This window comes from Leptidea sinapis, chromosome 21 (genome assembly GCF_905404315.1).
Source record: "Leptidea sinapis chromosome 21, ilLepSina1.1, whole genome shotgun sequence".
NCBI lineage: Eukaryota > Metazoa > Arthropoda > Insecta > Lepidoptera > Pieridae > Leptidea > Leptidea sinapis.
In genome coordinates, this window is record NC_066285.1 from 1,024,348 (window position 1) to 1,168,526 (window position 144,179).

Sequence of the window (144,179 nt, forward strand, 5' to 3'; positions counted from 1 at the left end):
TCTGCCTATTACGACATCGACGTTTCAGGGATTGAGAAACGCAAGAAATGAATGTGTAGAGAAATTGCTCGTTAAATATACAAGATTTTAAAGATGGCAAAATATAGTTAAGCGATCATGACTAACCAAACAGCACTATCGAGTTGAGCGGGTGATGAAGGCGGCAGATCAGAACTACCTAACGAAACAATGCATCCAAGCCGTGTTTGTAATGATTGGGTGGCAAATCTGGTATCTTGCACGAATGCCAATTCTACGGTCATCTGAAAGGCAAGTACTAATTGGCTTCCAATAAACTGGGGGATAATACTTCAAGCTGGCCCAAATTCTAGCGCTATATAAAGCGCAGGTCTTACCACATATTTTGGAGCATTGCAGTCATTACTGGTCTGCGATTTGTATGTCACTTTGTGTTAGTGTGCGTGCATTGCTTAAAATAGAGTTTAACTGTGAACTTCGATTTTTTCGACATTTTCAAGGCTGTCGATCTAGATGTAAAAATTATCTAAACTCATTTCTTAGTCTCATTTAAAAGTCATAATATGTTTTTATGCCAAAAAATATTACCAAAACTCGGGACGAAACCGCGGTGCATATCTAGTATTATCATAATATCTGTCACCTTCTACAGTTCTAATTTCATATTTTATAAAAGCGTTTGCAAATGGCGTCACCCGTGTTCAATAATTGGCGTTAGATATCCCGTGATCCTCGTAATTTTCTTTTATTCAAACATTTGCAGATGTTACACCAGTACCTCATAAATATTAATGAGAAGCAAATGGTGAACATTTTCATCACGGAGGGAGTTTCATTCCGAAATTCCCTCGGCATAATGTTGGCAAAGATCGATCATTCTTCATATAATGTCAATAACGATATGGAAGAATTGAATATCATCTCTCATAATAGAATTTTTGATGACATTGAAGCTGAATAATAAAATGCTTCGTTTAGAACTTTTGTGTATTTTCTTTTCCATTTTTTGACATCTTTTAGTTAAGTTTACTTAAAAGAGATCAATGCCCTTTTTGTTTTTATTGTACGGAACAATAATGGACGATTTTCACTTTTAAAAGGCTGACCTTGGGTTTACTATGAAAGACTCAAACAAAAGTAAATATATAAGCTGGTCTTTGTTAACATATTATCGGTAAAACTATGCTGTTTGTTTTCGACACGGATCTTGTGAAATGAGTGAATATAATGTGGTAGCTGTGTTCAAAGATATGTGCACTATTGCGAAAAAAATTAGTAGAGCATCGTCCTTACAAGCGTTGGTTCTTGCTGGAGCGTTGTCGTTTAGACATTGAGGCTCTTTCACGCCTAAACCACTGATCGTATCGACATGAAACTACGACCACTCCATGCGAAATTTATCCTATATGGTTTATTGCTACTTTATTATTTGCTTGGCTATTATTTTTTGAATTCCAAACATCGGACGCGTGTAGTGGGAACGGCTAGTAGTAATTATAATTATTTAGTTGTTTTAGTAGAAAAATTTAACTGAAAAACTGTTGGTCTATTGACCAACAGTCTTTCAGTTAAATTTTAATTCGTGCTACGAGATACTAAGTATTCTTAGTATCTCGTAGCACGAATTATGAGTTAAAAAATATTGATAGAGATTACCACGATTAGAATGCATCGTTCCAGAGAAAAAAGCATTATAACTTAACCTCAAATTATGACATTTTAAAGGGTTGGAACATTTTTATGGATGGGAAATAAAGGGAAACAATTCGTTTCTGGCTCTCGCGGGCCGCTGCTGCGGCACGCTACGCTCGGCTCGTGCGTTGTTTTAACTGTTATAACAAAACCTAACCTAACCAATTTATGTTTTTTAATGAATTTAGGATCAACAACAACATATTTTGGATTCAGGTCAGATAATTTAATTACACTAATGCTACTTAGAATTGTCTATTTGGGTATTAATATTACTATTTCAGGGAAACAAGATTTGGTGTGCAGTTTTCCATTTTGATAGACAAAAAGTATAAATACAACACGTCCAATTATTCTGATATAACGTATAATTATTTTTGAATTTAAAACGTTATTCTTTAGGCACCTCGGTATAGAGTGGGTTTATTTTATTTGAAGTTAACATATTTTACTTTGTACTTAGTACCCTAAATTATCTAAGCATAGATGCTTCCGATAAGTGTCATTTCATTCATCTCTAGATCGACATGACACTTATCGATATTAATTTTCTTATTTCATTTTACCATTTACTAACACTTGGGGAAAGATTGAGCTTTAATGATAAAAAATGGCATGAAACTCATTGCCACTCTTTTAAATCAAAATTTATATCATTTTTCGTTTTACAAATTATTCCAGAAACATCCATTCCATTAATTTCAGAAGCGAGGGGGTTCACTTAAAAGTAACAAATTGTTTCACGCTGTTTGATATTTTGTACCAAATCCCTTGGTTCTCTTTTAATATCTCCATCGCACCTTTTTAGGCTAAAAGTAATTCCTTACAACTGCAATTTTAATTTTTAACCGAATCAACTGACGGTAATTACCGCGGCCCTCACACTTTTGAAACACCAAAGAAAATACAGGAGCGTTGTCGGGATTTTAAATGGTTGTACGCGCTTTTTTGAAGGCATCTATATCAAACTATAATAAAATCTTCTAAAGATTGAAATAAAAATGGCACCGACTTCAAACCTATCAATATGTAGCACATACAAGTAATAATATTTTATTTATATGAAAGGTAAAGGTATAAGATGTGTGATAAATTAAATTTTTATTAAGTTATTTTATACATTTTTAGTTTATGAAGTCGGTTTTTCTAAACGTAGTTTTTTTTTACTTTTTTGTGTCAGTTAATAATAATAGTATAATATAATCAACCTGAATGAGAACTCCTTAAAAACCGTACACAAACTACAATTTATCATCCGCGTAAACAAAAATTTTCATAAAATGAAAAGTACTGGGTCAAACTATGTAAAATTTTGGGACCAAATGACATCTATTCTGCATCGAACTAAAGAAGAAGCAGGTAAATCGGATCTTTAATTTCAGCGTGATCTGTGTACATACATAAAAAAAATACCGATCGAATTGAGAACCTCCTCCTATTTGAAGTCGGTTAAAAATAATAATAATTAGTTGAAAATTGGTATTGAATATAAAAAGACATATTATCACCCCAATTATAATATGTATCTGTAAGAAAACCAAGCACCGTGATGTCATAAATCCCAAGTAATATAATACACAGGTAAACACAACCTTAGTTGAGACACGTACGAGAAAGAACAACAAGGGAGTTTTCCGATGAAAGCATTTCTTGGTATAAGTTACATGACACAATTGAATTCAAACGTGACGCGGACTGTGTGCTGAATTGAAAGAAAATCTAACGTTGAGGTTATGATGAATAGAGAGGATGTAGTCATAGAATAAGAAGTAAAAAGGTGGCAAACTATTGCCCAATTTAATTATGTCGAAAGTAAGTAGTAAGTAAGTAATGATATAAAGTTCCACCCTAAAGTATAAGAAAAGCAATTGTGTGATTTTATGAAACCAAGATGCGAGTGAAACTTTTTTTCACAAAATAACATATTATTACTCAGCATAGAAAAAAAAACAAGATTATATATTATAATAATTTACATATTCAAAAAATAAAAATATGATGTAATAAAAAACCTTTTTACGGTGTGGGGATCGAACGTGCACTCCCTCTCGGGGAACAGAGCTTAATAATAATTCATTTATTAAATCAGGCAACAAGTATCCATTTGCACGCCTCGAACGCGAAGCGGCGAGGTTGTGCTTTATAACCGACCGTTGTCAAGGTCATACGATTTCCACACTCTAAACTGCATATTTTTTGTCTACTACTCTTACACATTATAAAAAGCACATCAATATATAAAGCTGAGAAACTAATGAATAATCCTGATACTTTTTATAATGTGTAACTTAACTCACGCACACTAAACTAATGTGACCTGACCAGTTTTTATCGGTTGTCTAACAGCAAGAGACTCTATCAAGACCAGTGGTTCTCAACCTTTTCTTCGCCATGAATCGCTTCAATTTTTGATTCCTTGCTTTGATATCGTGTTCATGAAGTTTGTACCTTTTAAAGGTGTTTCCAGTTCTCGTGATACCAATAATTCTTCACAATTTGTATTTGTCTTTACAATAAATAATTCCTCTATTCCATAAAAAAAACAATGTGCACGTATTGAAATTGGTTCGTGGTCCGCGGATCATATTCTGACTCCTGCGGACGACTGGTAGTCCCTAGACCACTGGTTAGGAACCACTGATCAAGACGTATAAATTATCTAAGGAGATTTAAATTCATGTTTCAAGTAAATATCATTATATCAACCTACAGATGTCCAAAAGTAACCTTCAAATGTCGTTTTCATAAATGTTTTAATAGATTAAGATTTAATATTTTTATATTTTCAACGTGCGGAGCTATTAAACGAAAATACATGTAATAAGAAATTCATGATCGAAGTTAAATTAATTTTCTGTTTGTGTTGACATCACGCTATTGTTTCGGCTTAGATGCTCTCTACAAAATTAATATTTGTAAGCACTTAACAAAGTTTTCACCTCAAATCTGAAATTAATCTCTAGGTTTTGTGTCAGTTAGCAAAAGTAATTTTCGCCAGACAGACAGTTAACGTTATTAAGTATTTTGTTCTATCCTATCGATTTAAAGAGAACCATCATCAGTATCACAAGGAATCGATCCACAGAATAGTAAGAAATCGTTTCCATAAAAGCTGTTCTAGATAAAGAGAACTGGAGAGTCAATGACGTTCTATACATACCATTCGCAGTATTTTTTTATGGAAAAGGAGGACAAACGAACGTACAGGTCACCTGGTGTTAAGTGATCACCGCCACCCACATTATCTTGCAACACCAGAGGAATCACATGGGTACTGTCGGCCTTTAAGGAAGGTGCACGCACTTTTTTGAAGGTCGTATCGTCCCGGAAACACCGCACTAGGAAGATCTTTACACAGCTTTTTAGAGGAAAGCTCTTTGAAAACCGCACCGTGGAGGACCGTCACACATCCAGATGGTGGAGATGATATCAAAATTTGTGGCGTGTGTGCGAAGGTGGAATTCGGTGGTAGGAATCAGGTGAAACAGCTGTTCGGAACAGTCCCCGTGATAAATGCGGTAGAAGACACACAATGATAACGGAATGATAGCGGAACGGCAAAAGCGTGCTTATAGACAATGTAAGCACACTTTTCTCCTTAGTCTTGTGTCAACTGTAACTGTCCCAATCAGCTTCTGAATTCAACCTACGTAACCTAAACCGAATAAATGTTTTACATTGCTGCTTATTGCCCGAAAATATTTTAAGCAACTGAAGTACGCCTTTTAAACAAAGTAAAATATTTATTTAAATCGGATTATAGGTAAGAGTATTTATAAATTTTATTATCTTCGAGCATTGACGTAATATGAACAACTAGTCTTTTAGCCCATTAAAAGGTCTTCAAATAATGTCCGATCTGCGTTGTTTACATAATGCATGAACTTATACAGATTTCATTAAAATATTCATTCAAACTAACACCTTGTATTGTGGCAATAATGTTCAAACTCTATTGTGACAAATGTGTAAAATGATTACTAACGTCAAGTAAGCTACACAATTTTGTTAATTCAAAGGGACACTTACCTGAAATATGACACGCCATCCTTTTTAAGTGATGTTCTTATGTGGATATTTTTTTTTTCTGAACGCTTTGTAATTGCGTGGCATTGTATTCAAAGCGCGGTCGAAGCAAATCTGAACGAAAACTCTGCCTAATAGACGCGAAGGCAAAGTTTTGCTTCAGACAATTTTCGAGGGTGATTGTGAGCGTATTTGTTTCACTATGAGTATTATATAAGCCGGAAGACATCCACTTCTGGACAAAGGACGCCTTAGAATCATCCCAAATGATCGTAATGGTTTATTTATATGATATTATATACCTAATTCTGTTAGTAAATCTTTGGTTAACACCTTAATGAACCTGTTATTCTTCTGGTGTTGCTTGGACGTGGACGTGAAGATCAGTCTCCTACCCACATCCTTATTTGCCCTCCAATTTCATATAAATGGCGCTAAACAAAGCTATTGGAATATGGAATTATTGTACCAGCGCATTTATAAGAGGGTCTTCCCACTGTCAATCATTTAAATTGACTATCTATATTTTTTATGACATGAAGGGACGAGACGACCAGGACGTTCAGCTAATGGTAATTGATACGCTCTGCCCATTGCAATGTATTGCCGCTCAGGATTCTTGAGAAACCCAAAAGTTCTGAGCGACACTTGAGACATAAGAGGTTAAGTCTCATTTGCCCAGTAATTTCACTAGCTACGGCGCCCTTCAGTCCAAAACACAGTAATGCTTACACATTACTGCTTCACGACAGAAATAGGCGCCGCTGTAGTATCCATAATCTAGCCGGCATTCTGTGCAAACGATACTGGTAATTTTAGGCATTTAAAATCAGTGACTTACTTGAAATCTTTGAAGGCATTTTTATTATTAAAATTTAATCATCCTTTAACAATAACATTACCAACGATAAACGTCGAGAACATTTTCTACTAAAGGAGTATTTCCTGAACAAAGGAACAAGGAGGTATAAAGGTCAAACATAAAACTCCTTTTGAACCACACTTATTGTTTGTACACCTTTGTGCCTTGCCTAGCTCAACAAACCGTAGTCTGTGGGATGCTTAATTTTTTAGGTTTAAAATTTATATATACATTTTTCATAACATCAAGAATTATTTCGTAACATATATGCTCCTTGTTGTTATAATGAAATTGTTTCACAGCGGAACTGTCAAACCGTGCGTCACTAAATTCTCTCATCTCTACTAATATTATAAATGTGAATGTTAGTTTGTTTTTACGCTTTTACGCCGGAGCTACTGAACCGATTTTGAGAAATTTGGTACAGCGATAGGCTACATTTAATCCCGGAAAAATACATGATTCCCGCAGGATTTGTGAAAAACTGAAATTCACGTCGATGAGCTATAAATATACCAATAGCAGGTTAAGTTTGCAATAGCAATCTTCCTCGAAATAAGATTTATATAAAATGTTGGGAACAGGAATGAAATTCCAGAAGAAACCATTTATCTATGCGGACGAAGTCGGGCATAAGCTAGTAGAAAACATTTCCATACAAAACAAACATTGAAAATAAAAATAATTATGGGTCTCAAATCGAAATAAAAACTATCCTATCTCTCAAGTTGGACTAAACTGCACTCCATGAAGTAATCCCCATTAAAATCCGTTTATTGGTTTAGGAGTCCATCGCGGACAAACAACGTATCACGTAATTTATATACATATAAGATTATATTAGTGTACCATTGACTATCGTGTAACTACTTTTCATATTTTTAAATATTTTAGCATTTTTTTATATTATGGATACAGCTGGGCGTCCCACAGCCACATGGAGGGCAAGTATCTTTAATATTGTAGATATAACATTTTACTAAAGGATGACTTAATTTTAATTTAAAAAATAAAGTAAACTGCATTCATACATTTAAAATTATTGCCTGGTTGAACTGGGAATCGAGAAAGTTAGATCTCGTAAAGGTCTACTTAAATGTAGTCAACATTATCAAATAGTGGCCAAAATTGAGTAGTTAAAACCAATGTAATAATGTTTCATTTCGTGAACATAAGAATAAATTATTAGGGGCGAACCTATCTTCATTGTAACCATAAAACCTTACCGAAAGTCATATAAAGAACAAATGAAGACCCTAATAGCTCGTTAAATATGAAGGTTTCGTCGTTAGATTGCAATCTCAGGTTTACGATTGATGCGACACGGCTCTTGAGAATTTAAAGAAGTGTCCTCTTAACTGGGAGCCTTAATTGAAAAGCGCGTAAAGTGACAAGAGAAAATTGAACGGCCAACGTTTCCGTGGTTTGATTTTGATGAGGTTTTCTTAAAATCAATTTGTGTGTTATATTTTTTTTTGTATGAAAATAAGGGACGAGACGAGCAGGACGTTCAGCTGATGGTAATTGATACGACCTGCCTATGACAATGGAGTGCCGCTCAGGATTCTTGAAAAACCCAAAAACTGAACGGCACTACAACTGCGCTCGTCACCTTGAGACAATATCAATTCTCTTTTGCCCAGTAATTTCACTAGCTACGGTGCCCTTCAGACCGAAGCAGTAATGCTTACACATTACTGCTTGACGGCAGAAATAGGCGCCGTTGGAGCCTCCCACTGGTAAAGATTTTTAAACCAATTTACGTGATTCTTTTTTGGTTTCATGCGATATAGTTGTCATTTGGTCACACAATCTTAAGACATACATGCATAGTAGTACATCCAAATAATAGTTTTTATTAAAAGAAGGTATTAACGTTTGAATAAGAGGTGTAATAATAATGATTGAATAATAATAATATAATATTAAGTCTTTATGAAGCTATTCTATACTTTTTAGTTTTTAACCGACTTCAAAAAAGGAGGAGGTTCTCAATTCGTCGGTATGTTTTTTTTTATGTTTGTTACCTCAAAACTTTCGACTGGGTGAACCGATTTTGATAATTCTTATTTTTAATTGAAAGCTGGTGCTTCCCGTGTGGTCCCATTGTAATTTGGTCCAGATCTGACACTGGCATCCGTGAGAAAACCATAAAAGACTTAAATTTGCTATACATACGTATAGCAAAGTGGATGATAAATTTACGAATAACTCAATATCTAATAATAATCTGTCATTTTTGGAATCGGTGTCATCCAAGATAGGTTTGTAACTACATACATAGTTATAGGTGAAATGTGCTTGAGTCGTGAGGAGCGAGAGGCGGGAGCGGGTCGCGGCGGAAGGACACCGATTCCAAAAATAACAATAATTGTAACTAGAATTAGATTAATTAATTAGATTGTATAAAAATACGCGATTATTTTTATACTTTTTAGTGAATATTATATCTATTGTTTTGGAATAGTGTTTTTGAAGTCGGTTGTTTTTTTGTTAATTTTTTTTTGATTCAGTGTTTTTAAACGTAGTTTTTTATGTTATTTGTGTGATTAAAAAATAGGTACGTTAGCATTGATCCTTCAAATTGTGATAGAAATCAGGTTTTCTTCAAGACATTTTTTTTATATCTATGTACTGGTACAAAGACTATCTATATACAATTTAGGATATGGAATTTTTTTGTTCAATAGGCAGATTTTTGGCAGTTCAACTAATTATGAATAATGATAGAAAAAAACAACACACAATAATTTGTTAATATTTTATATTCAAATAACCACTAATAGTAACTTCTCTGGGTTTGGATTTAGAAATTTAAATAATTTTATACAATCTCTATTTCACCATAACAATAATAACTCAATTAAAAATATCTAATGCATCACAGTCGGTACTATTGTACATCGTAATATAACATAATGTTTCACAGTTAACTTAAAAGACAATATAAGCTTATATCTAATGACTACGGTTTTTCTAATTAAGTACTAAATCACAATCACGTACAAAAAATAAAGAGGGTGTAAATATATCTCTGAAAATGTAACAAGATAAAATAATGTAACTAGAAGAGGTCAGTCGGGTTGGGGTGGGTCCTAAACATTATGCGTGCTGTAGTCACAATAAACCCTAACGAAACGATTTAAATATTACAATGGTTTCTGTTGAAACTATAGACAATATACTAGGTCAAAGGTAACAATCAATCAATCAAAAATATTTTTATTTCTTAGGTAAATCATTTTACACTTGAAATATGTAATTTTTTTCATACAGCTCTTTCGCGAAACAGATTTCCTTAGAGAAGAATGAGCAAGAAACTCTAAGGTTGCTCTTTTCAAAACAGATTAGGTGTTACAATTAGAAATCATTTCAATTACAATATATGCAAAGTGACGCAACAAAATATTCAAACGTCAAAAACTAAAAAGCTTACACGAGTAAGTAAAAAAAAAGTAAATTAATAATTATAAACACAATAATTATTAATTACAGTATTATAGATGCATCAATCCACACATACCGTAAATGAATTAAGGCATTATGCGAGCATTTTATTAAATAAAATTTATAATAACTTTAATTTTAAGATAATTAAATAGAGGAAATAAAAAAAAATCATAAAGCAGACCTCCCGGTAAGAAAATAATCCAGCCACCACAATTAGCGCCATTGCCTCCCTCGACCATATTTTAGGGAAGGGAATGACCCGCCCCACGTCGCCGCCATAAGTAGTGGCATTTAAGCGAGCATGACGATCCCTGTCACGAGAAATCTGCCGAATAACAATAGAATTTTCATCTGCATATTAAAATATTAAGCAATGCGATCGAGAGAGAAAAGCATCTTATGAGCTCAGCGTATCCTCAAAAACACCAGAGAGATTTTGTTACCCGATGTATTATTAATTGCTCTTGATTCTAAGAGCCATAAAACAAAGTGCAACGCTTTTGAAGACAAATTATATTAGTATTTATATGGCTTCAGCTAGCGGCGGCAATTTTTGTTTAGCATACAACGGGAACATCATCATTGAAAGAAATCATAAGATCATATTATAATGTGATCGCTATAGTAAAAATAATACGAATAATTCAATTGCAATAATTTTATCCTGACGCGTTTAGCAAAATAGTCTCAATTTTACGTACAACTCTGAAAGAGGGGTGATATCACAGCACGGATCTACCATAAAACACGTTTTTTGTTTACATTAACCAAGCTTGTTTCTCTAGCAACCCGTAACATAGGCCACATAATGATGCCTCGACTATTGTAAACACAAGTGGCTATAGCCAAGTCTCAAGTGGCCGCGCCAAAACAGCTGAGCTTGTGCAGGGTGGCTTCTGCGGGCACGCGGGACGTGTTGGCATATCAAAAGGCATAAAGGCATAAAAGGCATTATTTTCTCAAAATTTATTCCTCTAAAATTCTTGTTGATGTCATTTCTAGTATACTAGACACGACTTTCGCTACACCACGTAGCGCTAGTACTTCGGCATTTTAGTTTCAATTACTAGCAAATTTTAACAGTACATGTGGCACGTCAACGTCACACATTGTTCGAGACTGGCTTGAGTACGCCCACTTTTACGTAGTATTAGTTTTCGCATCGCACTTTGCAACTACGCCTGCTGTATTTAGTTGGAGCGCAGCGGAGACCAATCCTTAATCTAAACCTAAGCATTTAAAGAAGTCACTTTTCCATTCTATTGATGAATAACTACTGTTCTTTTTAATACTGGCTATTTTAATGTTAGCAGTAAGCTAACTCTTTCAGAATCTTTTAATGGAGGATTCATATTATGGGTGTAGATAAAGTCTTGAATGTAACTGTTGATAATTAGGTATTAAAACACTCATATGATAAACCCACATTCGTGTGTACTTTATTTTTTTTAATACCCCTTATTACACAACAGTTGCATAAATAACTATTTTAATACAGTTGCTCAAAAAGTTGCGTATTGCAGGGACGTATAGCGTTCGGGATGTGGGCTATTATACACTCGAGCTTTTTCTTTACCTTTTCCCAACTCGTGCGTTCTCTGTCCCAACTGTCAAAATAATGTCTATTAAAAAAAAAATCAACCACGAAGTTTTTAAAAAAAAAAATCACAGAAGTTCTTATGATTCATGCAAATATTTCTAAAAATAAGTTTCAATATCAGATTTAATTATTTGATTCAATGAGTTAGATTACGTTTCATTTCATTTCATTTCATTTCATCTCATTAAATTTCATTTTCATTTCAATAAAAAAAATCTACTGAACACTTGGCTGTATGGGCATTCCCTTTGCCTACCTAGAATAGGTGAAGAAAACAAAAAAATCTCAGCTTATATTCTCTTACGGTTGACGCCATTTTCCATGAATAGTTAGTTGAGTTTATTGTGTTTTTATTATTCTATTAAATTGCTACATTTCTTCGCAACTGTATTAAAAATAGTTGTTCAGTACACGTGCGGAACCGTCATTGCAATTTGTTCCAACTGTCAACCCTCACCTTCGGCTGTGCCTCGGCTCGGGTAGACATTTGTCGGAACTCTTTGCATTGACAGGCTTTCCGCACTCGTAATGAAATATACTATATATAATACAAGTAGGTAACTTGCAATGTCTTATCTGGTATTGAGGTGTAAGGTATTATACGCGGCTGTAGTACTCCCATGTCGTCTCAATCTATTTTTAATGTATGCCCTTGATAATTATATTAAATACACATAAAAATGAGTCCTTTGCACTCTCGGAAAAATTACGTAAGCTATTGAATGGGTAAGCGTTACCCTTTCTAACAATTCACAAATATTTTAACAAGGAAACTTGTCCAAAAGCACAACTTTTCGAGAGCAAGCGCTGAATATATATAGTCACAATTCCTACTACCAATAACAGTTACTTATCGCTTGGGGTTACAGAAATATAAGCAATAAATAGCGAACTGAATTTAAATACTGGATTGTTACAATGTCAAATTATTAAGAACTAGATGACCCGACAAACGATTATCTGTTAACAGAAATAAAAAAATATGTATTTTGAATTTGGATTTATTGTCTGAACCCAAAAAAAACAGTAATCTTGCGAATATGTGTTTGGAAATGAGAACAGGCCAACAAAAGTGAGGCAGGCGAGAAACGTTGGTAAAAAAATGATCGCATTTTTTTCTCAGCTACTGGTCCCATCTGCACATTACCACTTAAAGATCAAAAGAGTGTGAATGCAGAGTGGTACTCTACCATTTGTTTACCCAGGGTATTAAAATAGTTCGCGAAAGATGACCAAAAAGCCACGTTTTCCTACTTCATGACAACGCTTCTTCACACACGGCTAACAAAACTAAGTCACTTTTAGCTTTCGAAAAAGTACAACTCGTCACCCATCCTGCACACAGCCCCAACCTAGCACCCTGATATTTCTGTATTTTCCCCAAAATGAAAGATTTGATAAGGGGTTTCACTTTTACCAATTCCGGAGAGGCAGTTAAGACAGTGTTTAGGTCATTTTTAAACAGACTGCGAAAAAGAAAACCTAAATGGCTTAAACCTACCCTGGTTTACCTTCGCAGATCTTAGATATACAATAAAAACCTTAGATATAAAATTGCCAGTAGGTAATTTAATATTCAAATAAATATCCTCAAATATTTGAAATAGGGATTTTTTTTACACTTTAGCACTAAAATTTATACTTTTATTAAGGCCTTGCATTGTAATATCATAATTATAATGTTCATTATTATGAGTATTTGTCACTCTAATTTACATATTTTTGTTTTGATGACAAAGCAAGACTGAAAAGTCATCCATCAACATCCGTGCTCCCCACAGCCAGTTCCAAGCGACTACATTTTTCCGCAATTTAGTCAATTACCTGCATCGGAAAACATTTCATAAGTCAATATTTATCCCAAAGGATTAAATAATCTTTCTATGACTTGGCATAAATATACAGACCGTAATGTTTGAGTTTTAGCGTAAAGGATAAATTCGAAACTCGATATATTATATTTGACCACATTATTGCGTTCGGAAATTAAAATTTGAAACTTGACAAGTTAAAAGGCAAATGGATGCCTTATTCTACACAATATTAATGTAATATGCTTTATGGTGCCTGAATGTTATCAACCCTGTTATTAAATTTTGTTATCTTCATGTTGTAAAATTAAAGATATTTAATATATTTATAGTTATATATCTATACGTTATTAAAATATTCGCATAATACCTTCATTTATTAGCAGTGTGTGTAAATGTTGTGTATTTTTTTAATTTTTTTACTTACTCGTGTAATACATTGAGTATATTTTAACGTTTGAGAATGTTTACTGCATCAGTTTACATATAATATAATACAAATAATTTATAAAACAATTAAGCCTTAAATATTGATTTAAAAAAATGTACCAATGCGTTTCTTGCTACTTCTTCTCATTAAAGATCAAACCTTTCGAAAGTGAAGGTAAATGGCAAAAAGAAAACCTTTTGACATTCATAAGTGTCATCTCCTTGACCGGATTGAATCAGATTTTGATTTGATTTGATTTAACAATGAACATAATTTTATTGATAAAAATGAGTGTATTATTGTGACTCCAGCACCATCAACTACATAATTCTCTACGGTGGGGCACGGCGTCTTCTTCCTCTTCTGCCGCACAGCAGCCTTTGGAACGCGTGCCTAAATTCTGGACTAAACACCGTGTATATTACAGGATTTAAAGTAGAATTGAAGTACCCAAGCCACAAGGACAGTGACGTCAACACCGGACTCACCTCACAGTCACACGTCGGTACTAAGATCGCTAACACGAAAAATGGAAGCCAGCACGCCACGAACGCGCCGGTTATTATTGCTAATGTCTTCGCCGCTTTTCTTTCTCTTTTAGAGTCCGCGGCTTCTTTTGGCTTACGCCTCACTAAAGTTGGATAGTATGCGGCAGCAACAGCGCCGTAGCCAGTTGTTGGTGGATCAGCTTCGAGACCGTTGGCACAAGATTGTTTCTCTGGACTGGTATTGTTCGATGAAACAGTTGTCATACCAGTTGTGGTGGTTTCTGATATCGTTGGTAACGGCCGACCAATCACAGCTACGACAGCAGCCGCGATCCCTCCGCTACCACCGGCTGCGACAAGCGCACCTCCAGCGGGCACAGGGGGTGGACCCATACCTCTACTAGTCGTCCCAGGTCGTCTCCGAATTCTCTTCCTTGCCGTTTGGTATATACGCCAGTACAAAATTAATATTACCAATACTGGGACATAGAAAGAAGACATTGTGGCAAATATTTGATATCCAACATCTTGACTCACAACGCAGCGTAAATCTTCTGAAACCCGTCTGGTCCAATCAGGATCTTTCCAGCCGAGTAACGGTGCGATGCATACGAGAAAGCTAGCAATCCATACACACGCAATCATGTAGCTGATTCGTTTAGCCGTTCGTGCGTGGATGTAGTCGATGTTTGTTACAGCCCAATACCTAAAAAACAAAGGCTTATATCGTAACGTCAAACAATTCAAACTAAGACCAGAATTTGATTTACCAACGGTTATGAGTAACGCGCGGGAAGTAAATTATAGAAGAACTGATATTAATAGATAATAATTGTAGATGAGGTCGGCGTATCGTATATCGTATTATCATTAGGAACTTGTCATGATTGAAATTAATTTGTTAAATTATTTTCAAGTCTATTTAACTCTATTCTATTTATACCTATTTTTATTATTCATTCGTACGAATGTAAAATGATCAGTAGAATAAATAATGTTTGAAACATGGCTGACAAACTCTAAGCAGCAAAACCATGACCGGAATTTACGCTTTTATTGAGCATTTAAACCAGTTTCGGCATTTATCTCGTTTGAATATACAATTTACTTTGTTCGTTCACAAATAATTTAAAATTGTAATACAGATCTGTTTATTGATTGGAGAATGTTACAATCAAAAAAACAGTTACAATCATTATAAAAATATGAAGAACAAAGAGCTAGATATTAAAAATTTGCTATCATAACCTTAAACACTTCCCAATAAAAGCTTAATGTTAAACTAATTACTAAAATTATGAAAAATGTGACGTGTGCACAAATGATAATAATTAAACTACTTTATTTAATTTCAAAATCTACGAGAAAACAATATATATTAAGTGTATAAACCTAAATTTATTACTAAAATAATCGTGTTAATAGTATTATTATTTTATATTGAGGATTACATTATAAAATTTAAAATAAAATCAGTCTAAAAGCGTTCTGATAAGTAATTATCTTTGTCAGGTTAAATCGAGAGCAATTTGATTTCATCGCTTTAACATTAATTCACCGTTATATCTCCCACGGGTAAAGCGGTTTCGTGAATCGTAATTTATACATTGACAATTTTAATGGTTACAGCTTTAAAGTTATGACCTACCTATCCAGGGCAATGGCAACCAAGTGAAGAATGGATGCTGTGCAGCATAATACATCGCCTGAAGTCCACATATCGCAGAGCTCCGGCCCAAGAGTCCAACGTTGGGCAACCTCATACACAGCTCCTAGAGGCATCACCAGACATGCCACTAGAAGATCAGCAACAGCCAGTGATAAGATCAAATGATTTGCAGCGCTACGTAAATGTCTTTCTAGTAATATTGCTGCTATAACAAAGACGTTGCCTGAAACAAAAAATATTTTTCATGAAGTAATATACATAAAAGTTTGAAAACAACATTTATAAACGATGCGGGACTCGAACCCGCGACCTGTCTCGTTTCGTGTATCGTTTATAAAATCTTGTATGTATTTGTTCAACTCTCAGATTGTGGCTTCATCTACAGGATCTACTTTATAGTTGATATCCTACTCAACCCCAATATTTAAATATTAGGAAGTTGACTTGATATGTCGCTATTTCTATGTGTTTCGATAAAATTGTTTAGATTTGAAAGAGCGACATCTCTTGTTTATTTAATACTAGCTTTTACTCGGGTCTTCGTCCGCGTCGAATAGTAACTTTGGGCAGCATTGTTATATTAAGGATACTTTGCAAATAATACACATATAATCTGCTCTTTCCGCTGCTGGTGGCGCTCATTATGATACAGTGGATATCTCCTGTCATTGTGGATAGTCTCTTTAATAGTATTTCCCTACGAACTTTAATATCCTCTTTCATCCCCATGTAGGTCAAAATTTTTAAAATGTCTGAACAAATGTTTATAAATTACTACTTATCAAGTGCCTAAGTACCAACTTGGTTTTGGTACAGTGGTTTTATCTGCAAAAATGACGAATTCCCATACAAACTTCCATCCCCTATTTCAAGTCCTCCATTTATTAGTAGCCTTTGTCCTTTTCCAAGCTCTAGTCTATCACTGTATTAAATTTCATCAAAATCGTTTCAGTGGTTTAGGTGTGAAAGCGTAACAAACAAACTTACATTCACATTTATCATATTAGTAGGGATTAAGCGCTTTAGAGATTATTATTAATCTACTACCGAAAAAATCATAAATAACATAATTTAAATTATTGACCAAAAAATACATATTTTGTAGGCTTTTCATTTGATTGCCTCGCTGAAGGTGTGTCAAGTACAGTTTTCACCTCTGGTGTGAAACTCAGCTTAGTCTTGAGCCATAATATGCATAAAAGGCATTTATATTATCAAAACTGATTCCTTAAGGATTCTTTTTGATCCCATTTCTAATACTACTTCTACTTGGGTGGCTTCAATCACTCGTTTCACTCATGAGCTCATTCTAGGGTCTTTCGCTAACCTCAAGATCTAATATCACGACGTCATACAGTGCTTTACACTCGTTTATAATCAAATATTAACGAAGTCTTATTAGAAGAATATAATATTTACAATCACATAACTAGAAACTCAAGTAGATGAAGTTAAAATATCTCAAGGCGGACAGACCTATCGCGTATTTATGAACTACGCGGCCACACGCACCTTATATATTTATTGCAAGGTAAGCGGTGAATAGCAATACTGTAACAGTATAACGATAACATTACCGTGGTATAGCCGATCTGACAGCCCGATAATGCATGATGACGATATTCAGAACAGCACTGATCTAATAATGAAATATACTTAGATATACCTTCGACATCACTTCCACATTCGGTCTTATTTTTAAAACAATCTACTTATCAGTAGTAATCACTTTACATTCCTGTACCCCATCCGAATCACCTCAAATAGGCATATAAAATATTATGCTTTTTTGAGGTGAAAGGGTGGTAAGTAGATCCTGAAGATTAAGCCACAATCCTTAGTTGAATAAAGCATACAAGATTTTATTAACGATACGTCACTCGCACGGAACGCGAGAGGTCGTAGGTTCGAGTTCCGCATCGTTCATAAAATTTTGTTTTCAAGTTTTACTTGTGTATTAATCCCAGAAGTGATGGTTATCACATTTAAAATATAACAAATTGTTTAGATTAGTAAGAGCGACATCTCAAGTCAATTGCCTAATATGCAAATATTATTGTTGAGAATCAACTGTAAAGTAGATCCTGTTGAGTGTAGATGAAGCCCCGCATCGTTTATAAAATTTTATTTGTGCATATAAAATATATCATATTCAAAATAAGTTTTCTATTTACCAACTACAGTCGCCAAAATAAGTAATCCCAGTAAGATCGCCTTGATGGCAGCGCGCAGTAACGCCGCTGATGATTCAAAGGCCTCGGTGGTATCCCACCAGGTCGAGTTGGGCTCCGTGACATTCCAGGTGAACCAGGCTGAAGTATTCGTGTTGTTGATTGATGCCAGCCGTGGATAGAGCCCCTCCCACTCCAAGAAATCGTCTTTGACATTGCTTTCCATACTCTATCGCCGACAAACCACGTCGCCGGCTAAAATTAAATTCAAATTTGAAATGAATTAATTCATACAAGTTATGTATACTTGTAACATATACATATCTTCATGAAAGGGAGGAGTTTTATTAAATCATACCATTTACGGCCGTTCCCAATATTCAGTCTATCTCTCACTTGAAATAAAAATCGTAACTATCGTTGACTTTTCGGTCCCAATAAACTTATGGACAATAACTCACCTAATCCGTACACGCTGTCTGTCAATGGGACGACGTAAAGCTTACCAGCGATTGAAGTTTGCAAGGAAATTTAAATTCACGCGTCCCAATATAAGGCGATAATGGGTGTAATATTAATTTCAGAATGTCAATAATTCATTGAGTAAAGTTGAGATCCAAGAAAATTAAGGTAAATCTTTTAGCAATAGATGTTATTTTATTGTTCAAGTTTGTCTTTAAATAGCCTTTTAAATTTGTAATTGAATTTTGAAATCGAAAATTTTATATCTTCTGTGTCTGTAATTTACATAATACATTAAAGTGTATTTCAAATTAGTTCAATAATCGTTGATAGTGGAAAGTGGTATCTAACGGCCGTTCCCTATATACTATCTATAGATAGAGACAAATGACTACCTTCTACCACAGTAGACATACATATGTCTACTATGCTTCTACTGTCAGTAATTAGCTGTCAATAATCTGAAGAAGATAAAAATGTGATGTCATTCTTATCGCTTTATGTTGGGACGCGAGAATTGAAATTTGCATACTAACTTCTATCGGTGGTAAGCTATACGTCGTCCCATTGACAGACAACGTGTACGGATAAGGTAAGTTACCGTCGATAAGTGTATTGGGACAGAAAAGTCAACGATAATTACGATTTTTATCTCAAGTAAGAGATAGACTGAATATTGGGAACGGCCGTTAACGAACTAGGGGAACTTTATATTATTGTTTAACTTAGAATTTTTGAAATCACTACAGATTCGGGAGATTACAATGTACTGTAATTGTATACAGGCGTGCCAATAATTATGTTTTGAAATATCAACAAGCCGAGGCTATGCCATGCAACTATACAAAGAAGACGTTTCCACTGCTAGAATTCCTATTACCTATGGATAAATCTTTTAAATTAAAAAAGGATTGGCGTTTGCAATCTTAAATAAAGTGGAATAGATCAACAGACAGATTGTTTTGCGGATGAATAATGCTCTAATATCGGCAAACCAGACTATCTATATATGTCAAGGATGATAACCAAGGAGGGTTTAAATACTACGCAATAAGAGAGGTAAAAATTGAAATTTAGTCTTGTATAAAATAGTGATTTGAAATAATTTGAGATAATAATTACAATATTATGGCGACGAAGTATAATCCGGCTAAGTTTAAAAGCGAACTGTTGCTTAAAACGTAGTGGATTTCGGATATCTCCGTTTTTTACAAGATTATAGCCATCACCTGTCAATCTATTAATGACTACATGTTTCATACAATCGAGTGAATCGCTTGGCTGGATCATACAGCTATATAAATTGCATATCTTCAAGTATATCACAAATTAACAACATTAAAAAATTATTCTCTCCTTCACCCCTTAATACCATCAATATGTGGAGTCAAGTATATGGATAAATACTACTTACTGACATATTTTTGTGAGAAAGCCGGCGCCGTTACCAACATACTTTGATTATTAGTTCAGTATAGTTTTGAATCTGAAACAAAAAGAACTAACATATAATAATTGTCTATATAAATAATTTTCTTAAATCAGAAAAGAATCGTATCTTCCAGCGAAACTATTGTGAAAATGTTAAGTTCCACAATTTGTGTAGTTGCATATCAAAATAATGTGCCTTAGCTACAATGACAACGCGATTCACAGAGACAGAGCTATTCAAGAGTTTACGTAAAATAAGCGGAATGCTGTGATATTATTTCTGGGCCTTAATGTAATGAGATATTATGAAATACATTTGCCGTTATTAATAAAGTGTTGCAATGACAAAAAGTGACGAGACAAGCAAGATATTAATCTAATGGTTTGTGATAGCTCATGGTCGCTCAGAGTGCAATGGAGAAAGCTATGCTCGGAGTTTCCCTGCGAGATCGAATCAGAAATGAGGAGATCAGTAGGATAACCAAAGTCACTGACACAGCGCAGATGGTTGCAAAACTGAAGTGGCAGTGGGCAGCGCACATATCTCGACGGACAGATGGCCGGTGAGGCAGAAAAGTCCTCGAATGCCGGCTATGTACAGGTCATGATGGTTTATGGCAATTCCTGCCCATTACAATGGCTCTCAGAAAACACAAACCACTGATCAGTGTCGCAATTGCACTCGTCAAAAGACAAAAGCATACTACATCTCGTAACATTCAATGACATCCTGTTTATATTACATCAATTTGCTAACTCCTTACATTTTGTACAAATGTACAATCTTCTAATTTAACAACATTATAATAAATTTTTAACGATCAGCCTTAAATAATCATGGACAGTTGATCTGTGACTTAATTATTCATAAAAATTGCAAAAAATAAAGGTCTCAGATTTCATCCCTGGGACACTGACTACAGTGCCTGTAATTTCCTTCGATAGAAAGCATTAAACCGGAACTAGTTTTCATTAAGTAACTACAATTTTCAAGATATGGAGAGATAATGATCAATTCTATGCGCTTCTAGCTTGCTTTACGAAAGTCTATGTCTATCAACTTTGTCGAAGGCCTTAAAAATCCATGTATATCGGATCAACTTGTTCTCTATATGAAAAGGTGCCTTATATTAATATTTTCTGGTACGTGGGCAAAATTATTACAATATTAGCCAAAATTTTCAATTAAAGTCCCTCAGTATATTCTGAAGGCGTTAATTATAAGCACAACCAAAATGAAACGCTATTAAATTGCATGTACCCTCACTATTTGATTGCCAAAAGTGATACGTTGTGAAATATTAATTCAGCTCTTCTTGTTCTTAATTTTTTTAAAAGTTAATGTCTAATAATATCATCATCTAATGGTACGGGAAATCATACAAACATTGAGCGAAGACGTATTACGAAAAATGTCAAAATGAAAGATGTCAGCCGGCTTACCTATAATTACAAAACTTGAATTGAGAGAACGTGCCCAAATTTAATATAATATATTCGGAGCAGAATTGTTAACACCATGATAAAATAAAGCTTATTACTATGTCAACCAAATTATAAACTCAAGACCGTGAGAGAGTAGAATAATATTTGTTTTAATATGAATTATAAAAGACAAGCAAGAGCATTCTAATAAGCAAACCTCATTTCTAATTAAAATAATGAATTTACTTTCGTGAATTTATCTCGCGTTCACCATAGCATTATAATTATTATTTTGAACATTCCCGACAATTATCAGGCGATGAAATTTGAAAATCGCAATGTTATGAGCGTCATTATTATAACACTAGAAATAAGGGATTGCTTGTAACTAATTCTAGTAGGCTTCATAAGATACATAATAGCTTTAAGGGTAAATGTATACACTTCTATAATAAAGTACCAGCCACTGTTTAGGCATTATCTATAAATAAATTTAAATGTTATGTAAAAAATGGCTCTGTCGTAAATCCTGTTACTCCACTGCTGATTATTTTATAGCCATAGAAATGACTGTACAATATTGTATATTATTATTGAAAAGAGCACAAAAAAAGAATGCCGGGAGAGTTTCTTGCACCACTTCTTCTCTCTCTGAGCGCCATTTGTTTCCGCAGCGGTAGTAGTATCTAGTAGTTATTAGAAATGACATCAAAAAGAATTATAAAGGAATCAATTTTGACAAAATTAATGCCTTTTATGCCTTTTTATGTCAGTAGCACAATAGGTAGAACCGTCAACTCCACACCCCGGTTCGATACTCACCCTCCAAATACCATTGTGTTTTCAGTTTTTGAAATCATATTAACCAATGTTTATTCGATGCTTTATAAGGTTGGAAACGCTCATACTATGAGATGACCCCTATCTATGATTATATGTCTTCCTCTTTCTAAAAACGAATAAGCGAATAGTTTGTTCTTGGTAAAATAATATCGAATTCATTCTTTTCAAGATTAATGTACTTCTATTCTAATAGTTTATTTTTATGAAAATAAGGGACAAGACGAGCAGGATTTCCAACTAATTGTAATTGATACCATAAAAATGCAATGTCGTTTAGGGTTATTGAAAAACACAAAAAATCTGAGAGGCACTACAACCACACTACAACTGCGCTTGTCACCTTGAGACATAATTATTCTCAATAAGTCTCATTTGCCCAGTTATTTCACGAGCTACGGCGCCTTTCAGACTGAAATACAGTAATGCTTATACATAACTGCTTCATGGCAGAAATAGGCGCCGTTGTGGTACCCATAATCTAACCGTCGTCCTGTGCAAAGGAGCCTCCCACTGGTATTGTATTCAAATGGCTTATATAAAACATGGCTTGTAACCAAAGAATAGCAATTGCTACGGGCCCCGAACTCATGTCTGCCTAAGCGTAATTTTATGAGTGAAAATTATTTAAAGTGGTATATTGAATTCATGTCAATTAATTTTATTCATTCATATTGAATATATATCATAAAAACGTGAAACCCAGATTACTCATTATTTCGAAAATAGATCAAGGGCTCTTTGAAAGAATTTGTTACAGGCCCCACGCTTTCTTAATCCGGCTCTGCTTGTAGTGAAACAAGTGGAGACACACGTTTTAATACGAAGGAACTATTTCCTTCCTGTTTATTTATTAATTTCTTAGAATCGCCAATACTCACTAATTACAGTAGATATTATTCTAAATAAGTCTAAATCTAAGTGTTATTGTACTTACAGCCAACTGCCACAGGCACACATAATTTTTTAAATTTTTAATTGTGCAATATAAGAACTAATACTAAGATACAATATAAAATACAATACAATTATATAAAAAGTTTCTATAAAGTGAATATTAATTGAAATGAACAATAGTTATTTGTTCAACAAGTGAGCAAAGTTTTTTTGCTGCGAGTGTTGACTTTAAATCACGAATTGGCGAAGTAGTCTAGAAAAATAAAAAACTCGCTACGCTCGTGATTCTTATATAGACTGCTGAGGTCTCATCACTCACTAGTGATTTAAAGGCACGAGACAAAAAAAAAAATTGCTCTTGTGTGGAACATATAATTTTTCACCTCGACTAGCGAGAAAAGTGTTGTAGGTAGTAAGAGAAACAGTTAAGATAATATTTAACAATGTTTATTATAGATATCATTACTAGTATTTATTAGTCTTTAAAAAGGCAATAGTAAAATTTATAAATCTAAATTTCGATAAGTAACACATAAATTTTTGAGACAATGAGATAATACGCTAGGCTAAAATGAGTTTCGGAACGCACCGGATCGCATTGTTTATTTTTATAACGCGGAGTAATTTCCGGATGTATAGTCACGTGGAGTTCGAAATTTAAATCACTTTGCCTCACGCTCGCAGCAAAAAGCGTTTTTGCTACGAGTTTTCACGTAGCAAGAGCGCCCTTTTCGTGCTGGAGAGGTGAAAAACTTATTTTACTCATGTACGGAAGAATATTAAATATTACATGAAATGAATAATTTTCATTGAATAAAAAATTATATTCCTGTCTAGCAACATAGCAATTTCCGAAGTATATACCGAAGAGAACTTATCATTAAAAATGTCTATACTTCGATCAACTTTAGGAAGGCTAATGTAAGTGCGTACAATTCTATTAAAAGTATGAAAGTGACCTAGGTTAGACTTCATTAAAAATGTTTACGTGTTCTGTTATTTTAAATCAGTAATCAAAGTTAAAATCTACCACCCATACGAAAATATTATATGCCTCAGACCTGAGAACGGTTGCAAAATACTCAGCAGGCTTTACTGAACAATATCCCTCAAATGTCAAAGTCGTAAAGCAATACGAAGAGGCATTAAATTTAACAATGCAGTAAAAATGAGAAAACTCTAATTATTAGCAGATGTAAATTAGATCGCTGAAATATAAATCAGCTAAGGAAATTGTAAATTAGTTTGCGTTAAAAATTTTATTGCCGAATTAATTTCGACGTTAGCGCAGGTGTGACTTGAATTATTTGATCAACCATTTATATTTATTTTATGTTTATTTCAGCGACCTTGAGCAATTGGGGAGGTCCTTGCTTCTCTTCCCACGACCGCATAACAAACCCCACAAAGCACCATTATTTTCATTCCGATATGCTAATTAATTCTCAGAGATTTTAAATATTACGATGGTTAAAATATGTTGACTATTTCATTAATCATTTTTTTGCCACTGTGAGGCATTCTTAGTGATTTGAGTTTACACAAATAAAATTTGAAAAACAAAATTTTATGAACGATGCGGGATTCGAACCCACGACCTCCGGCGTTCCGTACCGGTGCTCTAACCAACTGAGCTAACCGTTCGAGTACCGCCTCGTTATAAAATTCTGTTTGCTTTGTTCAACTCTCAGGTTGTGGCTTCAGTGGTTTGAGTTTATCAATCATTTTGGAGTGCAACTTTTTTTTATGATAATAAGGGACGAGACGAGCAGGACGTTCAGTTGATGGTAATTGATACGCTCTGCCCATTACAATGCAGAGCGGCTCAGGGTTCATGAAAAACCCGAAAATTCTGAGCGCTGAGAAAATTGCGCTCGTCACCTTGAGACACAAGATGTTGTCTCATTTGCCCAGTAATTTCACTAGCTACGTCGACGTTCAGACCGAAGCACAGTAATGTTCACACATTACTGCTTCACGGCAGAAATAGGCGCCGTTGTGGTACCCATCTAGTCGGCATCCTGTGCAAAGGAGCCTCCCACTGGTAAACTTATCAACGAATGGGATTGTGTACTCATGACAGTGGTCAACACTCATTAATTCACTGCCGCCCGTCGCTCGCAAGAGCCCGCAATTCATAGCACGCCAAGATTATAGGAATTATAATCTGCCTTGATTTATCAAACATAATACGAAAAAATGCCGTATATTAAAAGATTGTTTATTAAATTATCGTTTGAAATGTGAAAGTTAAATAAAAATCTAGCGAACGGTTTTCAATGATCATCGCTTTATTCGGTCAATAAACATAGCTTTATATCTAAATTGCACTATGTTTTACAAAACAAATTACGTATTCAAACATCAAAAATTATTAAGGAAATAATGCATACTAAGTATTTCATTTTTTAAAATCATATATCTGCCCTTTAAGGGGATAATTTCCAGTTTCACACCTTAAAAACCAGTTAAATAACCACCTAAATCTTATAGGACGTTAGGAAGTTATAAGTACCCTGGAATTATACGCGTGTTCGTAAGTCTTTCCATCCTGGCTTGTTAAAGATTTTTTTTTATCTTGTGAAGTTATATAAAATGAATGATATTAGGAATTTTTTGCATCACTTTACATATTACACTGTAATCGAAATGATATGCAAAACGATGAAGCTGTAAATGTTGTATTAAAAGAGTGGCAATAACTGTCTTGCCACTTCTTCTCATTAAAGCTCATCCTTTTCCGAAGTGGTAATAAATTTGAAAAGAAAAGAAAAATTGTGACATTCACAAGTATCATTTCTTTGACTTATATGAAAGTGATTTGATTTGAAATTTTGAAATCTGAAGCTAACATTATTTTTGGATAAAATCAGTGGTTTACTAGAAGACTATTCAGATGATAACATAGATAATCTATTATTTATTGGATTTCTTACGATTGTATCTATAACATTATCTTTTAATATATAAAATTCTCGTGTCGCGGTATTTGTTACCAAACTCCTCCAAAACGACTAAACCGATTTGCATGAAATTTTTTATGATAGGTTTGAGAAACGGCCAACATCTGTTTTTCATACCCCTAAACGATAAGGCTGACCACCCCTAAATATTTTATTTTATTATGATTCACCATCAAAAAATACATATAACTTCAAATTATCACCCGTCTACGATCAACAGCCGTTTTTGTATCGCCATTTTTATATTATTCTATTCCATCCACAGATCCGCAATAGGGTTCCAAGATGGCATACGAATATAATTTTTGTATTTATATATGGTGGGTCTGAGAATCGGTCGTCATCTATTTTTTATACCACAAAAATTTTATTTATTGAATTGTTTTTATCACCTTAAAAGGCAATACGTTTGCTGGGTCAGCTAGTAATAAATATAGTTGGCTGACTATAATGTCAACTCGTTCAATGAATTTTAAGCGCTACGTGCCCGCTTACAGAGCCGTGACCACACCCGAGAAACCATCTCAAATGACAAATAGGACACAAATATGTTTAGTACAACGATAAACATAAATCATAACTAGAGTAAATATTTTATTCACACAGACAGCGGGAATATTGACATCTTTCATAATTTATAACACATTCTACACCAAAATGTGACGTTATCAAATAGCTTCAATATTTTCCAGTGAGAAATCGCTTAATGAATCGAATTTTACTGAACAACTTTAGCGAAAACAGAAGGCAATTTGTAAAATTTTCGCAACAACGATTTTCCGATTTCTCTTTCTGTTTTTAATGGATTCCTGTTAGTTATTTAGTGACAGCGATTGTCCGTGGAAATATCTGTTTGATAATAGTATATTATTTGAGTGGCTTGAAGTGATTTATTTATTTATGATGATTAAAACGGTTACAACACCAATTATATTAATCAAGAACATTATACTATTGCTAGACGCTTTTATGCGAGGACTTACAAAGTTGGAACAGCAACTGCACCAACATCTCAAGTCTATTAATAAATAGAGCACAATCAGGGCGGGATTCTACGAGGTGATTAAACAATTTCAAGACTTGCGGCACGGACGCCACAGTGGGTACTACCGTGCGACACTCGGGTACGGCCAGCAGGCCATGCCTGGTCGAGAGCCCGTCTGGTTTCCAGAGTGTTGTAACCGGGGCAACCAACGAGATATTCCGTCGGATACAAATACGGGTAGTAACCCAGTTTCCGCTTATACAGGAAATGCAAAAATGCTTTTTTCTCCAGCATAAGGGAATAGGTTACTTCGTAGAGATTCCATACGCACGAGCTCGCTTCAAGCTTACTACTCACAAGGGTACTGTAAAGCAGTTGTATTATATTGACGGTGTGGACATCGCGCGCATTACTTAATACGAACCCTAGTCTCATAAAGGACTCTTGAGTGACTGTTATTATATTATGGTCGTGGAAGGTAAACTTCTGGTCAAATGTCACACCCAGATCTTTCATTGAATTTTGTCTACTTATGAGCTTACCATTAATGTTGTACTGAAAAGTGATTGGTTGTCGCATTCGACAAAAACTGACAATATAGCATTTATTGAGATTAAATTCCATTTTATTATGCACACCCCAATTATAAATAGCATGTATGTCAGCCTGAATAGCTTCACATTGTGCCTCATTTTGGATGCTCGCATATAATTTTAGATCATCTGCGTAAAGGAGACACTGCATATTTGGGTATCTCGAGTAAGTCATTTACCATTAATAAAAATAATAAAGGTCCTAGGATTGAGCCTTGATTCATTCCATTTATGATAAAAGTGAACTTATTCTCATTAAACACGAGGCTGTGGGTTGTAACCTAAGCCGCAGGCGAGGGCGTAAATCAACCGAGAGTCTAGTGAGCAACTTGCTCAGGAGTTCCATACGCAATAAAAAAAAAGAAAATTATGGGAAATGGCGCGCAAGTTATATTGTGCACGGGCCAAATGTAAGGTGATTGATTACATATAACCATAGAGCCTACTTCAAAAGTATATCTGTAGTGATAAAATGCGTATATTTTTAACAAATTATTGTGAATGATTAATAATTTAGTAATAATAAAAGTTTTTTCGTCTTAATAAAGGGACACATTTATTTATTCCAAAGATGTGAATGGATTTTGAGCGGCATAAAACCTCTTTGTTGTTTTAAAAAAAACTGTGAACTAACTGTGAAACTATGCACGGGTGTTATAGTTCGGTTTATGGCCCTAAGAACGATGTAATAAGGCTCACTTTACCAGCAAGTGTGTAGAACATAAACTTATGACAAAAAAATATATTAGTTTATTATATTTGCGAGTGAGACTAACGCAGCCGTAGCCGTGAATTAGTAATGTGCAAGCATATTGTGTTTTGTTTTGAAGGTTAGTGAAGTTAAGGAGCTAATGTGACTTGCGGCCGTTCCCAATATTCAGTCTATCTCTTACTTGAGATAAAAATCGTAACTATCGTTGACTTTTCTGCCTCAATAAACTTACCGACGGTAACTCACCTTATCCGCGCACGCTGCCTGTTAATGGGACGACGTATAGCTTACCAGCGATAGAAGTATGTATGGAAATTGCAATTCACGCGTCCCAATATAAGGCGATAAGAATGACTTATCGGGTATATTGAGACAGTTTCAGACTATTGACAGTTAATTACTGACAGTAGAAGGTAGTAATTTATCTCTATCTGTAGATTAGTATATTGGGAATGACCGTTAACATGTCTCAGGCTGAGATCTTTGGAGCGTACTAAGACGTTACTCAGATTTAAAAACTTAGCTTTTTTTATGCCATAGGAAGACAAATGAGCGTACGGGTCACCTGGTGTTAAGTGATCACCGCCGCCTACATTCTCTTGCAACACCAGAGGAATCATAGGAGCGTTGCCGGCCTTGAAGGAAAGTGTACGCGCTTTTTTTTAAGGTATCATCTCGGAAACACCGCACAAGGAAGCTCATTTCACAGCTTTGTAGTACGTGGAAGAATGCTCCTTGAAAACCGCACTGTAGAGGACCGTGCGAAGGTGGACTTTGGCGGTAGGAATCAGGTGAAACAGCTCTTCGGAACTCTCCCCGTGATAAATGCAGTAGAAGCTGAGTCTAAGCTTAGTGTTACGTTTGATTACGATTTTATAGACATTGTAATAATGTCGCTTGATTAAAATGTCGTAATAAAAAAATAAGCGACACAATAAATATATCAAAAAAGTAAAAGTCTTCTCTCTGATTTCATTAGAAGAACCAATTTATAAATTTTAAATAAGCGTTGTCACGGCGGGGAATCATCTGGATCATGTTAGCTTTCAATAAAAATCGCGTTATAATCAGTCCATTTGTTCAGGAGCTACGACGCCACAGACAGACACACAGCCCCGTCAAACTTATTAGTCATCAATTTACGCCGGGGTTAAAAATAATTAATATTCTTTACATATTACAAAGCATATCAAATAAAATTCAATCTTTATTTATACGTCAAGGAATTGACACTTATGAATGCCAAAAGTTTTCTTTTCTTTTAACATATACCACCACTTCGGAAAAGGTTGAGCTTTAAGAGAGAAGAAAAAGAGAAGAAGTGGCATGAAACTCTTTTAGACAACACTTAGAGCTTCACCGTATTACAAATCATTTGAATTACACTATATATAAAGTAATGCAACAAAAATACTTCAACGTCAAATACTCAATGTCTTTCTTACAAGAGTAATTCAAAAAAAGTAAATGTAAATAACTTGTTTGTGATTTCAAAGAAAAATTATGACGACTTATTGATATTCCATTGTACCTATAAATCAAATCAAATCACTTTAAACATGTAGTGTCACGGAAATGACACTTATGAATGACACAAAAAAAAATCTTATTGAATCTACCGCTACTTCGTAAAGGGTTGCTAATGAGAAGAAGTAGCAAGAATCTCATTGCCACTCTTTTATATCAAGATTTACATTTCCATCGATTTACAAATCATTTCAATTACAATATACTTACAATACTTCATCTGTAAACTATAAATTCAATGAATAGTAAGTACGGTCTGTCTGTGTTATATATTATAACGCCGGCTTGTGCTGTATTGAATTTAAATTACAGAGTTCAGACATTTCCGGTGCTCAGACATCTATACGGAAAGCACCTTGTTTCCGTTACTGTGTTTACTTATATTGTGCTCCACCGTAACAATATAGAATATTTATATTTAACAAGCTGTGCCCGCGACTTCGTTCGCTTGGTTTTGGGTGTGAATATGGATGTGGATATTATGGATGTAGTTGTGGATATCGATAGCAACAATGCTTCTTTGTACACGATATTAGATGTATTTCCGTCGGGGATCGAATACAGGTTTCTGGGATCGTTTTCGCGCGATATGAATAAAATAAAGCTGACCGTGCGAAAAATAGCTTAATTCACACCCGCAACTTTTATCATTTTTGTACTTGGTTTTTGGTAATAGTCATTGCATAGCAAAGGATTACTTGGATTCGATTCAATTACTAATTATAACAGTAATCACGACCATCATATTCACTAAGTATCCTTACACAAACAATCAATTCAAGCTCTAAAGGTTGATGCATCCAATATATGATAATTTATATTTATACAGTTAATTCTTTATAACTTTTTATGAAATAGTTTATATCATTTAAAGAAGACTCATATATTCGATGCAGCACCTTATAAACTAATTTGTTATGTATATTACAGCCATTGTAAATTGATTGAAGAGTGGCGGTTAAGATTGTTCTAGTAATATGTTCTTCTCACGAGATCAACTTTTTACGAACATATGGTAAACTCAGTAATTTAAAAGAAATATTTGTAGTGTACATTCAAAAGAGCTTAGTTTAAGCCTAATTGAATAAAGTTTATTTGACTTTGGAATTGGACTCGTTTGAATGTTGGAAAATTATTGGGAATCAAAGGAATTCGAGGTGACACACTCTCACTTGCTCTACGCCCCGTTAGAACTTCTGCATATATGAAATATTGGTGCAAACTAACTTAAAATTGCTACTCTTTACTACTGCAAAGTTTTGAGGGACTTAGATTTCTAAGCAGTATTATAGGTAACCTGACATTTAAATATACCTTGTGCGCCAGCAATCCAGGGACATAGAGAGATTATAAATATTTTACTGAATAGTTTGTAGATTCTGCGTCTCCCATTACCACCCTGTTAATTGTGGCGAACGCAATTGATTAAAGGCATAAAAAGGCATAAAAGGCATTTATTTTCTCACAATTGATTCCTTTACAATTATTTTTGATGTCATTTCTAATAACTACTAGATACTACTACCGCATCTCTGATGATGAAGATGATGATGCTCTCTCGGAAAGATGCTGGTGCCCATTCAAATATAGATGTGCAATAACGCTAGAAAGTTCAAATATGTAAAAAGATGCTTATTTGTTAATTAAACTCGTTAAAACCAGTGGGAGGCTCCTTTGCATAGAATGCCGGCTAGATTATGGAGACCACAACGACGCCTATTTCTATCATGAAGTAGTAATGTGTAAACATTACGGTGTTTCGCTCTGAAGGGAGCCGTAGCTAGTGAAATTACTGGGCAAATGAGACTTAACATCTTACGTCTAAATATGACGAGCGCAATTTTTTTTTCAAGGTTTTTCAAGAATCCTAAGTGGCACTGCATTGTAATGGGTAAGGCGAATCAATTACCAACAGCTGAAAGTCCCGCTCGTCTCGTCCGTTATTTCATTAAAAAAAAACACTTCTATGACAACTTCTTGCAATTACTTACAGTATACGTAATGCTATTTATTGCATTAATATAAATTCAGATGCACAAACAGACAATTCATATTCATTTACATGAATGATGTAAAATGACAGATGTATATATGACAGAGATTGTAATTCAAATGAATTAGAGACTCGAGACAGACATCCGGTGTCGAGACGACGGTGCGGAAAGAGACTTAGTTTCCAGTGCTAAGTTTATATCTAGTGCAACTGATACGATACGAGTATATTATTAACAGAAATATGAGTATATTTACTTGTTAGGTTAGTTTAGGGCTATTTAATTTAAAATACAAGGAATATCTCATTAAGCTCCAAATTGTTCCTGAAAATATAAATTAATTGCTTTAGTTTTAATTTGAGATCCTAGTTTCACTATTTTTTGTGCTCTGTGCTCATTGAGAATTAATAGTTTGAAAACCTTCGTGTGATAGGACTGCGCGTTACTCGTAGTAGCGCTCTCTTGGTTTACTCGGAAGACCAGCGTTGTGGATTCTTTCGAAACCACAACTATGCTGAGTTGGGGCCATTGGCGTCATTAGATCATAATTAGAATAGTATAACTTTAAGAACTATAATCAGAATGTATAATGACGTCAATAAACAAATTTTCTTTCTTTCTTTCCTTGAAATAAATAAAATTGAGCATGATCTGTATTGTATAGAGCATGCTACCTTCCTCCGTTTTTAAAGTGAAAACTTCTTTAGCGGCGTTGAGCCCTTTTTATTGGGAAGGTTATAAAATGTTGAACTCGCGTCATGACACGTGATCCTGATCGAAAATGCATAAGACAGTCGGTGAAATTGTGGAAAATGAACATTCGGTGAAAGGGTATAGGATTCAAATTTGATTGTCAAACTTTAACTGCAGTTGATAGGTATATGTCAACATTGCCTATAAACATGCAGAGAAGGAGCTCTGTACCATTACTCCGGTTTTCGTAGCTTCTTTTTTATAAGGTTATAATGCAATCCATATTCAATTGATATTTTTAAAGTGTAAATTTCTTTAGCAGCGTTGAGCACTTTTAGGATGGATATAAAATGTTAAACTCGTGTCAGGACACGTGGCCTGATCGAAAATTCAGACAGTCGTTGAAATTATGGATGACAGTTGATTTTTCTGAGAGATAAACGTTTGAATTTTAAATAATTGTAAATGTCATTTTTGTGTACGGTGGTGCAATGAATGAATATTGTAACCACATGCTAGTACTTTTATACTGATAAATAAAGCAATTCATGCGAATGCAGTTTTCACTTCTACCGGGACTCCCGGAGTGCAACCTATTATTATATTAAATTCAACAAATGACGATCGTTTAGAAATATGTAATGGTTTAAAATGTGTATCATCGGTATAGACGTGGTCAAATACATGACATTTCTAAATACAATAGGTTATAAGTCTACTAAACTAAAATTTAAACTAACTATTTCAGCGGCACACAATTACAGGTACGAAGTGCTAAAGGTGCATATACATAAAAGCATTGGTTACTTATTATTCTGAATTCTGATTTTTGCTTTATATTTTACAAAATTAAATTAAATATGACTATACTGCTTTCGTAAATGGTACCTACTGTAGCGCCTGAGTCCTCCCTCACATGCGGGATCGTTGTAATTAAAACCATGTAGTACTTTCTAATTCATTGTATTCATTTCAAAGCTTAATACATCATATTATTATATATTATATTGGGCCGAACGCCGACCGTGCTTGCTTTACTTCATTTCCTAATCTCATTCTCTGTTCTTATACGATTGTCTTTTTATTTGCGTCAATATTCAAATCTAATTCTTTACCTCGACGGCCAACCATATAACAATGAGTTCTTATATGCGGATTAAAACTCCTTGTTACAGTACTTTCCGTCAGGTGCTTTAAAGTCAACATTTAATGCATAGATGAGATACATACAAAGATTATCAAACTGTATATAAATTACTGCACTGACTTAATAAATTTATTGAGGTATTAATCTTAATACTAGCAGTAAATTCCATATTTTTTTTAAGTTATACTTTTTTAGGCGCGTTATGAAAAAATTATGAGAGTGAAATTTTAAGATGCGCGTGCATCACTGTAATACAAAAGTAACAGGGTGAAGTTGGTTCCTAAAATTTTCTGTTGTTTACATTCCTTATTTTTTTATTGGTTTCTTCGTCCAATATTAGGATAGGCAAAGGACTCAAGGTCGTATTTGGTATATAATAATTAATTGTCAAAGCCATCGTTGCAAGATTTTTGCAAAATTGTTCTTTCTACAAACGTAGCACGAGAAATAAATAATTTTAAGGATTTTTGCCTTTCTCGGGCAAAGAAGTTTCGTATTTTTACCAATGGTTTAATATAGTCTTTTTTACCTTTAGTGCAATATAGTACGTGCAAATTGGCCACATAGACAACTTAGCAACTTCGCATACAATAAACTTTGTTACTCATAAAACTCAGAATAAAATATTCAAAATTTTTGTAGCAAAAATCTAGTACCTGTAAACAGAATAACAACATTTTTTAATGAAGGCCCTTCAGAACCAACTAGACCGATTTTCTGTAGGTATATAATTCTAACCCTTCTACAGAAAGATTAATGAGATAATCAGTGAAGCGTGAGGAGACCGCGTGCCTTAGTCACTTTTGTAAGGACACTTCACCGGCGCGACGCGTAGGACACGCGTCGCTGACTCCACGGCCAAGTGTGTTCGACTAGAAACTCTGATTGCGAACTTTATCCCCCTGGATGACATTTCAACCTGAACTCGCTATTTGTAACCCAACTTATTCAATGAATATTAAGTTAAATTATTAAAATAAGACATTAAAAGCTATTTATTTAAATGGGCTTTATTTACGATTCATCGGTTTTCGTCCCAACAAGTTTCGGATCATTTGAAGGTCTTTTATCTGGGTGAATTTAGTTCGCGGTAATGGCCCGTCTCGCACTACGAATTTGCACTCGTAGTGCGCGACTTGTCAAGACGGGGGGCGCGATTGCCTTGCACAACATGGGTATGGAGTCGTCGCCATTTTCAAGACTCTTCAAAATCTAGGTATCAGTCTTATGGTTATCGCAAACAAAAAGCTATGGTGGTGGTGGTATACAATCTTAATAGGTAAAGCCAGTGACATTATTTCCATGAAAGCACCTAATGACTGAATTAAAATGCAATAAATCCACATAATCGTTGCCAGATATATTAAAGGCTTGCTTTAAATCAAAGGTGTTCAATACTAATAAAATTATTTTTTATCTATGGCTAAGAATTTAATAAATAAATACATTTTAGTCTTATTAATATCATATTACGTCATAAAAAATAAATTAATGTTTAAATGTTACAAAACTTATAGACTTTCTATAAAGAGACTGTTTCTTCATACATCCTGAAATGAAAGCAATAAAACGATAGCTTAAGCCAGAAAAAAATGTGTTTTATTTTAAGAATACCTTGAATAAACATGAAAACATTTTTGTTAGATAGATTCGATCGGATAGTCATAAATTTCTTCAATACATGTGCCAATTCTACACAAATCGTTACTGAAAACAAACCCATTAAAAGCGTTGTATGGTATGAGATTTATATATTCGTATTCCCTGTGATTTTATGAATGTTTTAGTATATTTTTTTCCTAGTAGTATAACCGGGTGAACGTGCAAAATAATAAATTTTATGTTTTGATCAAAAATATTTTAGTTGACTTTGACTTTGAAGTGTGATTAATAAGAACAAATTTTGAGTAATTTACACACGTCAATGTGTAAAACATGTTTTTGGGTTTTTTCCAGATCTGTATGGGATTGGTGTGAGCAGATAATTTGATGATCATAACGATTTTAAGAAGTGTAAGTCTTGATTTAGTGTACTACAGAGTAAAAATATAATTTTTAATTATAGTTTTTCAAAGAGAACGCAATCGCTTCGTAGCGTTTCACGAAAATAGACGTCAGAGTTATCTTTCAGGACGGATACAACTATTGTAATGTGCTATAATGTGTAATGTTTTATATTATGCATTTGCCCAACGAAACAAATTTCAGTCTTAAAGTGCACTACACAGACCAAATTACAAAATCGGTTCGCTTTAACATATTTTCTACCAGTATTTGAATTGAAACACAATTTATATATTTATTTTATGTAAATACATGTACTTATTGCTCAATATACAGTTTTTGTTCAACTTTATGAACAAATTTATTTATTTATTAAAGAAAACAGCTAATGATAAATTATATGTATTACAGAATATAAAACAAACAGCCAATTAACGGTTTCCACATTTAGAAACAGAGAGAAAAAGAAAAATACAGTAAATCGCAGCACACACAGTAAGATAAAAACTATGTATTGTTTACTTCATAGTGTTCATGTGTTTGCATTAAAAAAAAAAAGAGAAGAAGTAGTATATAAACTAAGTGAAATAATTTTATTTTAACATGAAGAGCTCCTGGCTAAGCAATTAGCCATACGCACAGACATATTAAAAGCATCAAACGATGAGTTCTAGAGTTGAAGTTGTTATTATTTTACACATTTTTTTTAAAAACATTATAATTCCTCGCGTGCCATTATCGAGCAGTTCGTGTAGGGTCTGCAAAATCGAATACGCACTCATAACCATATAAATCCATGATCTAATCTTAACTTTTCTTATGTGGTTTAAGCATTAACTGTTTTTTACTAGACCAAACTAGATTGTACGGGGTAGTTTTAATTAAAGTCAAAATTTCACTGCCTGTTTAAGGCTGGAGACCGAGCTCCAGGAATCGAGTAGAGCTAGATAACCTCTCTCGCACAAGATCGCCATAGTTTTAATTCAGATTTAGAAGCATTTTAAATTTATTACAAACATAATACAATTCCCTTTAGAAATCTAACAAATCTATGTCATGTTATATAGTATTAGAGTACAATTAATAAATTTTCATACAATTTTTATCTAGATTGAAATGATTAGCATGGCTCCAACTGTTTAAAAGTTAGGGGTTTTTTTCGCACTGTCTATAAAAAATTGAAATGTAAAGAAAATTTAATTTTCTTCTCATGTTGAAATGAAATGAAATGAAATGATTTATTTGTATGAATCGTGGTAACATAGTTGTTAACAATTAATTGGTGTACAGCACAATTCGCCAATATATCGGCATACAAATATTTGATTGTCAATATTGGAATATCATATTTAATTTATACTTATACGTTCTTAATACACATTACATAGCTTTAATTCAATGAGATAATATAAAATAAACATTAGTTTGTAGGTACCTCTCAAAAATTACATTTGAATACTATTATTTTTGGCTAAAGAATTCTTTTTAACTATAAAAGCATTTATCTATTAGCCATAATTTTAATTTTTTATGCATTAATGTTTTAGGCATCTCTCTAATATTCTTTGGAAGGTGGTTAAATACCCTAATACACATAACATTTGCGTTATTTTGATGAAGCGCTGTTCTACAGTATGGCATCAGAAGGCGAGTTGGATCTCTTAATCCTAATATGGAATAGTCCTTTGCTGGTTTAAAAAGTTCACCATGTTTTTTAATGAACATACAAATTTCTAATATATATAGACCAGTAAGCGTTAACAGACGGTGCTTTTTGAATAATGGTCTACACGATTCTAGAGGACTGGCATTGCATAAAGCTCTTATACATTTTTTTTGTGCCAGAAAAACATTTGAAATATTAGTGGAGTTTCCCCATAGTATTAACCCGTACCGTAAAACTGACGCAATATAACCGTGGTATGCAGTAAGTGCAGCATTAAAGGATACAGTTTGTCTAAGCCTTCTTAAAGCGAAAACGAACTTATTTATTTTGCCTGCCACTGTATCACATTGAGCTTTCCAGTTACAATTGCAATCTAATATAATGCCTAAAAATTTTATTGTGTTTGTTTCTTTAATCGTTAGGTCACTGTGTGTTATATTTAGAGATTTATGTATTGTTTTATAATTAGAAAATTGTATATATTTAGTTTTTGTCATATTAGCGAATAAATTATTCTCATTAAACCATGTCAATATAGTTTCTAAATTTTTATTAATAGTCATATTATAATTATTTATCGCTTTATGCTCGTCAGGAATAATTATGGATATGTCATCTGCAAATAATACACAGTTATAGTCAACCACATCGGGTAAATCATTCAAATAAATTAAAAACAGTAAGGGTCCCATAAGACTTCCTTGAGGAACTCCAAATTTACTAATTAAATAGGGTGACTTGTATGTAGTCATCTCCAGTTTCTCATTTATGTTATTTATTTCTACAATTTGTTGTCTATCGGCTAAATAACTTTCAATCCATTTTAGAGCAGGGCCTCTTATACCATGTTCTGTAGAGATATAATTATTTAAAAAAAATAAGCTTTATTTATAAACCGTCAATAAATGGTTACAATTAATTGCCAAAATATGGCGATTTCTTGGGATAGCGGCCAGGTAATCCTGTAAATTGCGAGTCGGACTTGTACGCGAAAGGTTCCGTACAACATTATTAAAAACTTAATTTTTTTAAAGAATCTTAATATTTATTTTACTACTGATGGAGACCTATAATTGGCTCACAGTTATGTAAATTAACATATAACGGTAGCTAATAGCTGTTGGTCTTCCTAAAAAATAAATATTTTCTATAGCAGCAAGAAAACTTTTATTGATTCTTTGTATGTTTTAAACGCTATGTTTATATTTTGAAATTCGCCATCTTCATTATTTGATCATCTTATCTCTCAGAGCGCATTTATTTTGGAAACTTAACTGAAAAATTTGAGATAAAATTGAGAAAGTAATTAAATAAAGTTTATACAATTTGCAAATAAAATTTGAAAACAAATTTAATGAATGATGCGGGGCTCGAACCCACGACCTCTGGCGTTCCGTGCCAGTGCTCTCCCAACCGAGCTAACCGTTCGAGTGACGTATCGTCATAAAATTTTGTATGCTTTATTCAACTCTCAGGTTGTGGCTTCATCTACAGGATCTACTTTACAGATGATAACCTGCTCAACCCCAATATTTGCATATTAGGAAATTGACTTGAGATAGCGCTCTTGTAAGACTAAACAATTTGTTATGTTTTTAAAGTGATAACCCTCACTTCTAGGATTAATACACAAATATATAAAAATTTGTCGATGTGGGGCTCGAACCCTGGTTCATAAAATAATGTTTTCAAATTTTATTTGTGTATTAATCCTAGAAGTGAGGATTATCACTTTTAAAACATAACTAATTCTTTATTTATAAAAATCTAACAAAACACATAAACACCATCGCAAATGAAATTCTGTACAACAATTTGTACCTATAGCTAGTACCTAGCTGATAAAGGATTGTTATTAGAATAAAATACTAATCGCTACACCTTCCTGAATGAAACACAATAAGTACATCTACAGTCGGGCTCTCGACGCATTTATCAAAGGTTTCATTATGTTTGATGAAATACGAAATACTGCTAATACATTGCGTACGAGTTGAACCAACTTCCGAAACACCTGTCGCTCTAATAAACTCTAACAATAATTCACTCTTGTAGTTTAATATTAATTAATTCGAGGCACGTACCTTAGTTAGACTTACGGTGAAATATCAAACGATTAATGCATTGCAATATTTATTCGGGCTCGGCTTGGAGGTTAACTAGTAATAATAGGCATGGTGACAGATATTTGATTCTTCTTTCATAATGATGCAACTGATGTTGCGAGGCAAATGATGTTGCGAGTGCAACAAAAAGCTGTCACACTATGGTATGTGATTTCAAATTCAAATTCAAATATTTTTATTCAAAATAGGATTTAAAATCACTTATTGAACGTCAAAAACTACCACCCATTCAAAAGAGACTGCCTCAGACCTGAGAAGAATGGGCGCAAGAAACTCAGCAGGCTTTTTTTTTAAATATAAAATATGGATAACAATGTGATATCGTACAATAAACATTTATAATTAAAGAGCCTGAGGGTGTTCGCTTTATTCCCTGTCCGTGGTGTCATTAAGAAAATCGTTTATGCTATAATAACCTTTCCCACACAAACGTTTTTTAACAATTCTTTTAAATTTCGTAACACATTTGTTTTGTACATTTTCTGGGATCATATTGTAGAAGCATATACATCGCCCAACAAAAGACTTACTAATTCGACCCAACCGAGTAGTAGGCATAACAAGTTTATGTTTGTTCCTCGTGTTAACATTATGAATGTCACAGTTTCTAGAAAATTCCTCAATGTGCTTATGAACATACAGAACATTATCAAAAATGTATTTAGAAGCAACAGTCAAAATGTTTATTTCTTTAAATTTTTCTCTTAATGATTCTTTAGGACCTAGGTTATAAATCGTGCGAATAGCCCTCTTCTGCAGCACAAAGATAGTATTAATATCGGCTGCACTGCGCCATAACAATATACCATAGGACATAATACTATGAAAATAACTAAAGTATACTAATCTCGCCGTATCTATGTCAGTTAACTGTCTAATTTTCTTAACCGCATATGCTGCAGAACTAAGCCTATTAGCCAATCCTTAAATATGGGGGCCCCACTGCAATTTGGAATCAAGAGTAATGCCAAGAAATACAGCAGATTCCACTGGTTTTACCACCTCTCCATTTAATAAAATATTCGCATCTACATTTTTGACATTTGGTGCGGTGAATTTAATATATTTGGTTTTATGACTATTTAACAATAAGTTTTTGACGCTAAACCAGTACACGATGTCAGATAGAGCATTGTTTACTTCGTCATATAAAACTTGGCTTCGTTTCACTTTGAATATAAGTGAAGTGTCATCCGCAAACAATACCACCTTGTATTTTTTTTCTACTAGGTTAGGTAGATCATTTATATAAATTAGGAAGAGGAAGGGTCCAAGAATAGACCCTTGTAGTACCCCCGCCATTTAGCCCCGGCAATCGTTGTTTTGCCTTGTCTTGGATTGAATTATTTGTGTTGCGAATATATAGGTATTTATATATTATATAATATATTTCCGGATAAGTAATGACCAATATATTTACTTAAAACCTCCGAAACGCGCTGCAGCTTATGGTATAAATATTATTCCAATAACTTCAGTACAGTAGAAGCTTCTTATTCGCGCTTCCTTCATTCGCGATTTCGCTATTCGAGGATTAAAAAAATGCGACCCAATTCCTATATTCGCGGCTAAAGATTTCTTTATTCGCGGATCTAATCTGTACATGTGGATTCCAATAGGTATTGTTTGGTATAAAAGTAAATTAGATCTTATTACAACCTATTGAGGGAGCTTTAAAAACTGCCAGGAAAGAAATAATTCTTTTAACATTACCTTACGTCATACAATATAACATTACCTTAGATTGCAGATAATATTTTATCAACATGGTTAAAAACTTTAATAAAATTGATTTTTTATATATTTATTGTTTATATTGTCACCTAGGATTGTATCTCCTATAATCCCATATAAATTCCCCATTACATATTCACGTGTTCTACATTCGCGGCATATTTACAGAACATAATATACCCCGCGAATAAAAAGCTTGTACTGTAGTTTTCGCAGTATAACTGAAGAAAAAAACCGGCTCTCCATTTACTAGTGTAGATAAATAATATTCTTTTACACAAAAAATATTTTATGAACGATGCGGGACTCGAATCCGCGACCTCTCGCAAATATTCTTTTACGATTTTTATAGATATAGTATCACCTGATGACGGTATTTGATAACCGTCCTGAAACATTTAACAAATCACTGTTATTGCCATACCTCCTAAGCTTCCGAAATCGGCAGTGCCCCAGGGCACTAGATTTTTCAGACACACCAAAACCGAGAGTGCCGTACGGCACATTATTCCCTCACCAAGTTCTGACCCTTATTTTGTTTATAGCATGGTTTATTTTGCGTTGTCTTATAGCTTGTTTCAATAACTTTCAGATACATTCACTCAAATCATCCTAATTATAAGCAATCTATTGGTACACCTAAAATAATACGCATTGACAGAATCCTGCGCGAGCGCTAAAATCACGCCGATCTGTGCAGGCATACGCTGCGATCAGACTTTCCCGGAATGAAACGGCTAGTACCCAATAATTTTAAAATAAATCTAGTCTCTATGACGTTTCAAAAACCTGTTCTAGAGGCACTACACTATAAACAAAACATCCTCGACTTGATAAACATCTTTTTTGAAGGCGTCTAATTTAAACGAATCATATGTTTGGTGTCAACCTTTAATATGGATGTTGGTACTTTTTAAGGTAACAAAGTTATATTGTTTCGTGACAGGCTATGAAAGCTTTGAAACAGTGTACAGATAATATTTATTTTCTGCGTCCCAATAAAAGTTGTTGTTTATTGTTGTTTCGTAACTAGTTCAGATATTACATTTCACGACCTTCACAGAATATGTCAACGGTAAGACATATTGTGTATAAAGTTTTCATATGAGTCCATTTTCGAACAATGATCAGGAATAGACCGCAAAAAATAGACATATAATTGGTCAAGGTTAGTAAAAATTAAACTTTTATAATAAATTATCAGACTAAGACGGTACTTTAGGACTTAGCGCTGATCACACCAATGACATTATAAACTAAGTTTAGTAAAACTCAGTTTTACTTAAATTATGAAAAATTCCAGTCTTGATAATTTAATCGAGATTAAAGACAAAGCGATCAATACACTTAAAGGGCAGTCACAAAAACCGGGTTAAAATGTCATAAACAATAGAATGTATCAAATAGATAGTTGTCAAAATTTTCAAAACTAAGTGTTTTTTTATGAAAACAAGGGATGACACGAGCCGGACGTACAGCTGATGGTAATTGATACGCCCTGCCCATTATAATGCAGTGCCGCTCATGATTCTTGAAAGACCCAAAAATTGTGAGTGGCACTACAACTGCGCTCGTCACCTTGAGACATAAAATGTTCAGTCTCATTTGCCCAGTAATTTCACAGTAATGCTTACACATTACTGTTTCACGGCAAAATAGGCGCCGTTGTGGTGCCCATAATCTATCCGGCATACTGTGCAAAGGAGCCTCCCACTGGCCAGACCATGGTTAAATTATTCGTTACCGATTCATGAGAGATCCGATCAACAGAGCAATATTGATTCCTCTGGTGTTGCAGAAAGTGGTCGGCGGTGATCAATGAATATGCGGTATGAACGAAATCAAAATGAGATTCTTATATCTATTTTTTCTATTGCGACAACGATAGGAATAATATAATAATAATTGAATTCTTTATTTGGATACTATCGCCCACTCAAATGTCATAATACAGTCAGATATAATTATGAGTACATAAATTATTAATACAATTGAAATTTACATTATAATTAATAACAAAAGCCTCCATATTCCTGAGTCCCTGTGTGCAACGTGCAGTTCACAACAGCGGTTGACCAGTGGACCCAGCGCACCAGTGACGTGCCTCTGTTTGGCATTATTGCATAGAAACTGTCAACACGGGCTTCGGCAAACATCGCTGAGGCGCTGCAATAGCGAGGGAGCCTTAACAGCATCATGAAAGAATTGTTGTACTAGACCCGAATGGTGCTCTACAATCTTTGCGTATAGTCAGTCCACAGGCTGCAGGTGTAGAATGAGGTGCAGTAGGCACTAAAAAGAGCAATCTTAACATCTGAAGAGCACCTTGCAAACCTTCGGATCACCATTCCCGCTCAATATCTGCCACATCCCTCAGGGCCTTCTCTGAACACCTTTGTTACTAATATTATCTTAATATATATATTTCTTTTGTGCGTCTGTTGTAACTTAACTCCTCCTAAACGGCTGGACCGATTTTTATGAAATTTTCTGTGTGTCTTCAGGTGGATTCGAGAATTTTTTTTATGTAATAGGAAGACAAACGAGCGTACAGGTCACCTGGTGTTAAGTGATCACCGCCGCCCACATTCTCTTGCAACACCAGAGGAATCACAAGAGCGTTGCCGGCCTTTAAGGAAGATGTACGCGCTTTTTTTGAAGGTACCCATGTCGTATCGTCCCGGAAACACCGCACAAGGAAGCTCATTCGACAGCTTAGTAGTACGTGGAAGAAAGCTCCTTGAAAACCGCACTGTGGAGGACCGCCACACATCCAGATGGTGGGGATGATATCCTAATTTGTGGCGTGTCGTGCGAAGGTGGAATTCGGCGGCAGGAATCAGGTTAAACAGCTCTTCGGAACACTCCCCGTGATAAATGCGGTAGAAGACACACAATGGTTTAGATTCACAATCGAACTACCTCCTAAACGGCTGGACCAATTTTGAATATTTTTTGTGTATTCCAGTGAAATTGAGATTGGTTTAGATTCTCAATTCCATAAATATCTTAATATATATATTTCTTTTGTGCGTCTGTTGTAATTGAACTCCTCCTAAACGGCTGGGCCGATTTTGATGATTTTTTTTGTGTGTTCCAGTGAATTTGTATGCTCATGTGTATGTTAGTGAACTCCTCCTAACGGCTGGACCGATTTTTTAAATTTAAGACGTGTGTACAGGACAACGTCCTTCAGGTCCACTAGTATTATACATATAAGATATATGAACAGATTCAACAGAAAACAGAGACAGTGACAGCTCTTCAACGCGATCAAATATGTGAAACCTCAAATTCTGCGGTTAGCACTTAAACGCAGGCTACAATTGCGTTTAGTTGGTTTTAGCGAAATGCGAATTGGAGCTGTAAATTCGTTTACAACGAGTTTACAGCTTCAATTACCGTGAATTACGTAACGAGAAGTTTACGCCTGTTAATTTAGTTCAAATTGTTTTGATCTCGTTCTATGGTGAAATCAGCCCTAAGATAATAACTATTATAGATTGATATAACTAACAACAATTTGACAAATAACAATAGATTAATTAACTACAATAATGTTCAATTTTCTTTGATTAACGAGAGTGTTACACATTTAAATAAAACACTTTTAAAGGATTAAAACGCGTGCGATTGTAACTGTGTTTTTACATTAGAAGATTTTTGCGTAAACGTTACAATTTTATTTTAGTTAACCCAATGTTTCAAGAGCTTTCCAGATCTCGGAGTCGGTGTCAACCAAGGTAGGTTTGTAACTACATACATAGTTATAGGTGAGATGTGCTTGAGTCGCAAGCGCGACGTGAGAAGCCGAGAGCGGGGCCGCGGCGGGAGGACACAATCAAAAAAATAACAATAATCGTTACTAGAATTATATTAAGTAATTACATTGTATGAAAATACGCAATTATTTTCATACTTTTTAGTGCATATTATATCTATTGTTGTATATTGTTTTGGAATAGTGTTTTTGAAGTCGATTGTTTTTGTTATTTTTTTTTTATCTCTCAAAAAGCAATTTGTTTCCGGTGCGATGTCAGTGTAAGTATTATGAATTAATATTAAAAAAGTTTTCCAATGTAATCAATTTTGAATAATTCCTTTATGACATTTAAATTAAGTACATACTGTGATAGTTTATTTTTGTTAATACTTGTCTTATTTAAAAATATAACTAAAAATATATTTTTTATAGAAGAATAGGATAACCGAGCTAATACGGGTCATCTCATGGTACGTGATCGCACACCACCAGAAGAATCACAACCAATGCGCTTGCCGACGTCATAAAGAGTCCAATAATGCAAAAAAAAATAATGCTGGGAGAGTTTCTTTCGCCACTTCTTCTCTCTCAGAGCGTCATTTGTTTCCGAAGCGGTAGTAGTGTCTAGTATATTAGAAATGACATCAAAAAGAGTTCTAAAGGAATCAATTTTGAGAAAATAAATGCCTTTTAACGCTCATATGAATTTGAAAACCTAAAACACATTGGTGCCTACGTGGGGGGCCAAAATCGAACCGAAGGGCTCCGTGGTGAAAGTTGAAGAATCGACCTATCGGGTGACTGGCGTTCTAAAATATTCACATTATAATATTCGAATATACTTATTTAAATTAAAATTTACTTGGCGCCTCTTTATGCCCTGTAGCCGTAATGTGTAAGCATTATTGTGTTTCGGTCTGAAGGATGCCGTACTTAGTGAAATACTGGTCAAACGAGACTTAACATCTTATGTCTCAAGGAGACGAGCGCTATTATAGTGCCAATCAGATTTTATGGGATTTTCAAGTATCCTGAGCGGCACTACATTGTAATGGGCAGGGCGTATAAATTACCATCAGCTGAATGTCCTGCACGACTCGCTCCTTATTGTAATTAAAAAAATATATTGTACTTAATTATATATTAATATTATATTACTTAGTTATTACTAGTAACTCTTCTATATTATATAATGAAAATGGTCTTTGTTTGAGGCTCTTTCAAGCCTAAATCGCTGATCGTGTCGACATGAAATTACCACCATTCAATGCGGAATTAATCCTAGATGGCTTATGGCTACTTATTTTTCGAATTACAATGTTCCTTCCTTTTAAAATTCGCACAGCGAAGCGGACGGGAACGGCTAGTTACTGTATTAATATTATCAACGAAACTAAATGTTATTTATAATTTGCCTCACATCTGGGATTAATATACTAGTTAAGGCGTAATCTCCAGAGAAGCGGATTCTGATTACACATCGTCCCAATTGAAATTTGAATATTTTATCCCAAAAGTGAGTGTAATCACTTAAAATAACAAATTGCTTAGCGATGACTTTTTTATATAAGAGGGGGCAAACGGGCAATGAGACGGGATGGGGAGTGGTGAGGCAACCGCTCATGGATATCTGCCACACCAAGGGTCATGAGATGTGTTTCTGGGCTTAAGATAGTAGTATGCTCTATGCTTGAAGGTCCCTGAATTGTATCGGTTCGAGAAAACAGCAGCCGGTCATTGATTCCACAAAGTGGCAGAGCGAGCCAAGACTTTGAGAATGCCAGACGTCATCGTGATGAGGGTGGAATATAGCATTCTGACGTAATGTCCGGTGGTGGAATTTGGGTGTTGATATCAACCAAACAGCTAATCTGAGCACACCTGGTGATAAATGCGGTTGAAGATGCAGAGAGAAATCACATCTCTACGCAACACCAAATAATCAAGCCCATTATTATTTGTTTTTAAAACAATTCGACACGTGTGTCGCCTCTACATACTACACGAGGCATCCTCAGGACGTGTTGTCTCAAAATCCCAAAGTCCCAAAATCTGCCTGCAGTCACGTGCCAGATTTTGGCGTTGCCATTTTGGCGTCTCCGCCTCGTGTAGAGGCGAAACACGTGTCGAATTGTTTTAAAAACAAATATTGGCAGAATTAACACTAAAGAAAACTTAAATCATTTGTATGATTATGGATTTCCGCAAAGTAACGCCTAATTCAATAAATTTTCTAAAAAATTAGAGATTACTTGACTTATTTCAATTTTCTATTTATTATTCAATTTGCATGTGCGGTTAAAAAGCTTAGACTATTATTGACAAACTTATATACGGCGGGACTAGTTTATATTAATTATTTTCATAGTACTTATTAAATTCTATGGTAATTGATATGGGGCAGTGTAGCCGATTTTAATACGATCTTGGTGTTGCAGAAGAGGGCTTTTATAGCGTAGATCCTAAATAATCGTGAAGAAAAAAAAATATAACTGTTGCATCTCAATATATTCTTGATAATGTTATTTATATAGAAAAAGATATTGGCAAATTTACTAGAAACTATGATAATTGCAACCTATTATGGTATGCCTACCATTTGGTTAAGTCGAGTGAATCTTTTGTTGGACGATGTAACATGTTATATGTTATATGCTTTTACAAAATGATCCCAGAAAATGTAAAAAACCGATCTGTTTTGATATTCAATAAATTGTTAAAAAACGTTTGTGTGGTGTGGTTACTCTAAGGTAAATTATATGATGAAGTTTTTGATAATAAGTGACTTAAATCTTATTTTGAATAAAAATATTGGAATTTCAATTTGAATTCGAACAAAAAATATTCTAAATTTTACTTGAAAAATTCCGTCAACCCTCAGTTTTACTCGAAAATAACACGCTATTTTCTATATCATCATCACAAAACTCTATATAAAAAAAATTAGGTCAAAAAACGAATTCGCACTGTGACTTAATAATTCAAAACTGTGAATCAATGTTCGTTACAATTGTGTAGTATTTATACAGTGCCACTTGCCAGTATCAATCGTCATATATTTATTTTTGTTGGCAGCTCTACTTATATACATCAGAACGATAAACATTGCATTGTGTATTGAAAGCATAAAATGTATAAACTCACTTGCAAATGTTAATTTCAACCTTTAAGCACATCAACATGAAAGCAATGTAAGAGCACAAATAGAATTATTCATAAAACAATCTGCAATACTCTCTTACAAGCCGCAACTCGCTCAAAGTAGTGTTGCGGTGATGTAATTACAATAAATGTGATAATAATATATTTCCGATATCGGAAACCAGCAACTTGAGCTTGTGCTTTGAACGCTTTGCCAATCTCGCTCGTGGATTCCAGTGACAAGGTTAAAATCTCTTTTATTAGATCTGAGATGGTTTCAACGGTTCCCGCGTCTTATTTTTTGATTTTCGTGTGGGCATTCTGACATCAGATATCTGGTTAAAGTTTATTTGAATATGTATTGTACGCCACACATGTGTGTGGCGGATGATTTGGAAATGTAGATTTAATTTCGATCCTGCCCAGATACAAATGAGACAAAAATTGAGGTTATTGCGAAAAGTAATCTGCTAAAGCAGTGTTTTTCAATACTTTTTTGGAATGGATGGTAGTTTTTGACTTTCAATAAATATTACTTTTTAATACAGAGACTATTTTAAATAAAAATAATAATAAATTAATTTGAATCTGCGAGTCCCGACCCCTAGTAAGGAAACCTTACTTGGGGGGTTGCCGGCAGAAGGAAAAAAGCAAGGTAGGCTATAGTAAAAATTTTAATGAGACTTATGGCCTAGTTTAAGTTACAAAAAATTATCAAATTGTGGTGCTATTTTTTAAATTTTAAGTATCAAATCAGTTTCCAATTGAAGTCTATTTATCCTTTTAGTTTTAATGTCCACCATTAGAGAGAATTTCAGTTTACACAGATACGAAGTGGCGAATGGTATTTCCCTTGAAACCTCTGGATATTCTTGTTTTCTTTTCATCCAAAACAAGTCGACACTGTGAATAAAATCAGTATCTTAAAATTAAATTACGAATTATTTATGTAACGTACAAGGGGGTGGCTAGAATTTTTCGAGCTGTCATGAAATTAATAAGATTGTAAAACACTGTTCTAAAGTAAACATTCTTAAATGCAAACCAAAACTGAAACTTGTGTGTAGTGTGATTTAGCAACACATAATTTATATTTCGTAGCAAAATATGAAAAAAATAATTTATTACTTTGAGCCATATTATTCTAGTAATTTGAAGGTTAATAATATAGTATTCAAATTCAAATATTTTTAATCAAAATAAGATATAAAATCATTCCAAAAGGTATGCCTCGGATCTGAGAAGAACGGGCGCAACAAACTCAGCGGGCTTCTTTTTTTATATAATATGATTAAAATCATGGAATAAAATTTATTATTTAAGCATTTATTTATTATTTTAGCCTGTGGGCGGTCGCTCAATTCCCAATCAGTGGTATCATTAAGCAAGTCATTTATGTTATAGTAACCTTTACCACACAAAACGTTTTTTAACAACTCTTTTTAATATCGTAATACATTTGTTTGAACATTATCTGGGATCTTATTGTAAAATCATATACAACGCCCCACAAAAGACACACTTACTCGACTCAGCCGAGTAGTAGGCATTATTATTTTATGCATGTTCTTTGTGTTAGCATTATGGTTATAACAGCTTGTAGCAAATTCAATTATGTACATACATAACATTATCAAGAATATATTGAGAGGTAACAGTCAAGAGCCAACAGACAATAGCGTAATAAATAAAAAATTACATTATAAGTTCAATAATAATAAGTAAATTATTTTGTTATGAAATTTATTTATTTTCCTTTCTAGTAATTCCGAAAAACATTATATTTATCTAAATGTTAGTGCGTATATATAGTATTGTATCTGACTTACTTTTTATCTATTCGCACTAGATAATTGCAAACTTTCTCTTGCAATTAATTTTGTATCTAATCGATTGATACAAAGTAAGTAAGATACAAAGTAATGATTAATACAAATTAATCGATAATTCTTATAGTAAATAACTTTCATTCATTAACGATTCGAGTATCCCTTAACATTGTTAATTAAAAATTTTACTTATACTAACACTGACACATTTTTACACAAATTATCATGCCCCAAACTAGGCATTACCTGTACTATGGTTACAAGACAATGATATATTTGATACAATATACTTACTTAAACATACATAAGTACATATAAACATCCATGACTCGGAAACAAACAATAATATTAATCATATAAATGTTTGCACATACCGGGATTCGAACCCGGGTCCTCTAGCTCAATAGGCAGGGTCACTAACCACTGGGCTATATGGGTCGTCAAACTTGTTTAATTTGTTACTTATAATTGTACATTTTGTGTAATATGTACTTATTATTGGATTTATGTTTTTTATATAAGAAAGGATATGATTTGAGTTGATTAATCGTTAACCGACCAAAGCAACTTGAACTTGTTGCAATAAATATGATTACTTCTTAATATTCTGGGCTCCAAACCCCTTACCAATGACTGTATAGTTTTTAGCAAATTTTTATTTAGAATAACCTTACTATGGACGAAATGATCTGAAATAAAGAATTCCAAGAGATTTCATCCTCGGATAGCTTCAATGTTATAATTATTAATTGAATATTTATTCAGTCTTTTCATTTGTAAACATCGACAAAGACATCTCTTATTATTTAGCATTCAATACTTCGTGATAGATTGATGAATTTCTAAAAGTTTAATATTCTCACCAAAATAGGAGGCTTAAAATGGCTCACCCAAATTAGTTTTGAAGTTTCTTAAGTGAAATTTCGTTCACCGACCTAATTTACATTTAATTCATTTAAATTAATATCAAATAGTCTTACTTTTCAAAAATACACAAATATTTATAATATCAATATGAAATTACCGTTTAATACTGCCAAATTCAAACACTTTTTTAAATTATTATACTTAAATAAACTCTGAACCACAACTCTGAAGCCACAACCTAAGAGTTGAACAAAGCAAACAGAATTTTATGACGAGGTCTCGAACGGTCAGCTCAGTTGGTTAGATCACCGACACGGAACGCCGGAGGTCTTGGGTTCGAGTCCCGCATCGTTCATAAAATATTGTTTTTCAAATTTTATTTGTGTATTAATCCTAGAAGTGAGGGTTATCACTTTCCAAACATAACATATTATTATTATACTTCTTTACCAGTGAATGCGGCTATATTATGGATACCACAACGGCACCTATTTTTGCCATGAAGGAGTAATGTGTAAGTAAACATTATTGTTTCGGTCTGAAGGGCGCAGTAGCTTGTGAAATTACTGGGCAAATGAGACTTAACATTTTACGTCTCAAAGTAACGAGCGCAATTGTAGTTCCATTCAGAATTTTTGGGGTTTTTCAAGAATCCTGGGCGGCACTGCATTGTAATGGGTAGGTTGGTAATTACCATTATCTGAACGTCCTGCTCGTCTCGTCCCTTATTTGTCGTAAAAAACACTTCTTTTACCACGTAAGGGTAAAATTATCAGAGTGAATATGAGCTAGCACAACGACACGCAAATTCGACACCATGACGTAAGTTGTGAATCATATAGCAATTATGGTGAAGATGAATTGACGAGTCAGGACTATCACACTGTTAGTAATTCCACCACTGTTTGGAACTCAATACAATAGATGTCTGCTGTTAGCAGTTAACAACCCTTGGTACGTCATAGTTCATCCCAAATTCAATTTATGTGCCTGTTCAACATTGTATGCTTAGCTTCAACGCGTGCTGTTCTCTGTAGAATAATTAAATTATGACGCACCTGGTTGTTGTGCGAATGCAAATGGCCATATTGTGGATATGATAACATGAAAACAATAATAACATTTGAAAAAAAAATTGTATGAACGATGCGGGACTCGAACCCACGACCTTTTCCGTTCCTGAGAGTTGAACAAAGTTGGTAAGGGTTTGAGTGCCGCAACGTTCATAAAATTTTGTTTTTCAAATTTTATTTGTGTATTCATCCTAGAAGTGAGGGTTATCACTTTAAAAACATAACAAATAATTTTAATATATAGCTGAGTTAGTTTTATGCAGATTCAGATAGTTCAGAAATAATAAAGAAACAATAAATTAAATTCATCTAAAATAATCACAACGGCTTCAGCTGTTCAAACATTAAAATAATTGTACATTTCAACGTTGTAACGTCATAAAATCCTCGCTAAGCGAAACAAACAAAGACGATAAATCATGGTCGTGTTGGCTGGCAACATTATTAGAATTACTTTCTTAGTTTAATTAATTATCATTGTCGTGAGAAAGTAATTTCATAGAATCAGAGTCTATTAGAACTTCCTAGCTGCCGGAGTTTTACTGACTAGTAAATTAACTAAGTTGTAAATCTAGACTGTTGTGATATAAGGCGAAGTTTATGTTGGGCTTATAAAAAGGCATAAAAGGCATTTATTTTCTCAAAATTGATTCCTTTAGAATTCTTTTTGATGTCATTTCTAATATACTAGATACTACTACCGCTTCGGAAATAAAATGGCGCTCTGAGAGAGTAGAAGCGGCGCAGGAAACTCTCCCAGAATTCTTTTTTTGCTCTCTTTTTAATAAAAATATACAATATTGTACTTCATCATTGCTATTGCTATAAAATAATCATTATAGTAGACCTGGCTGTCGGATCACATAGATGTTCAGCGATGGAGTACTCGTAGTAGGATTTACGACAGAGGCATTTTTTAGTAAAACATTTAAATTTATTTATAGAGAATGCCCAAACAGTGTCTGGGACTCTATAAGAAAAGTGTATACATTTACCCTTAAAGCTATTTGATATGTATTTTATGAAGCCTACTAGAATTATTCAAATTCAAATTCAAATATTTTTATTCAAAATATGATTCATAATCACTTATTGAACTTCAAAAACTACCACCCATTCAAAAGAGACTGCCTCAGACCTGAGAAGAATGGGCGCAAGAAACTCAGCTGGCTTTTTTTAAATATAAAAATATGGATTACAATATGATATCGTACAATAAACATTAATAATAAAAGAGCCTGAGGGTGTTCGCTTTCTTCCCATTCCGTGGTGTCATTAAGAAAATCGTTTATGCTATAGTAACCTTTCCCACACAAACGTTTTTTAACAATTCTTTTAAATTTCGTAACACATTTGTTTTGTACAAATTCTGGGATTATATTGTAGAAGCATATACATCGCCCAACAAAACACTTACTAACTCGACCCAACCGAGTAATAGGCATAACAAGTTTATGTTTGTTCCTCGTGTTAACATTATGAATGTCACAGTTTCTAGAAAATTCCTCAATGTGCTTATGAACATACAGAACTTTATTAAAAATGTATTGAGAAGCAACAGTCAAAATGTTTATTTCTTTAAATATTTCTCTTAATGATTCTTTAGGACCTAGGTTATAAATCGCGCGAATAGCTCCTGATCGGCCACATTGCCCCATAAAAATATACCATAGGACATAATACTATGAAAGTAACTAAAGTATACTAGTCGCGCCGTATCTATGTCAGTTAACCGTCTTATTTTCTTTACCGCATATGCTGCAGAACTAAGCCTATTCGCCAATCCTTCAATATGGGGGCCCCATTACAATTTGGAATCAAGTAATGCCAAGAAATACAGCAGATTCCACAGGTTTTACCACATCTCCCAAGCAATCTCTTATTTCTAGTGTTATAACCAGTACATACCAATGGCTGTACAGAACTTCAGTTAAATACCTACGTAAAACAGCAACGCCTTTTTCATCAAAAAAATATAATCATTGCAAGTTCACATAAAAAACTTTATAACCTCAAAATTGTCACAATGACGTGTGTCTACGTATATTAGTCACATGTTAGTCAGTTTTAATTACAGTCATAGATCTTTTGTCAATTCTTATTTCATAGCACTGACAAATAACTAAAAAAATACTTTAACCTCAAAAAAATACTATAAATGTCAAAAATAGTAACATTATTTTTTTCCCATAATATCTAGCTCGAATGATGCCTTTGCTGCATAAAACCAGTGAGCCGAAGTCATTTCTCATTCATAACAATAATTAATTGTTCGTTAGGTTAGACTTAATATCGATCATTTTAAATTTAGAACGCTAGGAATTACCATTTCCAAGTGTCGGTGTTTCACGAAATATTCGCGTAACTTGTGCATATAATATAATAGCTAGCTAGATGTGTAATATTTATAAATGATCTAAATATTTTACGTGCTTTATTATTTTTTTTTTGTTAAAATGTATAAAATATTTTTTTATATAAGAGGGGGCAAACGGGCAAGAGGCTCAGGGGATGGGGAGTGGTGAGGCAACCACTAATGGATATCTGCAACACAACAGGTGTCAAGAGATGCGTTGCCGGCCTTTAATGTAGGGGTATGCTCTTATCTTGAAGCTCCTTCAGTCGTATCGGTTCAAGATAACAGTAGTCGGTAATTGTTTCCACAAACTGGCTGTGCGAGGCATGAAATTTCATGCAAAACACGTGGGTGTGGAATGCCAGACGTCAAAGTGATGCGGGTGGTATTTTGCATTTTGACGTAATGGCCGGTGGTGGAATTCGGCCGCTGGAATCAGTCCGAGCAGAGATGATTTGATCGTCGATGATTCGAGCCGCTCTTGGTTGATTTGATTTATATATTATGACACATTTATTACATTAATCTTTTATTCTTTTTTTCGCTTGTAAAATTTGTGCTTCACTTGAGAGCTAACAATTTTGTTTCTTGTGCCATAGAATCAATTCAATTTAACTCGTCATTTGCAAGACAAACGAACGTTGCTCCCTTGTTGAATATATTTAAAATATATTAGTTAAGGTATTTAGAATAAGTATTAGATAGAATTTCCTGCTGGTATTTTATATACAGGTGTAATCATCAAGTGTGACTAGGTGATTATCCTGTAACTATTACAGATATCAAAAAACTTTAAACTGATTTCCAAAGGACGTTACCTACGGCCTTTCCCAATATTCAGTCTATCTCTTCCTTGAGATAAAAATCGTAACTATCGTTGACTTTTCAGTCCCAATAAACTTCTCGACGGTAACTCACCTTATGCGTACACGCTGTCTATCAATGTGACGACGTACAGCTTACCAGCGATAGAAGTTTGTATGGAAATTGCAATTCACGCGTCCCACTATAAGGCGATATGAATGACTTATCGGGTATACTGGGACAGCTTCAGATTATTGAGAGCTAATTACTGACAGTAGAAAGTAGCAATTTATCTCTATCTGTAGATAATCAGTAAAATGACATTAATAACTTTTAAAAAAGTCAAACGAGAAGTGTCCAAAATGTTGTTATTAAACACTCATTAAACATTTAGTATGAGAATTGAACAAATCATACAAGATTTTATCAACGATACGTCACTCGAACGGTGGGCTCTGTTGGAAAGAACACCCACACGGAACGCGAGAGGTCGTGGGTTCGAGTCCCGCATCGATCATAAAAATTTTGTTTTCAAATTTTATTTGTGTATTAATCCTAGAAGTGAGGGTTATCACTTTAAAAACATAACAAATTGCTTAGATTTGCAAGGGCGACATCTCAAGTCAATTTCCTAATATATAAACTATACAAGTATATTCAAATGACATATTTCAATCGTAATTTGATTAACCTACGAAATAATAGGGCTAGAAGTATGAAATTGCGGTTTTATTGTAATAGGTAAGTACTTATAACCAACAACTACGAAGCTGTGGAATGAGCTTCCTTGTGCGGTGTTTCCGGGACGATACGACATGGATACCTTCAAGAAAAGCGCGTACGCCTTCCTTAAAGGCCGGCAACGCTCTTGTGATTCCTCTGGTGTTGCAAGAGAGTGTGGGCGGCGGTGATCACTTAACACCAGGTGACCCGTACGCTCGTTTGTCCTCCTATTCCATAAAAAAAAATAGTCGGAAGTTTTTGAGTAAACTTTTTTCTACATATGTAGTTTTTCTTTTAAACAATGTGCAGCATTCAATTATATGGATCCACAGAACAAACAACCAGATTCACCGTCAGATTCTCATCAAAATGAGCCAGATTCGGACATTATTTCAAACACGCAAAATATAAAATCTACAACAATCTGTATTCCTAATAAAACTATAACAATAAATTTTTATAATTGCGAAAATGACGCAAATGTAAATATAAGCTTTTTGTTGTTTTTTTATTAGATACTATTTAATTTCAATTAAGATGTTAATCTTTGTTTTATCAAATAAAGAAATTATAATAAAATAGGAGGCGCCTTTTGTTTCCTCATAGTGAGTGATGAAAAGTAGAGTGTATCACTCGTGCGTAAAATATATTTTTGTCTCGGGCGACGTACTTTGAATCCCTCGCTATGTTCAGGATTCTACTAAAGAGTACCTCGCTATATTCAGGATTCTACTAAAGAGTCCCTTGCCATGTTCAGAATTTTACTAAAGAATGCCTCGCAACGCTCGGGATTCTACTAAAGAGTCCCTTGCCACGTTCAGAATTCTACTAAAGAATGCCTTGCAACGCTCGGGATTCTACTAAAGAGTCCCTTGCCAGGTTCAGAATTCTACTAAAGAATGCCTCGCAACGCTCGGGATTCTACTAAAGAGTCCCTTGCCACGTTCAGGATTCTATTAAAGAATGCCTCGCAACGCTCGGGTATTCTACTAAAGAGTCCCTTGCCACGTTCAGAATTCTACTAAAGAATGCCTCGCAATTCTCGGGATTCTACTAAAGAGTCCCTTGCCAGGTTAGAATTCTACTAAAGAATGCCTCGCAACGCTTGGGATTCTACTAAAGAGTCCCTTGCCACGTTCAGAATTCTACTAAAGAATGCCTCGCAACGCTCGGGATTCTACTAAAGAGTCCCTTGCCACGTTCAGAATTCTACTAAAGAATGCCTCGCAACGCTCGGGATCCTACTAAAGAGTCCCTTGCCAGGTTCAGAATTCTACTAAAGAATGCCTCGCAACGCTCGGGATTCTACTAAAGAGTCCCTTGCCACGTTCAGAATTCTACTAAAGAATGCCTCGCAACGCTCGGGATTCTACTAAAGAGTCCCTTGCCAGGTTCAGAATTCTACTAAAGAATGCCTCGCAACGCTCGGGATTCTACTAAAGAGTCCCATGCCACGTTCAGAATTCTACTAAAGAATGCCTCGCAACGCTCGGGATTCTACTAAAGAGTCCCTTGCCACGTTCAGGATTCTACTAAAGAATGCCACGCAACGCTCGGGATTCTACTAAAGAGTCCCTTGCCACGTTCAGGATTCTACTAAAGAATGCCACGCTACGCCCGGATTCTACTCTAGAATCCCTCACTGTGCTATGGATTCTAAAAAGCCTTCACCGTAAAAATATTATTTTGCTCCCTTATGAAACACTTTACTATTTAACATCATTTGAGCTTTATCCGTTTGTCCTTTTAGAACAAAAGGGAGAGCTGCAATAATTTCATCAACGAAAGGCGGAATTGACGGCGAAATATTGTGAGAACGAATCTGATAATCTCATGATTCCTTTTAAAAGGGGTAAAAAACGTTTTACCGATAAATTATACCGACTTGAAACCTGTTTCACCTTAGAACTTTTAGCATTAAAATTTGAAATTTCATAATGTTTTAAAACAATTAAATTATTAATTTCCATTTATATTCAAACTTAGTTTCGATAATATATTAATCAAACAACTATTTATGTAAAGTATATATCTATAGTATATATCTCTTATAAGATATACAGCACAAATTTTGCACAATACGTCAGCTGTAGATATACTGCTATAAGCATTTTGGTGCCGTGAACTCACGAGATTCCACCCATCCAAAAAGTTTCTAAATATATTTATTTTGTTAATAATTTATTTATCTTAAATTGTTATGGGGCAGTGCGGCTGATATTAATACCATCTTTGTGCTGCAGAAGAGGGCTATTCGCGCGATTTATAACCTAGGTCCTAAAGAATCATTAAGAGAAAAATTTAAAGAAATAAACATTTTGACTGTTGCTTCCCAATACAATTTTGATAATGTTCTGTAAATACATCACATAGAGGAATTTCCTAGAAACTGTGACATTCATAATGTTAACACGAGAAATAAACATAAACTTGTTATGCCTACTACTCGGTTGGGTCGAGTTAGTAAGTCTTTTGTTGGGCGATGTATATTGTAGAAGTACAATATGATCCCAGAAAATGTACAAAACAAATGTGTTACAAAATTTAAAAGGATTGGTAAAAAACGTTTGTGTGGGAAATGTTACTATAGCATAAACGATTTTCTTAATGACACCACGGACTGGGAATAAAGCGAACACCCTCACGCTCTTTAATTGTTAATGTTTATTGTACGCTATCACATTGTTATCCATATTTTTATATGAAAAAAAAAGCCCGTTGAGTTTCTTGCGCCCATTCTTCTCAGGTCTGAGGCAGTCTCTTTTGAATGGGTGGTAGTTTTTGACGTTAAATAAGTGATTTTGAATCCTATTTTGAATAAAAATATTTGAATTTGAAGTTGAAAATCGCGAAGTCATGAGCATGTCGGTGACGCGAAACCATAAGATTTTCCCCTACCAAAAAGTGCCCAACGCGGCTAAAGAAGTCTTCACTTTAAGAACTCTTTTTTGAGGACGGTGCCATTTTAAAAATAAAAATTATAAATAATATTTAAAACGTATAAGTAATTTTAACGCTAATCCGAAATGTCTCTTATCCATTTGTGGTCTACTTACGGCCTTTCCTATTATTCAGTCTATCTCTTACTTGAGATTAAAATCCTTTCTGTCCCAATAAACTTATCGATGGTAACTCACCTTATCCGTGCACGCTGTCTGTCAATGGGACGACGTATAGCTTACCAGCGGTATAAAGTTTGTATGGAAATTGCAATTCACGCGTCCCAATATAAGGCGATAAGAATGACTTATTGGGACAGCTTCAGATTATTGACAGAAGAAGGTAGTAATTAATCTCTATCTGTAGATAGTATATTGGGAACGGCCGTTAATCAGTTTCACCATATCTAGCTCTCTGTGACCTTCCAAATATATGTATGTGTACGTTAATATGTATTCAATTGCTTAATTTTTTTTAATTATATATGTAATCCTATAAAACAGATATAACAGGAGTTCGGAGTATAAAAGCTCGTAGATAAAGGCCGCTATACCAAGGAATAGCCAAAATAACGCATAATTGTAACCATTTCTTAACGGTTTATATGAACCTTGTATTTAAAAAAAAATATTATATATCTACAGAATATGAGAAGAAAATTCGTGTTTTCCTTACATTTCTATTTTAATAGACAGTGCGACAAAATAATCACCAAAATACCCCTAACCTTTACAGTTGGAGCCATGCTAATTATTCAATATATATGAAAATTTATTAATTGTACACCAATACTATTTAACATGACATAGTTTTGTTAGTTTTGTAAATAAAATTGTATTATGTTTGTAATAAATTAAAGATGCTTCTAATTCTAAATTGAAACTATGGCGATCTTGTGCGAGAGAGGAAATCTACCTCCACTCGATTCCTCAGGGCTTGGTCCCAAGCCTTAAATCACCTGATTAATTTCTAGAAAAAATATAAGTACAAACTTAACAAAAATAAAAAACCCGCGAATATGACACTTGAAACAGTGCCGATGTACCGAGAACACAAAGAAAGCCGACGTTATTAATATACACCAGAATCTTGAATTATTACCTATTTCACTAAGTATTAATTTAATATTTATACCACGTGATTAGAACTTTTAAAATTGTATGTTTCATAATATTTATTTACCTTAGTACATACCAACCAAATATCTGGCAATAGTTAATTAATTTTCTAACGTGCAATCAGGATATTTAAGCCATTCGTCACTTTCTGATTTACTACTATAGCCACTACTTGTCACGAATAAATTAAGTTTCAATTGTTTTTCAGGTAACGTACATAAATTATTTTAAAAAGCCTACGTCTAAGAATAATCAATATACTATTAAACCAACGTTGCGTAGTAATCTTAAAACGTGTATTTTTGCAGAAACGACTTTCGATCCTGTTTTATCCTGATACAGTTTTACAGACAATATCAAGAACATTAACCTTATTATGATTATATAAAGCAATAATTAACAAATATAATGGTGTCCTTCTTTGTAAATCCTATTTTAGATATATTATTAATTGAATTTCTCGTTTTTTACAATTATACGTCTTAAGATTCAATTAATTAGTTCATAATACATCACGCATAAATTTATTTAAGCTAACTTTTAAATAAAATAATATGTTATAATATACTATAAACAAACCTACCTATTTTTTAATTTACGATGCATCTTATAGTGTGTGTAATCGTAGTAGTCAGGACACTATTTACTATAGTCTGTGGGCGTTCGTCGGGCCGTTTACCCCTGTCTGCAAGAACTTGTCACAGAAAACAATTAATTTCACAGAATTTAAATATCGGCACAAGCTGACCGTGACCGGTATACAAGGGTCGCGTGTTTTGTTTACGTATGTTAGGGCGGGCGGCGATTGTCGTGCACAGTTTCCGCGTTCAGCGCGCTACAAATCAACAGATATTATGTGAGCGGCGAAACTCTGACGGGACTTCGCCGTCGGCGCGCGCCGTAAACGTCTCCTCCCCCCTCCCGCCTAGTCCCGCGACCACCCGATAGAACAATGACGTCACCAAACAACGATTTCAAATTCAGTAATCGTGGCCACTCTATAGGCAGTTTATTTTAATCTACATGTCTATATTCACATGTACATTTACATTTACAGTGGGAGGCTCCTTCGCACAGAAAGCCGGCTAGATTATGGTTACCACAACGGCGCCTATTTCTGCCGGGAAGCAGTAATGTGTAAGTATTACTGTGTTTCGGTTTGAAGGGCGCCGTAGCTACTGAAATTACTGGGCAAATGAGGCTTAACATCTTATGTCTTAAGGTGACGAGCGCAATTGTAGTGCCGCTCAGAATTTTCGTTTTTTTTGAGGATCCTGAGCGGCACTGCATTGTAATGGGCATGGTGTATCAAGTACCATCAGCTGAACGTCCTGCTCGTCTCGTCCCTTATTATCATAAAAAAAATGTATTGCACGTGATCAAACTTTCATAGCGTAACTTATCTTTTAACTATCTTTCATTATCATTACTATTGTTTTAGTTTTTAAATAGCAGTAAAGGCATAAAAGGCATTTATTCTCTCAAAATTGATTCCTTTAGAATTCTTTTTAATTCCATTTCTAATATACTAAAATTGATTTATTTAAACTATGAATGCTGTGGTAGCGCAAGAAACTCTCCCAACATTATTTTTTTGCGCTTTGTAGAACTATAATTGTACTTATGTGTTTCGGCTTAGAACATAAAAATCTTACTTAGAAGATACTAGCAATGAGATAAATATGTACCTTGGATCACCAGCTAGTAGTAGTGATTTAGTATTAATCGAAACGGACGTGAATAACTCGATAATATTATGATGTATTTCATTATACCTATCTAGTGGCTGATACTGTTTCACAATCTACTAATATCTACCAACCAAAAAAAAATATTTGATCGGTAGGTATGTTTTTTTTAACTAAGCTGCTGTCTTTTAAATAAAATATATGACAATTTTTTTTCATTAGGGGACTCTTAATTTATTTGTACTGCCATCTGTATTCTGTACACCATTAAAGCACACGTCACTCAATATCCGGAGCGTTGCAAGCGTGCGTAGCAATATAATGTATGTACATATACGGCTACAGTCGTCCCACAAGTAACCAGCACCTATAACATTTCTATTACTTTCTTATTTAGATTTCTATCGTTGGGATGATTTGGTTTTTTTTAGGTTGGAAAAACCTAAAAATATGCCTCTTACATAAAAAAAATCTACTACATTAATAATTAGAAAGTTACAAAATATTTGAAGTCATTCAAATATCTACATAATACGGCCCTACAATTTTTTTAAAATATTTAAGGACATAATTTACAAAAACTTTCAACATTTACCAATTTAAATATCCTTGCACATAAATTCCACGTAACAAAGCCCGTTCGCTAAGAAATTAGAGTCAAAACGTCAGAAGTTGCGTTCTTATCATTACTGTTGGTATGAGACAGGAACGCGAGTTTTCATATTCCGTATGGCGTAAAGATTCCACGAACCACTTAGGGAGATGACATGCTGCCGATGAACTACTATTGTTAACCGTTTAATCCACTTAAAACCCTGCGTACTTGGATAATGGATATCCTTCTATTGTCATCAAAATTGTTAAGATCATACTAAAGTAGAACTAAAAATAAGTGTACGTTCACACTTCGGCGTGTGTTGTTAACGATTTTTTCAAAATTCTATTTAGTTGCAACAGTATTTCAATACACGAGTTTACACATGCATTGAATTTCATGAGACGGAAAAAGCACCGAATCTTGCTGAAGTTGACATCCAATTTGTCGACTACAAACCGATCCAGCCGTGTAAAATGTAAGATCCGGTGCAGTCGCATAGCGTGTTCAATACTTATGTTCATACGATACAAGCAAGTGTAGATTCGATTATTTGCCGAATCTTGAAATCGAATACAAGTCGGGTCGCACAAGTGAGAGTGGGGAGTGGGTGGGGAGAAATTATCAAATGAAGGTATACCCATTCAAAGCAGTTAAAAATACTGGATCATAATGGGTAAACATGACTCCGTGTGAAATATTCTTTCTTACTTTTCATGGCGATTCTACTGAACTTTCTTTTTAATTTACTAGTCCACTCATAAATAAACCTTATGGTTCTGGAACATCTATAATGGAATTAACACTTACAAAATACATAAATAATAATAATAAGCCCTTTTATTCTAAAACTAACTACAATAATAGTCAAACTAAATTTACAAGATATCCCTAATTTCGGCGTGCCACGTGGCAAAGGTAGGCCTCTAAAGATTTTCATTGCTTTCTATCTCGTGTGACTCTTCTTCCATAACTTAATTTCATATTCTCATCTAGTAATCCGTCTTCCTCTATGTCACTTGCCATCCCTTGGATACCATTCCGTCAATGCCTGGCTCCATTTTCCCTTTGTGTCTCGCACCAAATACCCTGCCGACCTTGATTTCTGTTAGTCTTTTCTTTCCTGTATGCCCGTGAGTATCACTTTTGTTGTTTGGTAAACATTATGTATCGTAATTTACAATTGGGATGGTTACTAATAGTTGCGAGCTTGGTTGTGAATTATTTCGTACCAACTCTTTTTTACCATTAGATAGTACCGTTAGGTGATATAGATACCAGTTCACAGCACTGACTTGTTTAACTGTTAATTTTTGTGAACTACATCAAGTGCCCAAAGATAAAAAAATCGGTATGAGGATATGTCCCAGCCATGTGATTTACGTGAACACGTATTTTCTTTTGTACCGTCCGACTTTCACTCTCGTAATATTTTCCATTAAGTTCAGGAAATAAATCTCTTATTAATATTTTTTTCTATTTAATATTAACATTTATTATTTGGGATTATACTATTATGAAAATTATACTAATAAATACTATGAGATTGATAGCGCTAATAAATTTAATAAAAATTCAATATCAATTTAAAAAAAAATATATTATATTGTGTTGTGTCTAGTTTTATAATTTTATGACGATTGGAAATTTTATATATTATGTACATTTTCTGCTTGTTATCGTTTTTGAACCTAAATATAATAATAATAATATTGACACACTTTTACACAAATTATCATGCCCCAAACTAGGCATAGTCATGTGTACTATTGGTACAAAGAAAACGATATATTTAATACAATATACTTACTTAAACATACATAAATACACATAAACATCCATGACTCGGAAACAAACATCCATATTCATCATATAAATGATTGCACCTACCGGGAATTGAACCCGGGACCTCAAGCTTAGTAGTCAACAAAATGTTATGAATTTACTGAAAATAAATCTGTGATCTTAAGAGTTCGAGGCAAACTATTATAGAAACACGAAACATCGAGATTTTAGATAAAAGTTTCAGCCATGTCTCGTCTGTGATAATGTCCCTTGGCAGTGGTAAGTGTATTGCTCGGGTATCTTTAAAAAAGGCAAAATACATTTCCATTAGCACAGTGTTTTTAAAGGGTAACTTTTATAACATCGTCTCAAAGTCAGTTTTCGTCTGTGTGTTGCATGTCGCGTGACGGTCGGGCGGCGCCTATAGTTCGCAGCACCTGATCGTGTAGTGTAGATAGACTATTACTTATTTGTGCCAGTGCTCCACGTTATTTTGTTTGTTTTTATTATTTCCCATTATCATTCCAATTTTCCAAGTATAAAATTAAGATTGATAAAGCGATTCTATACCCTTAATGGAATATTATTCCAAAAATTTTTAGTTAAATGTCTAAAATGTGAAAAAAAGTTTCACTTTTACCGTGGTTTCATAAAAACACACAATCTTTTTTTGGGTATCACCAGTTTATTTTTTTCAAAGTCAAATAAACTTTATTCAAATACACTAAGCAATTTTAATCTGATCTGATCAATCAATCAATCAAATTCTTTATTTGCGTAAAAACATGGTATTTTACGATGGCACAATCTTAAAGTTAAAGTTTCACGTGTTTCGCTATTAATTTATGCAAATTAATTTAATACAGTAAATAGTATAAGTTATTATAGTGATCTCTAAATGTTTAATTTAAATTGCTCTACCATATCTTCGGAAAAAGTGAGAAGACGCTACAAGAAACCCAACGGCTACTCTTTTAAATCAAAAATATTTTTTTACATTGGCTGTTTTATATATAACAAATTAGTTTGTAAGATGTTGCCATGCTATATAATATGAGCATTTTGCAATTTAAAAAGCTTAAAATAAAATATTCAAATGTGAATTATTTAATAACCTTTAGAGCTTGAATTCAATATTTTACACAAATGCTTCGTGATGGCCGTGATTACTGTTATAATTAGTATTCGCATCCAACTAATGAAATGACTTACTAACTACCTCAGGTCGACCAGGCACCACAATCAGCATTCGTTCACGAGTTGACGCATGGACCAGCCATCGTTGCCGTCGCACATATTTGAGAGGAGGAGGCGAACCGGTACATGACGTCACCACAAGCAATTCCAGTTTAATTTTGAAAAGCCCTGTCCAAATGAATACAATCTATATATTTAATTTAACTATTTAAAGAGTATCAGTTGACAAGCTATTATTTTTATTATATTTCTACTGTAACATCCTATATTTTTCCTATATAACTACATACTAAAAATTTGCATAAGCAAATCGATAGATCTTAGTGAGAGTTGACGAGTGATTCATAAACGAGCGTCGTACGTTCGTCAATTCAAAAGATATTCTCAACGGAAACTATGTTATGTATGTTGCATGTATGCATCGAAAATACCACAAAATGTGGAACACAAATAAAATTTGAAAACAAAATTTTATGAACACTGCGGGACTGGAACCCACGACCTCTCGCGTTCCGTGCGAGTGCTCTCCCAACTGAGGTAACCGTTCGAGTGACGTATTGTCATAAAATCTTGTATGCTTTCTTGAACTCTCAGGTTGTGGCTTCATCTACAGGATCTTCTTTACAGTTGATAACCTGCTCAACCCCAATATTTGCATATTAGGAAATTGACTTGAGATGTCGCTCTTGCAATTTGTTTTGTGATTTTAAAGTGATAACCCTCACTCCTAGGATAAATACACAAACAAAATTCTCTAACACTCTAACGTTAGAAGTTCAACAAAGCATACAAGATATATATAAGTGAGGGTTATCACTTTAAAAACATAACAAATTGTTTAAAATGGGGGAAGTTTCTTCTTTTGCCGGTGCAATGCACAGTCTTTGCTTAACCTAACGATTTATTTCATTCTTTAGCTATCACGTGGTGTAATTAAGCTTTGTATGCGAATGCTAGATATATTTTTTAGGGCTTTTCGATGTGGAAGAACGCTGCCTGCTTCTAATACGACAAGGCACATTTACCTTGTCGTAGTAGAAGCAGGCAGTGGCCCATTGGCCAGGCTCGACCAGATTAGTATCATACCGGCACTGAAAGCTGGCGTTATGTAGCGGCCTAGCGCCGCTACGTATCGGTAGCTTAGTATCGAAAATCCCCCATGACATGGACCCTAAACAGACTGTACCCGTCCTTAAGGAGATTTTACCCCAGGAAGGTACCGGCTGTGCTAGACTCGGAAAATCTTTCCCAATTTTGTGCAGATAAACCTCAATAACGCATATTTATTTTTTTCCACCTTGTACGACGAAAAAAAAATATTACTCAAATGTCTCGTTGACAGTCGCTCGCGAATACATCTGCTTAGATCAAATTTACGTGGAAGGGTACCAAAAGGGTAAAAAATGATTTTGAGGTGAATAAGTACTCTGCGAACTTTAACACTTGATCACTATCATTGTAACAGTAGAAATAAGGGATTTCTTGTAACTAATTCTAGTAGGCTTCATAAGATACATAATAACTTTAAGGATAAATGTATACACTTCTATAATAAAGTCCTAGCCACTGTTCAGGCATTATCTATAAATAAATTTAAATGTTTTATAAAAAAACGGCTCTGTCGTAAATCCTATTACTCCACTGCTGAATATCTAAATGATCGGATAGCCTGGGACTAGATTGTGATTATTTTATAGCGATAGAAATGACTGTACAATATTGTATATTTTCATTGAAAAGATCGCAAAAAAAGAATACTGTTAGAAACTCTTTCGTCGCTTCTTCTCTCTCAGAGCACCATTTGTTTCCGAAGCGGTAGTAGTATCTAGTAGTTATTAGAAATGACATCAAAGAATTCTAAAGGAATCAATTTTGAGAAAATAAATGCCTTGGCGTTATCTGTAGTATTGGAGAGCTCAATCAAGGTAGCAGTGGCAAAGTATCAAAATTTGTAGCTTTTTGTTGCTAATTAGTTCCTAAAAACGGCGATTTTATTGCTTATGTCGTTAGTGAAAAAGGGTAAATCGGTCAACTATGGTCAACTATCTAGTAACCGATACGCCAAAATATGGCGCTGTATTGGAGGGCTTATCACAAGGAGTATTTCATAGAGCTGTTTGACTTGATTCCTTATTGATTCCACCATCTCAGAACACTTTTCTATCGATTGTGTAGTGTTTTCCGGAGCAATTTTTAAGAAAATCTTTCCATTTTCTTAAATGAAAATAAAGGACGAAACGAGCAGGACGTAGAGCTGATGGTAATTGATACGACCTGCCCATTACAATGCAGTGCCACTCAGGATTCTTGAAAAACCTAAAAACTCTGAGCGGCACTGCGATTGCGCTCGTCACCTTGAGACATAAGATGTTAAGTCTCATTTGCCCAGTAATTTCACTAGCTACGGCGCCCTTTAGACTGAAACACTTGACGGCAAAAATAGGCGCCGTTGTGTTTCCCATAATCAAGCCGGCATCCTGTGCAATGGAGCCTCCCACTCTTTTTTATTCCATGCAACCGTTCTGTTTCTTTGCCTGGTATTTTCAGGTCGATAAAAGATATCTTTAAAACAAGCGCGCAGACTTATCAAAAATACTGGAAATGCATATGTAGTTCTTCTAGTGTTGCAAGAAAGTATGGATAGAGGTGATCATTTACCATCTGAGCCAAACCTCCTTTCTACTCTTAATCGATAAAAAAACTACTGTGTTCGCTAGAGGTTCATGTTCTATTTGCATATTACCAATGAAATGAAATGCTTGCTTCGCATATAACACACCTGCCAGTAATTAATCTTGAAACCTAGCTTCAATAACATACTAATGACGTTTATCCAGTTAAATCCCCCACAGACCAGATTATGATGGATTGCCCTCGCTTCATATCGGCGCCACGCTGCTAGTTCATCAATTTACCAAAAAAGAATGAAATGCGTCTGATAAATGGAGTCATTAACGACACATTTCTTGTTTAATGAACTACCAGGACATTTTAAACAAATGGAACTTTAGCTTTATTCGTGACTTACTAGTCATTTTTATAACATTATTACGGTACGCACGCCACTTCGATCGCTAGATTTCAGCGTGTTTATGTTATACAGTTAATGTTACGAAGCTTGCCACAATACATAGTAAAACTATATACAGATCGGATTAGCCATGTGTAAACAAATAAAAATACAAATAGACAATAATAATGTTGCGTAGCAACGCTTCGACGTATATGATGAGAGTTGTCAAACGTCATATCGTGTAGCAACGTACATGACGAGAGTTGTCAAACTTCAACACATTGATAATTTCAACAGCTCCGTCAGCAATACTCGTAGCTTTAGCGTAAAAGTGTTTACTTTAGACGCTGTAGACCCGGGTTCGATACACCTACCAGTGAATGGAATTTTTTGGGTTTTGTAAAGTTAATGGAAATTTCTAGTAAGTTCAGGATCAAATCGAACAGAACAAAAGGGATGGAAAACGTGTAAGCAGGATAGAAATAGTTATAAGAATTTTCTAGTACAATTTAAATTTAAAGATGGAATGGGAGAATCATTTTGAAAATAGAATAGATCCGGGGGTATATTAGCCGTACTAAATGTGGCCTACGGCAGTTCTAGTTCTGACTCGAAAGTGCAAAGAAGAAGAAAGGAAGAAGTAGTGAAAAGTGGAAGTGTTCCAAGAAGAAGAAGATAGAAGAGACTTAGTGTTCGGTGCGGTGTGACGCGTTGAATGTAACGCCGCCCACAAGAGGAACAGCGGCAGACCGGCGAAGTGCAAGTTCAGAAAAAGTGAACGCAAATATAGACTCGTTCCTATAAGCGGAGTATTATTATCCCTGACCCACTCTCGTGACAAAAATTAATATTTTTGGCCTCCCTTACATATCTCTGTATCACGGAAAATTTGGGTTTTTTGAAACGAACAGATATGGCATGCTTAAGGTTTAAGTAATAAAGGAAGAGTGCGACTTTTTGTAAACGAGGGAGAACCACACCATTTATTATATACTTTAGGCCATTGACTTACATTATACTGGCGTAAAAACTTGTTATACTCACCGCTCGGCTAAGTCGAGTAAGTAATTCTTTTGTGGGGCGATGTATATGCTTTTGCAACTTAATCCCAGAAAATGTTCAAAACAAATGTGTTACAAAATTCTCAAGAATTGTTAAAAAACGTTTATGTAGTAAAGGTTATTATAAAATAAATTACCTTTTTAACGAGTCAAGCTATTTTAAGTGTCGAAGTTTTATTTAAAAAAGAATCCCGCTGAGTTTCTTGCGCCCGTTCTTCTCAAGTCTGAGGCAGAAAATTCCAAATGGGTGCTAGTTTTTGACTTTCAATAGATGATGAATGATTTAATGATGATGAATAATTTCTGTTTTACCCTGGGCAACGTAAATTTAAACTATTTCCGCTTTTCCGCATAGCAAAAGATTATTAACTAAACCAATTGGTATTAACTAAACCAAATGATTAATTAATCATCACAGAAAATCTTATCGTCAAAATACAATATCCTGCGATTAACTCTAAAAGTTAAAGATGTATCATCGGCAAGCAATACAATTTCATAATCGTCAATAATGGCAATGTCAATAATTCAGATCATTAATATAAATAAGAAAGAGAAAGGGACCCAGAATTGAACCCTGTGCCAAGCCCATTGTGACTATTGAACCCTCTGAGCTGAACTTAGGTCAATTGATATTCCATAAGTCGTCTCAATATACTATTTTTGAAAATGTGTATTTTGTCTCTTTTAAACAAAGTTATGAAGACAGTGACGAGACACGCATGATCACGTAATAGCTATGTATTTTTTCTACTCAATACGGCACTACTACGGAGACAATACTGCACCGCTATCGGCTACCCAAGTCAGTCTCGTAGCAAGTAATCTACAACGTTGGCCGTTCTGAGTATTTTATTAAGTTATAGAGATAATTCTAAGTACAAATCCAGTTTGCGTAGTAGAACTGTGTAAACATACTTTTTTTTATGGTAAAGGAGGACAAACGAGCGTACGGGTCACCTGGTGTTAAGTGATCACCGCCGCCCACATTCTCTTCCAACACCAGAGGAATCACAAGAGCGTTGCCAGCCTTTAAGGAAGGTGTACGCGCTTTTTTTGAAGGTACCCATGTCGTATCGTCCCGGAAACACCGCACAAAGAAGTTCATTCCACAGCTTTGTAGTACGTGGAAGAAAACTTTCTTCTTCCCGAGGAACTCCTCGAAAACCGCAATTTGGCTTTGAGGCTGTAAGGGCAGTGTTGCCAAAGAGCGGTGATACGAGAAATGGGTTTTTTTTTGTGGTAATCGCGAAAACTTGAATCTTCTGGGGGTTATATTGGATAATGTTCAATTTACCCCATTCCGCGACCTTCTCAAGAGAGGACTCGATAGAGGACACAAGTTTCTCCCGGCACTGGTCGACGATTTCCCTAGAGAGACCTGCATGGCCCGTGTATACGGCATCACCAGTGCTGTCGTCTGCATAGAAATGTGTGTTGGAGGTGTCCAACATATCATTGATATGCAGAAGAAACAGTGTGGGAGATAGCACACAGCCTTGGGGTCCAGCGTTCACGAGATTCGAACAATAACCGTCGATAATGACCTGTATGCTGCGCCCAGTGAGGAAGCTGTAGGTCCACTTGCATAAGCTCTCGGGAAGCCCAAATGATTGAAGTTTAGCAAGAAGCGCCTTGTGCCATACACGATCAAAGGCATTCGGTATATCCACGCTAACTGCCAGGCCTTCCCCCTTTCTTTTGATAGCCACCCATCTATGTGTTAGGTATACCAGAAGATCACCTGCCGATCGATCATGGCAAATGCCGTACTGTCCACATCGTTGATCAACTGGTGACCCTCTAGGTATACCAAGAGCTGGCGGTTATTATGCTCTCCATGATTTTGGAGAGCAGGGTGGCAGAGCCATAGGCCTGTAGTTTGCCGGATCCGAACTGTCTCCCTTTTTTGGATTGGATGGACAAGGGCTGTCTTCCATGAGTCAGGGACTACGCCTTTTTTATATGAGTGCCGGAATAAGTGCGTTAGCGTAAGGCGTCAATTCAGGGGCACACGTTCTGAGCACGATTGGAGAAATGCCATCCGGCCCGCTCGACTTCCTGACGTCCAATGAAAACAGAGCCTCACCAAACAGTTTTCTGTCGGAACTGTCCTCTCAAAAGTTCCATCATTTGGGCTTCCCGAGAGCTTGTGCAAGTGGACCTCCAGCTTACTCACTGGGCGTAGCATACAGGTCGTTGTCGACGGATATTGCTCGAACCCGAAGCCCGTGAATGCTGGAGTGCCCCAAGGCTGTGTGCTATCTCCTACGCTGTTTCTTCTGCATATCAATGATATGTTGGACACCTCCAACATGCATTTCTATGCAGATGACAACACTGATGATGCCGTATACACGGGCCATGCAGGTCTCCCTCGGGAAATCGTCGACCAGTGCTGGGAGAAATCTCTATCGAGTCCTCTCTCGAGAAGGTCGCGGAATGGGGTAAATTGAACCTTGTCCAATTTAACCCCCAGAAGACTCAAGTTTGCGCGTTTACCACTAAAAAAACACCATTTGTCGTATCACCGCTCTTCAAGAACACTTCTCTTTAAGCCGCGCCTAGTATCGGAATACTAGGTCTCGAAATCTCGAGCGATTGCCAATTCCGTGGCTATCTGGAGGGCAAAGCCAAATTGGCTTCGAAGAAGCTGGGCGTCATCAATAGAGCACGGCAATACTTCAAGCCGGCCCACATTCTAGCGCTCTACAAAGCGCAGGTCCGGCCACACATGGAGTATTGCTGTCATCTCTGATCTGGTGCACCCCAGCTCGAATTGTCGGGGACTCAGTGCTCTATGAACGGCTGGATCACTTGGCGTTGCGTAGAGACGCCGCTTCATTGTGTGTCTTCTACCGCATTTATCACGGGGAGTGTTCCGAAGAGCTGTTTAACCTGATTCCTGCCGCCGAATTTCACCTTCGCACGACACGCCACAAGTTAGGATATCATCCCCACCATCTGGATGTGTGGCGGTCCTCCACAGTGCGGTTTTCAAGAAGCTTTCTCCCTCGTACTACAAAGCTGTGGAATGAGCTTCCTTGTGCGGTGTTTCCGGGACGATACGACATGGGTACCTTCAAAAAAGCGCGTACACCTTCCTTAAAGGCCGGCAACGCTCTTGTGATTCCTCTGGTGTTGCAAGAGAATGTGGGCGGCGGTGATGACTTAACACCAGGTGACCCCGTACGCTCGTTTGTCCTCCTATTCCATAAAAAAAAAAAACTGTACTTCCAGTATAGAGCTCTGACGCCGCGGAATGGCGTCGAATCGGCGTTGTATTTCCGTTTCTGCGTTACCACTATGGGACCTGTAGGCACACGCATAGATACGGACGCCATCCTCAAAATCTACACGGAGCCAGAGAGTAGACATGTCCCTAACCCCGATATTGCCGAGATGGCAGCAGCAGATATCCTCCCTGACTTACACACATACCCCGGCATGAGGCAAAAAATTGTGCTCAATTTTGTACCCTGGGTACGTTAAATATGACGTATCGCTAGGTCGAGATATCTGCGTCTCTGTAAGGAAACTCAAGGCCGGCTGCGCCGTCTCAAGGTAGTGGTGGACGGCGTTTAAATTGGAGTGAATTCCCCTGATGTTACAAAAGTCCACGTTGAGCGTGGAGCGGGGTGCCGTGGTGTTACTACCTCGTTTGCCCTGGGACATGCGTGTTTCTGTGCCCTCCCCAGAATACGACAAACAATAAAAATACATACATGACGATGAAAGTACTTCCCTGCTAACGCAGGTATGATAAGAGAATATTATAACAACATTTTCCGTAAAGTTATAAATCATACATATTTATTATGAAAGACATGACGTGTTAGACGAGTTACTACAAAGGCATGCGCTATTTATGGAATTCGTGTGTGGCGACATTTGTTGGTCCCACTGCAAGATCAGCGTTGGTTGCGACAGTAATCAGCATTATGCTGAAGTGTGACCAATTTATGACAAACCACTCCAAAACGAAATTTGTATATATTTTTTTTATTTTCTATTAATAAATATATTTCTTTCGTTCTAACGCCCTCAACGCGTTGTGTGATACAACCCAGCCCAGATCAATTCAACGTGAGATGAAGGATAGACATGTTACATGTGCATGTATGAACATCGGTCCTTCCAAACCGGAACATAACAACGATTCGAGCACTTTCATTCCGCCACTATATTTCTTGACTTGGGTATAAATGCCTACGTTATAACTGAGGACTATTAGTAATAATAGTATCTGTAACGCCCTTATATTTAATACCCTTCACAATAAAGGATAATGGTGCGCCTTCTATGTAAGTATAAGTAATAATATGTAGGTTGACGCCAAATGCGATGTCATTATCATTAAATTCCTGCGTAGCTTGCTAATGTACTCACAGGAGACACCAAATTTGTAATATCATTAATTGTAAAGAAAATGTCGTTGGTGTATATTTTAATACAAGCGATGGCTTATTTAATAATGCAGTGGGGTGAGAGATTTTTATAAATAATGTAAAGGTTGTATTCCTCCAAATGATTTTAGTTTTCTTTCATGTTAATTCTACCAATTACAATTACAATTACCAGTTAAGTCTTTAAACAATTCGACACGTGTTTCGCCTCTACACGCGGCATCCTCAGGACGTGTTGACTCGCCAAAATCTGGCACGAGACTGAAATCTCAAATAAGACTGAAGTGTCGAAGAATCAGTCTCGTGCCAGATTTTGGCGACGTGTTAAATTGTAACACAAGTGTGTTACAAGTTACAATACTAACTGTTAATTAACGAATTGTTTAAAGACAACTATTGGCGGAATTAACACTAAAGAAAACTCAAATCATTTGGATAATTATGGATTTCCGCAAAGTAACGCCTACTTCAATAAATTTTCTTTCAGGTTTCAGGTTATTGGTTTAAAAGAATCCTCATCAGCAATGTATTGAAGTGGACAGGGCTATTGTCTTAGCATCAGGTTCATGTTTTGCTCGTATCTTTTTATCTTAAAATAGTGGGTTGTTTACAAACGGAGCAATATACTATTGTAAAGGTGTTAGGTTTCTTCTTACTTCATACAAGTTGTAAATAATTCGTTGCGACGGTTACGGGGGTATTTAAAATAAACTACCCATACTGGACCTTAAAGTATGTTTATTATGAAACAAATATATATGAGCAAGAGCCGCAGATTTTTTTTTGGTTATTAGGAGGTAAGATCAACGGTGCAGCTGGAGGTAAGATCAACGGTGCAGCTGGAGGTAAGATTTTGGCTTGCGGAGGTGTTGCAGGTCAGTGTCCGTGCGAGCAACCACTGAAACTTGGTGGAATCTTATCGTCCAAAGTCCACAAGTCTATACCTGGAACCCTGTAAATGTTGTCCGTAGTTAAGGCCACAATCCTTTATCTCCGCTGATTGTTAACCATGTGCATCTATCATCAAGGGTCTCCACCCTTAAGCAGGAGGTGTATGATTTCATGTAATTAAAGTAAGTTGGATAAAAAATAAATTTTAAAGCGTGTTTTTTAGTTTTTAAACTATTTTTATTTATTTATCAGTATGTACAAAGTTAAAACTAAACATATTGTACTCGCCAAATTTTAACGTTTGATGGCGAGATAACGCTCTTATATAAAACAATACTTTGTACAATGAACACTTGAATATATATACAGAATAAATATTAGGAACTTTTTAACTTTTTAAGGAGTTAACCTTATCACACATTTTCTAAAAGTAAGACGGTTTTAAGGGATTTACTCAACACTTGCACATTTTTGGTGTTTGCCTGAATAAGTTTACATTATTGAATAATGCGGAGAAAGTCGTTATATGTACACTTACGATGATAATAATGATATTGACACACTTTTACACAAATTATCTTGTCCCAAACTAGGCATAGCCTGTACTGTGGGTACAAGACAACGATATATTTAATATAATACTTACTTAATAATAATTATACACTTTATTCTTTTCAATACATCTCACAAAGTGGGTGCATAATTTCATGAATATTGGTTGTGGAGTTAGTATATTAAAGCGCGACAAACAGCATTTTCATTATCAATATGAATACAAAGATAGTGTCTCAAACATCATAATTCCCTCGACGATGAAACGATATTTCGGTCACATGACGTAGTTGAACAATATTCAATACTTTAAGCACATTCGTTGAATTCAGTTTATTTTTCCGATTCATCAAGAAAAGTTAATAATTGTATTATTCGAAAATATATGATAAACTCTAAGATTCAGGATTGGTCTCCGCTGTATTCCAACTAGATACCGCAGGCGTAGTCGCAATGTGCGGCGAACGAATACTTCGCCCAAGACGGCGTACTCGGGCCAGTCTCAAACAATGTGTGACGTTGACGTACCACATGTTCTGTTAAACTTTGCTAATAATTGAAACAAAAGCAGCAAAACTTTGTAAAAATAATACTACAAAAACTAAGAAAAACACTGGGACCACATATGATCATTAAGTATTCATATAAGATATACCCGTGATATATCTGATTTTTTACTTACTTGAGAAGACTGTCGTAATTGTTTTTCATGTAACATTACAACGACATGGTGGAAATGTTAATATCTAAGATTTAAAAAGCCAGCGCATTACGCATTATTTAACGAGCTTTTGCCTCGAACTTCGACTGAATGGAATTCAATACTGCGTTCACAGTGTTATATTTTATCACACAAAATATTATAGCCACGCGCGTTGATACTGGAACGTAACCTTGTCAAACAAAACTAGAGCTTGTAGTCTGTAGGTACTTTACAAACGGTACAATTTATTTGTGTATTTTAAGTGTTAGCTTAGACTCTAGAGTCTACAGTCACCCCTGCTCGCCTGCACAGCCTAGAGTAAGTTCCATACGCGTCCTCCACAGCAGAATCGACTCCCACTGAACTCTCGACTAAAATATGACCAGCTTAATCGGTAACGTGATGCTCTTCTGAAACGAATTCGAAACGTGTTTGGGCTTTTGACTTGCTTAACCCTGGAATGATAGAGTTTCTATCTTGAAATTGGGCTAGTCAACAGCTCCAACGAGAGAGTTAAGAAATACAGTTATTATTCTAAGTTTTGTTAATTTTTGAGTATGACTTTTTTACTACTATCATCATCATCCTCAGCCAGAAGACGCCCACTGCTGGACAAAGGCCTAACCCAAAGCACACTGCCCTCATCCAACGTTTTCCGGTGATCTTGACCAGATCGTCGGTCCATCTAGTGGGGGGCCTACCAACACTGCGTTTTCCGGTACGTGGTCGCCATTCGAGGACTTTAATGCCCCAACGGCCACCTGTCCGTCGAACTATGTGCCCCGCCAAATGTCACTTCAGTTTCACCATTATTTGGGCTAAGTCAGTGACTGACTTTAGTACTATATCTCACACAAATAGAAATGAATTAATCTATGCAGTGTTGTTCGAAAGGTGAGTTAATTTTTCTACTAGCAATTTAAAAAATAAAAATCTGGAATACTTTTCATTATTACTTATTTACCCTTATTGTATTATCCATACAATACAGAATAAAGCACTATAACTTAATACAATTGCAACCCGCACTCCGTGCTACGTCGTAGCTAAGTAAGTTTGACGTAACACGAGATGTTGATTGCTATTCAATTAAGGCGCCGTATACAAAATTACATCAGAAATCATATAAAAGACCATTAGAAGTCTGCGGCACCGAAATGTCAAAGGTTTCATTCCATTACTTTATAATTACATTACATCATAATTTTTCTTTAGTGTGATCACATCTTTATAGGATTTTATATGTGGAATTGCAATAAATTGAAATATATATATCTCCCATAGGGTGGCATTGCATAATTGACACATTCTGTCATTTAACCGCGAAGATTGAGCACCACATGTTACTTTCCCGGTCCATGTTAAATCCCGGTCAGCTTCGTATTACTATTGATTTGATGCCGTGAGATCAAAGTAATTTCATAAATCATTGTTTTTTTTTATGGAATAGGAGGACAAACGTAATAAATAAACAAAAGAAATAAATAAAGACTCCTGTTTAAATGGTTAATTGACAAAAAAATTTATAGTGTTAAGAATTTTTTAAATTTTAAGTCAACATTTTGCATGCTAATTTAAATTAACCGAATGGCTAATTTAAATTAGCATGCAACATGTTAAATCTATTCAGAAGACGCTACAATAAATTTAAGATCTATAATGTATGCGGTATTCGACGTAATAAATACATTTAATTTCCTGCCGCTTCGGAAACAAATGGCGCTCTGAGAGAGAAGAAGCGGTGCAAGAAATTCTCCCAACATTCCTTTTTTTTGCCCTCTTTTTAATGACATATACACTATTGTACTGTCATTGTTATTGCTATAAAATAATCATATATCTAATCCCAGTCGCATCACTTGGATATTTAGCTGTGGAGTAATATGATTTATGACATAGCCATTTTTTACTAAAACATTTTAACTTATTTAAAGATGATGCCTGAACATTAGTTGGTTGGGCCTCTATAGTAAAAGTGTATACATTTGCCCTTAAAGCTAATATAATTAATAGCAAGCAATTCCTTATATCTAGTGTTATAATAATGAAAATCACTATTAAGAGCAAAAATGTGACGATTTTTGTGAACGTATATCAAAAGAGATTCCATGATATGAGGACATTCAAAAAAATAAAAATTTAAATATAACTATTACCTAAAGAACCTTACCCAAACGAGCACGACACTCTCATCTTAGTTCCAATTAATATCCAGAAAATATAGTGCATGTGTATCCTAAAGGTTTTGTTTCAAAATAATGTACTGAAAATGTGGTAATTTTTGACGTTCAATAAGGGATTTTAAATTCTATTATCTACTAGTTGACCCGACAGACGTTGTTCTGTATATAATAAATAAAATAATGTTTTTATATGAATTTGTCAATAATATATCAAAAATATAACATCAAAAATTACTTCGTAAAATATGCACCCTGCTGTCGTAATGAAATTGTTTCACAGCAGAACTGTCAAACCGTGCGTCAATAAATTCTCTCATAGAAATTATGTATGGACACATCAAAGGAAAAAAAATTGTTGTTTTTATTTAATTTAGCAGCTTTTCCTATTTATTCACCTTTCAAATCTTCGCTGGACTTCCACAAATAATTCAACACCAAAATAAGCTAAATCGGGCCAGCCGTTCTCGAGTTAAATGAGACTAACGAACAGCAATTCATTTTTATATATATAGAAGAAGATAGATGAATAAAAATAATTGAATCTGAATGTGAATTTATTTCAAAGTTTCTATTTATATATAAATATTTATGAAAATAAGGGACGAGACGAGCAGGACGTTCGGCTGATGGTAGTTGATACGCCCTGCCCATAATAATGCAATACCACTCAAGATTCTTGAAAAACCCAAAAATTCTGAACGGCACTACAATTGCACTCGACACCTTGAGACATAAGATGTTAAGTCTCATTAGCCCAGTAATTTCACTAGCTACGGCGCCCTTCAGACCGAAACACAGTAATGGTTAAACATTACTGCTTCACGGTAGAAATAGGTACCGTAATGTATTTCGAGTATATTCAAAGTGCAGCAGACCAGTAGACTAGACTGCATGGTATGCAAAGTCCTTATACAACGGTTGAGTAGTAGGGACGCTACGAACTTATAGCACAGAGAGAACACACACAGTCATTGCTGAAACTCTAAATTTACATTTACAGTTGTCTACTTTTCGTTACTAGATTTATTTAAATAGAAAGTCGTAGTAGATTCAATAAATACACAATAAAAACAATACAATAAAACAGACTCAACAAGACACCAAATTATTTACAAATTAAATTTGAATGTATTTCAGAAATAAACACAGGGAAAAAATAATACCAATGAAGCTAAACACGAAATGCAATGCCTACAAAGAAATGAAACTCCAAAAGAAATTAATACAACAACTTGACGTCAACTTTAACAGCATTGGCCACAATTTAATCTTGAATGCATTGAAAACTTGCTATAGAAGAATATGTATAAAATTATAAAATACATAAACAATAAATAAGATTATCCTGAAAAAATAAGAAAATAATATCCAAAAAAACAACAAGAAGCCGAAGATATAACATGTGGCAATATAATGTCACCAAGAAATAACTACACAATAACAGAAGTATCTCATGCTATATAGATATTCAATAAACAATATTAACTACAAGACAGAAAGGGCCAATATTAGGCAAAAGAAAATTTCTAAGACAAACAAAACGATGGTCTAAGGAGAAATGGATATTGCACGGAAAGGCTGAACGTTTTAATGCAAAAACAGAAAATTATAAATGAAAAAAAAAAAAAAACAATCAATAATGAAATTACTTTGATCTCACGCCATCAAATCAATGGTAATACGAAGCTGACAGGGATTTAACATGGACCGGGAAAGTAACATGTTGTGCTCAATCTTCGCGGTTTATTAACGGAATGTGTCAATTATACCATGCCACCCTATGGGCGATATATTTATTTCAATTTCAATTTATTGCAATTCCACAAATATAATCCTTAAATTTAACATTTGGAGTAAATGCTATAATTGTACGAGGCAGTATTATGGATACCCAGTTTTGGTGTCGCAATTTGGTCTGAACAGAAGACCGTAGTAAGGAGACCCATATGTCCCGGCTCGCCTGATATCTTTATTTGTACCAGCTAGATTTTACTTACTTTTAGGGAAAAGTTTGTGTCTTTCTTGTGCAAATTGCATTACACATATGACTTCAGTCAAACGAATTCGTGTAGAAATTTATGGATGAAATAAAGTACATTACATCATTAATGCATCTAGATTTAAAAAATTTAAGGTTGACAGTTTCTCTAATTTGATTAATGCACGCACAATTAACACAAAATAACATAGTTTTTTTTTATGGAATAGGAGGACAAACGAGCGTACGGGTCACCTGGTGTTAAGTAATCACCGCCGCCCACATTCTCTTGCAACACCAGAGGTATCACAAGAGCGTTGCCGGCATTTAAGGAAGGTGTTCGCGCTTTTTAGAAGGTACCCCTGTCGTATTGTCCCGGAAACACCGCATAAGGAAGCTCATTCCACAGCTTTGTAGTACGAGGGAGAAAGCTCCTTGAAAACCGCACTGTGGAGGACCGCCACACATCCAGATGGTGGGGATGATATCCTAACTTGTGGCGTGTCGTGCGAAGGGGAAATTCGGCGGCAGGAATCAGGTTAAACAGCTCTTCGTAACACTCCCCGTGATAAATGCGGTAGAAGACACACAATGAAGCGACGTCTCTACGCAACGCCAAGAGATCTACGATCTACCAACGCCGTTGACAGAGCACTGAGTCTCCGACAATTCGAGCTGCTCTACGTTGCACGCGGTCAAATGGATCGAGCGATACTCCATGTGTGGCCGGACCTGCGCTTTGTAGAGCGCTAGAATATGGGCCGGCTTGAAGTATTGCCCTGCTCTATTGATGACGCCCAGCTTCTTCGAAGCAAATTTGGCTTTGCCCTCCAGATGGCCACGGAATTGGCAATCGCTCGAGATTTCGAGACCCAGTATTCCAGTACTAGGCGCGTCTTTAAGAGAAGTGTTCTCGAAGAGCGGTGATACGACACATGGGGTTTTTTTAGTGGTAAACGCGCAAACTTGAGTCTTCTGGGGGTTAAATTGGACAAGGTTCAACTTAACCCATTCCGCGACCATCTCGAGAGAGGACTCGATAGAAGACACAAGTTTCTCCCGGCACTGCTCGACGTTTTCCCGAGAGAGACCTACATGGCCCGTGTATACGCGATCACCAGTGCTGTCGTCTGCATAGCAATGCATGTTGGCGGTGTCCAACATATCATTGATATGCAGAAGTATGTGTGGGAGATAGCACACAGCCTTGGGACACTCCAGCGCTCACGGGCTTGGGATTCGAGCAATAACCCAGTGAGGAAGCTGGAGGTCCACTTGCATAAGCTCTCGGGAAGCCCAAATGATGGAAGTTTTGCGAGAAGCGCCTTGTGCCATACTCGATCAAAGGCCTTCGCTATATCCAGACCAACTGCCAGCCCTTCCCCCTTGCTTTCAATAGCCGCCGCCCATCTATGTGTTAGGTATACAAGAAGATCGCCAGTCGACCGACCATGGCGAAAGCCGTACTGCCGGTCGTTGATCAACTGGTGACCCTCAAGGTATACCAAGAGCTGGCGGTTAATTATGCTCTCCATGATTTTGGAGAGTAGGGAGGTTATTACCTCCCTACTACGGATCCGGCAAACTACAGGCCTATTGCTATTGCAATCCGAACTGTGAGTGTGGTAATTAACCCGGACGAGTCTGGCCTGATTGTGCTGACGTCATAAGACGGCAACGTGACTCTCCCACTTCTAAAAAGCCCTTAGTCGCCACCGACACGACACCCATGGGCCTGGGACTCCCCTATTCTTTTTACACCCCGGGGAAAGTACAGGGCAAATTTTCTTTGATTAAAGCGAGTGATACACATTAAAATTTAAATAAAACACTTTTAAAGGATTAAAACGCTTGTAATTGTAACTGTGTTTTTACATTAGATTTTTGCGTAAAAGTTACATTTTTATTATTATTTTAGTTATTCGACACGCTTGAAAAACTAGTTCTGGAAAGGTCTTGAAACGTCGGGTTAAAGTGTTGATATATTATTCGGCTTTGCTTGGTCATAGTATAAAGTTATATGCAAGTAATAATTCATATATTCTTAGAAACACAAGAAATATTTCAAGACGTGACGTCACCGCTCCCCACCTGCAGCTGACAGACCGCAATATAAGCGGTAGCAGAACAGTTGGTGACAACAACAAAGGCGTCCGCTTCATCCCCAAATCAGACCAGGAGTTCCGCCACATTCAGCGCTACCTCACTCAGCTGGAAAGTGTCGCTGGAATCTCCTGGTTCTGCTACTCGCTCCCCGCGGAGAGGAGCGTAAAAGTAGCCAAACGCGGCCTGCCAGTCAATACAGAGCCAGGCGGAGCTGCGCGAGCTCGGGTACGTCCCGGAGCACGTGCGCGCGATCCCCGCTCGCCCGGGCAGACCGGGATGCCTGATGTTCGCGCAACTCCAGCAAACCCCGGATCTCATCCCAGGTATATATGAGATGCGAGAGCTCCTCTGTATGCCCGGGATCACTATTGAGGCGTGGCGCGGCAGAAGGGGACCTGCGCAGTGTCACCGATGCCAGCAGTTTCGGCACTCCTCCCACAACTGCCACCGGCCCATTGCCTGTGTGCGGTGTGGGGACAATCATCCTGCACGAGAGTGCCAGCGCCCCAGGGAGGACCCGCCGACGTGCGCCAATTATGGAGGTGCGCACACGGCGAACAACGCCAATTGCCCGGTGTTCCGCAAGGAGACGCGCAACCGCCGGGCTGGCACCATCGCACGCACTGCCTCAACTGCACGCGCGCATCCCACCACTGCCCACGCTCGTTCGCTCATGGCTGCTGCCAACCAGCCACAGCGACCGGGTAAACGCCGACACAAGCGTGGTAAACGCGCACAAGCGCGCCAAGGCGCACCACTTACCATGCCACCTGCCAGACCTCGCACTGCGCCACCTACTGCGCCACGCGCTGCTGCGCCCACCGCACCGCAGCCTATCCAGCGCAGCAAAACGTCCAAGCCCACCGTGGTCGCTGCCCCCGCAGGGGGGACGAATGCGAAGCGAGTGACGCCGCTGGACCCACGACTTACCAAGGTTATCAGTACACTGAACCAGGTGCTGATAGCCATCCAGGAGCAGTGTGACCCGATTCCGCTGATCCTGGGTTGCATCACGGAGCTCTGCACCTTTTATGGCTAAGCTCCGCATCGCGTTCTGGAACGCCGACGGGCTTTCATCACAAAAAGCCCGTCTCTTCAAGACTTTGCTCTCTCAGCGTCGAGTGGACATCGGCCTGACCAGCGAGACTCACCTCAGACCAGTAGACAAGTTGAAGGTTTCCGGATACTACGTGTACCGGGAGGACCACACCTCGCCGATCGGGACTGCTTACAGGGGATTAGCAGTCATGGTCCATCGGAACGTCATCCACCAACTGATGGCAGTACCTCAACTGCAGACGTCGTACGCCCTAGGGTGGAGATCTGCATCGAGCGTCAGTCCACCCGCGTGTTCGCTTTCTATAAGCCGCCGCAGAATCGACTCGCAGTGGCTGATATCCACACCTTGTTGGACTCGCCGCTGCCGACGATCGTCGAGGGCGACTTCAACGCGAAACACACGGCGTGGAACTCCAATATTGTGAGTCCAGATGGTAGACGCCTACTGGACGACGCAGATCGCCACGGCTACGAGGTGCTAGGACCAGAGGTTCCGACGCACTACCCGTACTGTGCAGCCCACATGCCAGACGTCATCAACATAGCCATAACGCGCGGCCTAGCTGCCGCATCGTCGTTAGACGTCCTGGATGACCACCTCATGTCCGACCACCAAGCAGTCCTCTTGACGCTGAAGGCGACCCCGATGACGACATCGCTGTCTTCTCCGAAGCATCGCCAGGACTGGCGAATCTTCGCCGAACACATGGCTTAACATTCGCCGTCCTTTAAAGTAGAGAGTCCTGCAGACGTCGACCGACTCGCAACGGACCTCAGCGCAACAGTGTCCAATGCGCTTCGAGAGTCGAGACTCGACGCTGCATCTACTCGTAGACAACCCCAGCTCCCTGCCTACATACAAGCGATGATCGAGGAGAAGAGGAAGCTGCGAAGGCAATGGCAAAACCTGCGGTGTCCGATCATGAAGACGCGGCTGAACGCTCTGGCTGCCAAGATCTCAGACGCACTGGTGACAGTCGCAGACGAATCCTGGCACTCCGCCATTGAGCGAGCCGGTGACGACTGGTCCGGCATGCACTGCCTCTGCCGCCAACTCTCCGGGAAGCCCTCCCCGATTAGACCCCTCATGGCCAGTGACGGAACCCCACGTTACCGAGCTGAGGATCGAGCGGAGATATTTGCGGACTACCTGGAGACGCAGTTTACACCCAACCCGACCTCGGATGTGCAGCTCGTAGAGACCATCGAGCGACATCTGAAGTACTACTTCGAGTCGCCGATAGTACCGAGAGAAGACCCCGTCGTGTTCTCCCCCGGACAAGTCCAAAGAATGATTCGGCGAACTAGACTGCGCAAAGCCCCCGGCCCTGATCGAGTCACCAACGAAGCCCTGCGTCACCTACCTCCGCGAGCAATCACGACGCTGACGCGGCTCTTCAACGGGATCCTCCGTACCGGGCACTTTCCATCATCGTGGAAGCTCGGCCGAGTCATCCTGATTCCCAAGCAAGGCAAGAACATCATGCTGCCTGGGAGTTACCGTCCCATCACTCTTCTGTCCACCACCTCGAAAGTCTTCGAGAAGCTACTGTTGCTGCACATCACGCCCTATCTTCAGCCACGCAACGAACAGTTCGGTTTCCGTGCCGAACACTCCACCACTTTACAAGTGACGAGGGTACTGCACCATCTCGCTACCGCCTACAACAAGCGAGATCAGTCTGTTGCAGTATTCCTCGATATGGAGAAGGCGTCCGATCGCGTCTGGCACGTCGGCCTCGTGTACAAGCTGTCCACGTCTACTACTCCTCGCCGAGTAGTTAAGACTGTGGCCACCTTTTTGGAAGACAGACGTTTTCAAGAACAGCGGTTGAAGACGCTCTGTCCACGGAGCGCCCCATACGAGCTGGTGTGCCCCAGGGAAGCTGCCTGTCGCCCGTCTGCTACAGCAGATACACGGACGACATTCCAGTCGCCTACGGCGCCACTTTAGCGCTGTATGCCGACGACGCGGCGTTCATTACCACCTCGCTGAATGCCCCGCATGCAGCGCTGAAGATGCAGCGAGCACTGGACGCGCTTCCCACCTGGCTCAAGGACTGGAGACTCAAGGTCAACGTGGCGAAGACTCAGGCGATTTCCATCGGGCGGGCGCACCTATTGCCGCCCCCGGTGTCACTCATGGGCGAGACCATCGAATGGTCCCCGAAGGCCAAATACCTCGGCGTGACCATCGACAGGACACTCTCGATGCGGCCCCATGTTAAGAACATCGTCGCCCAGACGCGCGCCGCACGGAACGTTCTCCGCCCCGTGCTGGCGTCCCACCTGCCTCTCCGTACGAAGTTGTGCGTATACAAGGCGTACTTTCGCACGCGACTTACCTACGCGGCCCCCGCCTGGTTTGCGCTGACAAGCGAGACGGGTCGCAAGTCGCTGCGAGCGCAGCAGTCGCTGACGCTCCGCACCATCTCCGGAGCACCACGCTTCGTACGGAATCAGGTCATCTCCAGAGACCTGCGCATGAAGAGCCTGGACGACTTCGTTCGTCGCCTGAGCACCTCTATGTTCGCGCGCGCCGATAGAGCGCGATCCCAGCATTTGCGTGGCATCGCGCCATACCATCGACGACCGCCGGACATAAGAGGACTACCACGTTACCTAGTCTCCTAGGACACGACTGCTTCCTCGCCGCTGGCTGATGGGCGCTCAACGGTACACTACCGGCGGGCTCGACCTCGCTGAGCGGCGGGCGCAAGCCAACCACGGACATACCACCCTGCCGCAGTCCGCAGATCGCTCGCGACACCACGCGGGCTCGATCGCACTGCAGCAGGATACCACTGAAAATGACACCATGGACCAACCGGTCCCACCCAGAGCCCCGCCTGTACTTGCAGGCGGCGTTTATACCACTGAAAGGGGCCATCGCCCCGATCAGTTACCCTGAGGCCCGTGAGGGCCTACGCGGAAGACCCAGTGGTGGTGACAACTACTTCGTTAGTCCTCGAACTGTGAACATCTCACCGAAACTCAGCCCGTTTCCGTATTGATTGTTTGTAGTGAGTAATTATTTAAATTGTGTTGACAGTGCCAGGTGGACAGGGTGAAGACGTCTATAAACGGCGACGTCTCCCTAGTGTCGACACATTTTCGCTGCAACCGTTGACGAGTTAGGATGTTACTCTGCCCGATTTCTATTTGAATATTAGTCATTGTGTTATTTGAAATTTATTCTCAGAAGCTTAACAAAATGATCTATTTCATTTTAAAGTTAATTATTTCGATGATAGCTTGTTTGTGAATTTTTTGTAAGTGATATTAAAATTTGTCACTTGTAATAAAATATAAAAACCCTTTTTGATCTTATTTCCTAATTAAATTTTACCTGTTATTGTACACTAAAGTCAATTAATTTAATGTTGTTTTTTATTCATTTTAAGGTTTAATTTAATAATATATATATTACTATTTAACACCATTTCGGAAAAGTTAGGTAATCTTAAAATGGGAAGTAACTCATTACCGCACTTCTAAATAGCCTTCTTAATAACACTTCTGTATATACTTTACGCGTTTTGAGAAGTATTGAGTACTTATGCAAAATAGTTTATTGGAAATACTTATTAATAAACCTAGAGGTGGATGGAGTATTTATATTTGTCTGTCTGTTATTGACTTCTCTTACAAATATTTTTTTGAGTTTCTTTAAATTACATTGACAACCATAATAAAATGTATTTTCTTGATGAAGGACCATTTAAATGCATTTAATAAAACCAATAACGTTCTACACATATCTAATCATACGCCGTCAGATAGCGGAACGGCAAAAGTGTGCTTAAAGACAAATATCACAATTTTCTCTTTAGTCGCGTATCACTGTCTGAAGATCAGGTTCAAAATTCAACATACGTAACTTATATTAAATACATGTTTTACATTGCTGCTTATTGACCAAGAGTATTTTAAACAACTGGAGTAAATGCAGCATTTTATAGACATAGCGGTCAAAGATTACTATGGTGTAATTTGTGGCATGTTCAATCTTTCAGGTGTTTTTATATGATTTGTCTATATTTATAGAACTTCATTACAAAAAGTCATAATATTATAATCTTCGATTAAGGATTAGTCTCCGTAGCGCTCCAACTAGATACCGCACTACCTAAGAACAACAGCTTTTTTATAAGGGCAACTACTAGATGCTAGTGTGCGTGGCATCTTGACACTCAATGGCAGCCTTAAAATTTTGAAACATACGCATCGTGTTAATTTTTCATTAAAATTAATAAAACACAAAATACTTACTGATGATATGTGATCACAGTGTCTTTCTTTATTTCTTTTAGTATTATTTTAACAAAGTTTTACTACGCAACCCGGCGTTTTAGTTTCAAAGTTTTACAGAACATGTGGCACGTCAACGTCACACATTGTTCGAGACTGGCTCGATCGTATTAGTTGCCGCACTTTGCGACTACACCTGTGATATCTATTTGGAGCGCATCCGTGGCCAATCCTTTATCTAAGATTATGAGATAGATCACAAAATACACAAAGATATTTCCTATCTTGTGTCATGTGATATAGATAAATAAATCCATACCTACACTCCATACTTTTAATGAAAGGGTATGACACGACAAATATGGATGGCTTCGGAAATGGAACCTAAGGTGAGTAACGAGGTGCGCGACCTTTGATATTTAAGGAATGATTCACGAATCTCCCTCAGGTAAATGGGATCAGAGACAATGCTCCCGCTAAAATTGAATATACATTAGCGGGAAAATGTAATTATATGTATGTATGTATGTCTTACTTATGTTGAACTTTCTGGGTTTTATATTAACAATTGTTTTTAAATTATTGATATGATACTCTATTGTTTATACAGTATCCTAAATGAGGGGGTACCGCCTTATCATTGTCCGCGTTATATTTTTTATCTGACTACGAAAAGGAGGAGGTTACACCTCTTATGGAAATCTTATACCTTTAATAATAATTATATACAATTTGTTATGTTTTTTAAAGTAATAACCCTCACTTCTAGGATTAATACACAAATAAAATTTGTAAACAAAATTTTATAAACGATGCAGGACTCGAACCCACGACCTCTGGCGTTCCGTGCCGGTGAGCCACAACCTGAGAGTTGAACAAAGCTTACAAGATTTTATGACGATATGTCACTCGAACGGTTAGCTCAGTTGGTTAAAGCACCGGCACGGAACGCCGGAGGTCGTGGGTTCGAGTCCCGCATGGTTCATAAAATTATGTTTTTCAAATTTTATTTGAATAATATACTATTATTTGTATGTGCTACCTATTGATAGGTTTGAAGTTGGTGTCAAGCTAAATTTAATAGCAGGTACCTACACTCGCCACGCGTGACTTTGAGCGGGATAGTTTCGTCTAGAACCAAACAACCCAAACCGGCAGGCACCGACTAAACTCTATCAATAGGTAGCACATACAAATAGTAGTATTTTATTAATATTAAAGGCATAAGATTTGCATAAGAGGTGCATTAAATAAAATCTCTATTAAGTTATTTAATGCTTTTGATTTTTTTAAGTCGGTTTTTTTATACTTAGTTTTTTTATATAATATTAACTGCCTTTTACGTAAATTATTTTGCCTTAAACTAGGCATAGCCTGTGCTATGGGTGCAAGGAAACGATATATTTTATTAATTTAAATTTATATGTAAATACATATAAACATACATATTCATCACATAAAAATTTGCGCCTAACGGGATTCGAACCTTGGACCTCTAGCTCAGTAGGCTGGGTCACTAACCACTGGGCTATATGGGTCGTCAAAATTGGCAGCGTTATGAATTTAAGTAATATACTTAAAACTTAAAATTAATACTCATCACAGCACCTACTACCAGCAGCTTTAGGTCACAGAGTATCTTTGACAGTTCGAGCAACGCTAAGTCGCACGTATCGCCCTGGAAACCGCACTGTAGAGAAGTTTCCATATAAAAGGCATTTATTTTCTCAAAATTGATTCCTTTAGAATTATTTTTGATATCATTTCTAATATGCTAGATACTACTAATTTTTAAGCTTCGGAAAAAATTGGTGCTCTAAGAGAGAAGAAGCGACGCAAGAAACTCTGTCAGCATTCTTTTTTTGCGCTCTTTTTAATAAAATGTACAATATTGTACTGTCATTGCTATTGCTATAAAATAATCATAATCTAGTCCCAGGCTGTGCGATCTCTTAGTTGAGATAAAAATTGTGAGTATTTTTGACTTTTCTGTCCCAATAAACTTATCGACGGTAACTCACCTTATCCGTACACGCTGTCTGTCAATGGGACGACGTATAGCTTACCAGCGATAGAAGTTTGTATGAAAATTGCAATTCACACGTCCTAAAATAAGGCGATAAGAATGACTTATCGGGCATATAGGGACAGCTTCAGATTATTGACAGGTAATTACAGTAGAAGGTAGTAATTTATCTGTATCTGTATATAGTATATTGGGAGCGGCCGTTAGATATTCAGCAGTGGAGTAGTAAGTAGGACTTACGACAGAGTCATTTCTTAATAAAACATTTAAATTTATTTATAGATCATCTTCTAGGATGATCCTTATCAGCCACCTTCGATTTGAAAAATGATCCCAAATTCGTTCTTTGCACCCTCGTGAACCTTGGATACGATATCCATATTGTTGAAATCATAATTTTGCGCGGCGGCCATCTTGGATTACAAAAATAATTCAGGATGCATTATGTATGATCCATTGGGATCATCCCATTATCTTATTATAATAAACCCTCAACAAATAGACATTCATAAAAAATATAAGATACAAAAAATAATAATTGGAAACTTAAAACTTTTTGGGATCCGTCGTTCGTGAAATTGTAAAAATGGGACCCTTACTGTACACTTCGGTTTTGTTTTGTTATGTCTGGTTTTTTTATTATTATGTACAAATAATTGATATTATCAATGTGGCTGTATATTATAATTAATATTTTTTTTTTAAAAATCAATGACACTTTATGTACCTGATTTCAATGCAGCTTTACTACTTTATAACTTTAATACGTGAACTCATGAATGAATCGTATTTTAGGCATAAATCATGGTGTACGGTAAAAAATATATCTGATGAATTATTCTGTATTTTTTCTATCAAATACGAAGCAATTAGCAAATTAGATTTATCTCTTTTTCGCTTGAGTTAATTGCATTTACTATCCTTCTTTGACGTGTAATTGTAATGTAGTGTAGTAGCACACTAGCAATGTAAAATTATTCATGTGTGCGATAGTGTATCATTTACAAACACCGAATGTTGTCTAGCTAACCTATCTATACTTTTAAATATCATTGTGATATAATTGGAAAACGAATGTAACTGTATATAACTATGTAACGTACTCATTTATTAATTTAAAAAAACTGCTCAATTCTTAACTTATTCTATATAATACTTAACATTAATTATTTCTATGCATGTTTTGTTCATTTGTAAGTAATCACTACATTTAGTTCCTAGTTTTTAGTTCTAATTTTTATATTTTTATGTTATTTGTATGTATACAAGTGATTGTAAATAAACCTAATAAATAAATTAAATTAATAATTACATGCAAAGTAACGGTTTTCAGATTTTAATATTCCTCTTGGTGATATACCTAATAGACGAAAGAGGCGTAAAGTTTTAGATTTTCTTAATTTTTCCTATTAAATACAATCTAAGCTCAAAATAAAATCGGTGACGAAATCGAAAATTCTGGCAAACGCATTATTATATTGTAATGATATTCATTAAGTCGATTTCAATCGCCTCTCTTTAAAAAATCTCTGAATAAAATATTCGTCAGCAAGAATACAAAAGTTTTCTAATCCAGCGGTTTTACATCCCTTTTATTAAAGAAATTCTAAATGAAACTGACACTTCTTATAAATTGCTCGGGTTTTATATTTCAACTGTAAACTCTGTATTCTCGGAGTATATTTATTTCTTACATTTGGTGGATAAAATTTTGCATGGATCGGGGTTAAATATATACAATTTCGCTGAATAATTTATAAATAGACATTAAATAATGAAATCTAATTTGCAACCTCTACGGGGGATTTTTCAAACTCAGAGAAGCACTAAGGTATTAAATGGAAGTACTAAAAACGTTTAGTATCCTTGTCAATTGCCAATTATTTTAGAAAAAACGATCAGCTAATGATTACAGAGCATTATCTGCAGTTTTCGAAGAAAATATAAAGTTACTGTTCAGCTCCTAGAGACTTTTGGGGACATAGGTCTTTAAATTTGGTTTCAACGTTCACAACTACATACAACAATTGAGTAGAGAAGTCGCTTCATTGTGTGTCTTCTACCGCATTTATTACGGGGAGTGTTTCGGAGAGCTGTTTCACGTGATTCCTGCTGCCGAATTCCACCTTCACTCGACATGCCACAAATTAGGATATCATCCCCACCATCTGGATGTGTGGCGGTCCTCCAGAGTGTGGTTTTCTTTCACGTACTACAAAGCTGTGGGATGAGCTTCCTTGTGCGGTGTTTTCGGGACGATACGACATACTTTTAAAAACGCGTACCTTCCTCAAAGGCCGGCAACGCTCCTGTGATTTCTCTGGTATTCCAAGACCAAGAGGGCGGTGGTGATCACTTAACACCAGGTCAACCGTAAGCTCGTTTGTCCTACTTTTCCATAAAAAAATATAATAAAATACTCAACATACGCTATGAAGATATGGGAAATATCTGGTAGCGTCTTCGAGATATTCTGTTACGCGTTGCATTTTGTGCTGGTTTTAAGTATTTGATTACAATGATGTTATCTGATTCCTACCGCAATCCACACGCCAACAACTGAAATACCATATTCATTACTTCATGTACAGTGCAACTTGCCGTCTTCAAAGAGCAGCGGGATTGTAAAATGAGTTTTCTCGAGCGGTGTTTTCAGATTTTTACGACATATATTCAAAATAGTGGCTTCTTTTACACATATACAATCAGTACTGCTCCTGTGTTCTTCTTCCTCCACACCCATAAGAAAATAAATTATTTGTTTGAATAAATAATAGTTAAAAATAAATTCCAATAAGTTTCAATTACAAATAGTGTTATTAACAAAAATGTTAAAAAATCTAATCTTATTGAACATAATTTGCTTCTGTTTAGTTTGGTTTTCTATTAAAATGTGTTTTTAGTGTTTCCGACTTCAAAAAAGGAGGAGATTCTCAATTCGGCGGTATGTTTTTTTTTATGTTTGTTAGCAGGCGCCTTGGTTTGAGGCACAAGTAGTCGCTCATCCGGAAGATTCTGGTATAAAAATTGGAATTAATTGAATTTTAATCGGTCCTTGATAAGTGTGCAAAGTTGTCAAACTATCCGACGTGTGAATGGGTCGAAAATAACGTTTAAAGATTCCGTTACATACAGACATACAAGCTTATAAAAGAGTGATAACCTTATAACTTAAGCCTTAAAAATATTCACACATAACGGCTGTACAATTATTTAATGCTAACCAAAATATCCAGTTTGAAACTCCAAATTTAAATATATCTCAACACGGCAGACTTTGTTCTGCAATCTATGAATCCAACAATACATTCTCTGTGTTCAAATACAGCTGGATACTTATGTTCATTGGGATTAGTTAACCGATATAGAAGTTGGGACGCTCTCACAGCTCCTGGTAGAAACTGCAGAGGATAAAGAAGACGAATTCTCCAAGAAATAATACAAATACTTTCAAATTTTTGGGATCGCTTGAACGGCGTTGGAGTGAAACGATGTACCTATATAATATATCACATACAAACATCCATTTTCAAATTATATATAGATAAAATTTAAAAAAAGCTCGCTCTTATATGGTTATTCTGTTGTGTAGACACACAACCTGAGAGTTGAACAAAGCATACAAGATTTTTATAACGATACGTCACTCGAATAGTTAGCTCAGTTGGTTAGAGAACCGGCACGGAACGCCGGAGGTCGTGGGTTCGAGTCCCGCATCGTTCATAAAATTTTGTTTTTCAAATTTTATTGTGTATTAATCCTAGAAGTGAGGGTTATCACTTTAAAAACATAACAAATTGTTTAGATTTACAAGAGCGACATCTCAAGTCAATTTCCTAATATGCAAATATTGGGGTTGAGCAGGTTATCAACTGTAAAGTAGATCCTGTCGATGAAGCCACAACCTGAGAGTTGAACAAAGCATACAAGATTTTATAACGAGTCGCGCATCGTTCATAAAATTTTGTTTTTCAAATTTTATTTATTTTGTGTAGACATTTCCAAATGATACTTACGTGAAGAATTTGAGGAGATTTGAGAACTAAACGCTTATTACAATATATCAAATTCTAAATTAATAAAAAATTTAAAATAAATTTACCACGGATACTGAAGGAATTATTCATTATACAGCTGAGCAAATGCGTCGGCTTTAAGTAGCAAACAATATTAATTAAAAGAAATAAACTTTTTAATTAAATAAGGCAAAAGTAGAAGCGTTTCTATCTAAACGCAAATGCACTCAATGCATAACGAATAGGCAAGTCAATATGCAAATTTCAAAGTTTGAGAAGTCGTCTCGTAGAAATTAGTCGGAGAGGCGGTCTCTATAATGAGGACTACTCGCCAACTCTCAGTCTGAACGTTTGAAAGTGTTGAATCTAGACAAGCTAAGGGAAAATTAAATTAACACAAACTTACAAGTGGTCTGGGTTGCAAATATCATTGCAGAGTTCGTCAGATTCTTAATCAAGTCAATTTAATATGAATTTGTGAATGAATTATGTGAACAAATGTAGTGAATTAGTGTAAAAAAAATAAATTTGTAAAATTCACTTTCATATGTTATTTACATTCCTTATTCCCGAAACATCAGAGAAGACTTTTAAAGGATTTAAACGCGTAACTAGCGTAGCGTAGTAACTGTGTTTTTACATTAGATTTTTGCGTAAAAGTTAAATTTTTATTATTATTTTAGTCAACCCGACGTTTTAAGACCTTTCCAGATCTCGTTTTAAGGGGGACCTAATCTAAAGTAAAAACACAGTTACAATAACACGCGTTTTAATTACAACTTACTTAATTTTTTGACAACCTGTATAGCCGAGTGGTTAGCGATCCTACCTACTAAGCTGGAGGTCCCGGCTTCGAATCCCGGTAGGTGCAAGCATTTATATGATGAATATAGATGTTTGTTTCCGAGTCATGGATGTTTAAATGTATTTATGTATGTTTATATGAATATATGTATGTTTAAGTAAGTATATTGTATTAAATATATCATTGAAACAACTTGTAACACATAACACACACTATATTATGTGGAATGTGGATACTCGTATGTTCAAATTGCCACTGCATTATTCCAAAATGACTTGTGTCTTGAAACATGAAAGTGTTTATTTACTGTATATTGTATGACTCTACACGGCATAGTTCTCTGCTCAGATAATATAATCTATTAACCTTCTAAGAAATTAATAAATGAAAAGAAAATAGAGAAATATATTTATGCAACAAACACAGTATTAACCATTTACGTAGAAGAATTAATACAAAACTAAATAAAGAAATATTCTAATATATAAAATTCTCGTGTCCTGGTGTTTGTTACCAAACTCCTTCGAAATGGCTACATCCATGTGTTTCATACATATTTTGAGTGCATATCGGGTAGGTCTGAGAATCGGACAACATCTATTTTCATGCCCCTTAATGATAAGGGTAACCCACGCCTATAACATATACTATTTTTGTATCTCGATTATTATATTATTCTCTTCTATGCGCAGATCCACAATAGGGTTGCAAGATAATAATTGTAGTACGATAAATTTCATTTATCTACGATATATATTTGGTCGATTATCGGTCGTCATCTATTTTTTATGCATCAAAAATTTTAATAATTGAATTTTTTTAATTACTTTAAATGGCAATGCAACTTTTGCTGGGTAAGCTAGTAATTGTATAATAATCTAATATATTTTATACATAAAGTGTCTGCCACAAATTCAGCATAATGCTGATTACAAGCGTAACCAGCGCTGATCTTCCAGTGGAGTCAACAAATGACATACAGTGATGCTATACGCTGTACTAGTATAGCGCACTACTTTTTACATATCTTACATATTTTTGTACGCAGAAAATACTGACAACATACAAGGTAGATATAGAGAGGGGCTCTGCTCAGAGTTTCCCTACAATCGAATCAGAAATGAGGAGATCCGTAGGAGAACCAAAGTTACCCACATAGTCCAAATGATTGCGAAACTGAAGTGGCAGTGAGCACACACAGCTCGACAGATAAATGTTGTAACACCCTTGAATGGCGACCACGTGCTGGAAGACGCAGTGTTGGTAGGCCCCCCACAAGGTTGACCGATGATCTGGTCAAGATAGCCAGAATAGGTTGGATGAGGGCAGTGCAGGACCTATCGTCGTGGAGATCTTTGGGGAAGATCTTTGCCCAGCAGTAGACGTATTTTAGCAAGGTAGAAAAATAGGTTTAGATAAACATTTTATTAATTTTTATTAAGATACAAACAAGCGAAACTAATTTGCGTGTAAGTTTTTCAGAAATAAATCAAATATTTTTTTGTCTATTTCATAGTTTTGTGAAAGGCATACATAGATATTGTGGTTATGTTTCGAGCATTTTTTTTATGAAAATAAGGGACGAGACGACCATTTTAATGCAGGGTCGCGCAGGATTCTTGAAAAACCCAAAAATTCTGAGTGGAACTATAATAATTGCTTCCGTCACCTTGAGACATAAGTTGTTAAGTCTCATTTGGCCAATAATTTCACTAGCTACGGCGCCCTTCAGACCGAAACACAATAATGTTAAAACAGTACTGCTTCACGGCAGAAAAAGGCGCCGTGGTGGTACCCATAATCTAGCCGGCAACCTGTGCAAAGGAGCCTCCCACTGGAAATTTTTCAGTTAACCTCTCCGTGAGCATCATATTAATGTTTAAGATGTATTTTCAAATCTAGTGTTCCTGTGCCAGTTAATGAGTTAAGTACATGAAAACTTTTAAGATATATAACCATGTAAATTGGAAAACTGTCTTAGCTAGAAAGACTTTGCAAGCTAATGAGTAATAGTCAAACTTGTAAAATATGCTTGTAGCGATGAATATTTCGTACAAATTCCATTGGAAATTACTTCGGTGGCGTTGAATTATATAAGAACTTGTTGTGCCCGCTTCTACAACAGTGAGTACTTAAATCTATTTTGGTGTGCTAATATATTATAGAACGCAAAATGGTTTTGGTTGTCTGTTAATATGAGAATTCAGATCATTGCTTTGGTGTTTGTTAATTGGATACGTTAAAGAGTGAATTCGACAATGACCTGCGTACGTGAAGGCGCAACAATATTTTTAATATCGTTTCTATGTATATTAAAGAAAAGCCGAATTTCCAGGAATGTGCGCAGCGAAGTTACTACTCGTATTGCGCATTGCATAGAAAGACTTTGTCCTTGAGCTTTTTTCTGGTTACTGCGTAACATAAGTTCACAAAATTAAAAGGGAAATTATTAAGAAAGAGGTAAATTCGAGTTATCACAACACCATCTCCTGTGCTATTTCCTGTTAAAATCTCTGTTCCTCTTTCTATCAGTCTTATGCCGTTATATAATTTTGTATTCAATTTTTTTTTTGTGGAATAGGAGGACAAACGTCAAACTGTAGGGGACCGCCACACATCCAGATGGTGGGGATTATATCCTAACTTGTGGCGTGTCATGCGAAGGTGGAATTCGACGGCAGGAATCAGGTTAAAAAGCTCTTCGGAACACTCCCCGTGATAAATGCGGTAGAAGACACACAATGAAGCGACATCTCTACGCAACGCCCAGTTTCTTCGAAGCCAATTTGGCTTCGCCCTCCAGATGGCCACGAAATTGGTAATCGCTCGAGATTTCGAGACCCAGTACTCCGATACTAGGCGAGGCTTTAAGGGAAGTGTTGTCGAAGAGCGTTGATACTACAAATGGGGTTTTTTAGTGGTAAACGCGCAAACTTGAGTCTTCTAGGGGTTAAATTGGACAAGGTTCAATTTACCCCATTCCGCGAGCTTCTCAAGAGAGGACTCGATAGAAGACACAAGTTCCTCCAGGCACTGGTCGACAATTTCCTGAGAGAGACCTGCAAACACGGACCATGCAGGTCACCAGTGCTGTCGTCTGCATAGCAATGTATGTTGGAAGTGTCCAACATATCATTGATATTTGATATATATACATATTTATCAAATTCAAATATTTTTATTGAAAATAGGATGTGACATCACTTGAAAGTCAAGAACTACCACCCATTCCAAAACGAATGCCTCGGACCTGAGAAGAATGGGCGCAACAAACTCAGTGGGCTTTTTTTCCATCGACGCATACACTATATTGTTGTAGCAGTAGTTATTATACGAAACTTTGAACTTCATATCGATGAGACAGGATCAGCATTTCATTAAAAAAATGGTACATCGAATTATTCAAAATGGCCGTATCATTAAAATTCCCTTTTCGACTTAACTTGGTAGAAAATCATGTTTTTATTCTTTCATATCTTTATAATATACAAATGACAATATATTCCCAGGATCGGGGAACCATTTCAATATTGAAACACACAAACTCACACAAAATTGAAGCATTGTAAATCTATATTATATTTACCATAAGGTGTACCAACGTCAAATAAATAAATGTGTCTATTATTAATGCATAACGACGACCTGTATAGCCGAGTGGTTAGCGATCCTACCTACTAAACTAGAGGTCCCGGGTTCGAATCCCGGTAGGTGCAAGCATTTATATGATGAATATGGAAATTTGTTTCCGAGTCATGGATGTTTAAATGTATTTATGTATGTTTATATGCATTTATGTATGTTTAAGTAAGTATATTGTATGAAATATATCGTTGTCTTGTAACCCATAACACAGGCTATATATGCTTAACTTGGGGCAAGATAATTTGTGTAAAAAGTGTGTCAATATTATTATTATTATTATAACATGATATTAATTTTCTTCTTCATACATTTTGATTACCTACGATAAGAAACGGGCACAGGACAGGAATCAAAACAAAATGTTAAAATTAATTAAATGACACACATGTTGAAATAATATTCAACACATTGCAAATTGAACTTAAAAACTTAAAGACGACTATTTTAACTAAAATTCTGGAATTTACAAACAAAGATAATATTACTTCTTAGTATTGTGAGATAAACCGTTATAAGCTATTAGAATTTTAAGGTTAATATATTTCATATGTTATGCCTATAATGCGTTGATATAGTTTATAGCATGATCGTGTAACCTTGTAATGTAATGTGTGATTAAAAAAAACTCCATACAGCTATCCTATTAATAATTGCAATCCGCTCCGACAAATGGTTAAACACAAGATATCCTTAGGAGAATCATCTCCTATATACTCCTAGTCTGGCCATAAATACTGCTACTATTAAAAATAAACAAAAAAATACATTTGAATTTGGAATCTGTCTTTATTTATATGATTGTTCACTGAGTTTTCTCATATTAGCGCCAATACATTGTACAATATTTTGCGACATTAAAATGAAGTGGGGTGATAAAGAGAAAGAAAGAAAGAAAATTTTTTATTTTGAAACGTATAAGTAAATAGTTTTATACAAAGACGTAACATAAAAAATAAATATAAACTTAAGATTGATAAACAAGCAAAGAACAAAAAGACTGAAACATTTCTATTATTTATATACGATTCAAAAAATGGTCCCAACTCAGCATGTTGCTGGTTTGAAAACCAACGCTGGTCTTCCGTTGGGCCATTTTGTGACGTCACAAAAAATATTTTGATATAAAATAAAAGCAAAACTTTTTACTGGTAGGAAACTAAAAGTAACGTGGTATAAAAACTAAATCTTATAAACTTACATAAGGTTACCTAATTTAAAATTAATTTCTTAAGTGTTTCGATCTGATTATAACTAACGATGGGCAATGAGTGAGAAAGAAGAGAGTAGCAACAGTGTGTTTAATTCTCTTATTTAGTAATGTACTATTATATGGAATAGTTTTATGTATTTTTAATACCGTATATACAACTTTCTAACCGTCAATAAGTTACGGTCAGAATAGATGCTATGCGTGGGATCACGCTATTTCTTAAAATACATAATTTTAATTAAAATACTCGTATAAGGGTTTTTTCAGGCAATATAAGACTACTTACATGTTCAAATAAAATTTGAAAACAAACTAAAAAAGGGCATTCGGTATTCTCAAAGGTAGTGTGTTTTTTTAGTGTATTTTATAGGCTGACCTTGATTCTCGTATGGTGGCGCTTCAATTGAATCGAGAGCATTTTGAAACCTCCTTAAATTGCATGATGTATTTTCCCATAAAGTATCACTAGTAGTAGTAGTAGTAGTAATACTAGTAGTAGTACTAATAATATTTCGTAGTATGTGTGCTAACCTATCGTTTGTATATTTTTTACAAATGAACGTTATGTAATGCTTCTTGTTGTCCAGCTATTACAGTGAATTGTTTAATTTTGTTATTATTATTTTAAAGTGATAATATCATGCATCCGTGCGAGCGTTCTTCCATCTGGGCCAACCGTTCGGGTGACGTATCGTGTATATTATAATCTTGTGTCTTCTTCAACTCACAGGTTGTGGCTTAATCTACAGGATCTACTTAACAGTTGATAACGCGGGTTGACCCCGCATCGTTCTTAAATTTGTTTTTAACTATTATTTGTGTAGTAAATTGTTTGCTTCCACAAAAACTATCGCAGCATTTTCAAATATAAGATGTGAAACAGTATCCCTTTTTCTAACCTCTTGTCATATAGAGTAAGAAAGGGTCTTCACTACAATATGGCTTGTTCTTGCAGAGTGCTATAATTGTCCTCTTCCTTTTGTTCGACGAGAACACACTTTCTGTTGTTAATATACGAGCAGAGACTGTTTACATAACGGCAGTGTTCCATTAATATCACACACCAATAAGTACTTGAACACCGATATCCTTAACCTAAGTGCTATGACTCTTGATAGTAGGTATGATACTAGTATATGTTGTGAAATATGTAATATGTAGGACTATGACCATGCCATGAATGATATGTTTGGAACACATGCACCAGTGGGAGGCTCATTTGCAAAGGATGCCGGCTAGATTATGGGAACCACAACGTGGCGATTTTCTGCCATGATGCAGTAATGTGTAAACATTACTGCATCACGGTCTGAAGAGCACCGTAGCTAGTAAAATTACTGGGCAAATGAGACTTAACATCTTCCGTCTCAAGGTGACGAGCGCAATTGTAGTGCCGCTCAGAACTTTTGGGTTTTTCAAAAATGGGCACTGCGTATCAATTTGCTGAACGTCTTGCTCGTCTCGTCTCTTATTATCATTAAAAATCCCTTTTTGAAAAAATATTTCAACATAATTTACATGTTTATTTCATGAGATAAGCGGACAAACGCGTAGGTCATCTGACGGTACCTATATTACTACCGTACCTGCCCTTTCACCAGAACAATAAAAGGAGTTATTGTAGGTCAGTTAAACCATTATTTAAGGTATTCATATTCGCTTCGGATAAATATCGCAGATGATGAGAATGCTATTTGATTTTGTAGCAAGCTCTTCAAATTGCAGAATGCAGTAGAATACGTACAAGAGAATAGAATATAATAATATTTATTTACGATAGGGAGTGACAACAACATAACATATTGCATAAACTTCATGAAGCTACATCAGTTCGTAAAAGGGCTCTGACATTGGGAGAAGAACTGATAAGTGCCCCTGTTTTAAATCATATAATAACTTATCTTTTATTATACAATTTTAGATGGTCTGTGCAAAACCTAAGAAATAGAGCTGTTTACAGAGTACTGGTGCCTGGCCATTGAAGCACCAATACTTATGATGACATTTATTAACTGACACGAAAAAGTTTTGTTCTATTCGGAGTGAATGGCATGAGTTTTTTAATAGTTGAATGTACACGAGAATGCTGTCATTGTGGTATAAACATTAATAACACTACCTAGTTTTGCCATAAATACTGAAACAAAGAAAAAAAGTTTTCTATTGCAAATAATATTTATTACTTTTACAACACTTTTACAAGGGGCTTCACTACTTTCTCAAGAATGGTATCTTGTGCCGATAATACTAGTAACGCAATCACAGCGATTCGGTTCTCTTTAAATATATATTTTAGGCAGTTGTCAGTTATTTATACTTGGCTGTTAGCAGTTTTATGAATTTTAATGTTGATTGTTATACATTTGCATTTTTTTGTTTTTTTTTTTTGGGATGAATTATAATTGACAGTTGACGTAACAATTTTCAGGCAATATAAGAATATTGCCTGAAAAAACCCTTATACGAGTACAATGTGGGGATGACTCATACAAAATAACAACAATATTCTCGTGTGAGTCATAACATACAGCTGAGAGCCGGGAAAAACATTTGCACTCCAAGAAATATGGCTGCCCTAATAAATTTACATCTACAAGGATTACGATTTATTGTTTGCTAAATCCAAAAAGATAGCGACATCTTGGGGACACGCACCCGGTATCGGCGACCATGTAACAAAAGAATAATGAGAAATTGTACCCGTGGGAGGCTCCTTTGTACAGGATGACGGCTAGATTATATCACATCGGCGCCTATTTCTGCTGTGAAGCAGTAATGTGTAAATATTATTGTGTTTCGGTCAGAAGGGCGCCGTAGCTAGTGAAATTACTGGGAACATGAGACTTAACATCTTATGTTTCCAGGAGACGATCGCAATTGTAACGCTACTCAGAATTTTTGGATTTTGCAAGAATCTGAGCGGCACTGCATTGTAATGGGCAGGGTAATAACCACCAGCTGAACGTACTGCTCGTCGTGTCCCTTATTGTTATAAAAAAATGTAGAGAAAGCGCGTGAGGTTTATAAAGATGGAAACAAGTTCTGTTTGATTCTTGACTACCCCGACGGGAAAAAAGCGTGAATGTGTGTGAGAGTAGCGACATCTTTCGACGTGCATCCGTTTTATCGAAGTGTTTTTTATATAATGAGCGCAGATTTCTGTTAAAATTGGATAGTCCTGTTACCGGGAGGTCTGCTTCATGTGTTTTTTATTTGTTTTATTAAAAAAATATTAAAATTAATATATTATATATTTTATTTAATAAAAGTCCCGCATAATGCCTTTATTTATTTACGGTATGTGTGGATTGATGCATCTGCTGTACTCTATAACTCTGTGTTTTTAACTATTAATGTGAATTAATTTTTTTCTGACTTCTCGTGTAAGCCATTTAGTAATTGGCGGTTGAGTATTTTTGTTGCATTACTTTGCATATAATGTAATTACAATGATTTGTAAATTGCATTAAAAATTAGAACTTGTAATATTTAATCTGTTTTGAAAAGAGCAACCTTAGAGGTTCTTGCTCGTTCTTGACTAAGGAAATCTGCCTTCCGAATGAGGTGTATGAAAATGACATATTTCAAGTGTAATATTATTTACCTATGAAATAAAATATTTTTGATTTGATTTATTCAACTATTTGTTATATCAAAGTCAAAGTCAAACAAACTTTATTCAATTAGGCTTAAATTAGCTTAGTTTTGAATCGAATGAATGAAATGTTTATTTTAAATTACTGACTTTACCTTATGTTCGTAAAAGTTGAGCTCGTGAGAAGAACATATAAGAAACTCAACGGCCACTCTTTTCAATCAAATATTTACAATGGCTGTAATATACACAACAAATTAGTTTGTAAGGTGCTGCATCCAATATGAGTCCTCTTTAAATGATAAAACTGTGTCGTTAAAAGATATAAAGAATATAAATTATCGTAAATTGGATGCATCAACCATTTGAGCTTGAATTCTTTGTTTGTATAAGGATGCTTCGTGAATATGATGGCCGTGATTACTGTTACAATTAGTAATTACATCCAACAAATACAATGACTTATTAACTATAACAGGTCGACTTGGCACCACAAGCAGCACCCGTTCACGAGTTGACGCATGGACGAGCCATCATTTCCCTCGCACATATTCGAGGGAAGGAAACGACCCGGCACACGTCGGGTATCATACCGGCACTTCAGATATGGACGAGCGCTTGCAACCGAGCTTGTCGAATATGTAGGAGCACAGACAAACACTAGACAGTATAAAATACATAACAGAAAATCTATAATATGTAAAACTTAATTAAAAAGCTGAGATACTAGATACATAATCTAGTTATCTTAAATTTCCACCCTCAATTTAATCTAGACTCAAGAAATGCTATAGAATCACATAGTTTTCTTTAAGCTCACAGTGCTGCAAATTTATATTGACATCTTCAAGTTCAACTGCTATTGCTTTTCTCAAACGTTATCACCTACATTATAATGACCGCGTCTCCTAGAAATTTCCACGGCGACATAAATGTTAGCGTTACCAACATATTTATAATTTTAATTCATTTAAATTTCTATATTTGGTTGATTTTATTTAATAATCAATCTTATTGTAAAATTGTAATAATCTATTAAAATATAAAATAGAGACGGTCAACTGACAACACCAATGTGACGTTGTCAGTTGACCACGACTACAGGCATACAAGTTGTAGCACCGGTACGGGGTGGTCGATTAAAATGTTTCAAATTCTATTATTACGAGTAACTAAATACAATCTTAATAATTATAAGGTTTGATCTGAAGACAGTGAACAGTGTTAATATATATATCAACTTTGTGTAATAGGTATATTAATTAGAAGATTGAATATTCAATAAGATGTTCCCATCTTTCACGGACAATGTGACGTATGATTTTAAGTTTCCGAATACGAATTTAACGCATTCATACAACACTACATAATATTATAAAACAAAATCATCGGCCGCGTCCACCTTTATTACAGTAACGCTTCATTACAATTCTTTTGAATTTTGTAATACAATTATTTTCAACATTTTCTGGGATCGTGCTGTAAAAGCATATACATCGCCCCACAAGAGACTAACTACCTCGACTTAGCCAAGTAGTAGGCATTTAAGTTTACACATATTCCTGGTGTAAACATTATGGTTATGACAGTTCTAGCAAATTCAATCGTGTGCCTATAAACATACATAACATTATCAAGAATATTTTGAGAAGCGACAGTCAGATGTTTATTTCTTAAAATTTTGCTCCCAATTCTTTAGGATCTAGGTTATAAATAGCTCGAATAGCCCTCTTCTGCAGCACACAGATTGTATTAATATCGGCAGCATAGCCCCATAACAATCTACCATAATATGACATATTACTATGGAAATAACTAAGGTAAACTAGTCGCATAGTATCTATGTCAGTCTTTTTAACCGCGTATGCTGTAGAACTAAGTATGTTCGCCAATCGTTATTGGAATAGAAGATATCACCGGTTTTATCACCTCTCCGTTTAACAAGTTAGTTTTAAGTTTTTGACATATGGTACGGTAAATTTTATATATTTCGTTTTAAAACATCAGATATTATATACAACATAGTAAAACTGTTGATAAGTGCAAAGCTGATACGTTCTCCTTCTCTATTTCCCTTTTCTTTCTCGTTTAACACACGCATGTACTATGCCAACCACTGACCTGTATAATATCACTGGACAGGCTGTTTCATATGATTGACAACAATTTTTTTTGCCTATATGAAGCGCCACTCGCGAGCGTCCAGAGAACAAATTTTGACAAAATTTTTAATTTTAATACAAAGTATTACCCTGAAGTATTTTTGCATTTTGAATTAATTTTCCGTGCTATTTATACTTCAAGAATCAACCTCATAAGGTACACAATATTTGTTTTGTAAATAGTTTGCCAACATCTATCGATGTTTGCTGTGGTTGTCATCACTAGTTTTAGTAGCGCAGACTCTCGCTACATGGCCAACAGCGGCAAAATGGCGAATATCAAACAGGCACAAAAGCACTTTGCCAGCCGCCAGTACAGTGCTATATAGTAGAGGTCAGTGATGCCAACAGTACGTCGTGGTACCAACATCACCCGAAATTTCTTGGCACCATCTCACAGCCATCTCTCTGCCACCGTGGGCAAATCAAATAGCGCACTTCCGCGGTTTCATGTAACAAATTTCCATCCCCTTTCACGAAATCACTCACACAAAAATATCCAGGAACTGAGAGGAGAGGTGTTACGCATCAAAACATGATAAAATTAATGTATAATGATAAAACTTTTTAGCAAATCATATAACGCTTAAAGGGAACGCCTAATGGATAGACCTTTGACATTTAGGAGCCGCAATTTTTATTCTTAGCTCACGAGTTTAACGACTTTTAGCGTGTTTTTTAGCAAAAATATTCTGAATAGTCATTATCATATAAATGTTCGCATAGCAAAGTATCGACAGCCAAAAAAGGAACGCTAAATAAAAATACTTTATTTTATTGTAAAGGCGAATTATGTATCCGCAGGTGTTTTCTTCCTATTTTAGGGTTCTAATAACTGTTAATAAAATAATACTTTTATTTACCTCGTTGTCCTTCTGTTCGAATGCTAACATCCTTTTCTCAATACCTCCGCCATCAATTTAAGAGTCGTCTATGATTTGTGCATTTTTAAAAAATACGCGCCCGTGACTGACTTAACTCCTGCCGCAAATTTCGGACTAGAATTAATTTTTTCCATTGTAGTTTTTTCCACACGTTCAACCAACTATACAGAAATAGTACACTGCGTAGGCAGAAGTTTGAAAGACTGAAACTGCGCTTCATTTTGCGCAGTACAGGAATTGCAATCTTTATGCCCGTTAAGTGTAATATACTATTTCTCAATGTCGAAGGCAGGAATGTATATTATATGTATATTCAGAACTCAACCCAATAGAATTACTGTAGGGTATAATTAAAGGGAAAGTTTCATCACAAAATGTAAATTATAACTTTAAAACTGTGGGAGAATTATTTAGAAAATAAACAGGTTGAACTCTTGATATGTTTGGAGAGAGACGCGAGAACATGAAGAAAAATATATTGAGCAGAAACCAAAAGTGGATAATTTCACTGACTCCGTTATAATACACTAGGAAATTCAGACGGCAAAATATCAACACCCCACTCAATCTTCTTCTTATTCGTGACAATCTTGGCAGAGCGGTCGTGGTCATCACGAAGTGACATTGAGTGGGGTGGAAGATTTAAGTTACGATTCTGATTAAAACCAATAATGTAATAATCATAATATATAAAACAAGTAACACATACATACTTTTTTATTTATCCACTATGCACCCAATCTTACTAAAACCTTCCTCTAGTTTACACTTAGACTAGAGTCGCATTTTGAATTAATATCATTTATTTTTAAACATACTGTATAATTTGTTATGTTTTTAAAGCGATAACCGTCACTTCTAGCATACACAAATAAAATTTGAAAACAAGATTTTATGAACGATGCGGTACTCGAACCCACGAACTCTGGCATTCCGTGCCAGTGGTACGCCAACTGAGCTAACCGTTCGAGTGACGTATCGTCATAAAATCTTGTATGCTTTGTTCAACCCTCAGGTTGTGGCTTCATCTACAGGATCTACTTTATAGTTGATAACCTGCTCAACCCCAATATTTGCATATTAGGAAATTGACTCTTGCACTTCTAAACAATTTGTTATGTTTTTAAAGTGATAACCCTCACTTCTAGGATTAATACACAAATAAAATTTGAAAACAAAATTTTTCAAAAGATGAAGCCATAACCTGAGAGTTGAACAAAGCATATAAGATTTTATGACGATACGTCACTCGAACGGTTAGCTAAGTTGGCAGAGCACTGGCACGGAACGCTACAGGTCGTGGGTTCAAGTCCAGCATCACTCAAAAAATTTTGTTTTCAAATTATATTTGTGTATTACATACTGTATAGTGAAATTGCGTGTGAGTACTGTGAAAGTAAGTAGTTAACTGACCTGTATGGATGGATGCATCTACTGTACTTATACATGCGGTTTTTTTTATTAATTTACATTTATTTTAACTTATTCGTGTAAGTCTTGACGTTTGAAAAAACATAGATTGTTAATAAAATAATTCATAGACATTTAAGCCGATAAACGGCCGATTTCAATAACGTATCTCTAGTTGCGGATATATCCTATCGCCGTTTAATGACAAGATCTTATCTGTCCATAGTTATATCATGTTATATAGCTATGTCATGTTATAGTTATGCCGATAGGTAATTGAAATGTAAGTAAGCGTAAAAGGATAGATTTGTCTACCTCTAGTAAGTTTAACTAAGGATAGATAGGTTATTGAAAACGGCCGTTAAAAAAGTGGCATTCAGTTTTTATATAATATTTAAAAAAGACGTGTGGCACTCGGGGACTGCCGCGGTAAAGCTATTGCTTAGCATTTTTTATCAACTTATGCAACTAAATTATTTATATTTTATTTAATTTATGCAGTATTTTTTCCTTTGTTTTTTTTTTCTTTTATTAAATAAATGAGAAGTTAATATTGTTCAAAATATTTTTATTATCTTACAATACATGTAGGTTATTTAGGAATATTTATCATTGAAACTATAGGTTTATGGTAACTGAAATAAGAAACATAAGTTTCAGACTTGATATCTTCTAAATATCTGGAAAATACCGCGTCAATGGTGGTCCCATATCTTGTTGTGGATTGTTGTGGATCATTATTCATTTTCAAATTCAATATTTTCGAAAGAAAAGTTGTCAACCGCTCTGATTTTTTATCAGCGAAGTTGATGTTGAAATCGCCAGCCAAAATAAGTGGAAATTTATTACCATTTGTACCAAGTATTTTCGACCCTTTTTCAGTGTACTCCAGTAAAGTGCGATGAATAAAATGCTCTACCTCGTCCAATTTTGGATTCGGAGAAATGTAAATAATAATAAAAATAAAAAAAAAACGTGATAAAAAAAAGAAATTAAAAAAATCAAGACGTAGGTACCCCAGGCTCGAACCTGGGACCTTCTGCACAAAAAGCATACGTGATAACCGCTGCTCCACGGTAACTGTAATGACCGTGGCGAAATATCTATATACATCTAGTAAGTGGGGTGTTAGGTTATTTTCGTTACGGAATTTCTGGATTCGGTCTCTACGCTCAAGGCCCGCGATAGAAGCTATGCAATAGCTTAAAATAAATAAATCTTCAACTTTTGACATTTGATTTGATTTAAAATTTGTTATATCAGTCATTAATAATCTACCGCGGATAGAGTTTTTGTTATCGAATACTGTGAAAATTCATGTTATATGTTCAGGGAGATTATTATTAATTAGAATTAATTTACTAAATGTTGCTACACCTACCCTAATCCAAAGTATCGATCAAGTGCTGCCAGACAATTCCATTAAAACTTTGAACGTTGCATAGTTTGTTGGCTCCTGTAACCTTTAAACTTCAGCACTTATATTTATAATTACTTCTATCTGACGTTGTCTATGTACCATCGACTAAATTGATTCTTAAACACAATTCTTCACTTTGCTACACTATAATTCTTTTAAAATCATAAAAACAGGTTCATATTTGCATATTTTTCTGCTCTGTTCGCAATAAACTCAAAAACTAATAGCGTGATTCTCAAGGAAGGTTAAAGTATTGAATTTATTTAGTTTTCGTATATATTTTGTATAAATTAACGATATTTCTTTTAGGTGTTGGAAAAAAATAAGCCATCTGGGAGCTTTCAATGAAAACGCTGTCTAAACCTATTGAGATATACAATACGAGGTGAATATTGAATGGTGGAATTGTGTATCTTATATAGTTCTACAGAAAAGTCCACCATTGCATATGTGTGTCTCTTAAGGATACCACGCTATATCCATTTTAATACCTTAAACATTGATAAAGCGGTAATGTAAAACCTGTTTACACAAATACGATATTAATCCTTATCAGTTTATTACTACATATTATAAAATCATTAATTTCCGGTGACTTAAGATTACATTATTCCCGAACACTCAGGTATATAATTTTTTTTTCTATTGACCGAACATCGTCTGTCGGGTGAGCTAGTAGCTTATAAAATAATAACAGTTACTTAAGAAATACATATTTCAAACGAATTACGACCTACTTGTTTATTATGTTTATGACTGTAGGAAAATAGTATTAAGGAGGAACACTATAAATTTTGTCGATAGAACATAAATTCAAATTCAAATCCAAAAATCATTTATTCATTAAGGTCATAAACTTACACGTACGAATTACCACCACTTCGGATATGCTTTAATGGAAAAAAGTGGCATAAAACACATTTAAAATAATGTTTACTTTATTAAACTTCAGATTTTTATCAAATATGTACGCTATCAATGCAAAGTGATTAAACAAAAATACTTAAATGTTTCGAATTACTTAAGAAAGTTATTAAAAAAGTAAACTTCTAAATAAAACGTTATCTGTGTGACTTATAGACGCGAAGAAAAGTTATTTCAAGTTATCGCTCACTACTAAAACTCAGTACAGATGTAAGAAGTATATCTTAGATTTTTAAACCAAAAATGCTATAGTATAGCAGATTTTAAAGAAGATATCGCTCTATAACTAATGGTTATTGTCTGATTCTGCGTAGGCCATATAAAATTGTACAGTATTGAATTTAAGTCGGCTAAACAATTTTGTTATTATATAATGATTTAAAAGATGTTGTAAGAGTTGGCTTGGAGTTTCGTATGAGTTCTTCTCCCCTTGACAAATCTCCGTTATTGTAATATGTTATGGTATTCACTCTCTATGTTAAAAAAATATATTTCCATTCTCTTTCCTTGAACAACACACCTCAAGCAGCCACCAACATCTGTCCTATTCATATCACCCATTTCATTCCGTAAAAAGTAATTCAAAGAAACGTGTGAATTGCAAATCGTAATTTCAATCAGACACGAAGTATTAAGAGCTAATGAGAAGGCAAACGAAACGAAAGAATGAGTCAAACGGGCAAGACTCACGCGTTGGAAGTGGTGAGGGAACCACCCATGGACCTCCGCAGCAACAGAGATCAAGTGCGAGTGCCATGAAGAAGAACATGAAGAACATGTGGCACGTCAACGTCACACATTGTTCGATACTTGCTTGAGTACGCCCACTTGGGGTTATATTACTTGCCGCACTTTGCGACTACGCCTGCGGAATCTAGTTGGAGCGCAGCGGAGACTAATCCTTAATCTACGGTCCACACGTAATCCAATATGACCGGAAATTACCGAGTATCAAATCTATCCTTTCATTCTTTACCTATTAATGAGAGTCAAATGAATCATACTTATTTTAATTCAATGATAATTATATTCTGATAAATACTAATGTTTATAGTAAGACTTGTTTAAAAATCATTATATTGACGACCTGTATAGCCGAGTGGTTAGCGATCCTACCTTTAGTAGGTAGAGGTCCCGAGTTCGAATCCCGGCAGGTGCAAGCATTTATATGATGAATATGGATGTTTGTTTCCGAGTCATGGATGTTTAAATGTATTTATGTATGTTTATATGTATTTTATATGAATTTATGTATGTTTAAGTAAGTATATTGTATTAAATATATCATTGTCTTGTAATCCATGACACAGGCTATATATGCTTAACTTGGGGCAAGATAATTTGTGTAAAAAGTGTGTCAATATAATTAATCTGAGTTTTTCCTCTGCGGTACTACAAGAAATTTTCTTTCACGTACAGACACACTATGGAATGAGCTTCGTTACACAGTGATTCAGGTTCTAGAAAATAGAAGGTCTGGATCATCAGGTTATCCTATTTATCCTCCTTTTAATCGTTCTTTTAAAATTAAAGAAGTCTTTCCTATAAAAACTGTCAAAAGATATTATTTCCTAAACATGAAAATAAAATTAATAATAATAATAATAAACTTTATTTCATAGTAACTACAGACTCAAAATAATAAGTTAGACTTAAAAACTACGGGAGTACTAAAACATAGTCTTAACTACTTATTACTATTATTTGAGTCACTATTTCTCTATACCATTAGAGATAGAGCAACAGCGACTCATATATTTGCAGTCTAAGCTGCTACCAATCTTCTTCAGGACACCGTTGGTGCTGCCCCTCATTCTGCGCACCAGGAACCACATCTTTTGCGCGTAGTTGCGTAAAAACAATCTACTCGCGCTGTCGCGAACATCCCCGATGCACTACAGTAACGAGGCAACCCCAGTAGCAGGCTGAAGGCATTGTTATATTGGACGCGGAGGGTGCTGTAGGGTCTTTGGGTGTACCTGACCCACAGACACGTGTAAAAACTCGTGCAATATGCTCGAAACAACGTTATTTTAACGCTGTTTAAGCAACGCGCAAACCTGTGAGCAAGCAAATTCGCCCTCACCAACTACGACCTCCGTTCGCTTTCGATATCGGCATCGTCCTTGAGGCCGGGTGTCAACACATGCCCTAGGTATTTAAATTGTGACACCCTTTCCAGTATCTTACCGTTTAACCTAATGGGTGATAATTGTTTTGGTGCTTCACCCTCGACCTTAACTCTGTAGGTTAGGCCATGCCTCTCCACATAAGCTTCACACACTGCCATCAGCCTTCTGAGGCCACAAATCGTCGCACTCAACAGCACCAAGTCGTCCGCATAACTAATGTTATTCATACAAATGCCGTCTATAAAGCAGCCAACCCTGGTGCTGCTAAACTCGACGAGCAGCTCGTTTATGTATAAGTTGAAAAGCATAGGTGAGCTTAACCCCCCTATCACCCCACACTCCAAACCGTATGGACGAGATAAGAATCCTGACCAACGAACATTGTTGACCTGATTTCCATACCAATATTTAAAGGTATTGATAAGTTCTGATTGTATATTGGCTTTCTCCATCTTAGCCCACAACATATCATAGGAGACCAGGTCAAATGCTTTTGACAGGTCCAGAAAGTAAGCGTAAGCTGGGGTCTTACGCCTAAATATAGTATGAGACAGCATGCTTAAGACCCACCACAGCACTTTCCGTAGACAGTCCAGGCTGAAAGCCAAACTGGTTGCTGAGAGGGGTGATGAGTTTGGTTAGTTGTATATTTACCATGCTGTCCAATACCTTCGAGATGACCGTAGCTAGAGATATAGGCCGATAGTTAGCCTTATCAGATAAATCACCGGTTTTGTTTTTCGCTATCGGCACAACTATCGTTCGCATCTCTGAAGGCAAAAAATGGGACTCACACACAAGTTAAACAGTGTAGCAAGAACTCGTGGTAAGTGTGGCCCAGTATATTCTAAGTGCTCAATGCTGAGACTATCATGGCCTGGGGATTTACCTCTTGTCATCTGCCTAATAGTATGTACGATACATCTAACAGCTGTATGTGAATAGGATATATATATATATATATGAAGAGGATGTCATTGAGCTGTCACGCAGAACATACTACTGATCCATATTTTAATTCTGTTTCAGATTATTTTCGCTGCAAATCAGCGCTTGCTGTCCCATCCCAGCCTCAGAAAGTGGTGCTGTATCGGTATAAGTGCTGGTGTGTCGTTGTGGCTACCCATCACAATGTTTTAGGATAGTATATTTCCTAAGTATTTTTGTCCTGTTAATATAGTTGCTAAGGTATTTATTGTTTTCAGATTTGTCTTCTGCACATAGCAACGCGAAGTTCGTGTCATTCGAGGACCAATAGCTGAGCTTGTGTGTGAAGTGACTGTTAAATGGACCAATAGTGAATAGTGAATTAATGAGTGATAATAATCAAAATATAAACAATGTTTGTAGCCAAGCCAGTGATCTTGTGAAATGTGACATATGCTCTCCTACACGTTATTTTAGAGGTGCAAGAGGCTTAAAAATTCACACCGGTAAAAAGCACAGTTCCGCGTTAGTTTCGGATATACATCATAGCACCTTGCCCTCGACAAATAACGCATATCATGTTACAACAAATTTTTCGGAATTATTAGGAAAATTAAAGAATTTGGTTCCAGTAGTAAAGCGAATTCCAAAAGGGGCTCGCATTACTGTTGCACTCTCCAAAGTCATTCGATCTACAGTAAACCAAAATTCAAAAGATAGTTGGGAGCATTTGTTCATGTTCGTATAATCAACTTTACATGCAAAAAAAGATGACCACAGTTCACTCACACAGAAAATAAAATCAAATTGTTCTGACCCAAATATCTTTGGCAATATTTTAAATAGTAACCAAAATTCAAAATTCAACATTTTTCGAAAAGTAGAACAGAAAGTTAATGACGGTGACGTGAAAGGTGCTGCATCTATACTTTTTTCAAATGATATCCTGGCACCCGACTCAAATGAAACACTTTTGGCTTTACAAAGTAAACACCCATCACCAGATGCTAATTGTGTTATTCCGGAACCATCTTTTTCCGATAATTATATACGGGCTAATGATGGTGATGTACTAAAAGCAATAATGTCCTTTAAGACTGGTTCTGCCGGCGGCCCCGATGGACTGACACCCCAGCATCTTAAAGATCTGGTATGTCCTTCCACAGGGGATGCGGGTAGAGCGTTGCTTGAGGACATTGTTCTCTTAGTAAATCTCATGCTTTCTGGAAAAGTTAATACCGAAATTTTTTATGGTGCGAATATATGTGCTCTTAAGAAAAAAGATGGTGGTATTCGTCCTATAGCCGTGGGCTGCACATTTCGTCGCCTTGTTTCTAAAATTTGTTGTAAACATATTTCTCCTTTCCTATCAACTAAATTCATTCCAACTCAGTTGGGTTTCGGCTGCAAAAGTGGTTGCGAAGTAGCAGTCCACGCTGCGCGAACTTTTTTGGAGAGGAACTCTGATGATGTCTTTTTAAAATTAGATGTGAAATATGCTTTTAACTCTGTTGATAGGGGAGCTCTGCTGAGAGAAGTTAAAAATTCAATTCCTTCAATCTATCATTATATTTGGCAATGTTATAGTAAACCATCCAAATTATTATTCAAAAATCATAATATTTGGTCTTGGTCAGCAAGGCGACCCTCTTGGTCCAGCAATATTTAGCCTTGCCATTCATTCCGCCATAACAAAACTAAAATCAAAATTTAATGTTTGGTACTTGGATGATGGTACTTTGGGTGGTGAAGTGGACTCTGTTTTAGATGATTTGAAAATTGTAATAGAAAGTTTTAGCTCAATCGGCCTTGAGTTAAATTTTTCGAAATGCGAGCTTTTTATCGGCGAAAATTTCCAAATTTCAGACCGGGTTGATATTACCAATAAATTTAATGTTCTGGCCCCCAATATTAAATTTTGGATAAGAATTCACTTGACCTTCTTGGAGCGCCATTATTTCCTGTTTCAATTCCAACGATCTTAAACGATCACATTAAAAAATTTAATAACGTTTCGGACAGATTATTGAAAATTAATTCACATATGGCCTTAACTATAATTCGGTCTTGTTTATTTGTTCCAAAATATACGTACCTCTTAAGGTCTAGCCCGTTATGGAAATTTCCAAATTTGCTTGATGTGATTGATATTTCACTTAAAAATATTTTAGAAACCGTTTTGAATTGCGCGTTTACAGATCGTGCATGGTCTCAAGCCTCTTCACCGATACGGTTTGGTGGTTTGGGTACTCGCAAAGTTTCGGGCGTTGCCTTACCAGCATTTCTATCTTCAGTTCATAGTGCGCAGCCTTTGGTTACTAGAATTGTAAATCATGTACCAGGTAACTCAGAGATTGTGTATTTGAACGAAGCTAACAATGCTTGGCAAAATATTGCAAACATTCAAAATTTTCCAGACGATTTAAAGTGTCAAAAAGCATGGGACGCACTTCTTTGTAAGTCAGCCTTTGATGATCTTTTGATCTCATCTACTGACATAACAGAGCGTGCTCGTCTTTTGGCCGTGACACAAAATGAGTCGGGCTTTTGGTTACAAGCCTTGCCTTCTGCGCCGATTGGAACGCTACTTGACAATATGACATTGTCAATATGCGTATCACTCCGGCTAGGTATAAAACTGAATGAACCACATCAATGTAGATGTGGCGTTCAGGTAGATGCTCTTGGACGCCACGGGTTATCCTGCCTAAAATCGACAGGCCGTATCAGTCGTCGCGCCAGCATTAATGAAGTCATCCGCAGGGCATTTGCCGCTCTTAATATACCAGCTGTTTTAGAGCCAAATGGTATTACCCGCCGCGATGGCAAGCGTCCTGATGGAATGACGCTGGTGGCTTGGGCACGGGGAAGGGCGCTGGTGTGGGACGCTACTTGCGTCGACACTCTGGCTCCTTCTCATGTCCAAGTTACGTCAGTTGGTGCTGGGGCTGCTGCTTCGACTGCCGAAGACAGCAAGCGTCGCAAATATGTTGGTCTCAGTGAGTCATACATCTTTGTGCCGTTTGGTGTCGAGACACTTGGCCCGTGGGGCCCAGAGGCGCGGAGAATGTTCAAAATACTATCTTCGCGCCTCAATAAGGCTACTGGAAACCCAAGCGCTGGCAGCTATTTCGGTCAACGGATCAGCCTTGCTATCCAACGCGGTAATGCTGCAAGTATTCTTGGTACGCTTCCACGTAATGATAGTTTTAATTTTATGTAGTCGTGGTATTGTAAATATAGTTATAAGATTTGTTTTGATTAAATAAGCAACTCTAGCAGCTTAAACTTTACACCCAGTTCCTGGCTAGTCTCAACATTTATCAATGGAAGAGAAGGCCCTTGCGGCGATTTAATAAAGAAATGCTCCATAAAAAGGTTATATATCTGTTAAGGATCACAAACAATTTTAATAACATTAAAACATTACATTTTAAATAAGTGTTAAAGTGTAATTTACGACGTACTTTGAAATGTTCACGTTGTTTATGAAACGTGAAATATTTACTGACACTGTCATTTATCATTTCATTTCATTATTTTTGTTAAATTGATGAACGTAGAATGGCACAGATGATATAAGCCAACGGCAATTAATCATAATTTCAGTCTGCGGAGGATTTAACTGGCTGTGTGTCATAACTGTGTTATTGAAGCTAGATTTCAAGCTTAATTACTGTCAGGTGTATCTAATGATTCAAGTATTCGCATTACATGTAATTGATGATTTGTAAGAGCGATCGTTATATTGCCAATTAATTGTTAAATCATAATAACTGTAATGTATTGAGTACAATTAAAAATAATTTAGAGGTAATAACATCTGGTAGGCTATCAATAATAATAATAAATTCTTTATTGCCATACAAATCATTACAAATATAAAATGAACAATTAGGATACGCGATGAAACAAACGGCAAAAGGAAAAGGCTCAGCTTCACCTGACATGGAATCATGGATTTATGTTTCAATGCAGCGCTGTTTTTCAGCCATCCCCTCCTCCCTAAGGTGTTGAGCGGCATTGGGTGTGTTGTGGCTCCCCGATTACCTACTGAAGCTACCTTTTTTTATAAAATGTAACATAAATATAATAACAAAATAAAGTGTTCTGATTACCCTTGCCAGTGTATGTAGGTGTGTGGAATACAGCGACTATTGATAATTTAGTCTTTCTTGGCATTTCTTTTTATTATAAAATTCAGCTGATGGCAATTGAAACGCCCTGCCCATTGCAATACAGTGCCGTTCAGGATTATTGAAAAACCCAAAAATTCTGAGTGGCACTACAACTGCGGTCGTCACCTTGAGACATAAGTTGTCAAGTCTCGTTTGCCCAGTAATTTCACTAGCTACGGAGCCCTTCGGACCGAAACACAGTAATGCTTACACTATATATCTGCTTCACGGCAGAAAAAGGCCCCGTTGTGGTTCCTATAATCTAGCCGGTATCCTGTGCAAAGAAGCTGGATCTGGTAAATAATATTTAAAGTGTTAAGGTGACGAGCGCAATTGCGTTGGCACACTCCATTATAATGGACAGGGTGTATCACTTACCATATGTTGAAGGTCGTGCTCGTTTAGTCTCTTCTTCTCAAAAAAAATTCCGTTTCAATGTCCCTGCCGCTTGGTAGAGCTAGCTCATAAATATTTAAGTGGATACATAATGTCACGACTTGGGTATAATGATATTTATAAAACAAAAACGTGTACTACTATGATTATATTACTGTAAATGGCTCACGTAATGGAGTGAAACCTTTGACATTCCCTTTCGCAACGTTCTAATGGTCTTTTATATGATTTCTAATGCAATTTTGTATACGACGCCTTAATTGAATAGCAATCAACATCTCGTGTTACGTCAAACTTACTTAGCTACGACGTAGCACCAAGTGCGGGTCGCAATTGTATTAAGTTATAGTGCTTTATTCTGTATTTGTTCACAACAAAGCAATGCTTATAACTATATTCATAATACTTAATGTGATAAAATAAAGTAAGGACTATCACTGCGAGGAATTGTATCAACAATCATCATTATCATCAGCTGGAACACGTCCACAGCTGGAAAAAGGACTCCTCGCTGCCCTCATCCAACGTATGTCTGTGACTTTGGTTCTCCTACGGACCTCCTCATTTTTGATTCGATCTCGCACGGAACCTCCGAGCATAGACCTCTCTATTGCCCTTTGAGTGACCATGAGCTTTCTCATCAGGCCCATTGTAAGCGACCATGTCTGCGTGCTGTAAGTTATCACTGGCAACACACACTGGTTGAAAACCTTGGTCTTCAGACACTGTGGTATTTGGGACGAGAACATTTTATGGAGCTTGCCGAGCGCTGCCTATCCGAGTTGGATTCGACGAGTGACTTCTTACGAAAAGTTGGTTGCCTAACTGGATTGTTTGTCCACGGTAGACGTGACTCAACCCAATTGTTGCGGGAGAAGGTGCGACATGGACATTTGACATGATCTATGTCTTGTCCATGTTGGGAAGCTGTATTGAGGCCATCGAGCATATGGCTTAAAGCCATAATGGCATTATGGCTTTCATGGTCTCTGCCATGATTACGATCTCGTCTGCGAATCGAAAGTGTGTGATGTATTTGCCGTTGATATTGATGCCTATTCCGTTCCAGAAGCTTAAAGACATCTTCCAATGCAGTGGTGAACAGCTTGGGCGATATGACATTGCCTTGTCTGACTCAAGATATATTTCAAGGATCCTGAGCGGCACTGGATTGCACTCAACCTATGTTTTCAAGGATTCTGAGTGGCAGTATATAGTATTGTAGCACTCAACCTATGTTTTCAAGGCTTCTGAGCGGCAGTACATTGTATTGTATTAGTCAACCTATGTTTTCAAGGATTCTGAGTGGCAGTATATAGTATTGTAGCACTCAACCTATGTTTTCAAGGCTTCTGAGCGGCAGTACATTGTATTGTATGCTCAACCTATGTTTTCAAGGCTTCTGGGCGGTACTACATTGTATTGTAGCACTCAACCTAGGTTATCGAGGATTCTGACAGGCACTTTATTGTATTGTAGCACTCAAGCTATGTTTCGAGGATTCTGAGTGGCACTACGTTGTCTTGTAGTACTCAATAACCTATATTTTCAAGGATTCTGAGCGGCACTGCATTACATTGAAGCACACATTAAGTATTTTCAAGAATCCTGTGTGGCAGATTTTCGTAGGGCGCGAGAGTATATCTAACCAACACATGAACGTATTCTATGCCTCGTCAGGTCTTGTCACAAAAAATGTCGAAAATCCATACCATTTTAATCACCTCCACAATATTTTCCCTTTTTTTTAAACTCCATCGTAAAGAAGCTATACAACACTAACTTTCATGTAGAGTTGGTTACATCATTCACCTCTATAGAAAAATTATATAAACTTATTTTTCTTTATACTGCTAACAACTTGATTAGAGCAAAAGTTGAAAGCTTCTTAAAATACCCTAACAGAGTTTCCTGCTTTCATAAAATGTAAATTTTGGTAGGTGGCTTAACTTAGGAATGTTTTTATGATTAAATATTGTAATCTCAAATTCAAATATTATTTCTTTTGCTTTTACAGCTATGTTTGTCCAGTTGGTATGTAGGTTACATATATATATACATTAATATGTATATTATAATTTATCGACATTGGCATCTTGTGTTATAATTTCTCCATTCTTATCGGATATTCGTTTTTGACGGTGGAAGAGGGAAAACTGTGTTCGTTCCAGTTCCTATTTTGTAAATTAACGCTTTTCGTAACTAACTTGGAGTGCGCGGCCCCAAGTAAGTAGAACTTCTTCCCTACTAGCGTTCATTCACGTATTATTAGCGAGATGCGTGCGAGCGACGCCGCGACGATTCCATTGTATTTAAGAACAAATAATCCGTTGATCGATTTTTTAGTTACTAGCTTCATTAAATCTAGAAGACACATGTTAACTTATCAGACAGAGACTTATTAGATGTTTTTTTATTAATAAGTCACCAACCTATTACATTTTAACATGTTCCCCTAACTACGTGTATGTAACACGACACAGAACAAATAAAATTTTAAAATAGATTTGACATTTGATTTCACTTTTGAAAATTATTTTATTATTAATTAATAGACAGAACGAAGCAATATTATTTAATTATAAAATTTTCATGATATAATAACTCACATCAACTCGATCTGTGGGCACTAACAATCTCTGTCCCCACCGAACCGCTTCTTCCCACTTATGACGTCCATGTATCGCAAACATTTTCTACATATAGATTTTTTACTTAGGTTTGCTCTAACTTTTCATAGTGATGAACTAAATATGGATCGCCTGAACTCGAGATAGGAAAATTCTTAAATCATACACATTTTAAGAAAGACCACTTAAGCGACCACTACAAAATAGGATAAGTAGTCTAATTTTGGTGAATCAGTGGTTTTGGAAATATATATTTTTAAATATTGGATGACACAATTATTGGTAAAAAAAAGATGACACATTTTATTAAATATTAATTACATGGATATTTCACTTACTTAATAGACATAGCTTATAAATAAAATTGGCATAGTTATACCTCAGAATAAACCAAAAATATGCTAAATGTTGACCACAGGTAAATATACCCCTAAAATGCCCCTATAAATGTACCCCTATACCGGGGTAGATTGGTGCCGCGTTACAGAAAAACATTTTATAGGGGTATATAAGTATAACGCGATTTCACGACCTCGTAATTCGTAATAATAATAATTAATCACAATTCGTAACAAGAACTTCCAATTGTTTGCTTTGGTTGGTAACTATGGGGCAACGCTGCCAATATTTGTGCTGCAGAAGAGCGCTATTCGCCTAGGTCCTAAAGAATCATTGAGAGCAAAATTCAAAGAAATTAACATCTTGACTGTTGCTCTCAATATATTCTTGATAGTGTAATGTATGTCCATAGGCACATAAGTGAATTTGCTAGAAACTGTCATAACCATAATGTTAACACCAGGAACAGACATAAACTTATAATGCCTACTCGTCTAAGTCGAGTTAGTAAGTCTTTTGTGCGGCGATGTATATGCTTTTACAACAAGATCCCGTGAGTTTGTGTGGTAAAGGTTACTATAACGTAAATGACATTCTTAATGATACCACTGATTGGGAATGGAGTGACCGCCCTCAGACTATTAAATAATTAGTTTAATTGTACAATATTACTTTGTAAACATATTTTTTCGATGAAGAAAAAAGCTCGCTGAGTTTGTTGCGCCCGTTCTTCTCAGGTCTGAGGCATTCATTTTGGAATGGGTGGTAGTTTTTGTCTTTCAATAAGTGATTTCACATCCTATTTTAAATAAAAATATTTGAATTTGAATATGGGCCTTATGAGGAAGCTCATTGTCGCTCAGAGGGCAATGAAGAGGGCTATGCTCGGAGATTTCCTGCGAGATCTAATCAGAAATAAGGAGTCAGAGTTGCGAAGCTGAAGTGGCAGTGGGCAGAGCACATAGCTCGATGGACGGATGGTCGTTGGGGCAGTAAGGTCCTCGAATGGCGATCACGTACCGGAAGACGTTGTGTTAGTAGGCCCCCCACAAGATGGACTGACGATCTGGTCATGTTCGCCGAAGTAGGTTGGATGAGGGCAGTGCGACCGATCGTCATGGCGATCTTTGGGGGAAGCTTTTGTCCAACAGTGGACGTCTTCCAGCTGAAATGGAAAGCTTTAAACACTGAGGTATTTCGTAAAAACAAGTTGAAACTGTGACGTAATAAATACCACTAAGTTGTCAAAAAAGAATTACTAACCTTTACTTGGTCATTCATCATTGCATGGGCTTTTTGGGTGAAGTATGTAATTGTTACACACATTTTTTAAGAGCCACATTTTTAGATTAAAAGACGTTCTTTATTAGCTTATTTAAATTAAGTGAGTTCTATGAGAAGCTATATTTAACTGGGTGCTAGGTGCCATTGGATTCTGAGCGTTATAACGCTCAGAATCCAATGTCCACCAAAAAATAAAAAGGGAAAAATCATTAGACCAAATCTCAATTATGCGACTTTTCTAAACATGCACTATTTCAGACTGCTGTTATGCGGTTTTTCGGTCTCACGGACGTTATATGACTATATAACGCGCTGAATTCCGGATCTAAAGTACTAAATAAAGCCTATATTTTATAATATAGAATTCAAGTTCAAATTCAAATATTTTTATTCAAAATTGACTGCCTCAGACTTGAGAAGAACGGACGCAAGAAACTCAGCGGGCTTTTTTTATAAAAAAAATATGAATTAAAATGTTCTTGTTATGTGTATAAATTAAAATTTCCCACACAAACGTTGATTATAATTTCTTTTAAATTTCGTAAAACATTTGTTGTGTACATTTTCTGGAAACAAATTGTAAAAGCATATACATCACCCAATAAAAGACTTACCAACTCGACTTAACCGAGTAGTTAGCATAACAAGTTTATGTTTGTTCCTCGTGTTAACATTATGATTTTCACAGTTTCTAGCAAATTCCTTAATGTGCTTATGAACAAATAGAAAATGATCAAGAATATATTGAGAAGCAACAGTCAAAATGTTTATTACTTTAAATTTTTCTCTTAATGTTTCTTTTCCTAAAGAAAGAGGTCCTCCTCTTAATGTTATAAAAAGCATAGCCCACTTCTGCAGCATAAAGATGGTATTAATATCGGCTGCACTATCCCACAACAATAGGACAGAATACTATGAAAATAACTTAATTAACGGCGGATTAGATACGGCGTGACTAGTATAGTCACGCCGTATCTATGTCAGTTAACTGTCTAATTTTTTTAACCGAATATGCTGCAGAACTAAGCCTATTCGCCAATCCTTCAATATAATCCATTGCAATTTGGAATCAAGAGAAGTTCATACGTGGGTTAAACTGCAGGGCAGCATGTACTTGTCTGCAAATAAAGAATTACTTTATATTGTAACCAAAGGTTGAGGTTCTATGACAATGTAAAAATAAAAAACTTCAAATTTTAAATCGAACAGCTTTTCGAACAATGCTAATTTCATCAAAAATGTATTTCATTAAAACCCGTAGAAGCCCCTTGGATTATGTAAAGTTTTCTGTTCGCACCCGTGAATCTTTTATTCAGAGGGTTTTAAAAGCTACGCCGATCTATGTCGGTATTACGTAGACGAGAAGGTAACTTCTACTTTAAAAACTTTATGTTGGTATTGTGTAAGGAGTCGTAAAATCCGTAAAATTGTTTTTGGGTTAGGTTTAATTATTCATGGTCCACCAACACGTAATACACATGTCAACTCACAAAATTGTCACACAAAATCCTAGAATCGTGTTCCTGCAAATACAGGTAAACCCACCATGCACATAAACATACAATAAATTTAGTTTTTATATATATTTAAAAGGAAAAGTTGAAATCCTATACGCTAAAATGTGAAAAGAATATAATAAGATAAATTAATTCCACAAATCATTACAATACAGTCACTTCAATATAATCACTAATATACAATCTATATATCGTATATAAAAACGTTCTCGAGTTTTAGCGAGACTACTGTTCGTTAGTCTCGCTAAAACTCGAGAACGGCTGGACCGATATGGCTAATTTTGGTCTTGAATTATTTGTGGAAGTCCAGGGAAGGTTTAAAAGGTGAATAAATATGAAAATTATCGAAAAAAAAAAACTAAATATAAACACATAAATTTTTGCTTAAATGTGTCCACCGTCGTTCAGAAAACAAATTGAAAGAATATTTTCAAATGTTTTTACGAAATAATTCTTGATGTAATGGTATTTACAAATTCATAAAAAAAAAAACATTATTTTATTTATTATATTATACAGAACAACGTCTGTTGGGTCAGCTAGTATACAATATAATATTTTGTCAATGCATTTTTTATTAAAAATTTGATCATTGCATTTTACTAATCGGTGTCAAGTTCTCTTTAATTCTGCTTCTGTATCTCCAAAACTATCTATAGGTCGCTTGTTTGAAATTATTGTGTTGTAGTGTCGCAACAGCTTGTTTATTAGGGAGTTATATCCGAGATTAGAGTTTGCTCGTTCAGGTACAAACGGTTTATATTTTGCCAGTTGAGGTGCTCTAGTTGGCATGTGAATATTTATCTCACTCAATAGCTGCGGGCAATCCAACATCCCATTAATGTTTTTATAGATAAAATCTCTGTTCATGGATTTGCCTACGATCCTCCAAGGATATCATTATATAATAAGCCAGCCTGCTACTATAGCTGTCGAGATGTCTAGTTTTTGGGCGAAAGCTTATAATTTCTAGAATTTTTTTTGGATACTCTCAACGCGTTGAAAATTGTTAAAGTTACCAACTAACTCATATGTAGGGACCATTATGACTTGAAACTTTGACTATATTTTAAACAGCACTTATTATATTCAACAACTTTTATTCTATTATGGAACAGTAGGACAAATGAGCGTACGGGTAACCTGGTGTTAAGTGATCACCGCTGCCCTCATTATCCTGCAACATCAGATGAATCACAGGAGCGTTTCGAAAGGTGTACGTGTTTTTTTTCAGTTACTCATGTCATATAATCCTGAAAACACAGCACAAGGAAGCTCATTCCACGGCCTGATTGTATGTTGAATAAAGTTCCTTAAAATAATATAACATAATAGTATTTTTAATATAGTTGAAAACATTGACATCTTTTTTCTAACTTTTATCTCATTGTTTTACAATTTACACTTTACAGAAGTAACTGGAATGGAATTTTAATTCAAGAATAGAGTATTGGATACTTAATTACATCCTGACTGAAGCATGGTTGTTCATCCAAAACTGATGTCCAGAGACAACTAATGTGATAACATAAAGTAATGCAGCAATCCAACAGTTGTGTGCTTTCTGAGTGTATCCATCTTCAACTTGGGCAATGAAATCTGTAATAGAATGGTGTCCACCTTCCTCCATTGGAAGGTCTTCTAAGAGTGCAACTGCCCCATTCTGATAGAACACTCCCATAAGAGTAAGTTATATTACACCACACACACAGAATTCAGGTCTACAAATTGTACAGGCCATTATTTTCGCTAATTATAATAACATTTCGATTAGAATTTATTTATCAAAATAATCGAAATCGACCACTGTCTGTCATAAGCTGTCAATATCACACAAAAAAAAATATTATTTATTATTTTACTTAAACTTTTATTCAAACTTTCTTAATTTTATAAAACAAATTTGCTCTCCAAAATTTGTAGATTTTAGATTTTAAATATATCATATGTGTTTAGTAGTAATGTTGTGGTTACCTATAATTTAAGTACATTTAAACTATTTTATTATATTTGTTTAATTCTTAGTGCATAAATTAATAAATTTTTTTTGGTTGGTAAGCCTTTATGACATTATAAATAAATAAACAGAACGTAAAGTCACTTCACTATACTTCACGTCCAGTTATGACTAGGTGCAAAGTCTTCCAGGAAATCCAAGTTATATTTTTAAAAAGCGTATTGCAAAGAGGTTTCACAGCACGATCCAAAATAGTCTCAATACACTTTGGCTGAATAACAAACTGTTTTTACTTGGTCTATCGTCCGACCAGATCAGGGAGGAATAATATCTCTCAATAATTCGTTAAAGTTTAGTAAGTCGGGATACGCGTACGTTGTCGCAATAAAATAAAATATTCCAGTAGTAGGGATTCGCCGGTTCTGGCTCCTCGATTCTGGCTCACTTGCTCGTGATGCCTACTAAAAAAAAAAAAAAAGAAGTTTGGTGTCAAACTGGGGGTTTTGATGTATTTCCGAGCGATTGCGCTGATCCGTTTTTCGATATCTCTTATAGTTTCAAAGTTAGCATTTTAAATTAAACAGATCCATAATCATTAATAATCACTGGTCATTTAGCTAATGATTGGTGAGCGACTCAATGTCTAAATTTCCATGAACGTGATACAGGTAATTTACTAATTACCTCTATCACATTCGTTACTACGATTAAAAAGACAGTTTCTGTATTTATTATTTATTTTGAAAGCATGATTTAAATAAAGTATATAATAAAACATCATTGCAGATTGTATCATTTTCAAAATATTTGATGAAATCATTCAAACTCTTCTTATTAAACTTAAAGTATAGATACATTATGCAGTACTCGCCACACACTGCGGTATATTCATTCTGTACTCTTGCAGTATTGTAGTTATACATTCTGCAATTCCTTTGTAAAAACATCAGCTGGAATCCCTGAGGTGGACGACCATATGAATCGAAGTATTGTCCAATACCCTGCTCATCAATGTGTATTGCAACCCAGTGAGTGCCTGGCTTATTATCACTATCTAAATTGCTGACAATATAACAGGGCGTTACAACATATATCGGCAATCGGTTTGCCGCGTAAACATTATTTTAATACTGGGATCGATTTTGTTCAAATAATTCTGTATCTCGATTGTATTCATATTAGTTGAGAACAGGGTCTTGTCAGTTGCGAGGATTGAATAGTTATGTGGATCATAATAACATAAGCACTCAATAAATAAGGCTTTAATGTATCTTATTCATGTATTTAAAACTTATATGGTTACAATAAAACAAAATATCATTACAAGCGATTCAAATATAAATCTATGAACATTTGATGAAATTATATTTTCATCAATTTTATTATAATATAAAAGCTGATTGAAAACGAACTTTGTACCTACATACTTACGTAGTCATTAGTACAATCTGGAAATGTTGACTCCATTAAACTATCAATAATTGAACTTATCATTTAAGTGCCATTATGTTTCACCATAATAAAACAAAATATCATTTTATATACATATTTTTATTATATAAATTTATAAGGTAATCTAGTATTTAATCAACATAAAAAATAAACAAGGATACAAACGATTCAAACATTAATTATTATATTCTAACTGCTGTAATCTACAGAAATATTACGATTTTTATCAATTTCAATAACATTATCGAATTCCGCATAAACAATACAGTTAATTGTTTGTGTAAGAGCTGATTCAAAACGAACTTCTAATCTTACACTACCATGTTTTATAAGATTCCAATGACTTGAAGAATTTGCTGATAAATCGGGTGTTAAGTCGAAGGCTAGCAAGCAAAACCCTTTGGCATATTGCTCTCTTGATACTCCATTGCCTTCATTTAGGAAATGTATACCTGTTCCTGAGAATAACGTATGATAGACCGTAGTAAAAATATTATTGTCAAACGATGGCTGTAAGGCTTTTGAAGGTATCTGTTGTCCATCTATGTATAAACAAAATGTATTAATATCATAATTTTCGAAATTGAATGGGTTTTTTGTGAGACTACCATTAAAGGATGCATTATTCACAAAACCGACTATACACCTTTTGGGTATTTGGCCAAGGAATATGTTATCAAGGGTTTTCCCCTGAATGCCTGATGGTATAGTTAAAACTTTGACTTCTGCTCGCGTGATTGGATATTTTGCTGTGGTAGATGATAAAACTTTTTGATGTGCAAGTAGCACAGTTGGGTTGATTCGTGCTCTTCGAATAATAAGAGTTGCATCTGTAATAGACACTTTAAATTTATGGTCAGTTGATGAAGCCATGAGATTGAAATTTTCTCTAGAACGAACTAACTTTACGCACATGTCAACGCCATTAATCAAAAATTTTTCTTGGTTGAATAAATCTCCATGTAAATGTCCTATCATTTCTATTTCTTTGCTTTCACTAGCCAATTCTTGTCTTTTAATAAATCCTTTATTTTGTTCATCAGTTGCATCCATTTTTCCAGCTGTATCTTCATACCATAGACCACAAGTGAGATGAGAATCTTTTGCAGCAGGTGCATAATTCAATAGAGTTTCAATATAAGCTCGATATGCATATGTATTATTCGGTGGCGATACAAGTTTTTGATTTAAATATACATCAAGTTGACTGAAAAGTGTATGTAACCAATTATTAACTGGGGCCACAACTGTCGGTACTGTCAGTTTTGTATAATCTTGATTCAAAACTTTAGCTTTTATATGGAGTAAAGTATGGGATAAATCCACATAGTCATCACCTGCCCCAGGTACTTGAAATTCTATTGGTCCATCATCAGCAAGTGATGAAATGGGCTTATAATGAATCCATAGTCCACTTTCAATGCTAGTTTGAGTTGATGGTAATGCAAATAAATCCAATTCGGACTTAATGCATTCACAAGACTGACTATGTAAAAATGACATATTTAATCAGTAAATATATCTTTGATTTGTTTTTGATTCAATTTTAATTTTTTAATTGCTTTCGCTTTCGCAGTCAATGATGGAATGATCGCAGAACGACGTTTTCGTTTTGTTATATACCCAGATCCAAACATGTTGATATTATCTATTTTGGCATCAGCTTTTCGTTTCAAATTTGAGCTGACTTCTTTTAGACGAGTTTTTATTGAATCTTCCATGGGGCGTGCATTAACCATATCTGATAATATACCTACACCGGTACTTAATGCTTCTTTACCAATAGTTCGAACACCACTAGACAGTAGTGGTAAAATAGATCTAAACAGCCCCCCAAGAAAACTTCCGATTCCATGACCTCTTTGATACGGTGCTCCTTTATAAATAACTCCGATACCTGATCCGGCCTGGTGAGTATAATAGTGTTCATATGGACATGAAATATTATCACGTTTGCCGTACATTATAATTTTTGAAAGTGGAGTTTAATGCACACTGTTCCAAATTGGAATGGTATCTTTTGACCGGTGCTTGTTCTTATATCTATTTCAATTGTATCAAATTCTCTACGCATCACAGGTAGGTAATGGGGAGGAGAGAAAACGTGCATTTTGTACGCTCCATATATGTATTTTGAGGGATCCAATGGTATTATTCGTAAAAGGGGTGTCATAACATCTCCAACGATTTGAGGCTCCACTATGTCACAATAAACAAATAATTGAGACGGTAAACCCAAATGCAAATTAGCTGGACACTTTCCAAAATTTTTTTCAACGAGGTTCCTGTTTGGTTCGAACCCTAGTTGAAGACATAATTTAGGTGATAGAGTTACAGATTTTATGGATTCATCCGTTATCGTAGCAACTACAATCCTTGAAACCTCATCGCACTTAAATTTAATTTTTTCTCGAGTGTTATTCAGTGCCATCAAAATATGATTTATGTTATCGTAATTTGTGGCTGGAATATGTGTCTTGTAATAAACATATGACGGTTTACTTTCATTGGGTACTTGCATCAACTTTGTTATATAAATAATGTTTTCATGTTCTTGAACGGTGAACATAGTGCATGGGTACTGAAATTCTACTACTCCAACCCTCCATTCACCTTCTAGTATTGTTGGTTTTGGCAGTTTCGTAGAAAATAATGTTGTTGTATTATCAGGAAAATAATCCATAGAACTATTGCTTAGTAAAGTTAAATAAAAACTATCTTTATTCATATTTTTTTCAAAGTAGAAGCTAATATCCAGCTATTAAATTTATTTGGATAACCTCTCCACTTCACCAACAATTCTTTTCTGTTACCGGTATATCGAGAGCGTATTATTTTATCTATTTTGTATTTAGTAGTGGGGTCGAATATGATTTTTTGTAACTCTTTTTCATAAAAAGTACCAACTATCTCTTCGTCTTCTAAATCCTTTAAAGTAAATACTACAAACGGAGATCGGTGTATTATGGTAGATACGATGAATATTTCGTCACTCCAATTTGATTCATATCCTTTTTGGAAAATATGTTTATGTTTTGTTATTCTAACATAATCTCCAACGTGAATTCTTGGATTCACCATACTAATTGATGTTTTTATCTTACTTTCTCTATCATATAAATTTTGCCATACACTCATTATATTTGTATTATTAACATCACATGGACACATTTTTATACTAGAATGAAAACTATGATTATATGAATGCACTAGATCTTGTAAAACATCAATGTATTTATGAGTATTTTTGTGTGTAAAATAGCGCCACATTTTCGTTTTAAGAGTTCTCTGAAATCTTTCGACAATACTTGCTTTAATATCTGGATTATTGGTTGTATAATAATTTATGTTTTTTAATTTAAAATATTTTTGTACATATTTGGAAACAAATTCAGTTCCTTTGTCAGACTGTATATGTGTAGGTGTAGTATTAGCTTCAGCAAAAATACTTTCAAAGCATTCCTTAACTGTTTCAGAGTTTTTCTTTTTCATTGCTCGAACATACGCATATTTACTAAAGACATCAATAACACAAAGTATGTATTTGAAACCATCATTATATTCAGAATAAGATCTCATATCACTTAAATCGGCCTGCCATAACTCATTAATATTAGACAAAATATATCTGTTACGAGAAAATTTTCTTTGAACAGGTTTATGTAATGTATATGTTTCTTGTGATTGTAACCACTTTAAGACACTATTTCTGTCCATTTTACCCTTCATTGCTTTTGACAATTTATCAATAGTGCTGTAGCCAGCAGGATGTGATGCATCATAATAAATTTTATTTATTTCTAATATGGGGTCCATTTTTCCCAGTCCGATCTTTTTTTTAGTTTCCCTGTGTACTTATTACTTGTTGGTGTAGAAAATTCTTCGTCAGGTACTGATTTAGATTCAACCTCTTTTAATTGCAAATGGTTTATAAAATCCACTCGCTTTGGGTTCCCGATATAAGTGAGTGGTACTTTTATTTCCTTCAAAGTTGTTGCGAATTTTTCCCAACCTATAGGTTCACTTTTCTGAAGAGCTCTCAAGGTATCACTCACCAAGTCCACAATATTACTCCCAGGTATTTTTTCATTATCTATAATCACGGTACCAGATTCATCCCAGCTTATTTTATTTTTATTCAAGGAAATCAAATTTAGTAAAAGTTCACCTTTTTTAGCATATGATTTCGGTATTAGTTTCAGTATTTCAGAGCTCGTGTATATTTCCCCAATATTTTTGTTAACCTCCACTGATGTTTGAGAAGGAACTACATTTATTTTATTCACATCATGATTTATATAATCAGTATCGATTTCATTATGACCTTGATTAAAACCAATATATGAATCATTATCATTTATAAGTGGTATGTGGTATGGTTGTCGATCCTCTTTGACGAAGTTTAGATATCTTTGAAGGGTTTGCAAATATAAAATACATTTCTTTCGATCTTCTATGTCACTGCTTAAGATATTTTGCATATCAGTATCTAATCGAGATCTTGGCGTATCATTTTCTTTGTGTTGTTTTAACTTCTCCAATAATGATGGTTCAATAAGTAACATTTTTTTAGCATTATCCATTTTCTTAAATAAATGAATTAATCAACCCACTTAGAATAGAACCCAATATTATCGGTAGAAATGAACCTCCTTTTTGTACAATTATATTTTTTCTAATTTTATTCGTACCTTTTCTTACCAATTTTCGAAGAATATTTTTATATTTCTTTAATTTAGATTTTTCTTTCTCGGCCAATTCAACGTTACCCCGCAGTACGTTATGAATACATTCACAAATGTAATTTATTTCTGTTTTGTTACATGATTTTAATAAAGCTTTTTGATATTTTGGCTTCAGTTTATGTAGAGCAATTAACAAATCTTTATGCGTCTTTAAACGTCTATGCATCATTTATAAATGATCGAAATTTCTTGATTCTTACCATATTTAAACCCTTTTGTGGGTACATAAACAGTGCAATATCCATCGGATGGAAATATCTTTGTCTTAACGCGACACAATTCATTTGTTTCTTGTTTCAAATCAATCATTAAATAACCATGAGCTTCATTGGTAGCATCTCTGTAAGAATCTTCCAAATATTTCGGATTTTCAGGGAATACTTGACGAGATAAGTATCGAATTTGGGTTTTATCTCGAGGATTTTTGAAATATATTATATAACTTGAGTTGAGTGATATATCTCTTTGTCCTTTACCTTGATGAAACAAATTTTGAGATAAATAAAACACACTTAAGTTTCTATGATGACTTCCTTTCGTGAATATATCAACAATACGACCATCTGATTCCCTCATCAGGTCATCAATTATTACAAGTTGAGGATTTTTTCCGTCAAACATAGATAAATCAGGTAAACCTTGAAGATAATTAATGTGGTTGAGATTATATAAAGGCTGCATTTCATCAAAGCACCAGGTGATTTGGGTAAAATTTGCATCACAGATATCATTCAAAAATTTTATAAAATTATTTACGAAAACTGATTTTCCACATCCACTTGGACCAGCAACTATTGCAGTGAATGGATGATTGAAATGATGCATTATCTACTACGTCTATGTGTGTTAAGGTTTAGTATAGTAATGAAACAATCTGTTATTAAACCACCATTTATTTAAACAGAAAAATCTATAATTGAAACAATATGCATCATGTTTTACTCCGCAACTGAAAAATCTATAATTGAAACAATATACATCATGTTTTACTCCGCAACTTATACATCTAAATACAATAATCTCTCATTTGGTTTTTTAAAACTATAATAATTTATTCTTAAAATTTAATATAATATTTATTCTATTTTATGATGACCCCAAGCTAAGGTATCAATATTATTTGGTAAAATGTACCGTTTGGTATCATTAAATGACAGACTAGATTTATTTATTCTTTGAGTAAAAATATTATGCTTTATTGACTTAAATCTAAGCATTGAACAATATTCGTTCTTATTTTCAAATAAGCAAGTCTTATAATTTTCCATTTTCATATTCTTAGTAACACTTTTATTAACCCCCTTAGCTTTAGCTGTGAATTTTCCCTCAACATCTAATGCATACATTTTAGATCTAAGTCCTACAAATTCATTAAATATGTTACCATTGTTTTCATCTTTAAAGTAGCCTAACTTCTTTTTATTGAGTTTTGGATAGCCAAATATATTTTTTTCTGTATAGTCCGAGGTATCGAAACGCAAATGTAAATCAGGTTTTATATCTCTGTAAAAATCATCTGTAAAAATTTGATATATTAAACTATCAGTATCTGTGTACAATAATTTTAATTTGTTTTGAAACTTTTTAAACATATAGTTATAGTGAAAGTCGTACATTAGAGTTTTAGAAATATCCAATATACAAAATCCCAAATAAATAGGTTTATTATGGAACAATTTCGTCTTTCGTAATTGAACTGCAACCAAATTTTCATTAAAAATAGATAAACTATGGAATTCTGGCTTAGCAATTAAATCTTGTGCGCCTAGAATTTTACCCTGATTTTCCCAATGACTCAATAATTTTACATTTACTCTTTTTTCGATATTTTCCATTGCTTTTCCAAACACTGAGTTATTCATTAATTTATAAAAATCTTTTTCGAAATCAGATGTGGCTAGTTTACGCATGCTTGTATTTAAATCTATATAATATTGTAACCATGCGCATTGTTTGAATTTTAAAATTCTATGAATTTTTTGTAATTTTAAACCCATTGTCAGACATTGCTTTAAATTTCTGTAGTGAATCACATATTTAATTTTATTACGAAGGTTTGGAACTAATTTTATGTCTTTTGTATTACCAATACATATATTCTCGGGACATAAGGGTAGGTCAGAATGTAAATCATGCAGTTCAATAGGATATTCTAGATCTACTTCCAAAATAAAACCATATTCATAATCATCAGGGACATCAAAATTAGTTGTGACATCTACCCACTCAAAACCTCCTGTAGGAAGGAATTGAGACATGACATCCGTAAAGGTTATTAGCATCAAGATAAGTTAAAAATGAGTTTGGTGTGTCTTTATCATATTCTCGCATATATTTGTTATTAGCTTTGGCATAACGATTGCTACATTGAGATACACCTCCTCGAATGCCCGATCTAATAAAAGCTATTTGTTCAAAGTCTTGAAGTAATTCTAATTTAATTTTTGTGCATTTTAACATAGCATCCCAACTTAACCCAGGTGCTGTATAATAATGAGCTGGATCTAGACCATATGTTTGCAAACATAAGGCTCGGAAATTTTCAAACACATCTGTTAAAAGTAAAACATCGGTTTTAAGATATAAATCAGAATAATCTGACATATTTTGACAATGAAAGTGTTGCCAAACATCCTTGGCATGTTCATAATCTTCATCGGAAATATGTGTGTCGGTTAATGTATTGTAAAATTTATCGCGACTAGGGAGTGCTGAAAGTTTTAGGGAATCATGTGATGACATAAATTCATATGGATAAATTCCTTTTTTTCTAAGACGTAAAAAATCATTATTATTTGGAAAATTATATTTTAATGTTTGAAATTGTTCTTCCTTCAAATTTTGAACAAGTTTGTCTAAACTACAAGGTAAAAATTTAAACGAATCAACGAATCTCAATTGAATTTTATGATTATTTAATTTTATCGTTTTTGCGAAAGAAATGTACTTTTCTTTCGTTTGTGGAATAATATCAATTTCCCCTTCAATAGAATTTAATGCATGAACAATAAAATGAGAGTCATATTGACTAAGATTGTGTAAAAAAACTGGAATGTGATAGGGGATTCTAAACTTTGTCTTACATACTTCGTGTGCAACTCCTCTAAAATTTCCTGTATGCGAGTCAAAGTATAATGCACATTCACCATTTAAATTAGATTGACATATAAAGCAGTCTTTACATTGTGAAATAATTTCATTATCATTGGAAGTCAAAGGTTTTGGACTTATGACAAAATAATTTTTTGTGCAAATCACTTCTAAATCTTTATACAACTGATTCATAAAGACATGAGTACAATGAGGACCACTATATGTTTCATATTTTGATAAACTATCATCATATGAACATTTAATATAGTACCCAAAACTATAAACTTCGTGTTTGTGAACATTAGTTGTATAAGGTTTTGATGGATCGTTAAAGCATGTCTGAATTGGATTAAGGAAAGCTTCAAAATCCGCGTATATAACAAAGGGTATTTGTAACATCTTATTAAATTTATCAAATTTTAAGACATTGTTTGAAATTGGTTGTTCAAACCAATCTTTTAAAGTTTTTTCTGTATTAGGCAATTCCACTTTAATATGACAACAATCATTCAATTGATGAGCTGATAACTTATCATTTGTTGAGAAGTGTAAAAGACAACCGTCACAGATGTAGATTGCATGTTCATGGTTTGAAATTTGACCACTTACTAAACGCGATAGGTTTTTAATGTAGCAAAAATGATTAATTGTTCCGTGCGAAATAAATAATAAATTGATATGAACAATTTTCCGTGATTTTGTTAAATACAATGGACCAACTACTTCATGTACTTTCTTTTTACAATTGTGTTCAAGACCAAAAACATTTACACTTAAATTATTTAACCTTTCTACTTTCTGTATATCTGTCATTTTAACAGGAAACGTAACTCCGTCAAAATTTAATTTATTTGAATATTTACTGTAAGATGAAACTCTCTGAGAGTTCTTAGTAACTGGATATAATGCAGAAAGCAAAGCCCATTTAAAGCATAAATCATCCGAGTTTTGTACATTTATAACACTTTTTTTTAATTTGATTTCTTTAGGTAATTCAATATATGATTTTCCACGTAATGGATTGAATTTGTTTATATTCATGTCTAATGCATTTATTTTCTTAAGACTCCAACCACTATCTTTTTTCTCAAATGTGCTAATTTTAGTCATCAACATATCACATAAGGACGAAAAGAAAAAATTTAAATCCTCACCCTGCATTATAGTATAACTACATGTTTGAAATTCAAATTCATTAGAAATATTTTTTGTTTCTTGAACAAAATTAGCGTGCAGAATAAAATTAACTTTAAAAATTGTAAGCAATCGAACAGATTCCTCAAATAGTGAAATAATTTCATTTTTAATAGAATTCAAAAACATTTCTGGTGTTTCGAATGTTTGTAATTGGTTGGATTTACTCTTAATTTTATATGAGATAATTCTATTACCAAAAGCCGATTCGTGTACTGTGACATTTTTTAAAGTACTATGTAATTGCATTACGTTATTCTTATGGAGGTTACTTCTAAGATGATTTGCATAATATCTTTTCCGTATTAAGATTTGACATAAAGAACAGTTCACCATTTCATCGTTCACACTGGTGAGCCCCGATGATGTGGATGGTTCCCCTTGTCGTCCTCTCTTTGTACTTGTATCATTGTCTTCACTGCCTTGTAATACTGCACTTCTTCTCTTAAAACCTCCTCCACTTTGTAGAACAGGTTGACTACAACATAAGTGAATGATTTTAGCCACATTTCATCAATAATATAATACTAAATAATTTACAAAGAAAATAACTCACTTGATCATTTTTTCAACCTCATTACATACAAAGCAGAGTTCCATATCGTTATGTTTAATTTTCCAAATGATGAGAATATAATAATATTATTTGTATAAGAGAATAAATAAACTAATAACTAAACTGAACTAATATTTATGTATTTCTTCATAGCTACCTACTTATTATTAAAATTATATTTCTTATAATTTTCTGTTTCTAAAATTTTCTTCGTAACATTGTATAAAATCTTTTTTATGTCCTTATAACTTTCATTATTGTCGATTGTATAATATTTTAATCTATAATCAGCGTATTTCCATTGTTCTTGTGCAGGCGTGTTTTTTATTTTATTGAGATCATAGATTTCTATTTTAACCAAATGTGATGCATTTCTTCCGTCATCTGCATTAGTTGTAATGTAAATACTTCCATTCTCATGTGCTCTGGATATTGATGATGATATTTTCTTTTGTTTTGTTTTTTTCACTTCGAATAATGCATCTATATTTTCATTTGAGCTGGCCCTCTTCAAGGATTTAAGTTGAGGAACTTTTAATGAATCCTGACTATCTTCAGATAATGGATAGTAAAATGTTTTATATGTAGTTTCTTCCATTGTTGGGGTGAATGCATTCTACAACAACAATAAGACTGCTTTAGAATAGTATTATACATACCAGGGATGTTGCAGATGCCGATATTTTCACATCCGCGGATACGGATGCGGATGCGGAGTTTAGCAGGCTCACATCCGCGGATGCAGATGCGGATGCGGATGTATAAGATATTATGTAAATAAAGTCTATCCATGAAGAATTAAAACAATGACAACGTAATTATTAACATTTTTATTGTAATCAAACATAATTAAGTACTTATTTTTATGTTAAAAATATAAGTCATGTATAATGTAACTGAACACCTTCTGTTTTTTATATCAGTAGTTGAATTTAAAAATAGGAGCATTATACTTGATGAAGAGTAGTATTGCCGCCTTTTCTGGTTCTAGTCTGTTACGCAGAGGTTCGTAAATTAATCCCGCGCTACTAAATAGTTGTTCGCTAGGAACACTGCCCGGTGGAGCAGATAAAAATCTTCGTACTATCGGCGATAATACCTTGAATTCCCCTCGATGTACACTCCACCAGTTTAAAGGATTTTCACTCACATTTATTCTTTTTTTAGTACGGTAAGCAAGTAACTCTTTTTTTAATACAGCTTCAACGCTACTATTTTCTGGCTCATCTTGACTTTCGTCTTCACTCGACGAATCTAACATCATAGCCAGGTCGTTTTTTAAGCATGGCTTTTTGTTGAAACCTGAAGTCCCTGGTCCTAGTTGTTCTGTTTCATTTTCCATGCAATCAGTTATTTTAGCCCTTTTGGCATTGGTATTAACTGATTCAAAATTGTCATTCTCAATATTTATCATTTTTAAAATGTCATCTTTAATCTTTTCTTCAGTCACCGGTGTGAAAAATTTGTGCTTATAGCGAGGATCTAAGTAGGTAGCGATGGTATATAAATTGTTTTCTCCCAAGCTAGAAAACTTTGTAGAAAGTTCGTTTTTCAAAGTCGTTACAGCCTGACGAATCGGATCAAACTCTTGCGATCTTGTTAAATATAAATAGTCATCAACTTTTTTTTCAAGCATTTGTATTATCGGTATCACAGATGAAATAAGAGCAGAAGAGCTGCTCAGTTCCCGTGTTGCTTCCTCAAAAGGTCCCAGTAATTGAATGAAACTTTCAATCATTTTCCATTCTTCTGGTAGAATAGGGTCAATTTCATTATCATTCATGTAAAGGCTCAGAGCATCCTTTATCTTTGAAAAACGCTCGAACATGTAGAATGTACTGTTCCATCGTGTTACACAATCTTGAAACACTTTCAGGTGCGGTTGATTCAGTCTGTCCTGAATTGATTGCAGTTGTTTCTGGGCAATGGTAGAGTGATTGAAATGGGTCGTAATTCTCTTACATTTTTGTTTTAGTATTTTTATGTTTTCTTGAGAACCTAAACAACTACGGATAGCCAGTTGTATCTTGTGAACAGTACAGTCTATATCATTTAATGCTGCTAATCGCGCGGCTCGTTTCATATTAGACCCTTCATCTCTGATTAGGCAATGCAGTTGTTGTTTTTTAATGTTCCATTCAGAAAGCATGTTACTGAATTTTTCAGCAACTATGTCACCAGTGTGACGGCCGTCAAATGTCTCACATTTCAATATTATCGATGATCTATCAAAGTTTTCTGCAATTCCATGGCAAGTCAGGCTAAGCAAAGAAGCGTTTGAGCTAGGATCCGACCAAATGTCAGACGTAAACGACATGTTATCAAAATTTTCGATTAATCCTTTAACTTTTTGAGCCACTTTGCTATATAATTCCTTGCATACAAAATCTGTAAAAAAATTGCGTCCCCTAAAGTTATATCTTGGTGCTAATTCTTGCATCAGTCTACGAAAACCTAGCCCTTCAACAAAATTAAACGGCAAATTTTGAAGTGCAATCATTTCTCCAATGAGTTTATCAATTTTTTTAGAATTCAAGTTATTGACGTCCCACTTCTTTTCTTTTAGAACCATTTCCTCTAATGAAAGTTGTTTCTTTGATTCTTGCAGAGGAGTGGTAACTTTATCTGAAAAATACACAAATAAATAAAAATTTTCGTTGTAAAAAACTATTTACTTAAAAGTAATTAAAAAGTGAGGACATTTTAAAACACCAGAAAACCTTTCTATCAAATGTCCAACTTATATTGCAAAAAATAAAAATAAAAGGAGTTTATTCCTTATAAATATTTATAAGAAGGAAGGATCCCTAATGTTTTCTGGCATTAACATTAAATATAGCGTGAAGCTAAACTACACTAAAAAGAAAAGGTACACTTTTTGATAGTGATAAAATTTTTGCAATCAGCCGAATAGTTTTTGAGTTAAGTAATTCACTATTCATATTTTAATATCATATTAAAAATATACATTTATGTACAGGTTGTTTTATTTTGAAACAATAAAAAAGTAGATAAATGAATTACATATATTAGTCTTTTTACAACTGACGTTTTATATGACAGCAAATAACTATAATATTGAGTGGAAACTTAGCCAATAAACCACAACTAAAACTATTCTTTTATTAAACTAACCAAACAATGCCTCAAGTAAATATTAATTAATTAAAACTATTAATTATGAAACTTACTTGCGTCAGATTTCATCTGTTGTAATTTTTTTTCTTTACTAATGTTCTCAAATGTAGAAAATTCTTCTGAGTGCATCGACTTAAGATGGTTTTTTAAAGACGACGTGGTGCGGCCCTTGCGAGAGTAGCTTTTTTTGCATATTTTACAATCAGCTTTATCCTGGTCTTCTTTATTTGGTTCAAAATAATCCCATACATTACTTTTGGTCGGTGGTGACATTGTTGACTAAATAGTTAGATAGATAAACTATCAATAACGGGAATCACACTGGAAAAATAACGAATTTCGTCATAAAACGATATTTTTTCCTACAATAAAACGTATTACCGGCGTAATATAATAGAAGTTACCCTGTGATCTTATGGATATTAGTCTTAAATAATATAAAGTTTTCTTGTAAACTCTTCTTATTTACACACTGTATCACAATAACATTAAAAATACCTATTTATCTTTATGATACGATAAGTAGTTCACTTTCACTTCACAACGCAAACAAACACGTATTTATTCACTTCCACTTGCAAGGAAAGGAACAAACAAATGATGCACTAGCGAAAACAAACAAACGTGTCGAATCTTGTCACTAATTTCTTCGCTCCCATTGGTTATTGTCACGTGCGACCGGCACGCGTCAATCACCGGCCCCGCCCAATTTCTTTCTTGTCGCTACTTGTATAATATTCGCATCCGCATGAACATTCGCATTGATTAATGCGGATGCGGAAGCAGATGCAGATGTCCAAAACAATGCGGATGTTCCGCATTTGCGGATGCAGATGCGAATGTTCGCAACATCCCTGATACATACATATCTTAATATAACAAATGATATTACTTTTTAATTTCAAAGTAAATAATAGATAAAACTTACCTCCATTGCAGCAAATCACTTAACAATTACACAACACACAAAATATATAATAATTTGACTGAATACGCCACTTCAATGATTATTTTTCTGAACAGTTCTAGCATTTTATACTAAAATATCGTAAAAGTAAATTTGTTTATGATTAGTACTGGTTTTTAAATATTGTGGTGAAACATAATGGCACTTAAATGATAAGTTCAATTATTGTTAGTTTAATGGAGTCAACATTTCCAGATTGTACTAATGACTACGTAAGTATGTAGGTACAAAGTTCGTTTTCAATCAGCTTTTATATTATAATAAAATTGATGAAAATATAATTTCATCAAATGTTCATAGATTTATATTTGAATCGCTTGTAATGATATTTTGTTTTATTGTAACCATATAAGTTTTAAATACATGAATAAGATACATTAAAGCCTTATTTATTGAGTGCTTATGTTATTATGATCCACATAACTATTCAATCCTCGCAACTGACAAGACCCTGTTCTCAACTAATATGAATACAATCGAGATACAGAATTATTTGAACAAAATCGATCCCAGTATTAAAAATAATGTTTACGCGGCAAACCGATTGCCGATATATGTTGTAACGCCCTGTTATATTGTCAGCAATTTAGATAGTGATAATAAGCCAGGCACTCACTGGGTTGCAATACACATTGATGAGCAGGGTATTGGACAATACTTCGATTCATATGGTCGTCCACCTCAGGGATTCCAGCTGATGTTTTTACAAAGGAATTGCAGAATGTATAACTACAATACTGCAAGAGTACAGAATGAATATACCGCAGTGTGTGGCGAGTACTGCATAATGTATCTATACTTTAAGTTTAATAAGAAGAGTTTGAATGATTTCATCAAATATTTTGAAAATGATACAATCTGCAATGATGTTTTATTATATACTTTATTTAAATCATGTTTTAAAAATAAATAATAAATACAGAAACTGTCTTTTTAATCGTAGTAACGAATGTGATAGAGGTAATTAGTAAATTACTTGTATCACGTTCATGGAAATTTAGACATTGAGTCGCTCACCAATCATTAGCTAAATGACCAGTGATTATTAATGATTATGGATCTGTTTAATTTAAAATGCTAACTTTGAAACTATAAGAGATATCGAAAAACGGATCAGCGCAATCGCTCGGAAATACATCAAAACCCCCAGTTTGACACCAAACTTCTTTTTTTTTTTTTTTAGTAGGCATCACGAGCAAGTGAGCCAGAATCGAGGAGCCAGAACCGGCGAATCCCTACTACTTATTCCATAGACATATTATACAACAGGTATATTATAAAAAAAATATTTAAAAGAAATAAGAAAAAGGACAAACATTGCAGACGTATCACAAACTATTAGTAAACTCAAATGGGCAGGACACCATATACGAGGCAAACAAGGAAAATGGGCCAAAATAGTAACAGAATGGTATCCTAGAGAAGGAAAAAGACAGAGAAGGAGACTGAGTCGTAGATGGAGCGACTATTTAAAAGATACCGCTGGTGTGACGTGGAGCAGATCATGTCATGACCGAGAACACTGGAAGAGCCTGGGGGAGACCTATGCGAAAGCAAAACAATCTGTGCCGATGTCTTCTGCAAACTAAATGTAAATCTAAAACTATGTAAAGATTGTTATTAAAGGCTATAATTATTATTATATTATAACAATAATAGCACTCGGTGCACAGTTAGTAAATAAATAAAAGATACATCGAAAATATGTAATAAAAAGTAGCTATTTTTAATTTGTGTAGTGTATAAATTGTCACTGTTTATAGTTACATTTTATACTTGGATAGATGCTTTTAGTGTAAATAGCTCGTAACGTTCCAAAAAGGCCTGAGTGTAAAAGCTCTTGAAACAACAAGGTTACTGTTTAACGTCCCCTTTTCAGATGGAGTGATAAAACACTTATTTTTCCTTTTTATTAGGTTGTATCGTGGAATTACAGTTTTAAACAAAGTCCAATCAAATTTATAATCTACACGCTATCAAACGAACAAATGATATCCAATCAAAGTAGATTATTCGTGTAGTCCATATTGTGTGTTACCTTGGGTGTAAACTCCGCTGAAATTTGTGTTAAATCAATTCTACAAATGTTTGGCCTCTACACGAGGCATCCTCAGGACATATTGACTCGCGATAATTGAGCCAGAATTTGGCGTGTCAACATCTCCTGAGGTCATCGCCAAGAGAAGTCACAACATTTGGATAATTATGGATTTCCGCAAAGTAATTAAATAAATTTTCTTATTCGGGTAGATAAATCCATTATAAAGTTACACCATATAGAATAATACAATTTACTAGTTACAATCACTTAGGAAAAGTTGAGCTTTAATGAGAATTTTTTTATTATATTTATGAAGGCAAACGGGCGAGAGTATCACCTAATTGGAAGTGGCGAGGCAAGCTAAGGACATCCGAAAAAGAGGCCATGAGATGCGTTACCGGCCTTTAATGTGGGAGTATACTCATACTTGAAGGTCTATAAATCGTATAGATACGGTATCGGTTCGAAAAACTGAGCTACAGCCGGTAATTGATTCTACAATGAGTTTCTTGCTACTTCTTCTCATTAGCTCAACCCTTTACGAAGTAGCGGTAGATTCATTAAGAAAAATATTTTTTTGACATTCATAAGTGTCATTTCCGTGACCTACATGAATAAAGTGATTTTGATTTGATTTTGTTTCAAATCAAATCAAAATCACTGTGCGAAGCAAGAAATTTCTCGCAAATCACGCGATGGTGGAATGCCAGACGTCAAGATGATATTTGGAATTGGATCTATCTATACTATGTATATATATATATATATATATCCTATAGAAATAATATATATACGGCTGGAATTTGAAAAAAGCTATTCTGAGCAAACTACATCATATTATCAAGTCAATAAATAACCGAAATAAAGATCGAAGACACTCGAAGTAAAATGGCGAGAAACAGACTCTTAACTTTGTATTATATCTGTTCTTGTTTGGGATTATTATGAATTTGACATTAGATAATCTATGACATCACTTTTGCTGTATCTTAATTATTATTTGAGTATTGAATAATGTTTTTGATTATGCCAGCTTGTTGCTATCGCAGCACGTTCGTTATATTCAAGTTCGAGGCTAAATAAAATATACAAGTGCTGACCTGGCAAACGTTGTTTTGCCATATAAATTAAGTACCCCGCGCCCACTCATTGTATGAATAGTCTTATGTAATGAAATAAATTTTTTGGACTGAATTATTTATTTTGGAAATATATTGGTATTTATTTCTAAGTCAAAAAAATATCGGTTTCGGATAAATTATCACAAACATATATTCTAAAATCTTCTACGAAACACGCTTCATCTTATGGTTTAAGTATAATTCCAACCAGTTAAGTAGTTTTCGTAGGTATTATCGAAGGAAAAAACAGCTCTCTGTTTATTATTATCATCGTCATTTCAGCCGGAAGACGTCCACTGCTGGACAAAGGCCTCCCCCAAAGATCGCTATGACGATCGGTCCTTTGCTGCCCACATCCAATCTATTCCGGCGATCTTGCCCAGATCGTCGGTCCATCTTGTGGGGGTCTACCAACACTGCGTGTTCCGTATATTTCTCATAATAGAGCAGTCAACCTCAATTTTTTGGACGTTTTCACGTCATGGGTCTATCTAGCTAGACGTACGATCTTAGTGAAAATTGTTAGAAGCAATAATTACTAATTAGTTTCTTGTTTTCCTTCTAATCCTACTAATATTATAAACGCGAAAGTTTGTAAGAATGTATGGATGTGTGTTTCTTACTCTTTTACGCAAAAACTACTGAATGTATTTTCATGAACCTTTACAATAATATAGCTTAAACATCAGAATAACACATAGACTATAATTTATAACGATATATTGTGAATGATCCAAAATATAACGATAGGTGTCAAGTACGCCGTAAAAAACCCATTGGATTTATCTTATTTATAATCACCTTAATGACTTACAGTAAGGGTGCGATCTGTGGCAGAATTTCTTACTGTCTGTAAACAAATTGCGAAGCGCTTACGTTCATTGCTGCATTGAAAAATTTAGTATATCTACACATATTTTGCCAAATTGTTAGTTCAAATTCACAAAAATAATTGC

At 35.3% G+C, this 144,179-nt stretch overlaps 2 protein-coding genes across 2 annotated transcripts; both read right to left on the reverse strand.

The window, feature by feature from the left end:
• Window positions 1-13,855: 13,855 nt before the first annotated feature.
• LOC126970491 (5-hydroxytryptamine receptor-like) lies at window positions 13,856-60,832 on the reverse strand. The gene is made up of 5 exons (XM_050816428.1): window positions 60,575-60,832; window positions 20,055-20,126; window positions 18,182-18,433; window positions 15,987-16,230; window positions 13,856-15,044 (listed from the first exon to the last, which is right to left on the reverse strand). The coding sequence occupies exons 3-5, from the start codon at window positions 18,402-18,404 to the stop codon at window positions 14,183-14,185; spliced, it is 1,329 nt and encodes a 442-aa protein (XP_050672385.1). The 5' UTR covers window positions 18,405-18,433; window positions 20,055-20,126; window positions 60,575-60,832; the 3' UTR covers window positions 13,856-14,182.
• Window positions 60,833-136,771: 75,939 nt separating this feature from the next.
• LOC126970488 (zinc finger BED domain-containing protein 4-like) lies at window positions 136,772-139,956 on the reverse strand. The gene is made up of 2 exons (XM_050816424.1): window positions 139,148-139,956; window positions 136,772-138,581 (listed from the first exon to the last, which is right to left on the reverse strand). Exons 1-2 carry the CDS (start codon window positions 139,365-139,367, stop codon window positions 136,876-136,878), a joined length of 1,926 nt encoding a protein of 641 aa, XP_050672381.1. The 5' UTR covers window positions 139,368-139,956; the 3' UTR covers window positions 136,772-136,875.
• Window positions 139,957-144,179: the final 4,223 nt, after the last annotated feature.

Excerpts from the sequence above, each read along its gene's own strand:
- LOC126970491 (XM_050816428.1), bottom strand. The coding sequence starts at position 18,404 with ATGGAAAGCAATGTCAAAGACGATTTCTTGGAGTGGGAGGGGCTCTAT. Across the intron at positions 16,231-18,181 it reads TATTTTGGCGACTGTAGTTG|GCAACGTCTTTGTTATAGCA; the intron begins GTAAATAGAAAA and ends TTTTTGTTTCAG. Across the intron at positions 15,045-15,986 it reads GTTGCCATTGCCCTGGATAG|GTATTGGGCTGTAACAAACA; the intron begins GTAGGTCATAAC and ends TTTGTTTTTTAG.
- LOC126970488 (XM_050816424.1), bottom strand. The coding sequence starts at position 139,367 with ATGTCACCACCGACCAAAAGTAATGTATGGGATTATTTTGAACCAAAT. Across the intron at positions 138,582-139,147 it reads ACAGATGAAATCTGACGCAA|ATAAAGTTACCACTCCTCTG; the intron begins GTAAGTTTCATA and ends TGTATTTTTCAG.